This window comes from Drosophila kikkawai, chromosome 2L, assembly GCF_030179895.1.
Source record: "Drosophila kikkawai strain 14028-0561.14 chromosome 2L, DkikHiC1v2, whole genome shotgun sequence".
NCBI lineage: Eukaryota > Metazoa > Arthropoda > Insecta > Diptera > Drosophilidae > Drosophila > Drosophila kikkawai.
Genome location: NC_091728.1, coordinates 8105309 through 8242786, shown reverse-complemented (window position 1 = coordinate 8242786; position 137478 = coordinate 8105309). Strand labels below are relative to the sequence as shown.

General features: G+C 40.4%; 18 protein-coding genes and 3 long non-coding RNA genes across 44 annotated transcripts; 8 read left to right on the top strand and 13 right to left on the bottom strand.

The window, feature by feature from the left end:
* The first annotated feature begins 12359 nt into the window (after nt 1-12359).
* LOC138929674 (uncharacterized) lies at nt 12360-13953 on the top strand. The gene is made up of 3 exons (XR_011445909.1): nt 12360-12389; nt 12463-13340; nt 13570-13953. It is a non-coding gene; the product is annotated as an uncharacterized lncRNA (long non-coding RNA).
* Nucleotides 13954-26104: 12151 nt separating this feature from the next.
* On the top strand, nt 26105-62375 carry LOC108076197 (serine-rich adhesin for platelets). 11 transcript variants are annotated; one of them, XR_011445549.1, is made up of 13 exons: nt 26111-26463; nt 44246-44650; nt 51694-52218; nt 53878-54230; nt 54310-55633; nt 55748-56057; nt 56118-56273; nt 56640-57344; nt 57508-58172; nt 58234-58879; nt 59158-59224; nt 59841-59912; nt 61684-61791. XR_011445549.1 is itself a non-coding variant. In XM_070288217.1 (12 exons), the coding sequence occupies exons 2-12, from the start codon at nt 44402-44404 to the stop codon at nt 61862-61864; spliced, it is 5397 nt and encodes a 1798-aa protein (XP_070144318.1). In that variant the 5' UTR covers nt 26111-26463; nt 44246-44401; the 3' UTR covers nt 61865-62375. The 11 variants fall into 11 exon arrangements, 9 of the variants coding, with proteins under 9 accessions (XP_017024431.1, XP_070144318.1, XP_070144322.1 ...); XR_011445550.1 differs by lacking the exon at nt 56640-57344; XM_070288217.1 differs by lacking the exon at nt 59158-59224 and having other exon boundaries at nt 59841-60123; nt 61684-62375.
* Nucleotides 61228-62369, bottom strand: LOC138929115 (uncharacterized). The gene is made up of 2 exons (XR_011445551.1): nt 61964-62369; nt 61228-61906 (listed from the first exon to the last, which is right to left on the bottom strand). It is a non-coding gene; the product is annotated as an uncharacterized lncRNA (long non-coding RNA).
* Nucleotides 62376-62986: 611 nt separating the features above from the next.
* Nucleotides 62987-66101, top strand: Tsp29Fa (Tetraspanin 29Fa). 3 transcript variants are annotated; one of them, XM_017168419.3, is made up of 4 exons: nt 62987-63111; nt 64449-64539; nt 65068-65670; nt 65805-66101. In XM_017168419.3, the coding sequence occupies exons 2-4, from the start codon at nt 64471-64473 to the stop codon at nt 65877-65879; spliced, it is 747 nt and encodes a 248-aa protein (XP_017023908.1). In that variant the 5' UTR covers nt 62987-63111; nt 64449-64470; the 3' UTR covers nt 65880-66101. The 3 variants fall into 3 exon arrangements, with proteins under 3 accessions (XP_017023908.1, XP_017023916.1, XP_070139336.1); XM_017168427.3 differs by lacking the exon at nt 62987-63111 and adding an exon at nt 64276-64378; XM_070283235.1 differs by lacking the exon at nt 62987-63111 and having other exon boundaries at nt 64316-64539.
* A 2701-nt stretch (nt 66102-68802) lies between these two features.
* Nucleotides 68803-71513, top strand: Tsp29Fb (Tetraspanin 29Fb). Its single transcript, XM_017169132.3, has 5 exons — nt 68803-68898; nt 69022-69131; nt 70387-70575; nt 70648-70818; nt 70878-71513. Exons 2-5 carry the CDS (start codon nt 69051-69053, stop codon nt 71367-71369), a joined length of 933 nt encoding a protein of 310 aa, XP_017024621.1. The 5' UTR covers nt 68803-68898; nt 69022-69050; the 3' UTR covers nt 71370-71513.
* On the bottom strand, nt 71416-73487 carry Argl (Argininosuccinate lyase). Its single transcript, XM_017169120.2, has 3 exons — nt 72579-73487; nt 71844-72244; nt 71416-71776 (listed from the first exon to the last, which is right to left on the bottom strand). Exons 1-3 carry the CDS (start codon nt 73321-73323, stop codon nt 71495-71497), a joined length of 1428 nt encoding a protein of 475 aa, XP_017024609.1. The 5' UTR covers nt 73324-73487; the 3' UTR covers nt 71416-71494.
* Nucleotides 73488-73789: 302 nt separating this feature from the next.
* LOC108076260 (dTTP/UTP pyrophosphatase) lies at nt 73790-75017 on the bottom strand. Its single transcript, XM_017169012.2, has 4 exons — nt 74858-75017; nt 74544-74788; nt 74328-74474; nt 73790-74271 (listed from the first exon to the last, which is right to left on the bottom strand). The coding sequence occupies exons 1-4, from the start codon at nt 74945-74947 to the stop codon at nt 74124-74126; spliced, it is 630 nt and encodes a 209-aa protein (XP_017024501.1). The 5' UTR covers nt 74948-75017; the 3' UTR covers nt 73790-74123.
* A 125-nt stretch (nt 75018-75142) lies between these two features.
* LOC108076243 (uncharacterized) lies at nt 75143-82599 on the top strand. The gene is made up of 5 exons (XM_017168994.3): nt 75143-75329; nt 77118-77278; nt 77736-78399; nt 81321-81614; nt 81673-82599. The coding sequence occupies exons 3-5, from the start codon at nt 77767-77769 to the stop codon at nt 81970-81972; spliced, it is 1227 nt and encodes a 408-aa protein (XP_017024483.1). The 5' UTR covers nt 75143-75329; nt 77118-77278; nt 77736-77766; the 3' UTR covers nt 81973-82599.
* On the bottom strand, nt 78059-78840 carry LOC138928781 (uncharacterized). The gene is made up of 2 exons (XR_011445136.1): nt 78448-78840; nt 78059-78393 (listed from the first exon to the last, which is right to left on the bottom strand). It is a non-coding gene; the product is annotated as an uncharacterized lncRNA (long non-coding RNA).
* A 23-nt stretch (nt 82600-82622) lies between the features above and the next one.
* Nucleotides 82623-87818, bottom strand: DIP-iota (Dpr-interacting protein iota). Its single transcript, XM_017168282.3, has 6 exons — nt 87538-87818; nt 83666-83909; nt 83240-83598; nt 82901-83182; nt 82772-82843; nt 82623-82714 (listed from the first exon to the last, which is right to left on the bottom strand). The coding sequence occupies exons 1-6, from the start codon at nt 87620-87622 to the stop codon at nt 82623-82625; spliced, it is 1134 nt and encodes a 377-aa protein (XP_017023771.1). The 5' UTR covers nt 87623-87818.
* A 1375-nt stretch (nt 87819-89193) lies between these two features.
* Nucleotides 89194-91239, top strand: LOC108076383 (prolyl 4-hydroxylase subunit alpha-1). Its single transcript, XM_017169210.3, has 8 exons — nt 89194-89409; nt 89469-89623; nt 89746-89899; nt 89964-90160; nt 90217-90737; nt 90803-90847; nt 90914-91079; nt 91142-91239. The coding sequence occupies exons 1-8, from the start codon at nt 89201-89203 to the stop codon at nt 91198-91200; spliced, it is 1506 nt and encodes a 501-aa protein (XP_017024699.1). The 5' UTR covers nt 89194-89200; the 3' UTR covers nt 91201-91239.
* Nucleotides 91240-91444: 205 nt separating this feature from the next.
* Oatp26F (Organic anion transporting polypeptide 26F) lies at nt 91445-100019 on the bottom strand. The gene is made up of 7 exons (XM_017169196.3): nt 99703-100019; nt 95058-95377; nt 94838-95006; nt 93697-93799; nt 91953-92879; nt 91703-91891; nt 91445-91625 (listed from the first exon to the last, which is right to left on the bottom strand). The coding sequence occupies exons 1-7, from the start codon at nt 99953-99955 to the stop codon at nt 91502-91504; spliced, it is 2085 nt and encodes a 694-aa protein (XP_017024685.1). The 5' UTR covers nt 99956-100019; the 3' UTR covers nt 91445-91501.
* Nucleotides 100020-100796: 777 nt separating this feature from the next.
* On the bottom strand, nt 100797-117717 carry LOC108075966 (pneumococcal serine-rich repeat protein). Of its 8 annotated transcripts, none has more exons than XM_070283392.1 (8): nt 117588-117717; nt 114794-115686; nt 109066-109265; nt 108682-109000; nt 107655-108560; nt 106224-107596; nt 105540-105596; nt 100797-105137 (listed from the first exon to the last, which is right to left on the bottom strand). In XM_070283392.1, the coding sequence occupies exons 2-8, from the start codon at nt 115416-115418 to the stop codon at nt 103080-103082; spliced, it is 5538 nt and encodes a 1845-aa protein (XP_070139493.1). In that variant the 5' UTR covers nt 115419-115686; nt 117588-117717; the 3' UTR covers nt 100797-103079. The 8 variants fall into 8 exon arrangements, with proteins under 8 accessions (XP_070139493.1, XP_070139495.1, XP_070139494.1 ...); XM_070283394.1 differs by lacking the exon at nt 117588-117717 and adding an exon at nt 116828-117058 and having other exon boundaries at nt 107655-108548; XM_070283393.1 differs by lacking the exon at nt 117588-117717 and adding an exon at nt 116820-117057.
* A 153-nt stretch (nt 117718-117870) lies between these two features.
* LOC108076015 (probable pseudouridine-5'-phosphatase) lies at nt 117871-119265 on the bottom strand. Of its 4 annotated transcripts, none has more exons than XM_017168676.2 (4): nt 119166-119265; nt 118897-118991; nt 118612-118830; nt 117871-118407 (listed from the first exon to the last, which is right to left on the bottom strand). In XM_017168676.2, the coding sequence occupies exons 2-4, from the start codon at nt 118955-118957 to the stop codon at nt 117995-117997; spliced, it is 693 nt and encodes a 230-aa protein (XP_017024165.1). In that variant the 5' UTR covers nt 118958-118991; nt 119166-119265; the 3' UTR covers nt 117871-117994. The 4 variants fall into 4 exon arrangements, with proteins under 4 accessions (XP_017024165.1, XP_017024174.1, XP_017024179.1 ...); XM_017168685.3 differs by having other exon boundaries at nt 118897-119011; nt 119166-119234; XM_017168690.3 differs by having other exon boundaries at nt 119139-119185.
* Nucleotides 119266-119500: 235 nt separating this feature from the next.
* Nucleotides 119501-121179, bottom strand: LOC108076306 (probable pseudouridine-5'-phosphatase). 2 transcript variants are annotated; one of them, XM_017169089.3, is made up of 4 exons: nt 121045-121179; nt 120708-120837; nt 120428-120646; nt 119501-120047 (listed from the first exon to the last, which is right to left on the bottom strand). In XM_017169089.3, the coding sequence occupies exons 2-4, from the start codon at nt 120769-120771 to the stop codon at nt 119635-119637; spliced, it is 696 nt and encodes a 231-aa protein (XP_017024578.1). In that variant the 5' UTR covers nt 120772-120837; nt 121045-121179; the 3' UTR covers nt 119501-119634. The 2 variants fall into 2 exon arrangements, with proteins under 2 accessions (XP_017024578.1, XP_017024569.1); XM_017169080.3 differs by lacking the exon at nt 120428-120646 and adding an exon at nt 120171-120389.
* A 525-nt stretch (nt 121180-121704) lies between these two features.
* RpL27A (ribosomal protein L27A) lies at nt 121705-122932 on the bottom strand. The gene is made up of 4 exons (XM_017169109.3): nt 122824-122932; nt 122243-122560; nt 121889-122023; nt 121705-121795 (listed from the first exon to the last, which is right to left on the bottom strand). The coding sequence occupies exons 1-3, from the start codon at nt 122824-122826 to the stop codon at nt 121895-121897; spliced, it is 450 nt and encodes a 149-aa protein (XP_017024598.1). The 5' UTR covers nt 122827-122932; the 3' UTR covers nt 121705-121795; nt 121889-121894.
* A 1206-nt stretch (nt 122933-124138) lies between these two features.
* mRpL27 (mitochondrial ribosomal protein L27) lies at nt 124139-124799 on the bottom strand. The gene is made up of 3 exons (XM_017168366.3): nt 124644-124799; nt 124427-124590; nt 124139-124363 (listed from the first exon to the last, which is right to left on the bottom strand). Exons 1-3 carry the CDS (start codon nt 124705-124707, stop codon nt 124160-124162), a joined length of 432 nt encoding a protein of 143 aa, XP_017023855.1. The 5' UTR covers nt 124708-124799; the 3' UTR covers nt 124139-124159.
* A 50-nt stretch (nt 124800-124849) lies between these two features.
* crok (crooked) lies at nt 124850-126323 on the top strand. The gene is made up of 2 exons (XM_017168354.3): nt 124850-125006; nt 125082-126323. Exons 1-2 carry the CDS (start codon nt 124946-124948, stop codon nt 125474-125476), a joined length of 456 nt encoding a protein of 151 aa, XP_017023843.1. The 5' UTR covers nt 124850-124945; the 3' UTR covers nt 125477-126323.
* A 77-nt stretch (nt 126324-126400) lies between these two features.
* LOC108075740 (neprilysin-2-like) lies at nt 126401-128410 on the bottom strand. The gene has a single exon (XM_017168294.1). It carries the CDS (start codon nt 128408-128410, stop codon nt 126401-126403), a length of 2010 nt encoding a protein of 669 aa, XP_017023783.1.
* A 1181-nt stretch (nt 128411-129591) lies between these two features.
* Nucleotides 129592-132041, bottom strand: atilla. The gene is made up of 3 exons (XM_017168454.3): nt 131881-132041; nt 131001-131171; nt 129592-129913 (listed from the first exon to the last, which is right to left on the bottom strand). Exons 1-3 carry the CDS (start codon nt 131933-131935, stop codon nt 129708-129710), a joined length of 432 nt encoding a protein of 143 aa, XP_017023943.1. The 5' UTR covers nt 131936-132041; the 3' UTR covers nt 129592-129707.
* Nucleotides 132042-136340: 4299 nt separating this feature from the next.
* On the top strand, nt 136341-136595 carry LOC108075748 (uncharacterized). The gene has a single exon (XM_017168306.1). It carries the CDS (start codon nt 136341-136343, stop codon nt 136593-136595), a length of 255 nt encoding a protein of 84 aa, XP_017023795.1.
* The last annotated feature ends 883 nt before the right edge of the window (nt 136596-137478 follow it).

Genomic DNA, 137478 nt, shown 5'->3' with positions numbered 1-137478 from the left:
ATTCCATTGGCAATAATAATCATGTAACGCGACCTCAGACTCCGCAGATTTTCCCGGGGTGCTAAGCGGATGCGGCAGTTGAGGCAGAGTGCGAATTGCCGCCAAACTGCTTATAAGGCTATTATATCTATTGGGCCTAAGCCCCGATGAAAGAGCCCCCATCTCGAACCCCTTTCTCTTAGGCAGATCATAGCAAGAAAGGACAAATCCCCGCTACTCGCTTTTGATGCATCAGCAACTGCTGAGCTGCTGCAACGCCTGCAACTCGCATCCCAATTGTATCTGGAGAGCGTCTTTGTATCCTGGATCCTGGATGTCTTTCCCAGCGGACATGTGCGGATTTATTTCGTTGCCTTTACTTTCGCGCAATGAATGCGCGGCTTATTCGATTATTGTATGGAAAAGTCCGCTTTCGTTTCCTTTTCAACGACGATGATTGAACGCGAGTTATCTTTCATGACTTAGGCGTTGTCTCATCCAATCTCTGTCTCAATCCCAATACCAATCCCAATCGAATGGCACAAAAGGAGGTCACACACAGGGACTCGCTGCGGCTTATCCTCCCCCTCGACGGATGTGTGAAGATAATTGTCAAGGTTCACGGCTGCTCGACTCGCTGATGACTAAACCTTTTCATCACATTTTCCATTTCACATTTCATATTGCTTTTTTTAATTAAACCATTTTTTGAGGCTTCCCTCTCGAGGGGCTTGCGCTTATAGAAGCCATATGACCTAACCTCGGGCATAGAAAATTATAGATACAGTTAAAAGGAGCAGGGACAGGGACAGGGTCAGGACAGTTGAGGTAATTTCAAGCAGGCTTTAGGGTTCAAGTTCAACTTGGAATCTAAAGCGGTGTTTTTTATTTGGAGTTGCCAAATTTTACTATGAAAAAACCTCAAAAAACTCTTGCCACAAACTGTGTCAATATTATTTAAGCTGATTGTTTTTATTTGAGAAAAGTCAATACAGCAATGTCTTTGCTTACTCTAATAAATACTTTTAAAGTGACAAGAGAAAGCGAATTTTTTAAACAAGCTTGTGCCCTAAAATAGTAACACCTTCAATGCAGCTTTAAAATAAATAAATAAATAGGTAAATATAATATTTTAAAGTATAAATTAATTTATATTTATATGGGAAAGGCACTTAACATTAGCGAAGCTAAATAATAATATTTTAATACATTTATTTAACTTAATAAAACTACAAAGAAAATTGTGTCTAAAACCAGTAAAATATTATACCTTACAAAAAAAAAAAAAAATTTATATCCGTTACATCTTATTTCATATATATATTTTTTTAAGACAAACGAAAAGTATCCCAAAAATCTCACACTTTTAAAATAAATACACCTGTGTTTTGGCAAAATATCCTTGCAGTTCCGGTCTGCATATTCTTACTTACGCTTTTTCCTGTTTCCAACAAAAATGGCGGACAAACGAACAAAATGGCGCCGGCGACCGCCATCGGTGCGCTGACCCCGGGCTTTATGGACTTTTGTTTATGTGTGTGTGTGTACTAATTTTTTTGTGCCCTGGTCAAACAATATTTTGAGCGTTAAAACCGACAAGCAAATAAACAAAGTCACTGGCAGGCAGAAGTAGGAGTCCCCGGCAGAAACAACAAATGTGTGTTGTAATAAATTATGTTTGCTCAAAATTTATGCCCACATCTATACGCATGTGTGTGTGTGTGTGCTTGTGTGTTTTTGTGCATATATGCGTGTGTACTATGGTCCAATATTAATGCCTCCATAATTAATGAGCGTCCGCTGCGGCCTCGTGCGCAAAATGCATACATATGCCAAAGCCACTCACACCCATCCAAACTCCACGTGCATGTGCCAGAAACCGTGTCTGTGTGTCTGCGCGAGTGTGTTTGTATTTGTTTATGCATTTTGTGGCTGACAGCATCTGTCATTTGCCATTGGGGCGACGTGTTCGGGCCTGGCAATGTCAACCGGCCCGGCGGTTTAAACCAATATCAATCCCCGCCAGTTGCCAACGCATCCCAGCTCGTCCCTTCGCTGGCCTTCCCCTTCGTTTCCTCGGGATTCAGTCCTGCAATGTCTGTGAGTAATTGCGGAAAGCCAATGGAAATAAATGCTGATTTCCAGATATAAAGCCACACCAAAAATGCATTGAAAAGTATTATGAAATAATTCTATAAAAGCATTGCAATTATTTAAGAATTTTACCTGACACATTTAATCGATGAATAACCTTGGCTGGCTTTGGCTCTGGCGCCTTATTAGTTTTCCATTTATTAAGTAGTCAGGAAGAGATTCCTTAACATTGAGTATATTTCTATATTTAAGTTAAATTTTTGCCTCTCGAAAATCGAAATTACAATGCAGCTGCGAAACAAACGAAACGATAATAAAGAAATTCCACCACGGCTTTTGTCGTAAATGAAAATTTTCGCACAGAGCCCAGTAGAAATTTCCCACACCAGGTGGGTCCCAGGATTCCAGGACACACACAGCACGATCGCTGCGGACTCCACCGCCCTGCGGGGTATGCAATTTCTAGCGAAAATCCCAGCCGAGGGATCGTAAAATCTTTCACACCTCCAGCGCGGCTGGGAGTCCAAGGACCAAGGACCGAGGCGACAAAAGTCGACTGATTAATCGGAATATATCGATCAGGCCCGAGGCGATGCAGCAGACAGCCTGGCGTTAATGTTTCGCTGCCTGCCCACCGTACGGTCCTCGGGATTCCTGCTGCTTCTGCTTCGAAGTCCTGCACCTGTGCGCGTCCTGTGACGTTTCAGGTGTGCACATTAGTCACAGACACAAACACAGAATTTCACAGAGCGAGAGAGCCGGGTGGGAAGGAGGCAAAAGATAAAGCCAGCCAAGGACAACGATGAGGACGAGGAACGAGGACGAAAACGAGGACGAGGACATTAACGAGCCAGGCAGTTAGTTGCCTTCGCCATCGATGATACAGCACTTTGCATGGTAATTTCAGGGGGGAATTCTTTTCGGGTCCCCCGGTTCCGGAGCTCCTCCTCCTCCCATGTATCCCTGTGCATATGACAAATGCTTTTCAATGCCACGAAATTTTCACAGTCATGGTCATTTAAAGCGGTTCCCTTCATAATGCATCCGCGGTGCCCTGACGACGACGACGACGATTTATGCCAAATCATTTGGCCAAAATAAATTAAATATGATTTTGGTTTGTCAGCCGGACGAAAGCTGATTTATGGGGCCATCAAATTGGTCAGGACGGGCAGCAGCAGCAGCCACTCCCACATGTTGCTTAAATATATAGCAAGTTATGTTATTGATTTGTTATTTGAATCAAATTATATAGGTAAGCGTATGTAATTATTTTCTTAATTATTTATAAATTCATTACAAACATGTTTAGAAAATGTAGCTTCTCAAATTACTACACAACTGAATCTTTGTTAAAGAATTTAAATACTATTGTCATAATAAAAGCTCCATAAAAATCATAAGGAGCTGTCCAATTAGCTAATACTTTTATTTATTTAATACTTTGCTTTCATTAATATTTTTTTAAAACAAAGCCACACTCCTTAAATATTGATAAATTAATATTAAAATTCAATTACAATACCTGACTACACTTCATTAAGAAGATATTTAAAAATATATACAAAAGTGAGCTTAACAGCCATGAACAATAAAGAATAAAGTGTGTTAGTGGCTTGTGAGGGAGTATATAGAATTTACGATCAATTTTTAATATATTTTATGTGAATTTTTAATATGTCGCCAGCGCCGAGAGCCTCACACTACCGAATTAGGATTATGTCGCCATTTGTCGGCTACGCTCGTTCATTTATGTACATTATTAATATTTCAATATTGCCCGTCGAGTGGGGACTGCCTTAATTTAATATTTATTTATATATGGTGCTTCACAACTGTATAATAAGCAACGCACATTAACTAATTAATATTAAAACAAGCCACAGCATTTCTAAATACAGAGACGAGCTAAAAAAAATATATATAAATATTCAAATAACAACAACAGTTCATAAAGATTCAATAAACCCTCGGACTTTCGAGGGAACCAACTCAATTCCATCCTGTTTCACTGCCCCCCAGTTGAGTCCGGTTTTAGTTCTGGGTCTCCAACTCCCAACTCGTTATCGGAGAGCGTCGTCTTCTGGCCTTTGACTTTTTTCTTTTTTTTTTTTTGGTTTCTTCTTGGATGAAGATTTTTGTCGGTGTCTGCGGCGCGTTGACTAATTTTCATAAAATAACAATCGATTTTGGAGACCGAAGAAAAAGGTGTGAAGTATTAATAAGATGTCAACGACAAAATGTTAATTTCGTAAGTAAGTCGAATTTGGTTTCTTCTTATTTAAGTTCGACGCAGGTTGTTTTGTCTTGTTTTGGTTTTTTTGGAGCTCTCTGCGCCCGACCATTGTTTTTATGCAGAAGCCATCATAATTTAGGTTTAAGTGACCCTTTTGAGTGTATGCATAATTAAATATAGATTACATTAGAAGAGCAAAAAGATTTTAGAATGAATGAAATGGTCAAGGAAAATATTTGTATCATAAAAGATTTACAAATATCTTGAGCTTTCAACGAAGATCTTTTCAAGAAGATTTTAAAATAATAATTATTAATCATTCTTAGGTTATACTTCAGATTTCCAATAACTTATTTCCAGTTATTTATATTTCTCATTAGTGGCTGTTCCGTTTACAGTTTTCATTCGATATCACATTACAAATGGATCGCCCAGACGTTTCAATTCCTCATAACTACAACCTCGGAAATTTACATAACTCCCTGTTTTCTCGGTCCTGCCGTGAAATATCATTCGCCTGAGTTATTTCGGTGTTCTGTCGAACACACCGAGTAACCGCATTTCTCATTTGACTTTGGAGTTTTGGTCTTTGGTTTTTGGTTTCTCGTTTTCCTCTTGCCTTACCCTTCTGGACCATCATCAAGCCTTAACTTGCACTCGATGTCTCACCTTTCGAATGATTTATTAAAGTGTCATTAGGGCACGAATGTTCGAAAAATGAAACGAAACCGAGCCGCAGCACCAAAGCCGACCTGACTATTGAGTAGCTGCCGAAGTGGTTTTGGGCTCGGATGTTTGAGGTCTGGAGAGCGGTAATGAAGTTGCCCAGAGTCCCCATCTCCAGCTCCACAACTCCATCACCGACGGGGCCTCATCATCGATCGTGTAATGGCTGCGTTAAGTAGTTGATGTCTGAGGTGGTGGTTGCCTCTTGTAAATTTAAATGAAGCCCGATCTCAATCACACTCTCGCTCCATCACCGTTAGCCGGGATGCCCGCAATGCTGATGGTATGATCTCTTGCCTTTGACCCATCGTTGTGGTCTGACAGCCCCATTGATTTATTTCCCGCCCATAAACCCTCGACTATCTCATCTTGGCGTCGAGGCGAGAAAATTAAGTTGTTTTCGGCCATCAGATGATCGCGGCTTTTTGTGGCCCAGAGTGCCGGCCGGATCTGATAATGTCGATAAGAGCGACCATAAAAGTTATATACGAGGACCGCACTTGACCTAACAGATCAGCTGTCAGCGATTTATCAGATGCATACATTATCAGGTGCATGACACACAAAGGAATTGGCTGATAGAAAGATTATGTGGCATACTAGGTTTTTTAGATATATAAACTTTTCAAGCCAAGGAATAATTTTCACTAAAATTAAATAAATAAATTTCACATAAGTACCAGAAATTGCTAATAAAACTTTGATCATTTTTATATTTAAAATTACTTAAGCTTTTAAAGCTTATTAGCTTACTTTAAGGTTACTTTCTTACCTCATAAAACCTGCCAAAATCGAACTCGTTTTGGCCATACCACCCTTGACCAAGACCCATTTTGGCTACTTCCGATTTTGGCTATATATCGATCGATGGTTGGAACACCTGCGCATGTCACGTAGCACTCCTCCTCCTCGTCTACTCTATGGCTACCTTAAAACAGCCACAAACAAAAAATGATAACCGTTCACGCCGCATAAATTGACGGCGATTGTGCCGGCCGGGGACCCAATCAAATATTCAAATTCGTATACGCTTTTTTCTGTACGGGGCTCCGGTTCCTCCTCCGGCGTTCATAACTTCATCTCTGAAATGAATCGATGAAATATGTACCACAACGAAGCGGTGCTAAGCGATCGAAGATCGCCGATCGGCGACAGTTAGTGGCTGTCCCCACCGCCCATATATTTGCTGGCCAACTTGTTACTGTCAAAATAAGCGCGGAGCTGGGAGGAGCTGGGGGTCAGGGATGGGAAATGGGATCGCTATGGGCCGTCTAATGCCCCATAAATAAGTGCCTGGCAGGGGAGTCGCTCATCGAAAGTGTAGCGCACAAAAACAAATGCCTCCGGACAATGGATATGCACAGGGGAGAAGTCCAGGGCCGAGAGTCCCATACCTCATATCGGGTACACTTGAAAAAATGTATAGGGTATTTGTTAGTAAATAATCTATGTACTGTAGGTTGCACTATGGCAATAAGTAGTTTACATAGATCAAGGGGAACTGTCTGAAATAATATGAGCAATATATAAAAATGTATCAAATATCGGAAAATATCGATTTTAACGATAAATACATATATTGCAATGTTAAAATATCGCAGCAATTGATATTTTGATATTTTATGTCAGTGAACAATTGTTTCACTTCTTAGCAAAGTTTTGTTCTAGTTAAATACCTTACTATTTTAATTTTTTAGAAATGTATCTCTATCTTTATTAATCTTCAAAATTCAAAGAATATTTCCTAGAATATCCCTAAGAATTTTTCTCTGTGCACCTAGCTAAAAAACCCCAAAACTAACCCCGACCGCGGGGTGCCCTACGAGAGGGAAACCCATTGTCACTCACTGGTTCGGATCGACTCGGCTTGGGGCAGGGAACATTGGAGCAGAAGTGCCATCGTGATAACTTCATAACTTAACGCATTTGAATAATTTGGTATGCGCATTTCAATATTTTGTTGTCGCAGTGGAAATGGAACCGAGATCTTGGGGTGAGGTAGCCCCCGAGGTTTATGCGGTCAGTCGGGAAATATTGACAGCGACAAATGATAATGGATGGATATGCATTCTGATTTTTGTCTCCATTTTTCCACCTCTTAAAATTAAGGGTCTCTCCAACCAGCAGGCTAGAATGGAATGTTGTTTATTCGAATTAGTTTTAAAACAAATTATTGGTCCAGTCTCCCAGCTGTATTGATTTTTTATATATTTTTTACCCAGTCCCCAGCTTGGCACGTTTATTGAACAAATTGAGTTTTAATTTGTGCCGTTTTTTTCAGCAAAACGTGTGCTTTTGTCCAAGATTAGTTGTAAAACCAAACAGCGACAACAACAAATGAGCGAACATTAATTACAAACGGCCAACAACAATAAAAATCGTAATTGTCAACCGAAAACAAAAAAAGCAATATATATTCACATAATGAAAAGTAATAATTTTGTTATTATGATTCCGGCTAAAACAAAAAACTGTAACGGTTTATGAACCTCACATCGATAAACATAAATCACACAAAAATGTGTATAAATTTCTGAAATTGCTAAAATTAATAATTTACGCCTAAGAATGAGCCACAATTAACAAGCGTAGGGGAAGCCATGCATGAATTAATAACAACAAAAAACAATACACAGTTAACAAAAATATAAAACGAACAAAAAACATGCTTGACAAATTAGCAACATTAAGAAAAATGTTTAAATGCTTTCAGCATTTAACGAAATATTTAACAGGGACTTAAGTAAACAAATTATTAGTTTTAGGCACCGTTTTAAATTGCCTCGAGTGACACCTTTTTTGTGGTGCTTAGTTTTAGTCTTATCCACCGAGCTAATCTCCAGCAATTTGTCAAAGACCAGCAGACAACCAATTTTGACTGGTAGCGCTTTAAATTTAGGCAAACAGTTAGCTAGTATTGAATGCCTGACAAATTCCATGAACTTTTTGTGAGAAATATTTAAATAAATTATTAATTAAGTTGAAAAGATCAAATAACTTCTATAATTTTAAGGGGACTTTTCGTAACCCCTACGCTCCCCCAAAAATACCTTAAATATTACAATCTTCTGATCGCATTCATTAAATGTTAATTTCCAAATTTTCATTTAATTATATATTGTAGTTAGCATGGGAGAACGCCTGGCTCGGGCCAGCAAAGCCAACAGTCGGCCAAGTCAGAGCCGCCATTAACACAAATGACTCTGCAAAATGGCGGCCGTATTAGGCAAGAAGCCCAGTCCCAGTCCCAGTTCCAGTCCCAGTCTCAGTCTCAGTCTCAGACCGAGTCCAAGTCGAAGCCAAAGTCGGTGGGTCTAACCCAACCAGCAACCAGCGGCCCAGTCTGGTTTGACAAGCGCATGTTGATTGGGGCAGCGAGATTGGCAAACTACGACCGGGTTGCCACGTTACCACGAGCCGCTGATGATGACGCTTGGCGATGATGGCGATGATTATGTACGAGGGCACGATGATGGGGGGCGCAGTTGCCGCCGCCGCTGACAGTGATGACTGTCAAGAGCAATTAAAGTCAAACTCAAGTCCGGCAACTTAGATTTTTCACCGCCGCAACAGCAATAGCAACAGCAAACGCAAACGCAGCTGCGCATGGTCAGTGGACCATCCATCCATCCATCTAGCCGTATCCATCCATAGGCTAGCCCCGGACGTGAGCTGTCGTCCAGTCGAATGCAACAGGGTTACACTGAGAGTAAAAATTGAGAGTAGTTAATGAAGACATATTTGCAAAATTTATTTTTTTTTATTATCATATATTTTATTTATTATCAACCAAAGAATTTTGGATTTTCAATTCATTTAAATAAGTTTTATTATTATTATTATTTATAATTATATCCAGTTAAAATATTTACAGTAGAAATGATAAACTATGAATGATCCTATAAAAATTGTATTAATTAGTTATGTTTCATTGATTTTAAGTATATATTAATATATATTTTTGTTCCATGTGCAGGGAATAGCAATAGCATCGGCAGCCGCAGATCCAAAACCTACAATTAACAATGGCAACAGAAAACAGCTACAGCCGCAGCAGCTACAGCAGCCTAAACTTAATTTCTTGAGTTTTTCCACTTGAAAAACTATGTAATTTAGTACTTGAACAAGAAGCAGAAAGAGCCACAAGACGATGTGTTAAAGGAGGGCGGCGGCGGAGGTGGAAAAAGTTAAACACAAGTTGAAAGAAAAAAAAGGTAACTGGAGGAGTGCGTCATCGTCGTCATCATCGGGATCACCGTCATCATCATGGTCGTCGTCGGCTTGGACAACTCAATCAGCGTATAAATTTCTGCGTCTGCATTTTGTGTGTGACATGAAGTGTGCCCAATAATGAGCAATTAACGCCTTACTGCCCACTTTTTTCATCATCATCAGCTGCTGCTGCTGCTGCTGCTGCCTCTGCATGGCTCTTTGATTGCCAAACGGTAGTTTTTTTTTTTTTTCTGTCTCACCTTTGAATATTCCGCAGAGTCCATAGCCAAATGAATTGATGTCTGGAATCTCTAGCCCCTTACCGCTCCAACTCTCGAGCACTCGGCGCAGTCGCGGCGGGTAGAAAGCAATTTTGTAGCGCCTTTTATCTGGCACCGCCAAGTCTTCAACACCTCTCGGCTCGAGTGCTCCGAGTGCGCGAAGAAAACACGAAGGGAAAGACAACAAACCGAAAAAAAAAATAACTTAAAACTCGTTGTAATAAGAAGTTGGTTAAAAACAGTAATAATAATAAAGAAAATCACCAAATCATCATCAACATCATCATCAGCAGCAGCAGCCGCAGCATCGGCATCCACGATCGTCGGCATCAAACGATGAATCGATTTACACATCGTTGTCGGTTTTTTCTTATTTTTTTTTTTTTCTTGGTTGTGGATGCTGCACTGACAACTGAGTGGGTGAGAGGGGATCAACGGGAGCGAGGGTGGTTACTTAAGTTCAAGTCCTGCAGGATATTATTCAGAAAAGTACATTTCCTAATTCAGTATCCAAATATTAAACTGCTTTTTAAGTTTACCAAAAAAGAACTTTTGAAATCAAGAAATTCTTTACAATAAATATTATTACTTTTTTTCAGTATTACCAATATGAAGATATAACTTGCTAAACAAATTCTTCCGAAGGGGATAATATTTTAATATTTAAGAATAACCCCAAAAATAAATAACTAGAAACTAACAAAAAACCAGTTTGTTGCCTAAGTTATTCGTTTTCCCCTATTTTCCCCCCCCCATTTTAGGAGCTACCCCAAACTCCTCCGACACTTGATTTGTTGGGGGAGTTAAGAAGCCGACTGGAATACTCGACGAGTAGCCAGGTGAGATGTAATTAATGCTGAACAACTTCATCTTGATGAGCTGTTAATTAAAGTCGTCCGTTGCTCAGTGCTTTGGCCAAAACTGAACAACTCTAAGCCGCTTAGGGCGAACACAGCGGCGTGACTGTGAATTTGGCAAATAAAAAGTGCTGGAAATTGGAAACGCCGCAGAATTTGTCATTGTTTGCCCAGCGTAAAGCTTGGCGGAGTATGGAGAAAGTAAGTCAAAGTCATTGGTGTGTTCTGGCCCGATCACTAATTGGCCGCCGACATCTTTTTCGGAGGCCACTTGTGGCCATTGTTCGACCGGAGGCCACCGGGCCACCGGCTTAGCAACGCTCCAGTGACACAGATATTAGCGTGATTGGCACGAAATTCGCTCTGGAATCGGTTCCAACCAAAAAAAAAAAACCAAGTCTCAAGTCGGGCCCCGGAGAAAATCACAAGGCATCTGGTGGCCCAGAAAACCGCAAGGCAGAACGCACAACATACAGTGGCACTATGACACTGTGGCATGTGGTAATTGCAACTATATCTAAGCCTTTAAATCACATTTCCCCCAGACTGCAGCCGGTGTCGATCCTGTGATCCAACTCGGCCAACAAGTGCTGCCCTCCAGCTGCTGTTGTTTTGCAGACCGCAAATTATGAACAAATGAATTGGCCAACAGAAAAAGTGGCTAAAATCGTTACAAAAGCAAAGCGCAAAAAGGGTTTTTGCGGTTCCTGTTGGGACCATCAGACCCCTGAAATAATATATATAATAAATATAGAAATGCCAGACAGACCGCAAAGGCTAACAGATTGCAAACTGGGGGCCAAAGTCGGCATAAATCCTAGGATCGCATTATGCCATATGTGAGTGGGTGAAGAGTTTAGAGAGAAAAGCCACAAAAGCAGGGAAAATTAATCAATTTGAAGTTGTGTTAGCCTGGATAAGTTTTAAAACTTGACAGAATATTTGCTTATCGAAGTTAATTATTACTAAAAATATCAAGAACTAAATAAACTTTCATTTATTGTATATTCTAATATTTACCAATAAAAATTCATACCATTTTGCAGCTGTTGTGCCTCACAAAATCATTAACATACAAGTATTTTGCAGGTCATGTTTTATTTACATTCAATAATCTGTAACACATTTACTAAATATTTTAGGTAATGTGGAATTTTCATTGTTTTCACCGCACAATCGGCGCTTTTTCCCGCCAACCATATATTTTAAATATTCACAGCTCATTCTTAATGAAGTGACAACAACCATAACTAAGTGGGCGTTGAAGATTTTTATTTGATTTTATTGTTTCTGACGAACGTGCCAAAAGCCAACAGTTAATCTGGGGCCGCACAAATTCCTCCCCCTGGCCGTGGCAAATTAAATCAAATGAAAAGTCAAACCCATAAACACATGCTTCCCCCCAGAACGCCCGATTCCACCCTCGGTAAAGTGGGAAGTGCGAGGGTTGCTAAACGCCAGCCGGGCCAGAAACAATTGCGATACATTTTAGCTAAATTTATGCACCCCTTTTCCACCTTGCTCCGGCTTGCACTTGTCATTTTTTACGGCCCATCGACACGACAGAGGGGTTCCAAGTGGTAAAAAGAAATAAGCAGGAACCCATCCGAATCGAAGCTAAGCTCTCGTCGGTAATTTGAGCGGCTCAACCGACTGCTGATATTCCCAGGCTAATGCCACTAAATGACCTCAAAGCCGCTCATCGATACATCACTTGATTTTAGTGTCAGATTCAATTTGGAAGGATTCCCTTTTTTTAGCCAGGAAAGTCCTAGGATTCTAATACGAACAGTTGTGAGTTGAGCCAAAGGGATTTTGCGGGGATTTATAGGAAATATTTATGATGCTTAGGCTATGATATAGTAGATATATACCTTTTTCTAGATTTCTTAATAATTACCTAAAAAAAAAATCAAAAAAGAAGGAATTAGGAGCCAACAAGAAACCAAATAATTGAGACATTTAGATTAATGTCTAAATTACAAAGCCTACATTTCATATAAGGTAAAATTTCTCAAAAAAAAAAAAACCAAGAGGTAACAAACCAAAATCGAAATTTTCTTCACCTTTTCCACAGTTCCATAGTTTTCTTTTTCGGGATGTTGTGGGCGCAAAGTGCAAAGGAAAAAGAAAGAAAATGCTGATAAATGAGCCGGGTAAATGTGGAAATAATGACTCCCAGAGAGCCGCGATTTTAGTTTGAGGCCGAGATATATATGGCAGCGGAAAAGATAGTTCTACGCAGCCGCCAATCTGATTGATGAACGGACATTAGGCCAGTAGGAAAGTGTTAAAAAATTGTGAGTGATGATGCGCTCTAATTGCACGCATAATCAACTGTCGGTGCAGCGAGATGCAATCACCCAAAGTGCTCCGTACCGTACCGGTACCGCAATTAAATGGAGTCTTCACGACGCTCCATCGCGTGTTTGGGAATCTACAGCATCCAGCATCCAGTAGATAAATGCCGGAGATAAGTCCGCCTAGACGTCGGAATGTCTGCCGCAGATGGAGTAGAGAGAATCGGGTTTCTTGAGATTCAGATCCGAGATCCATCACCTATATATATGCGCCGCTAATTTCGGTTTTTATTAAACGGCCTGCGCTGCGCCTGTACATATGAAAATCGGTATTCCTACTCATCTTTCTCACTCATTCCATTTTTGAATATCATCCTAAATAATTAAACATGCCGGGCACGTCGTTATGAGCTGCGCCATAGAAAGAAATAACACACATATATGTCTGTAAATATATATATTTATAGGAGGAGTACTCGCATTTAATTTCAATTTCATGTCACAGACTTCTGGAACTCGGCACTCTGATGCTGCAGATAATTGTTATGCCGACTGCATTAGAGCCAAAGTTCTTGGATGTGGCCCGGTTCGAGCTCCTCGACCATTGCCAATTGCAATTAAGTCAAGTGACGGGCAAAATGTCTGCCTAGAAAAGGTAGGTAATCAAAAAATCCTTCACGGTTTTGGGGGGAAGCACAGAAATTAGTAGAAATGAGGAACTTGATTTTGAGATGTCTTGGTATTTTTAAGAGGACTTGTTTAATTATTAAATTAAAAGAAGTTTAGCTCTTTTGTAAAGCCAAAACAAATCTTCACAAAATGTACAAGTTCTTAGTATTATCTAATTTTTCAATACCCAAACCAGCATATTATTTTAATTAAAGCCCAGTTAATATTCTACATTTTAAAATTAATTTAAAAGCAACAAGTGATTCGCTCTGCGGAAAGCAAAAGTCTTTGAATTAAGTGGATTCGCTGCCAAATGTGCAACAAAGTCAAGGAAAAAGCACAGCAGCCCGGCTGCCGGAAAACCTCCGTCTCGGAAAAAATAAAAACTGTTCAAATGCAGGCGGGAAAAACAAAATTGACAACACGCCGCAAAATTCAATTACGTATTCATGTATGCAGAATAAGGAAGCGCCGCGCCAAATACGCAGGCAGAAAATAGCAACAACGATGACAGGAACAACACCAAGTGGTGGCACGCCCCCACCCAGACCCCAGCCCACGCCCATTGCCAACCCACTCTTAGCCACCATTTGGGCGGACTTGGAATAGGAAACAGTGGAACAGACTCTGTGTACTAAGAAGAAAATGGTGAAAATTAAGGATATGTTTTGTAACTCTTAGAAAAAATCTATCATATAATCACATTGGATTTTATATTTATTAAAAGTCGGTGAAAAAGTATTGTAGAAAATGTAATACTCTTTGTGCTTTTGTGCTTTTATAACCCCATAGAAAAAGAACCTTAAGATTCGTCCCACCGTACCGGGCAAGGCTTCTCCCTTCGTAACGCCCATTCTTGGCACTAGACGACTTTTGATTGTTTGCTGAAGCTCCCAGCTCTGAGTGTATATGTATATATGCTTATGGGCATGACCGTGTGCGACTGTCATTTATGCAAAATAGCTGACATGCCAAGGAAGCTGCTCGACCCGAGCAGGCCCCCAAGCTTATCTCGGCTGGCTTATTGATAAAGACAGCGGAAGAGGGCTTAGACAGCCGACGGAAGAGCCAGCCGGCAAGCAACCGCAAAATCCTCAAGCCACAACTCACAACAAAATAATAAGAAATGTCAGGGGAAAAACGAAAGTCTTCTTCAAACATTTCTATTAGATATTGCCGCCGAGGCGGGAATAGATCCGATCTGTGGAGGAGTTTGCGCGTGTTTATGTATCAATCAGAGGCGCGGATCCATTTGCATGATGAGGCACAAAAGCAAGTAGCTGGAAATGGATCTGGCATCGAGATGGACAGCCAGAGATGCACTGACTCAGCTCCAGTTCTCTCTCTATATATCTTTCTCTTTCGGCGATCATGAGAAAGACGAGATTAGCGCAACGAATTATGAAATTGAAATTACTCCAAAAAGTGTTTGCCGATCGATACGAACGATCCGAACGATCCCAAGAGTCAGCATATTTTTCCACAAATCCCACCGCGTCATCGTGGATCAAATGCGTTTTGCCGCCGCCTGATAGCTGGAGTAAATATATCTCTCAGCTCCATCATGCCCCATGCTCTCCAGCTGATGCCCCTCGAGATGCGCTAATCTCGGTCCCCTCTCCAATCCACATTGGGCAAATCTAATTAATCACCATTCACTGCCTTAAAAAAAAATAAAGAAAAACAGTGTCAAATAGTTCGGGGGTCGCTTTTATGTACTGCCACCGATTGAAATGGAAATCGGTACTCGAACCTCGCCCTGTCCGTGATTGTGTCAATGTCCAGCCACGGTGACACCTTTCCATGTCCCCAGCCTCAGCAGATCGACTGCAATCGATCATTGCCTGCCTGGCCTCCACTGATACCGATAGGCAGCTACCTATAACCAGGTGTCATTGTGGCCCCCGTCTCTGATTAGCCGCCGCATTGCTCCGGCATTCCACGGTTGACATTTGCCCGCGATTGTCAGCCAATTAAACGCTTACCAAATATTGATTGTGATTGTGATGCTGGGACCGAGCGATATACGCGGAGATGGAGATCGGGCCAAATCAGCTCAGGGGCTGGAAGCAGTTGTTTACGCTTTGAAAATACACTGCGCTATAAAATATTATAATTAATATTAAGGCTTAAATGAGAGCTCAAGTCAAGAAAGTAGTGAAATCCTTTCTGTTCCCTACATTTCAACAAAAAATGCCTGATTAACAAAAATGGCTGCTTTAATTATTAAAGTCTCGATTAAATTTAAATATTTAAATTATGAGAAAAGTGGTTAAACTTATTTTCCATTGGAAGTGTCTGGATCGAGTCGTCTATTGATGCGGCTTTGCAATATATATCTAATTTTTTCAATTTTTATGGCATACTTTTGGGATTGCTTTTATTTGATTTGATATTTAAAAGCAATCTTAATTCCTTACTCTATGTTTAATTTAAATATAAAAAGTACACTTTAGAAAAACCATTTAATATAAAAAAACACCATTAAATATATTAATATTCCATTCAAAGTTCGAAATGATTTCGATGGCACCTTTCCTTGACCATTTTGGTTGGCGTCACCTGTCCGACGCACGTTCGAAGCTGTCGCTGGTGCGTTAAAAATGATTAATTAAGGCATTTGAAAATCATTTGTCATTCTTAATTTATTAATTAATTAGAATTGCCCAACACGTACATTGACACCTGAGGCTCTGAGGCGGGGGCGACCGATTGTTTAATGTGTTAATGTGTGTGTGTTTCCGATGAGAAACCGGTCCAAGGCAGACCTAAGCGGCACATGGCTTTTTATTAAAAATAAAGCAGAATATGCAGCAGATAGATGCATTAAGCCAAAAAGAATATATAACAATATATTTTTTAAGAGTTTATGGAATATTCTAAAACAACAAAGAAATTTTAGGGTTTTAATTGTTGTTATTACTGTCCTCTCGTCTTCGCTCTTGTTCTGTACTTTACATTTTATTTATATTTTTACTAACATTTTTCTTTTAAATTTTAATGTTTATTTTTTAATTTATTTTTTAAATGGCGCATGTAAAATACATTGTATTATACACACTGCTTTAAGTAAAATTAAATATGTTTGCACTGCTTTGTGGGAAGTTTATATATGCTTCAAAGACACGACCCTGGGTGGGGAGACTAGCTGGCTTATCCAAGTTTTGAACACATCGTTCAGTGCTGGGCAAAAAAATAGGTAAGAAAATATTTATTATTTTTATAATCTTCCATGAAAAGTGCTAAACTCGTTTCTTTTAAATTGAAACAATTCTGTGTGAAGTAAAAAAATATACTAAAAGTTTTATTAAAAACTTTCATCTTCAGCATATGAAAATACTTATTTAAAATGTATTTTAGAAAGCATACGAATTTTCTCCAAATATTTTGTTCAAATAAACTTTTTATTTTATGTTTATGCGTAAAGTTAGGAAATCAATCAATGAATCTATTTAAAATATTTTGATAAAAACTAAATACAATAAAAGCATGTGAACTTTTTTAAGTTTTAAGTTAGTTTATCTTAATCTAAAATTTAAAATAATATTTAAAGTAAATTATTAATCATTGATGCCTTAAATATTTTGCATCCCTTTTCCGTAAATCTTGACTTACCCGTTTATTCGATTAGCTTTACAGCTCTCCCAATAAGTGCTAATACTTTAGATGAACAAAATTAAATCATAATCGCATATTCATCATGCGCAGTCACAGAGAGCGGTTTCATTGTAAAATGCTTTGATTCGCTTCGATTTACGATCTTAACACACAATGGATCGATGATAGCCATAAGGAAGTGGCCGCCGTCGGGACTGTCAGCTGCTGGTTGCTGCTACTCCTCCCCCCCTTGATAGTGTTCATTTGCATTGTTTTTGTGGCTAAATAAGTGATAAACGTGACCGCCCATGTTCGAGTGTTTGCGTTCAAGTGTCAAGTTGAAGGCCCTTTATCATCATCATCAACATCAGTGCGTATACGTAATGCTCACTCTTTCTCTCCTCCCATCAAATCTTTCCCCGTCTCTCGTTCTTGTTTCCGCATTTCCTGGCTTCACCACATTATTGAGACATTAACGATGGGTATTCCGTGTCTTGGCTTAGCTTGCACAGCATGTACACCACCGACTATTATTACTTAATAATATTTCTTTGAGCAATTCAAATGTTTACGACTCTGCGAGTTGATTCAATCGTCTTAAAGAACTGTCAAATCATTCAAATAAATGGCGCCCCAACATCCCCGACCCGCTAGAGCCACCAAATAATTTTTTATAGTGTCGTGAGGCACTAGGATAAAAAAATGCAAATATAAACAATTGGTAAAGATCAATAAATATTTTATTTTCCACCTTAATGAAAATGGTGAATAGAATATGGAATAGGCAGCGAATTCCAGAAATTTATTTATTACAGTTTTAAAATGATAATTAAATTTAATAATGGTGCAATGTGCTTTTAAAATTTATTAACAAATATACGTTTAAGGAATAGGATTTTCTCATTCGAATAAATTATGATATATGGTCTTACCTAAAAAACCCTGCTTTTTTCTTAGTATTTACTGTCCTAATATATTTCTCAAATAAAAAGTTTCATTTAAAATTAATTTAAATACTCTTATTCCTTGGTTTATATTATTTTATTTAATTTTTATTATTTTTAATCAGATGTTTTTTGATTTGTGGCAACTTGAATATTGTCTGATTTTCTGTTGTCTCCCAAAATTGGTAAAAGCAAGATAATTGGCCATTAGGCAATCGAACAGGAAATTTGACAAATAGATGAAAATAAATTAGAATTTGGCCAAAATGTTTGATTCTTTCGAAGCAGTTGGCAACAGAAATCGATACAATAATGGAAGAAAATATATGGTTTATGGAAGAAATAATATTAAAAACTAGAGCTTAGATCAAAAAGGAACTATTGAGAAAATAAAACCGGAAAATTTATATCTAAAAATTACAAACCTAAAAATATATATATTTCTTTTATAGAAAATATTTAAAAGAAAAATAACTTAATAATTTCCTCACTGCATATAATCTCACGTCGATCATTGTAAGTTGTCAGGGCTTTGTCGGTTGTAGGCGGCGGTGTTAAATGTAAATTCTTGTGCCAACTTTCTCCCAAATGAAACACAAAGCGGATCATTAAGCCAAAGAGAGACATGTCTCCAATGCATCCATACATCGCGGGCATGGCAGCTGCAGCAGTCAATCTGGGGCCGCTGGGGCGTATGATTGATGTGATGATGACACCGCCAAAGCCGCCACCACCACTGCCAAGTCGATGCTTTGCTTTGCTGCAGACAAAAGGCGAAACCGTTACGATCGAGTCACTAATGGCAATCAATCATCGCCGGCTGCCAGCCAGCCATATATCGGATATCGATAACGATTTTGCGTCAGCTATCCGTAACGCGTTGGCAGACGAATCGGTGCCAAGACAAGCTATAAAATTGTGATCTTTATGGGTACTTTGCAGCACAAGCCGAGCATTTCCCCCGAGCTTGTATTTTAATTTTAAAAACTGCTGTGTTCCCCCGCTTTTTAGGGCACCTGCTTTGAAGTTAACACCATTTTGGATCAGAGTTTAATTTGCCGAAATCCCGGGGATTTTTATAAGACCACTTTCAGAGAGCGTCATAAAGTTGTGGATTATGTTGTTAAGGCAGTTAATTGATTTATTGCAAGGCCATATATTCACTGGAATTCTAAGAAATAAATTAAAAGCTTAGGCAGAATATTCGTATGGTTGTGGTATACATGTAAGTAGCTTCAATTGTTACATCAAGCAATTGTGTAACCTCTCCTAGGCTGGCTGCACCCAAAATTAATCAGCACAACCATTGAAATAAAAAAAAGCAATTATAGGGAAAACCTCACGCAATGCAGTTTGACATTTCAGCCGAATATCTTTGAGAGATCCACTGATGCAAGGCGCAATCAATCATAAGCATCTTTTCAGAAATTAATTCTCCGAGTTTTTTTATAATTTTTTTTTGTGCCGCCCACGCGACTTCGTGTATTGAATGCTGCCATTATGTCTGGGACACATAGAAAATTGAATCATTGTGCAGTGTGTGGCGGCAGCGGCGGCTGTGGCACGCATACAATTAACACAATAATGAATGAATAATTAAAATGGAGAAAGACTTAAGCGAGGAACTTTATGCCAGCTTGGGATTGAGGGAGCAGCCAGGCAGTCAGTCAAATAGTCAGTCACGCAGTAAGTAAGGCATTGAGTCAGTCACTCAGTCAGTCAGTCAATCAGGCAATGAGCTTCCCACCAGCCAAAATGTTAAATTACAAAAGAGCAGCGCAGACATTGCATGTAGTTTGCAGATTTGGTGAAGCTGCTGAAATGATGCCATCAGCGCCAAAGAGCGACAAACAATAGACAGAGCAGTACAGTAGAGCCTGACCATTAAGGGAAGTTAGATTATTACAAATTAATATTGATTAATGTTATATGTAATGACCAAAAGAATATCAATTAGGTATGAAAATGGCTTGAAATATTTGTTTAATTTATTCTCCTTATTTCCTAACAATAGAATGTTAGTCTTAAATATTTTTTCAACTAAAAATTCTTTATAAATTGTAATACATTTCTTTAAGACCATCTCTTCCTTAGTTCACTGTCTCCATTCCGGGTGTGGGCTGCTCGAGCGAGCACTGAAGATGCCCCGATACACACTCACTCCAGAGGCCCAGAGACAATTGTCTGCGAGAGTATTTCCCAACACCTGACCCCACCCCATTTGCCCACCTTTCTGGCCCAAAAAGGCTGCCTGCCTCTCTTCTTTTACGTTTTTTTTTTTTTTGGCTGCTTTGGTATTCATTGGGCTTAATGGGCCGCATAATTAACTAATGTAGGTGAAACAGCCTCCAAGACCCGTGGCACAAATGAAGTGCGCAATTGTAACACCCGTCATTGGGCAACACGAAAATCGAGCCAAAGAGGTGTTCACTGTACCCTTAAGGGGGCAGGTACGCCCACTTTGGCGCCCGGAGGCTCTCTACTCAAAACTCTCTGCAATTAACAGTGCTTAATTATCTACAATGCCGTTCGGTGGGTTACATTTAATAATGCCTTAAAACTGACTATTTCCACATCTTAATTGGATTGTGTAATCGAACCGAAACAAGGCTAACAAAAAATATATATTTGTATTTAATTAGGAGAAGAGGAAGTGCTAAGGTTTAGGGATATTTTGATATCATAGATATATCTATGGGGAAAACCTCCTCCTGGCCATATCCCCATCACTGATCCATTTCAGCATGTACTTTATCGTTTTTTGATTAGATCATGACACAATAAAGCGCACCTCACCCTTCTTTGTTGGTTCGTTTGGAAAAACAAGAAATTCGCATTTAACCATTTAACAACTGAAGTATTTTTCGCTGACCATTTACGGCGACCTAATGAATAACCGACTTGCTGACTGGAAAACTGACTGGAACAGACTTTATGGCATGCAGCAGTCTCACTAAAGATGAAGAAACATTGCGAAAGGCTCGTGGTCCACAAAGGAAAACGAGTGAGACAATTACGAGGGAATCAAGAAAGAAATGAAACTAAAGCTAAAAATTGTTTTATATTTTATTGATTTGAATTTTATATAAATCCCCAAATGCTTATTCAAACCGAAAACTCTACAGCCAACCCTCTTGTAACTGGCATAAAATTATAAAATTCCATTGATTAATTGCTGACATGATAAATACGTTGCGTCTAAATGTGACACAAGTTGCGCGCCTCAAACTATGGAGAGGAATAAAATTACAAAAAATTAAAAATACAAAGTATACTACAAAATAATGCCCACAAAGGTAAGAACCACAACGACTGCTCAGCGACAGGCACAGCAAACAATTTGTAATTAACACGCGTGGGTCTCTGTCAGTCTCAGTCTCAGTCTCAGTCTCTCAGACTGAGACGATACAGAAAATACTTGAACAATTTGAGATTCGAATTGATATTCAGTTTTGCCACATGGTCCAGTTGCCATATAAGGCAGATCGATCCGCTGGCAGCCTAAACCGAATATACAGTTCCCAACAAAACCATAAGACTCTCTTAGAAAACAAGGCTTAAATGAGAATTAATTCCTTGGAAGACTCTGCCTATGACTCGCACTGTAGTTGCTTATATATTTGCGCTTCTCTGTTTAAACAAAAAACTTGAACTTGTCCAAAATCATTTGACTGAATGATTTATATGAATTTTATTTATAGACTTTGGCCAGAATAGAACAGAACAAAAACATTTACATTCGATGTAAATTGGCTGTTCGTGTCGAGGCATTTATTTAATTATTTATTTATAATTAAATTGTTTATTTAGCCGCAGATGTGGTCTTCGCCATTTCAGTTGGCCAGGAAGCCAATTAGTTTAGCTCTATATGGCCTAAACTATTTGACGTTTCTTGCTTGCTTGTTGGTAGCATCTCTAAGCCATTTTCCATATGGCTTGGAGATCTTTATCGCATCACCTTTGACTTGGTCTAAGGCCCGTAGGAAATATCAAATATCAGCCAAGTCAGTTAATTAAGCGATCACTGAAAAATGTTAAATCCACTGAAGATACATCTGATCTTGAGGCGCAGGAAGGAAGCACTCGGAACCACTTTCAATTCTGCATAGTTTGTAGATTTTTGGCATTTATTCCTATAAAGGTAAGGGGATTATGAACTTGTTCATTTGGGAAATATAAATATCTCCTGGCCTCATTGAATTGGTATGGTATTAGGGCCTTTAAAATACCATAATTAATTTAGCCTTACCTTTTCCAGGCCCCCCTTTAAATTTATATAATCTCCATGCTGCGCTCTTTTCAATCTGCAAAGAGTCGCCTTCTGTCTTGTCAGTCAGCCAGAGACAACGCAATATTTTTAAGCCAAGCTCGGATTGTGGCATTTGCTGTTGTTGGGGCTCCGTTTAATCTTTTTGGCTGCAACATGTAATAGCTCTTTAAAAGGTTCAGAGCCCAGGCGCACTCTCGCCTCGCAACTCTTGAATTGGGTCAGCAAAGTGTTATGTGTGCAACTAAGTATTTACTTATAGAGCATGTGAGCATGGAACATGGAGCCGGAGTCTGGAGCCGAGCTGCTTGCCAGCTAGCTGGTGGGGCATGCCACACACTTCAGGTACGGGAGATGAACACTGATTGGACGGGGTCAGAGTTTACGGGGGCTAATCGTGAGCCAAGCCAAGTACCAACCAGGCCAAATTTTTGTTTTTTTTTTGGCAAATAGTTTTTGGCAGAAACATAGTACAATTTATGACTCAATTTGTGGAACAACGTTAAAGGCTTTGAGTATTTATTTATATTTAATTTCTTTATATTATTAAAAATATGTATTTAATATTTTTTTTAATAAGTTAATACCTGAATTTATTTATAATTTCAAGGCTTCCTATGTGCCATAATTTGATGTCATCATTGTTTTTAACACCCCTGCTGAAACAATGATCCTGCTTTGTGACCAAAAGTCATAATACCTGAGGTTATGCCATCAGCCCACACTCCCAATATCGGCCAAATCGGCCAAATCTAGCGCGTGGCCAAAGAGCCAATCTCTAATTAAATATTCAAAACATATTCCCACCATAAATGTCTCATAAATACACGATTTTTACTCCTTTTTTATGTTTTTATTTATTTGACAAAAAGGGCACGTACATAACTTTGGCAAATGCAAATTGAGGCGTAAATCAAACATAAAATCGCACTCGAAACACTTGTTGGACATCGGTATGCCAACATAATCTCTTGTTAGATAGTGTGTCGGGGCAGTGTTCTATATAGTTTGTGAACTATTTTATAAATACAAGATTTTTAAAGACAAAATGAAAGGAATGTTTCTCTGGTAAATATATTTGTCCAACAATAATTTTACATATAATTTCAGCCCTTTTGGCTAATGGAAAAGTGAGGAAAATTATGCAATTAATGTATTGTCAGGCACTTCCCGGAGTTTAAAAACAGCTGTCTCACCTGACTAAGTGGCGGCGCCGGAAGCCACAGGCAAACGTCAACAGTTGAACCTTTGCCTATTACCAGGGCGTGTCTCTACAACCCAAAATACATAAATATAAATACGAATCTCAACAAAATCCTCTTCTTCATGCTTTTCGGCTAATTAAACATTTTCTGTGTCTTATACTCTTTTAAAAGGTATATAAAATAACTTAGCTGAGCATTCAGAAATAAAAGTAACTTTAAGAAATACATATATTTTAAGATGAAAATATACTGATTGCTCAGAATAAATTGTGAAATAATAAAAATAAGTTAGTACAAGCTTAGTAAAAATAATAATTGGTGATTTAAAAAAAATGGTTGAAGAGTTTTACCTAAGAACTATAAGATATTTTAATTAAATATTTAACATAATCAGATTCCAAGAAAAATCTAAAGATCTAAACACTTTAAATTACTCCAAAGTGTATTTAAATATTTAATTCCTCAAAATTTTCCCCTCTTGTTGTATTTTTTTCTTCTGTTTTTTGTTTGGTAATTAGTCAAGCATGCATCGTCTAGTCAAATTCAGGAAGATTGTCAAAACACGTACCACAATTTGTTTGAGGAAGCACCCAGGTGAACACACAAAAATACTTGCTTACCTTTTTTTTTTTTTGGGTTATTTTTTTCGATTTTATTATCTGTATATTTTTAATTTTTATTTATATTTATATTATATCTGCTTGTGGCACGTGGTGAACCCAATGATAGACTGATAGATACGGTCACGCCCATTTTAGTTCCCATTAGTTGATGAATTAATGTGTGAAGTCCCCATATGCCAAGTCGTTGGCCTTTGAACTTGTCTTTAAGCCACTTCATTAACGATTATTTTGGAGTTTAAAAATAAATATAAATAATTACAAGATATAGTTTTTCGAGGTCTTTATTATTTGATATATAAAAAATGTCCAGTTAAAAGGAATATTTTATTTTTTACACACACATCTACACCCTAATTGGATTTTCATAATAAAACTCAGGATAAATCACTGAAAAAAAGCCCCAAAAATATATGGAAAAATAACACTTCAAAGTCCAATTTGTTAGCCCGTCGACGACAGCCCACAACTCGTGCCATAACTTTCAAATGCGATTTGTCCAAAAATTTGTTAGCTCCAAAAAAAAAAGGCCTCTGGAGATAGAGAGCACTGAGAACGGCGTGACAACAGTTGGCCATGCTTCCTACCAACCGAGAGTGCAACTAATTCGCGAACCGAATCCCCACTCCAGATCCAGGTCCAACTCCCAGCTCCCAACTCCAGCTTCAAATCCAAATCCAATTTCAATTGCATTGCGAATGCGGCAGCCAGAGCCACGTTTTTGAACTGCCCGACCCCGAGAGGGTCAAGTGGCGCGTGTAGCGAAAGCCATGGCTAAGATCGCTGCCAGCAGTAGCCTCTCGGGCACACAGAAATAAAAAGGTAACTAAATAAATTGTTTAAATTATGCTGAAATGATTTTTTAAGAAAATAAAAATGTATAATTTAGGCTCCTTTAGGACATATTAATTGCAAAGATTAATGGATACTTCTGCTGATTATTTCTTTCCGTGCAGCTTGAGCCACCCACCGAAGGGCTTCCACCGAGTTCGTTCTCCAGACTCTCATGACCAGATCTTGCCGCTGTTCGCATTCGATCTTCATGCCCGAGTGCGTGGCGAGACCTTACGAGAGCGTCTGAACTTGACATGCATATCATCTGGGGGTAGGCCCCCTCCATACGATCCGATCCCCAGCCCAGTCCCAAACCCAAACCCCATATGCACTGGTCCAACTGGTATGTGCGTGCTGTAGGTAGGGTAGTAATCGGTCTAGACTGCATTGGGCCCGTCCCACGTTCCACCGTACAGCATTGAGGCATCGAAAGTGTGTGCTGTTCTAATTAATGGCTTCATTAGCTCACCGAGAGAGCATCAATGACACCTTTTTTGCCGCCTTGCCTTGCCCGAGGCTAGAAGGTAATAAATGCCTCATATAGACACCTGTAAAAAAAATTAATGCCGATTTTAATAAGCGCCAACTTCAGTGCAAGATCCATAAAGTTTGGTTCAATGGCACACTCATTACGTTATAGCGTTACGTTCTCGTAGAAAAAAGCCGGTTGAAGAGCGAACCTCTGGCACGTAAACAAAGCCGGTTTCCAAGAGCGCTTTTTGGTAAGAGAGCACAGAGCAGAGTTGTCGAGGTTTGAACAGTGATACCTACAATAAAATTACAATAAAATATAATATAATATTTCCCTTATCTTAATGTTAAATTTTAACAAAGTAACCCTCAGTTTCAAAGTCTTTACAAGGCCTTGGAAAGGGGTGCAGTGCAGGATACGCAATGACTTCATTTGACAGCATTTAATTGTTATTAACATTTATAATTTGCAGCTCCTTTTTGAGAGAGTGCCACCATAAATCAATATTTATTACAATGACTTAAACATCGAGTGTGTAGGTATGGTCATTGTAATCCATAATAAATCCATTTATTAAACTTTTTAGCCCGAAGAGCGGCTCTGGTTAGTTTCTCTTTTGGCCAAGACTGAGTATCGTCGAGTATCTTGTATCTCTAAGTTTTCTTACGAGTATCTCGCAGCCTCTCCGCAGCGCGCTGACATCATCCAAAGGCCCAGAGAGACTCCAACCGGAGGGAACTAGAGCCAGGTGTCGTAGCCAGGTATTTAATGGACGCGCGAGCGCCAAACTCTTTTAGTACAGCGTTGGCGTGCGAGACAGACGGTTCGGTTTCTGGTCGCGAGTTCGAAAACGAGTTGCAAACGAATAGCAATCCACCGCGAGTAGACACTACCTACCTTTCGGTGCTTAAACAAAAAATAGCAAATAAAAATACAAGTATTTAAACCCAGCTGGAACAAAAAACAAGAGTAAACAGCAAACATTTCAGAGGGACTGCCGAGTGCGCGCGGCCAAGCGTTGAGTGCGAAGTGCAAGACGAGCGAGTTCAAAACCACTGAGCTCGTTCCGACAAACAATTGCAAAGAAAGTGAAAGATCTGAGAGACAAAAGGAAAAGTCCGGAAAAAGGGAAAACCTTTTCGGGCAGCCCCCCTTCAACCGCTCCGTCAGGTGCCTGTTCCCCTCCGCCTGCTTTCCACCTGCCTAGAGCTGCTCCAACAGCTGTTACACTCGGACAATCGCCCACTGGTCGCCAGGAGATCACAAAAAAAGATCATTGAAATTTGTATTAAAACATTTTCAATTATTTTTTTCTCTCCAATGCCTGGCTGACTACGCGTTTCTTTGTATTTATTGAGCAAAAAAATATTAAAACTTAAAGCAAAAATTGCCGTATACCACGCGTTTTTTGTGGAATTGCCATTGATTCATTGAGCCCCTTGTCCGTGTGCTTCTCTCTGTGTGTGTAAGTGTGTGCGAGTGTGCGTACGTGTGCTGCTTGGGGGAAAAAAAAAGCGGCCAAGCGACATTGATGCCAATCGCCAGTGCATATTTGTTGCTACAGCCGCCGCTGCCGGACCAGAATATAATGAAAATAAAGTCAAATAAAATATAAGCTAAAACGCCTTCAGTGGGCAAAATAAAAAGAGATATCAATGCTCTCCGCCTAGCCGCCGACAGGTACGTGCAATTCGTCTGTTTTTGATTTATCTCCACTGAACTTTTGGTCGCTCCGAGCCATAAATTGTCGTATGTATATAGTTTTTGCATCGATCGAGACTCGCCAAATAGCCGAAAAAAAAATTAGGTGAGAGGAGCCAAGCCGCCAGACAAATTGTAGCTGAAAACCAACAAAATACTAATGAATGTCTAGATAAAGTCGATGATGCAATAAATTGGTCAGGAAATGTGTGTATTCTGAAAAATGACTGATTAAGTAGATGACTGAACAGAAATTTGAGAATAAACAAGTAAGCCCCTGTTAAAAAAGGTGCCTTGCATTTATTGGTTATATATTTTTATAATTAATTAATGAGAAAACTAATAAATAAATAATTTCTTAAAATATGTATACTTACAAAGAAACTTGTAAATATTTGTTTGATTTTCTTAGAATTATTGTGCTTAACAATATTAGTATTTTCCGTTGAGGTCATTGCCATATTTTTTACCTTTTCTTGACTTTTTCTTAATTTATTTCCTTATTCACAACTAACAAACAATTCAGCATAAAGAGAAAAACAGATATACATTCTCTTTTATACCTAGAAACCATTCTCATAATTATAATTACAATTTTCGAAACCATTTCTCCATGCTCCATTTTGAGGCACCCTAACAATAGAAGAGAATATTCGTTATGCTTTTCCTTTGTCCAATGTAAAATGTTATTTTTCTCAGCTAATTATTTGGTCTGCAAATTATCTGATATGAAATTTAGAATACAATAAACCCAACCCAAAAACCATAACCCTAAACATATAAATGATTCACAATTAATATATTTTTTTAACAACTAAAGTTCAATGATTCTAGTGCTGAGCATGAGTTCACTTATTGCCGCATTAGTCATCAGAATGTCCAGGCTCGATCTCAGTTCCATATTCCATCCACATGCCTTGGATTTGGATTTTGATTTTACGTATTTGCTGTGGTCAACAATTCCAGCATTCGAAATCTTTTCAAGTTAACCGACTTATGGTTATATTTATGTCTATATCGTATGATTTTTGCGGACGACAAATGTCGCATTAGAGCTTGTGGCATGCATTAGTGCAAATTACCATTTGGGGGCTCAAAAGGTGTTGGCCCCAATTGTCACCTCCGGAGAGATATTGAAACGGAAAACTGGGTGCGGAACTCAGAGCTTATGGCATATTGCATTACCTCGTCAAAAAACGCCACGATAATACTTGATTTCTTTACCTATACATTATTTTTTTCGTGGGCACGCGCCTTTATCGGTCGAGCTGAATGTCAGAGTTAGAACTTGAGTTGCTTGTGGCAGCTCGTGGAGGTTGACATTAAGACCATTTCAACACCACAGCGAGATACTTTTTGATTAGGCTGAAGTTATACCAATGTGTCAACAAAAGGATACAAATATCATAAATAATCTGCACACAAGGCAATCACCAAAAAAACCCTGAATACGCCGAGATATTTCGCAAAAATCTTCCGAAATCCATAATGAAAAGAATTCAAATTAGTCGGGCCTTTCACATTCGGTTCATTTTGTATGCCGCAATCGTTGCTGACACTTTATTTTGCACACCCTTTTTGCCCAGAAAAGGTTTAATGCAGCAGCAGCCGAAAAAATGTATTTTTTTTGTTGTATTTTTGATAAATTTTAATTAGATTTTTGACACCGAAATGTGTTTCTATTGTTGTGTCAAATTATTATTGTTGAAATGGCAGAAAATCAAGCGAAATGACAAACCAAACAAAACGAAAACAGAAACGTTTCAAAGTCATAATTGTTAGCTTTGCCTTTTATGGCCGAGGCAGATATAAAATTCTTTATAAATCATTTTCTAGCTAATGTTTCCAATGAACTTTGCCAGGTCGTTTGCAATTCGTTTGCATATATATATTTATCTTTTGGCATTATTTTTTCATACAGGATGCCGCCATGCTGTGATTCATAGAAAAGTTGGATATTTAAAGCCTGGCACAAGGTCTGCTTCTGGCAACGATGAGCTCAGCCCGCTTAATGTTATGTTCAAAATGTTCTCCGGCTGTCCTTTCATTTTTCATCATAGGCAGCCTTAATTAAACCATAAACACCTCAAAACATGCTACCATATTTAACACACAACAGAACCCCACACGCGGTCTCTTGCTGGAGTGGTGGTGGTGGTGGTGGTGACCCACCCATCACAATTGGCAAACGGGCAACCCACACGACACTATTTTTTCTCGATTCATTTTTTATTTTTTCCAAGACAATGCCAAATCATTGAGCAGCCAAAAACTGCAGCAAACAAACACCTCCGCAAGACAGACAGCCAGCCGCAGCCACGACGATCCATTGAAGTGGAGTGGTGTGGAGCGTAGGGGCCCAACCTAGAGACATGTTTAATCAATTTAAATTACCTTCAATTAGGCTCTTTGTTCGCGGTCTCTTGGACATGGCGAAAAGTCTTCGAAGAGTCGGCATCTGCATAAGCAGAAATGCAAATGAGGAAAATGCCACCAATTTGTTTAGATTCCCCGAGTCCAAGTCCGAAATGGATGCATGCCTATCCAACTTCAAAGTTAGGCAATGCTGGCAATTAAACATTTAATAGCTTCATTCGATATGCATAATGGACAGCGTATCGTGGACGGGGAGGGGAACTGTAGTGGGTGTCGGCATAGCTCTTTTTGTGTTCATAAAAAATGCTAATTTTCCATTGAGTCATAAAATAATTTGTTGAGGAGTGCGGACAGATTGGGGAGGGTCTGAGGAAATTGTGATTAGAATTTATTGGGGTATCGGTTGAGTATCGAAATGGGTTTTTAAGCTGAACATAAACCGAGACAAAGTGATAAATAGTTGTCTTTCGATTTGTGGCCAATAAAAAAATGTTATAAATTGTATTTATTTCTTGTATCTCGATTGTATCTCATTAATTAAATCAAATTAAAATTAAGTTATACAATTCTTTCACTTTCTGCAAGTATTAAATTACACTTTCTAGTATTAATTATAATAGCTAGACTTATGATTATTAAAAATTTATAAAAACTACATACTTAATTCAGCTTTTTGGATTTTCAAGATGTCAATAACCCTGTAAAAGTAAATCGCATTAAAATGCCAAAAGTCTTAACAGAGACATCAACAAATTGTTTTCCCAGCCAGTAGAAACGAAAGACTTAGGACACAAACTTGGACAAGATTGCATTGCCATTGAATGCATATATAATTAATCTCTTTATCCAAATGCTGCAAATGCCACCACTCTCCTCTCAGTGAAAGTTGCTTCAGGTAAATCGTCTAAAATATCCAAATGTCTTCGCTCGTCACCTGTCACCCCATTCACCCTCCTCCCGAGCGGTACCATTTAAATGAGCTATCAAATCGGCACCCCACCAGCGCAGTGAGTGTGTGTGTCATTGAACCAAACAAATCAAAGCCGCTTACCAACAGTCACACAAAAACTCTTAGTTTACAGTCGCCTGAAAGCGATCAACGCTCAGGATTGATGACAAGCGGCAGCCAGCAGCAGGCAATGCCACATGACAATTATCAACGCGGCGGCACATAGTGTCATAAACCAGAGGAGGCAGCAAAAAAAATGTATATAAAACTTCAACTAAAACCAGAAACCAGAGCCAAATGACAGCGAACAAAAAGCCAAAATGTGTTTATTGACGTCATTCCGCGGAATCAACAGACCGACAGACAGGCAAAAAAAAACACACTTTTAATGTGGAGAAAATCCAGGCACTCCGTCCGGGTTTTCGCGGGAGGATCTGGGGGAGCGGACAAGCCGGCTGGCTGGCTGCTGGCCAACCACCGCCACCCGCTGGGCCGTAACCAAAGCCAAAGGCAAAGCCAACGCCAAAAGCTGCTTGCGAATTGTAATAATTGCAAACAATTACTGCGGCTCTAAAGTGAGGTGGAACAAAATGAGAGCCAAAGTCTATCAAAGACTAGGCGATACCCTTGAAAAGGCCAGCAGAGAAGCGTGGTGTAAGACATATCAATTACCTGAAGGAGAAGAGAAAACAAGACTATTAAATATTTGAACTTGAACTTTTATGACTTGACTACTTTTAATCATTAAATATCGAATTTAAATGATTAAAAATAAATAATATCCTGAAATTTTTTTAAAATAAAATCAATACTGGAACTCTAGGATATGTAAATGATAAGCTCAAAGCTTAAATTACAACCAAATCTATTGAAATTTATCATAGAAATTCTAATAAATTCGAATTCTAATATTCTACAAACTTTAAAAGTTAAAGATATTCCCAAGACACCCCACAGCGACTCTAGTAATGATGATCATTCAACTACAAAGGCCTAACGATACCTAATACCTCTTGCTAAAAAATCACTCATTGGATACCATTTGGCGGACATCAAACTCGGGCCCATTGTCTTGTCTTCAATTTTTCCGCAGCTCGTGGAGCATATTTGCTCCGATCTGGGGGTTAACTTCTTGTGGCTATCGTATGGGTGCAGGGAGGCCATATTAAATCCCATTAGTTGAGAGAGGGTTCAGTTCGGTTCAGTCCTGACTTGGCTCCTGTCGCTTGCTTAGCTTTTTGTTTATTTTTTTTGCTTGGCTTGCATAAATTATGTTCACGATATTCTGTTGTTCAAGAGGGACGTCACCTTTTGGCTCTCTTTTCTTTAGCTGTTTTTGCTTTTTTGGGGGATTTTCGGACCTGACTTTAAGTGTGGTGCTGCCAATTACGAGCATGAAGGTCTTTGACTGCGCAATCTCAGCGGCCAGAAAATTTGTAACATTTTTTTCTTTTTATTGTTGCTGTCTTAGTTTTAAGTTGATGTTATTTCACTTTGGTTTCACTATTTCGTTTATGACTTGTTTTTCATGGTTTTAATTTGTTCGTCGTTGCTTATCCCATGGAGTAAAGCAATTATTTTATTTATTATTTCTTGCCCGTTCCTCTGAAGCGATTTTTTCCCCAATATCTGTGAATGTTTTTCACGCTCTTGAACTGATTGGCTTGCAAAATGTTCAAGATATGGCAATGAAAACGGTTTTACAATGCGTAACAGATAAACGAGATTGTACTTGTGGTGATCTAATGTAAATGTTGTTCGGTTAACATTATTTTTATTACTTTTCCCCCAGTGCATTTCACACTTGCACTTTCTGTCAGAGATGCAGGAAAACTGACGGCCGACAGAAACAATTTTTTTCAATTAACTCTGATAGCCAATCGCAATTAACTTTTACACGATTTCTAAATGGGAAACTCTGACGCTTTATATCGGAGTTTTTTTCTGCCTGCTAACCCACATTTATAGTAGCAGTAGCTCGACTCCACAATTGTTTGTTCAATTTAATTTGCTTTGCTGTTGATCACTTAATGTTTTAATTAGCCATAAGCACTAGCAGTTAATCAGCCAGAATATGTTTATAAATTTATAGTTAGATGGAAGACTATGCTAGTTAGTAATGGCAAAAGCTTGGCTTTAATTGCTTAAAATACAATTAAACAAAATCTAACAAATTGATTGCTGCACGAGTACAAAAGAATAAAAGCTTATTTTTTAAGAAAACAATAATTCAAATAAGCAGTCTGTATTATCTTGACCTTAAGATAAAAGATAATTTTTTTAAAGAAAACATGTTGTAACCAACAGGAAAACCCCTCAAAAAAAACCTAACCGCTTTTATTTCATTTTCATAGCGACATTTTGAGCGTTTTTTGATAGCTCAATTTCCGTTGGCGCCGGCCACCGAGTTGTTTACATTTTGGTCTTTGGAAAAGTTCAAGTTGAAACTTAATAATGCGGGCTAATTGGGTGGAATTATATTATATAACAGTGCTTATATATGGTGCGATATGCAAATTTGTGTCGGCGCACACGTGAAGGTCGCCGCTGACCTAGAATTAAAGACAGAAATGGCTTTTGTGCGATAACTGGGTGAGGAGGAAATAAGCAATTTCTGTTTATCTATTTTCGGGTTGACCCTGAAAATTAATTGACTTTGTACAGCGGGGGTAAAATACCCAATAGCTCTCTCTGTCTATACATTATTTATGGCTTGTTTGGTCAGCTTTTTTAATGAGTTCAAACGGCAAACAACAGCAGGTTGGGTTATCATTCAGGGTGGCAACGGGGGGGATTGGCTGACACACTCATAAGGCTGCACTGGCACTGGCTGCAGTGTTTTCGGTTACTCAATACCAAATGCGGAACCGCGATATAATTTTCATATATCTTGCGGTTGTGCCAGACACTACAAACCGCGCCGCGCCGCGTCGAGTTGAACATAATTTCCTTAAACTCTTTCAACTTCATTCTGTGCTTTGGTCGCTTTCACTTTTCCGTCTCGCTGCTCACTTTTCCCCAACAACTTACTTTTGTATCGATTATTGATTATTGCTCTCATTTTTGTCCATATTTGTGTTTTTCTATTTGCGGCTCTGTTGAAATGAAAAGTTTTCGTTTTGCCATTTGTCATAATTAATTTTTGCGCTTTATGATTTAATTGTTAAGAGAAATGGCAAGAAAAAAAATACAAGCTGCACAAAGTGAACATTTTGAAAGTCATTAGGTCTCCGTACGGATTGAATCTTTTATGCCAAGCGCTCTACTTTTGGGACCAGACGTGATGCGGTGTGATTGAGTGTTGTCTAAGGTGATAAATCGACCAAAGCGAAAGCTTCAATCAAGGAAGATGTGTATGGGAAAGGTCCCACGATCTAAGCTTGGAGTGTTCAGATTCCGGCAGAAGATTTCCTAGAAGAATGGTTAAAGTTTTCGTCGCCTAACAAGATTCCTATCAGGCTGAATCTCAGCAGGTTACTCACCTGTGGCATTTATTTAATTGTATAATTATAACAAAAAATTCTTTTATTAAGAAAAAAATAAAGGAGAATAGAATAGATGCTTTAAAATAATATTTACGAGGTAAAAATTCATCAGAAATTTGTTCTTTGCTGCTTGTTTTGATAATTTATAATGTTTTAGTTATAGTTAAGCTTAAAATTTGTTATTATTATAATTATAATTTACATTTATTATTATCTACATTTTTAATTCAAACTTCTACATTTTCCATAAAAAAATACAACTATATAATAATTCGCTTTTATATTTTCTTCGAAATACTTGACCAAAGGAAATCTTAAGGAAAACCCCAAAGTCATCGTCTTACCAGTTTTGCAAGCTGGCTTCGACCATTGCACAAACCATCTCATTACTATGTTCAAAAGTCCGAAAGTAATATTTCGCACTCGATGACTATTGTAAGCCGCCGTCGTGTTAATCAGCAATTTAGAATATTTTTCCGCTCGCAGTTTTTCCCTTGTTTTGTTGTTAAAAAGCGCGATTGAAGGAGGAGGGCCCCCGGTTTTCATTTCCTGTTTCTTGGACACTTCGACTGTTGGCACAGCTGTTGCCTGTTGCCTGTCGGTTGAATGTTGTATTGTTGCATTTATCATGTAGCTCACACACAGGGCCCTTAGAGCCCGGCCAAACAAGCTGCTGCTGTTGCTGCCGCTGCATTGATTTCCTTTTTGCTATCTTGACAGCATTAACTTTGGCATCTGCAGGGGGCCTCGAGGGAGCGAGAAGGAGGGAGCTCTGGGTTAGGGCAACACTTCGACAGAGACAAACGAAATAAATGCGCGATCGGGCGATAAACTATTTTTAAAGACAACCACAAAAGGAACCAAGCAACGCAGCAACAGCAGCAGCTCAAGAAGGCAAAGGCAACAGGAAAGAAATAGGCTTTGAAGCGATTCCGTTGAGGGTTTGGTTAACTTGATGCCCTGGAATCGGTCCAGTGAGGGGTATATAGAGTTTGAGGATATAGGTAACTTAATTTTGGGTAGAAAAAACTTTATCAATTAAATAATATAGATGTTAACTATACGCTTAGATGTTCTTATAATTTTAAAATACCTTCCCAGCGAATATACCCCTCCAGCAACTGAGCAAGCTGGTCATTCCAAAGACACCTTGAAATGATTTCTCACACAGCGAGACAGAGAGGGCTAGATGGTTGGAAGAGGCGGAGAGTTTTTGGCCCTAACAAGCTGCAGCACTTAGGAGGACTCAGGCAAGGTAGCCTTACTTCCATCTCCTCCTCCTCTGGTTCTGTTCTGGGCAAGTTTGAGTCCAAGTCCGAGTCCGAATCCCAATGGCTGTTTGTTTAAGGCCTTGGTTAGCTTTAAAAGGAGCTGCAGCCCATTTCCTGCTAGTGGCTGGCGATGATTCTAAGCAGCAGCAGCAGCTGAGTTTCCGCGCAGAAAAAAGGTGGGGAGGCATCCTTTTGTCTTCTGGCCAGAAAGGCTAAGAAGCTTGGGAGCTTGTTAGTTGGCCTGTTGTGCTGGCTGCTGTCTGTTTTCTGCCATTTCAAGTTTGTCGTAGCTAGCAGTATTGACCATTTTTAGCCTTTTAAGTACACTTTGGTCATTGTTAAGTACTTTTGCGTGTCAGGGGCGCATTGGACTCCTCCGACTCGGAGTCCTGGTCCTATGCTGCTGCTATGCCTTTGGGGGCACATGTTTTACCTGGTTATTTATGGGCAAAGTGTCAGCGCTAATCAAATGGCTGAATCACAATCTATTTGGTATGTGTACTGCATTGTTTTTGTCCGAAGAACTGGAATTACTATAAAAGAGAATTCAGCTCTAAACGATTCTATGCACTTTTTGGGTCCATCATTCCGAGGCGATTGGAATCTTCAGAGCACGTTTGGAGTCGGTATAATTTCAGCTCTAGTTCCTTGATATGGCTTTCCATATTCCAACTATATATTGCTGCTGTTGGGGTCCAGTCACACAGACCCATAAACTGCAGTTTTATGGCCAGCGTGTGGCGACCCATGCGGAATGATCCGAATGACGCAATTTGGCGACATACTCGCACTCAAAATGTATTTTTTCGTTTGATCTCTTGAGTGGCTTGGGACACACGTGTGTGCCCCGAAAAAGTTTGTCAACGCCCACGCAACGGGATTATGATAGAACTCTTGGAAATCCGATCTTAAGCCCTCGTTCATTGACTGACATCCATCAGAAACCCATTTGAGTTCAAGTCGCCGTTCAACCTAACCTTACTCAATCGGAGATCGGAGCCCACTGATGGCGCTATGCTCTGGCCTAGGCAAACAAGTTCTACGGGTCAACGTTTCATTACTTAACGGGGAATTTGCAAAAAGAAAAAAGTATACGAAAAAGTCAACAAGAGTGATGAACAATCGATATGGAAATTAGCCAAAAAAGAAAAAGAGAAAGAGGGGAATCGGAGCTGGGTATTAAGCGGTTTTAATGATCTAATAAGATCAGTGATTCCTATAAAAAAGATTATAAATTAAAGTCCTAAGGAAACTTGTCTGAAAGTTACTTAAAATATACTTTGTTAAGTTATTTATTCTCATTTACTCACCTTTATTCAAGCAACGTAAAAATGAAGCTGTCTGTCATCGATTATCTGAATTATTTCCGCATGCAACTGTGAAACAACAAAGTCCAAGAGCTAAATAAATAAATAATGAAAATTGAAATTATTTTGTTTTTTTTTTTACGTTTCGGCCAAGACAAAGAATGAACAAAGAGCGAAGCGAAATTCCCTCAAAAGCATTTCAGCTGTCAAAAGCCTGTCAGACTGACGAATTGCTCGACCGTTTTGTCTTTTATTTGGCTCCGTCGGCTTTTCTGTGTGTTTCTGTTACTGTTTTTTACTCTGTCTTTCATTAAAAGTGCAACCAAACTGGCCAAAAGAGTTGCCCTTTTTGACCAGATAAAACAAAAAACACAAATTACGCAAAGTCAAAAAATAAAGACTATACGAAATTAACCGTTAAGTTGTGTAATTTCACCCAAAATGCTAACGGCAAATCATAATATTTTCTTATTTTTTGTTGTTTTTTAACAAGTCATTCCGTTTTATTAAGAGCTTGGAGGATTTTTCATCCAGTTCTCTGTTATGAGTAAGTAAAAAAACAAAAGACTCAGGCACCGAACTTGTTAAAATGGGCCCATGAAAGTTGTAAAACCAAAAATAAAGAACCAAATCACTGTGACTCAATAGGGGGGGCACCCTCAACTGGGTCGACGGGGAAATTTCATGACAAGACGCAAAAAAATATCACATTTTATTTGTCTCTGTCGCTGGATGATTTCCAGTTTCCAGCTTTAATTAGCATATTGATGCGAGCCGGGGCAAACTTTTTGCCCCCAGTTCTGTCTGACGCCCCCACGCCGATGAGCTGCTTTTCGCTGCTGCCGATCAGCCGAGTATAAAGCTAAAAAAAAAAAATTAACTTTAATTTTTAACCTGGGTGTCTGTGAGTCTGTCTGTGAGTGACCATCAGTTGGACTCTTTGGGAAACTGGTTTCCACCAACCAGCCAGATGTGATTCCAGCGACTCCGGATGACGTTCGGTGCCAGAAGGCACACACAGCACACATCGCGCAGGCGGGGATGCAGCTAAAAGCCGAAGATCTAAAGCTAAACATGGTATTATAAAGTGGAACGCCTTCAAAGTCAAGTTCAATGACGTACTCATCGTGGCATCAAGTACTGAAAATATCAGAAAATATCAGAAAAGGTTCGAGCGATAAGATAAGTTGTTGTACAAGCGGCCCAACCATTCACATATATGGCAATGACAGAGCAAACAAAACACACCGAAGCCAAGCCAAGTTAGGCATCAAGAGGAACAGCAACAACAACAACAGCAAATAGCGACTTGTTAAATAATTTATGTGATAAGGCTGATTGCGAATCGTGTTCAATTTGCATATCTAATAGGCCATAAACTGCTTCTGTTACATGAAATTAGTCAAACAAAAAGAAGCCAGAATTCCAGTGGGGCTCTACACTTTCCTTTCTCATTGTGTGCCGAGTACTTGTTGTTTCCCAAAAGAACCCTCTGGTTAGCTTTTCTCATATTATTGCTGTCACGCCTGACAAATCTTTCTTCTTTTTGTTTTTTGTGACTTTCTTCCGGCAGCCTCAAAATAAGTACTTTATATTACTCTTCACCCTGCATATAATTACGGTCACAAGAGCAATGCCATTCTACTGCCAAAGTACTGTTCGCTTTTGCTTTCTACGGCACCCATTGTGAGTGTATTGACAGCTGAGAAAAGTGGCCCCGAGGAATGTGTCATAAAGTGGTGCAAAATAAAGTGAATTGAAATCGAGAGAAATGTCAGAGATTTCTCACAGCAGTAGCAACAAATTGTATCTGTATCTGGTAACAGCTGCTGCCAGCTGTTTGTGGGTGAAAGTTGTCTTGTCTTTGCGGTATTTCGTGGGTGCTTTAGATATACATATATACTGGGACATATAATTTTCAGTAATGACATTGAAAAGGCGCAATTAAGGAATGAAAGTTCTGTTAACTTTTTATTCGGGCAAAAGCATAGCATGTAGTTTTAGTTTTAAAAGATTTTAGATTATTGACAAAGGTGTTTTACTGTATTTCATGTAAAGAAGTTCAAGTTCTTATAAAAGTACCCACTAAGCAATCCTAAATTTGATTTCCCATTCTTAGATAAACCCTCTAACTATATAAATCGCAATCTGATTATTCCTTCATTAATTCTAATATCCGTGGGTGTTCCGCCAGCGGGAGTCTTTCACCTTGTTCAATGCCATTTATGTAAATGAAAGCTCCATCCATCTTAATCGGCAAACAAAATTCGCACACCACCCATGTCAATTTATCGCGGCATCGCCAACTTCACATGCAAATTTTCAACTCTTTCATTGTTTCCTCTTTCTTTCGGCATCTATGGCAACAGTTTGCATGTTTTTCTTTACCTTCTCTTGCCAAAAAATCGAAGCCAATTAATGCCGCACACAAAAGACGACGACGATGAAGGCGACAAATGTGCGCGTTCAGAGCTTGTTCGAGGTGTTCAAGGCTAGAGATTAGCCAGCGACAAGCAGCACAAATCAATCAGCAAATAGCGCCAAATTATTATGTAAATCATAATTTCTTATTGCCGCAAAAAAAACAAAAAGTAAAAGTGTTGAACAATGTTGAAATTATGCCTTAGCGCAAAGCCATGAAAAATTCCGCAAAAAAGAAAAAAACAAAGTTAACAGCTCGTATTTCACTTAAGCATAAAAAATATATATATATACAATAAAGTGAGCCGCAGGCCGTGAGGCCACACAGACGTTACCCTTGTAGGCGTCGCTTGTAATTAACTTTAAGCCCTTCAGCGACTCCCTTTCCCCGAAATATAATAACCCATTCCCTGGTCTCCTGTGCGGTAACCTCTTTCCTGTCGTCGTTTTTCTTTCGTTACGCTTCATTTAATATGCAGTTCCTGATTTTGTTTCGCTTTTTCTCTCTTTTCGGTTTGTTTGGCTCATTTATTTTGTCACATTGGAGCTGGCAATGCACGTGGGAGTGAGAAAAAGAAGGGCGGTCCAGGGGACCTTATGCATATACGAATTGCGGTTTGATTTTTCAAGTCTGATAAACCTTGGATGTTGGCTTTATTTATTGGCTTGTTTCACTTTCGGGCCGAACCGCCGCTGTGACGCTGTGAGGGCGGCTAGTTGCAAATGTGGACTGACAATTGCAGGCGCCGCCACATGCAACTCAATTTATTTGGTTTCGAGGAACAGAGTTTATGCGAGGAACTCAAGTCTAGGGAGTTGTATAGCAGTGAGTCATGTTTCTGGCATGGTATACTCCATCTAAAATTTCGCCAAGAAAGGTAATAGCATTTCATACAAAGCGAACAATGCTTCTGTGCTAAGCTTGCTAATTAATAAGATAAATATTGTTTTCTTTGGCAAATCAAATGCCAGTGCAAGTGTTAAAACTAACGGCATAAATCAACAAACAAAAATCAGACAAGTCTCGCTGAAAACTTTCCCAAAATTAGCTGGGGGGGAAGAGATGGTTACACAAGATGGCGATAAAATGGCACATTACGCATACGCAGCGTATGCATATTACGCATACGCACTGCCAGAGTGCAGGTAGCGGAAAATTGATACCATGGCAACATCTGCTTGTGGGCGCGTCAGCAGGAAATCATAAAATTACAATTTTCATTGGACGGAACAAGTATATCTATCATTATGCCTAGATAACTATACTTTGTACAACAACAATTACCTGTTCCGTGGGCAGAGTGTGAATGGCTTAGAGGTTGGAACCTGTCTCTCTCTCTCTCTCGGGGTATAGCAATTATGTAATTTTGCAAACAGAGAGAAAGATCAAAACTATAAATTACAAATCATATTTTTCTATATCTTTCTATATTTCACAAATGTCAACGCTATTACCGTCAATTGGCTCATTTGCCTAATTAAGTGGCAGTGTGTTTGCCTTCTTTGGCAAAAGCAAGTGCGGGTGCTGCTGATTAGTCCTGACTCGTTACAATATTCCCCCGACTATATAATTAACCGATTTGCGCATTTGTCTCTCACACGGAAGTCAAACAAAGAAACCAAGATTACTCTTTCTTGCGTGTGTGACTAATAACGGCTGCTAAACGGCAGCCAAGATCAGCATCGAATTAACAAATCTAAAAAATATATGTATATTAAAAATGAATTATTTTCCAAGCCGCATTCAATCATAAAGAACGAGAACTTAAGTACCAAAACCCGGCCCAAGTATAAAATGACGGAAGCCAGCCCCGATTGTGGTTTCTTTCATATGTAGATAGATATATTTATGGTTAAATATATCAATAGACACATAGAGGCGTTGCTGCTCAATTGTTGTGGTAATCAACATTTTTTTCATGTGCCCATAATTGAATTGTAGCAACGCAAAAAAGAATATGATTGTTTCTGTTGAAAAGCTAAGCCAAACATCAAAACCAGATTGAGAAACACACACACAAGTCATGAGGTTAAAGATTAATGTTGAAAGGAAAAGGTAGATAAAAAGTCATAATCAAAGAAAATAATATATGGCAAAATAAGAAGGGAGGAAATATCTAATTGAAAAAAGTCTGAAAGGTAACCAAAAAAGATTTAATATCACAGACAGTTCAATGAATTGTGGACAAGATATTTAAGTAAATATTTAAAAACTCTTTAAAAACGCTGCTCATTGCAATTCCTCACTCTTTACCTCTCTTTAATATTTTGTAAGGCCGAGTTCACATAAAAATAAAACTCACAATTTATCGTTGTGCCAACTTTTCTGTTCACACTTGCTGTCCAAGCCCATGTCTTGTGTGTATCGTGGAGCGTGCTGCTTCTGTTTTGGTGTCGCACAAATCAAATTCAAATTAGAACACACGAAAACACGCGAATTCGAGCCAATTATGCAAATTTCTTAACTGTCTGTCAGTCTGTCCCATGGTCTGTCTCTGAAATAACAAGAACGATTTGCATATCGGTCAATTGTTGCACGATTTTCGTGGTCTGCGCACGCGTTGCAATTTCACAAAATGTTCGCACTTCTGATCAACGTATATACCTGAAATATTTCCAATGAAATAAACCATACATTTTGGGTATATAAATAGTCAACTGTATGTGTTTTCCCCAGGCCCACGCATTTGTGTACTATTTTTAAACAAATGGCAAGCTGTGGGGGTTGAAAAAAATGTAACATAAAACCAAGATGAGGGATTAACCTACATCCCAACACACTCGAAATGCTTCAAAAATAAACAAGCTCACATTTGATGGCGAATTACGCATCGATGGGATATGTAAATAACTGGAATTGAACCGCAAAAACCTCCTCAGAAAAAATGACTTTCGTTTTGGACAATTATTGTTACAGAAATAACCGTTGTAGGTATTTCCTTACTGCGGTTGGGTGACAGCCAAACAGTACAAAAAAAAAATATAATAATAATTGCACTGACCTTCATCGTCGCCTGACTGTTGTTATGGTGAATAAGGTCCGCTTTAAAGCCACCAAGTAGACTTGAACGACTCAAGTTGAAAATTGTGTTTTTGTGGTTAGTTTTCCGAGGGGCCGTAGCTGTGAAAAAATCTGGAAAAAGTAGTTTTAGGTTTAGGTTTTAGGTGATAATTATATTATTATAGAAATTAAATTAAAATTAAATTTAAAATATATTTTACAAACGCCAAAACAAAAGACTTAGGCAACGAACTTTTTGAATATTTTTATAAGCTGACTATAACTGGTCATTAGCTCATAGAATGCCTTAAAATACAGGATATTGAAAAAATAAGAATCTGAAATTACAACTAAATTGAGCAATAAAAGCTTTCAAAATTACTCAACAAAATTTATACTTCAACTTCCCCCACATAAGCAATCAGAAGACTTAAGCAACAAGCTTTGTCGCCTCATTATTTAAATTCCCTCCCCCAGGCTATAATGCATTCAATTTGTTTTTTATTTTTTTTTTTTTTCGAAATCAGCATAACCTTTTGGCCACAATCACTGAAAAAGTATAAATCAAGCGATAGGTTGGCATAAATAAATTGGCAATGCTCACCCTCCACTGCCTGCGCAGTGCCCTCTACCATGTCATTAAATTTATACCATCGCTTAATTACACTAAATTACGGCTAATTAATTCTTAATTAACGCAATCAACTAGCGCACACACTGTGATGTGTAAAAGAAAAATAAAAAAAAACAAAGTCACAGGCACAGACAAAACCGGCAAAACGTGTCCAAAATACAAATCCAATTTGTGAATGTGGAGTAAGTCTGCGTGCCGAGGAAATAAAGAGTGCACCAACAAATCTCGAGCCACTTTTATTTCTAGCCAAAGTGCTAAAATACTCAGCCAAAGCCAAAGCCAAAACCGAAACTAAAAACCAAAAACCAAAAACTGGTGCAAGTTCAACGGGGAAAACGGGTTTCCACTGGCTGCTGCTCTCCTCGCATATGAGGAAGTTAATGCCTGAGCAGCTCGGCCAACCAAAGCCAACCGAAGCTGTGGAAAACTTAGTAACAGTTACTATTTAGCGGTCGGCCGCAGCCGCATAAAATATTCAGCAAAATTGCTTTTCTCCGCGTCTCCTAGCTCCGTGGGCGTCGATCAGGGGGGTGTGTATTGCATCCGCTGGTCTGCTTTCGACTTGGGTCTCTTCGGGTCTCCCGGTTTGTGCTAAATTCATTTTTTTTAGTGCTGTCTTTTTCCGTTTTATTTTTCCCGAGCCGCAAGACACGGGCATTTCAGTGTTAATGTCGACCGGCACTTATTTGGACAGCTATAATGGGTGCAACAGTGGGTCGAAAGGCATTCTTTTGTTTTAAAGCAGAGCTTGAGGCCTAGTTGGTCACAAATTTTACCAATAAACTAATTAAGCTTTTAAATACTTTAGTTTTTAAATAGATTTCGTAATACAGACACAACCATTGCCTCATCAAAGATCAATATAGTTTTGTAAAATTCATAAATCTTTTACTGACTTTGTTCCAATCATTAATTTGGACTAATAACTCTTCGAGATTTTAACCTCTAAACCAAAGACCAACCACTGTGCCCCGAAATAAATGAAGTGCTTGCATAACTCTGACAATTACAAATGATGTTTCTTACATATGACGACAAGAGCCAAAAAATAAACACGCATTGAAGAAGCAAAGTTTCGGACGACTACCTGAAATAATAGCGAAACAGCAGATTAAATTAAATTAAACTAAAAAGAAATAAGATAAACAAGTGGACACAGCACATGTGTCGGGGTTCTGAGGCGGAAATAGACTGTGACATCCGCTGACAATCAAAGAATCCGAGACTCTGGTCCCCAGTCTCCCAGTCATCGTCTCATATCCGCTGGACGTTGGCCGCAAATTTAATTAGAAATCCGCACGTTGGCTTCGGAGCGACTTCAAAGCCAGTTCAAAGCACTTTTGCTTCCGCCACGCATCAGCAAAAATATACCAGGCCTAGGCAAACATATATATACTATATACTTTTTTCACACTTTGCAACATAATTAACTAACGAAATTTCTTTCAACTCTGCTCTTGTCATTCCAGGCCAGCTCAGCTCAGCACACAGAAAAGCATACGGGGAAGTCGTCTCAAATTAGACCGTGAAAGCCACGGGGCAAATAACCAGCAAAGCGTAGAGGGGATAGGAAAAGCCGAGGAAATTATACATACTAGGTGGTGTGGTGTCCGAGGAGGCGCACACAGTAGCGGGCTCTAGAATAGCTAGAAAATTATTATTATGATAATAAATTAAAGTTGCCATTAATTTAGCCAAAACGAAACGCGAACGAAGGCGAAGGCGAACGGAGCGAAGCGGAGCGGGGCCTGGGAAGGCAGCACCCGTAGACGGTAGCATAATAACAATAAATAATAATTTGAAATAGGCGAGCAGCCGGCAGCTGAAGAAGTGCAGCCTCCCGATCTTGAGAGGGAGACAGTCGAGAGGCGGAGAAAACGAAGCGAAGCAGCTCGAGTGCATCGAGCGTGCAAATTAAAAGCGCACACCAGTAGCTCCAGCAGCTGCAGCTCCCCAGCCCAACATGGAAGTGGCCACAACAAACAATCACAGTCAGAGCCATCACCATCATCATCATCATCATCTGCAGGCGGCAAACAGAGGAGGAGGAGGAGGAGGAGGAGGCGGAGGCACCACTGGAAGTGGCTCCAGATCCCCCTTTCAGCGCGAGGTGCGTGAATGGCAACGCATCGATCCCAATACCGGAGCCCTCTTCAGCGGACGCCTCGAGGCAGACCGCTGGGTAAATGGACCGCTGAACAGCTACGGCAAGGTGAGTTGTGTTCTCCCCTGAAGATGGTAGCGTGAGGAATATAGAAGATACATTCCCTGGCTTTAAACAAATTCTATAAATTATCTTCCATTTACTATGCTTAAATTGGAACAGGAACATAAGTAATATTTTTACATTTTATACATTTCTCTTATCTGAGAAACAGTAGTCATTCGTGAACTCACGACACCCGCACACACATCCCTAAGATACCGAGCCCCAAACCACAAAGCGATTACTTTTGGCTCTGATTGATGGAAGCTGTGGCTCCATCCATTGCTCAGCCCGGGTCTAGACCTAATTGCTGGGCTCTGTGTTTGTCCATCGTATTTTAAATGAAATTGAAAGGTCCGCCGGAGAAGTCTGGACTCTCTAAATGGGAAGGCGTTCACTATTTTAGTGGAGGCTGCGGCAAATTGTGCCTTGATTACTAGTTTCGGTTTCCTTGCTCTCTGATTTTAATCAGTTAATAGTTTATTTAGTTGAATAGCCAGGATTAGCTCTATGAGTTGGCACAAAAAAAATAAACAGAAGTTGGGCGATTAACCTGAAAGAAATCTAAAAATAATCTAGAAATAACTTGTTCACTTAGCTGAACAGTTAAATGAAATTAAAAACAACTCTTTGGCACTTGAATAAGGCTTTTAAATAGTTGAACTGCTATTAAATCCAACATAAATTCTTAAGATGAAACGCCAAAGTCGTGGCTTGTAATAATTTGGCCAGAACGGAACGCCAACTACGCATTGCCAACTTAATGGCTTGAGAACTCGGCTTGCTGGTTACCGAATGCCAGTTGAGATGGTTTTGTGTGTCAGCCAAGCAGCTTCTCTCACGGACACGGAACGAGATATGTGTTTTGACCGCTTTTACTCAACCATAATTAACAGGTCACACGCACACACTCTCGGGGAGCCAGTGATTGTGATAAGTTGCTGCTTGGCCACAAATTAAAGGAGGCAAAAATAAAAACAAACAATATAAAAAGAAATGAGAAAAGTTTCAACGCAGTTGCACACGCTGTGCCACTTACCAATCGATTTCCTAGCGGAGAGATTTCGGTTATAGCCGAACGATTCGTTTCCATTGTGATATATCACTTCTCGCGCTTTAGGCGCTTCGGGGCTTGCCTTTAATTAATTCGAGCTCTTCCCCAGATTTCACTTGTCTTTGAGCCATGGATTGCTCTAGAATTTGTCGGTTAATTATAACTGCTTTCGGCGAGATGGTAAAATCAGCACTCCAGGGCCCGTCGTTAATTTTATGCTTGTTCATCCACCGGCTGGCAGCCGTCATCATCAGCATCTGCCCCAACACGAGTGTGTGGTCAAGTCGCGAGTTCGCGCCTCAAGTGCCACGGCCCAGAACCAAAAACCAAATAGAATCTCGATCTTGGCTTAGTTCGTGGCCAACTGAAATAGCACCACATACTTGGCCAGATCTGGACTACGAGATACTCTAGCTACTCGGAGCCATACTCACCCGGAACGTCCATCAAATGCAATGACATCATTGCCTTGGTATTGGCGGCACTCGAACTGAAGAGATTGATCCAAATAATTAAGTGATTTTTTATTTCGCTGAACGCTGATCGGCTTATGAAACAATAGAATATCCTATTGCCCGATTTCGATGATATCATGTGATGAAATATTTGTAGAGTATTGACCTTAGGAATGTTTATTTGATATACTTAAGGGTGCTGTACAAGGAATATTTAAAAGCAGAATTGTTTTTTAGATTAAAACTATGCGTTTGTCAGGATATTACTGATTACAAACAATTTTTTGACTTGAATTTCTTTAAAAAATACCAACTTTAATGACCATCTTGGGTTCAGCTGAAAGTTAACATTTGAAATGCATTCCTTCCTGGAGCTAAATTCGAAATCATTTAATGACCGCACTCAATTGGCGGCTGTTACATTCACCCGATCAGTATGGATATGCCCTTTTTCAGTCATACTTTTATGGCTGCAGGGTATTCAGCGGAGAAACCTGTGAAAAAAATACCACCGAAAGTTGTTTCATTCCGCTGACTTTGTATCTTATCGCGATTGAACTCTGTTGCCACCGCAGCTGACGATGCCGAGAGACCCGAGAGCCTGGCCAAAAGATGAAAGCGTCGTGGCAGGGTCGGGGTGCACTAGGCAAGCCATCGATACCATCGATGGGCAATGATCAGTCGAAAGAATACACCAGGTCCTAGTCAGTGATGGGAAAAATGTAAGAGCTGTGATAGTCTGCTATGAAAATATTTTCTTAATTTATTTTAAATGTTTAATACCTATAAAAAGGCATCAAGAAAATATATTCCGACTAATTTAAAAGTGTTTAAATTTAATTAGAAAACTCAGACTGCAATTAATTATGTAATGTATACTCTGACAGCTATGGCATTCTCTTTATAGAATTTTTTAATAATAAACAAACATCCCGATGTGAGTATCTAGTACAGAGGCCATCACTGTTCCCTGGTCCGCATCAGTTTCAGTTTAAAACGTTCAACTCGACTCGATTTGATGGCCAAGTCCGGGATTTATATCACCGATGTCCCGCTGTTTGTCCGAAGCTCGATTTTTGCCGACAAAGACAAAGTCAAAGGCAGCGACTGCCGCCACAAATCGCAGGGAAATCAATTTGGCAATAACCAATCGGTCGGGAACAGCAAAGAGTAGAGCAGAGCAGAGCAGAGGATCGCATAGCAGATCGTAGACGCACCCAGGCAGCCAGACACAGGCACCGTTAGGCAAACCGACGGATAGATCCCTGACAACTTCTTCATTAGCATTATGGATGGCGGCTGGGGCATCAGCGAAGAAACGCAAAACAGAAATTTACATTTTGCAAGATTTTTTGTTTGTTGTTTTTTGCTTGCAGCATGCAAGCGCAGTTGCAGTCGCGGCTTTTGAATTATTTCCAACACCGAAAGAAAATCATATGATCTAGATATTTGCTGGTGACATTGATTTGGATACCGTTGTAGTTCTTCGTGCAGCCTTCGGGGACCCTGTAAAGGCAGCCCTACTTTTAAACCAACCTTATATAGTTAAAATATACCCATGTTTTTACTGGTAATACTTAACATAACATCAAGTTTTTTTTCCACGTGCAATAGTTGCATCGCAGTTGGGGTCTCTGGCCATGTTGCCACAATGTTTCCACGGCTAACGGTACCAGGCCGCTGGCGATGCCGCTGCCTTTGTGGGTCACTGGGTTGCCACAAGTCTAACCAGAAAGAAGATAGAGGAGTTTGCTGCCCGCAGAGAGGATGCATCAGCCACTCGGGAGATTTACCTGTGGTCAAAACTTTTATTATTATTTTTTTTTTTTACTCTTACCTGTAGTGCTCGTCAAGTCAAGCTTGGCCGCCAAACGTAAATTACTTGCAACTAATTGAGGATGTCAACTGACGTGTCTTGCCTCAATTAAGTGTTTCCTCTCGGCCGCTAATGAACTCCACACTAGGCCCCAACGACTTGGGGCATCAACTCTCCGGTCCACACACATGATTTACTCGTACCACTTTTCCTGCAGTCGGGTCGGGCCTATAGAGATATAAAGCCAACGAGATCGTGACAGAAATAATGCATATAAAAATGTATATTATTATAGTTTAAGAAGCACAGATCGCAGAGAGGCAGAAAGGTCCAAACAAAATGGCCCAGGCCACAACGATTTAAAAATCAGCCAGGAGTACAATTTAAGAGGCACTGTGGTGTGGGAGTAGAAGTGATTTTCTAGTTTCATTTTGGAAATAAATAAAGCTTTTAAAACTTCACTGAGGTTGAAACAACCTGAATTTCTAAGCATAATTTTTAGATTTTTTTTGTTAATATTATAAATATTTTTCTTGGTTCCAAACCAATGTGCTTGGGGGTACCAAAGTCAGTGCCAGCTAAAAATAAAAAGAGTCAACGCTTTGGCATGTCTAGGCAACCGATCTCCGCGAGCTGCCAGCCAGCCAGCAAAGGCGACATGCATGCCACGAACTGAGGGACGGATGGACTGAGGGTCGGACTGGCTGGCAGGCAGGCAGGCGGATAGACACCAACATGGGGCATTTGGCGAAGTCACACACAGTGCGGCAAAGACTCGGAGAGGTTGTAGGGAGATAGACAGTCAATCTTATGGCCACAGACAGACAGCCACGACCAGGCGGCAGATGACTACGACTGCGATGGTGCAGCATCATTAAATTTGTTTCATGCGCGGCCTGAGCCCAGGCTACAAAATATTTTGGCATATTCGTAAACCGGAAAAAAAGGTATAAACTGTTTGAAGATATTTTCTTTAAAATAAACTAAGGATTCTAATATGAAAAGGAAAGTATACATGCTCTTAAACATTCGCTGTTCCAATGCTTTAAAACTTTGTCAATTAAATTCTAGTTTATTTTCTGTTAGAATTTTTTAAATTTTTGTTTGGTTTTTCTGAGTGTAGCAAGCCGAAAGCAAAGTCTTCCTTAACATCATCACGACTTTGGCTGGCTTATAATATATGCGAGTGAGCTGGGCTCTGTGGAAGTCGTGGCAAGTCTCTGCATTTCATTGAACCTTCAACTTGACTTTGGTTCGTTTTCGGTTTCGTACTCAGCATTTTCAATTTGGTAGTTTCCTTTTTTCTTTCTCCCTCTCTCGGCCTCTTGCCCGGGTGTATGTTTTGCCGGCAAGATCATGATACTGATCGCTGGCTGATTTCGGCCGAGCCAAATAATTCATTTACAGTTGGCTTTCTTTCGCCAGCTGTTTTGTTGCCTTGATTGGGACTCCCCCTCGGGCCATGCAGATTTTGGCCACAGCTTAATTAGGCCCGAACAGACAACGAGACTCCCCGACCAAGATCAAGACCAGCGGCCTACACATGCTAACCCGAACCAGCGCCAAAATAAGAGAGTGAAAAACGAACAGCGTTTGGTGTTTGGTGCTGGGGAAAAAGAGGTCATCGATAGACAGGCACACATTGCGGAAAAGTGGAAAAGCGGTCGGTCTCCCCAGCGATCCCCGAAAGCCTCCTGAGCCTGATTCGGACCCTGATCGTGAGAAACTCCGGCAGAACGTGCATGGCCCGCGGCATCGAAGCCCGGCTTATAATTTATGGCTGGCCCGCAATTCTGCACTCTTTCTTAGTCACAGTCCCAGGTCTGAACTCTCAAGGATGAGTGTTACTTTAGGGAGCCGCTGAAATTATTATGCATTGTCCGTTTGCCCCCCGGGGGTCAAAATGGGAAGCTCGTGGAGACGGACGTTGGACGAATGGAAATCAGAAATCGACTCGGACAGGCTCCCCGCCCCCAAGCCAGAAGTGAAGTCGATAAATGAAGCAGTCTGATTGAGAACTTTGGAAGGGATAACCCTGAACTGAAATACAGTGCACCACAGGAATGTAAGACAATAAGGAACCTTGAAAATATAAGTAAATAAAAAGTTTTCAGATCAATAAATGATGAGTTTCTAGAGTTGCTACAACCTATACCCCTAGAGTGACTTTTTCTCTAGATATAATCTTTATATTTCTAAGCCAAATGCAACTGTCTCGCATAGTTATTTGGGTCTCCCTTTGCTATGAAATTGTCTTTGTCTTAAAACCCCAAAACATTCCCATCTAATGAAGCTAATTACAGAGTTATAGCCAGAGTTATAAGCATTCAAAGTGCCAGTCGCCGCGTTATGAGTGGTAGACCACAGGTGAGAACCCAGAACCAAGAACCGAAAACCCTGAAATGACTCAACCCGCAACTTGCATACAATGTGAATTTTCCTTTTGTTTTTTTGCCATTCAAATTTTCCATACTCTGTATAAACAATGCTGCACTTTGACTCATAGTCAAATAAGTGCGGCTACGGCAATCGCTGCATTTTGGTCATTGACACGAATATGCCTCGAACTGGACACCGGGCAGGGGTTAAAGTTTTCATTTTGGAGGATATTATGCATTTTTAGCACTATAAATCATCAATGCAATCGATTGCCGCAATCGATCTCTGTGGCCAGTTCGAGTGTGTTTTGTATTATTATTTTTGCTTTTTATTTTTTGTTATTCTTTTCTTCAATGGTGTGTCATGGCACGATCCAATGAACGGATCTGCTAATTGTTCAGGTAAATACAGAGGAAAAAATGGTCTTTAATATAGAAAATAAATGTTAGAAATGGTAAATAAATATAACAAAAATTTTATTCGTATTTTAATGGCTTTTAGTCGAAGGTATTGCTAAGATCAGAAAAAAAGAAATTAAATACAAAAAATTTAAAGAAAATTTTATACAGACAACCCATTAATCCTTTAAGTTTTTTAAGTTATGTAATTTATATAATATTTCTTCAAGTGCATAGCCGCAAAAGGGTGCAGTTTTGCAGTTGCAGTTGCTCTCTTAAGTCTTTTGATTTGTGGCTGGCGTTTGGTCACGTGTGCCGAGCGAGCCAGCGAGCTGGAGAGCAAAGTAAGCGAGCAAGCACGCCCAGTTGTCGAGATAAGAGGCATCTAACAATTTTTGAAGCAGATCCGGGGGGAGGGAGGGAGGCTTGACGGTCAAGTGTTTTGTCTGGCAACTTTCATACGCCCCGTTGCCAACGGCCGAATGCCGTTTTGCGACAAAGCTATATTGCGCTCCACATTGAACACACCCACGTACACACACTTACTGAATTTTAGACAATCACATTGCGATTTCTTGTTTAAGGCATTATTTATCTTATTTTGATTTGAATGTGGCCATAGGCAGGCAATCGATAAAACAGCAGTTATCGGTGTTTATGGGATGTATTAATTAGATCGGAGGGAACTGGGAGCAAATTACTACTTTAAAATATATTTAATTTAATTTAGTTTATTATAGCGACATATAGAACACCTTAAACCGCCATCAGTCTTACTAAAACACTAAGTTACCCTCTTATTAAACCCATTCCGCATATCATTCCTTTCAAAGCAGCCGTGCTCACAAAGTGTCCACGATTACCCTCTGTATGCACCGCAGCTTTGAATTATCCACTCATAATCCTGCCACCACTGAATCCCACTCTCTCTCCGCTCTCTCCTCCAGATATCCGACTCCCAAAACATCTCACAGCCGAACGGCACACAGCACACACAGCGCAAACAGTTGGAGGTGCTGAAGGCTCGCACCGCCAACGGCGCCATGCAGGTGATCCGCACCCAGACAGTGCAAAAGAGCTCGTCCTCCTGGTCCTCCTCCACCTCCACCACCACCACATCCACCACCCACCGCACAGGCAATGGCAACAATGTCCTCCACGATCCGCCATCCAGGCCCAGTCCCCTTCCCCAGATCGCCCAGGGTGTTGACATTTGCGAGCTGAGCGACGATTGCAGTCTCAGTGGCAGCGATGCCGGCATCGTACGTACAGCCTCCGCATCTGCATCTGCATCGGCAGCCACATCCGCATCCGCAGTGAGCCAGGAGCTCATCGACGATCATGTTGATTTTGTGGTGATTAATGGCGAGGCGAGCGATCAAGACGACGACGCGGTCGACGAGCATTTGCACAAAGTCGGCCACAATTTGTTACTCGATACGGCTCCGAGTCTGAAATTGAGCAATCTAATGGTAAGTCAGGGTTTTCTCGGTTTTTCACCCACCTCTGCGGCTTTTTGCTACACAGGAAAAATGCGATCAAAGATCAGGTTTAAGGTTTTTCATGTTAATACTAGGTTTCCTATTTAAATAATATGAATTATTTTAATTTTTATAAATTTATTGGGATTTGGTTAGCTAAAAATGAATTCTAAATAAATTTTATCAAGTTTATAACATTTTTCCCTGTGTGCTTTGCTTAGTTACCTCATTAGCATGCGCCCATGACTGCTTTTTCCAACTCGTTTTTTATTGGGTTTTCTTTCGAGGAGTAATCTCCTGACCGTGGCCATGGCAATGACCGAAAATGGTCAGTTGTTAACGGTCGCCAATTGTTTTGGTGGGGAAAATGGTAAAGCTCTGGGAAAATCTGAAAACGTGTAATAACCAAGGGTCGTAGAGACAAACCTAAAACAGCGTTTACCTTAAGCAAGTTTGCAAAAGATGAGCTTCAAAGTTTATAGTTATCTTAAACATAAATCTATTCATATATTATTTTTTAATATTTCACTCACAACTTTTTTCATTAAGACCTCAAAATATTCAACGACACAGACATTGAATTTATGCCCTCATCAGCTGTAATAATTGCAGGTGATTTTTCTAGACATCCCCATAAAAGTCGGCCATAGATTAATGGCCCGTGTCATTAGAGAACATCAGCTAGCTACCAAAAATAAATATATTTGCTAATTTTCTACAATTGGCCAAGAGTCATAGATCAAAACTTAAGCCCGTCTAGACTATCCAGAGACGACACCGTGTGTCTGGATGTCTTTGAGTCACCTCTCCGGTTCAATCGAAATCGAATGGAAATCGTTAATAATAGGCTCGCTCGATAAGGTGGTGCTTAGCACTTCAGCCGGACATCTGGGTCATGACCACAAAGGAAATTTCGTTGGCAACTCTCTCGAAACGAGACTCGCTCATTAGGGAGGCCTGGCAGTAAAAAGTCTCTAATTATTGGGCTGGCCAAAAAGTGTCTTGAGACGAGATCAACGCCCACACTCATCGTCTGACAGTTCTGGCCATCAATCTTGACACTAACATTTCTTTTTGGGGAATTTCACTAGCTGAAAGTTGACAGAAATGTTTAGACATTGTAATTTGTTCGTTGCCAAGTGCTTTTATTTCATAATTTTCTAGTTCTTAGAAATAATTTGTTGATATATATTTGTTGAATTAATTTCTAAAATTTGAAAATATATATTTCATTACGATAATGAATTGATAGTCAAAATAAGCTCCTTGGGGGTCACTTTATATCTGACTTAGTTATTAATTTATTCTAGATTTTATTTCTATATTAATATCCCCACGGCGCCAATGCGGAAATCCATTTATTAATTGTTGATCACGGCTCACTTTGTACTAAAGCTCATGTGTGTCCGTCTGTCTTTAATGGGGGGCTTAAGTACTTAGCTTCCTTAAGCAGTTCCTGTCAAACAATGCACCCACTCCGATTCCTGGCTGGAATATATATATATATATATTATGCCATGGAGTATAACAATTACCGGGTGACATCAATAACGATAACCGAAACGAGCGACACCCGCACTCGAGAGCGCTTCTTTGTGCGCTGGATTTGAGTCGATTTTAATTTTGTTTTCAATCTTGCGCCTTTTACAGAAAAGCAGCTCGAGCATTTCCAGCCAGAGCAGCAACAATTCAAACTTAACAACTGCAGCAGCGCAGGCGAGCGGCAACACCCACAGAAGTGCGGGTAAAATAAGCCTACATGCAATTGTCGGGCCAGAATCATCGCCGCCATCATCATCATCATCATCATTATTTCCATCATCATCATCCGCCTGGGCCAACAAGCAGGCCGACTTATATGGCCAACTCCCAGGTCGCGTGGGCGGATCTGGTACTGGTGGTGCTGACGTAGCTGCGACCACGCCAACGCAGCGTCGTGATTTGGAAAGTTTCCGGCATTATAACGATGACGACGGCAACGGCGACGACGACGACGAGCTGCGGTAAGTCACAAAAATTTCATGCCATTACCCGATCGACCCTGATACCAGCCACATCTGCTCCTCCTCAACTCCTTTCCAGACTCACCGCCCGTCATCAGCGTCGCCAGCAGGTGTCCCAGTCTGTGTACGCTCCGCCCCTGTCCGCACTTGGTCTCGGATCCACGCTGCTCCAGCGCTCTCGCTCCATTTCCACGGATGATCTCAGCAACGACTGGGAGCGCGAGGAGCCCGGCGAGCAGCCAGTGGGCGAGTGGCGGCGTGTCAGCAAGTTGCGCCGCTCCTTTCAGTCCCAAGATCACTACAAGAGTCCGGGATCTCGACCTCGACCTCTAGATCTGCCTGGCAGCTCAGTGAGCGTGGCCCGTCTTCGAGCGGAATTGGAGAATGGTCGTCGCCTTAACACGGCCATGCGGAATAACCACGTGGACCTGGCCGCTTTGGACAATATCCTGAACACACCCAAGCCGACGGTGGCCAAGAGGAACACCTTCCTCACCGCCGAGTCCCTGCAGGAGATCCGCGGGAAACTGAAGAAGCTCTCCGACGAGAGTCTCTACAAGGAGGACTTCCTGGCATATCACCAGAAAAAGCCGCTCGTGCGGGAGGTGTCCGTGGAGAAGGCAACTCCCCTGCCGCCGGCACCCTCAGCCTTCCGGGCTGTGCACAATACCCACAGCTTGGAGTCCCGTCAGCGGCAGAAGGACACCAGCTCCAGTGAGTGGCATCTGCGTCGCAAGTCCTACGGTTTCGAGAAGATGTCGCCGCCTGAGGACAAGAGCATCTTCCGGGTGGACGCCTCCACGGATAGCGGATTGGGTCGATCCGGCGAGCAGCTGGGCAACTGGTCGCCTACAGAACGGAATGCTGCCCAGCAGCAAAATGGTGGAACTGTCATCCACTTTGGCCGAACTGCAAAGCCCATCCAGGCACCTAGCTCTCCGGATTCCCTTTCCGGCGAACTAAGCAAGCGCCATTCGATAGCCGTGGAGGAGACCTGGCGTGATGTCCGCAAAACCTCGCAGGTTCAAGTGAATGGTAACACCACCACCACCACAACCACGACGAACACTAGTAGTCATCTTCAGAGGGGCAACGCCCAGAAGCGTGTAGAATTTTGCAAGACAGAGGTCCATTTTGCCGCCGAATCCGGTCGTGTCAATATCGTGGAGACCGATGGAAAGCCGCCGCCCACGCAAAACTTTCGACGACGACGCCGCACAGCCAGCGGTCCACTACAGAGTCTGGTCAAGTCGGCCAGTGCCGGGAGCAGCACAAGCTCCTCAACCCCGAGCCATGACGTGACCCATTTTGGTGATGATTCGCAACGCCGCAAGACGATAGCCACCAGCACGGTGGCCTACCGCGCCACTCTAATGGATCCGCCCGAGGTGGTTAGTCAGCCGGTGAGTAATACAAAAAAAAATTACAACAAATTAAAGCTCATTATATAAATTATATAATAAAATTCAATATTTAAATTATTTAAATTTAATAAGCTCAATAATCTTCCTTTGCAGATATCCACCAATGGTATTGGCCCTAGCAGCGCCACCCAGGTGACAGTAACCACTGTGCCCAAGCCAGTGCATGAGCCACGCTATACCCTAATGGAGTCCACGTCCCGGAACAGCTATACCTCCACCAGTGGAGTGGACACCACGGACAATGAGACGGATGAGCTGTCCAATATCCGTGGAATTCTAAAGAATAAGCCTGTGAAGCCGAAACCTTATCATCTGGGCGAGAATATCGAGAGCGCCGATGTCCTATGGAGTGTGCCGGCCATGAAAGCAGATAGGGAAAGTCCCTCCTCGGCAAGGGAGAGTGGTAGGTCCTTGAAATAAGCTAATTAACTATATAATAATATTTATTATTTTATATCCCCAGGAACCACCAGTGATTCCCCCATTTCCAGTAAATCGGTTGCCGAGCGCATTCGCATTGTGGAGCAGCGACAGCAGCAGCAACAGATTTCGCCCGCTGGCAATGGATACTCGACCAAGATCAACGTGAGCCTGGGCTCCGAGGAGTGGCCAGAATCAGGTGGGTGCTCTCCTGCTAGATCAGTCTTAAAATTAAATTAGTTGTTATCATTTATTAGTTAGTGGGAATGCCTGTAGTTCGTAGTATGTATACTGAAATCGTTGTATGATCTAGTCTATCTCTGGGCTTAGCCAAGGACTCCTCTACTTGACTCGAACCCTCTGTACTCTGTACTCTGTACTTTGAATACTGAATACTCCTAATGCATGTTGTGAACTCTGACTGCCGCTTCTCTAAACCACATCTAATGCTACATCTAACACACCACCACTCGCTAAGCTCAACTCGATAACCCCACGCTCTAAAACCGAAAAGAAAGAAAGAACCAAACCCACCAAACGACACTTTCCGCACATTTCCCAATAGATCACCCCCATCGACATCCCGCGACACATCACATCCAGCGTCGTCCCAGTGCACAGGATCTGCTGTTGGAGGATCTGCGCCAGCACCAGCGCATCCTGGACGAGGGCCTGAAGTCCACGTCGCTGATTATGAGGACCATGCGTTCGGCCAGCGAGTTCGATGAGGCCATGCGTCGCCTGAGCATAGCCTCGATTGAGTCCGTCCTGGCCCAGCCCACGATTGTGGTGCCCACGCCTATGCTGCGATCTCACAGTTACCAGGAGGAAGGATCCTACTCTACGTCGCGACGACCCTCTACCATGTCCACCGTGTCCACCACTTCCATAACGAGCAGCGATCTCTTTGGCAGCGCTCTGTACGATTCCCTGCCTCGAAATCCGGTGGCTCCGCCGCGCCTGAAGCTTCTGGGAAACACACAGATCCCAGTGAGCCAGCAGCTTACCCAACTGAGGAGACTATACGATGCTGCCGAGCAGGACCAAGATCAAGATTTGGAGCAGGAGGACAGTGCGGATGAGGAGGTGAAGCGGTATTTCCGGGACAACAATAGCGACAGTGGCGGAGGCACTCAGGCCAGCTCCTCGCCAGAACCGCCACCAGTGGAACTTTTCCGGGGCAGCGAATACTCGAGCAGTTGGAGTCGGTTAAAGGCCAAGCGCACAATCTGGAAGATCGAGGCGCAGGATCAGATGCTGCAGCGAGCAGGTAACGCTGGCATTTCTATACAGGGGTTTGAGTTAGAGGAGTTCATGTAAGGCATCAGGATGCATTTATTTCGATAGATTTATAGGGATTTTCAATTAATTACTCAGCCAGTTCAACTTCCTGGACATAAAATTAATTTCTTTATGTCATTGTTCCTTTTCAGATCTTCCCAAATCTAATGTGATGAACATAGCTCTCCATGCTCCCCGCATGGAAAAACCCAAGCCCACGCCTCCAACCCTGCGTATAGGCCAGCTCATACCCGTGGCCAAGCCAAGGACCTTATTTATCCAACCGCAAATACAACAGCCAGCAAGCCAACCAGTGGAAACTCCCGATGAATCCGCCAGCGAGTCCTTGAAGATTGTCAAGGAAGCACGCGGAGCTCGCAAGCTACGTGAGCACGAACTCTCCTATTTTGGAGTACAGCAACAAAAGCAGCAGCAACAGCAGCAAACGAAACTCTCGACGATCTCCTCGAATCCCAGGAGAACACTGCCCAGCAGAAGCAAGGCAAACCACAACGAAGAGACCAAGGGTACAACCACTAAGACCACCACCAGGTGGCAGCTGCTCAGCGATCGACCCGACCTGCTGCGACACAGCAGTCCCCAGCAGAACGGACACGACGAGGACATGGAGGAGGACGAAGAGCACTGCTATGAGAACATCGCCAACATCGATATGACCCCCACCTTCCGGGTAAAGTCGCCAGCACATTCGCCGGAGCGTTCCCGATCCCCCCACAGCTACGAGCGCAAGAGCGACCTGCAAAGGGATGCCCAGATCCTGAGCGAAATGACCCGTAACGCTGATCAGACTTTGAAGGTAAGCTATGATGCATAGCATCAAGTACCTTAAACTTTTATACAATCTTTACCTTTCTTAGGCTCTCTCCGAAGAAGCGGCCATCAAGGATCAGCGGCGTCGATCATGCTCTCTGCAGCGCCGAAGTGCCAAGCCACTGGAAACCATCGACGAGAAGGTAAAGGTCTATCCGCCTCAAACGTTGGGCGTGGCTCGTGCCACCTTTGCCTCGGAGGCACGTCGCAACTCCAGGCAATCCACGCCGTCGCCAACGCGGGCCCGCAGCTCCTCGGTATCCTCCGTTGAGTGCTGTCCGCGAGACCGTTCCCGTTCCAGTTCGCGGGAATCTATGACCCACGGTGGCGGCTCCTCTGATGACCAGGTGGCCACAAAGCATCGAGTTGAGCGTCTACGCTTGCGCACACCCAAGCGAGAGAAGTCTCGCCATGAGCCGCTCGAACTGCGCTCCAAGCCGAGATCAAGTATCACTCAGGCATCCTCCTCCCTGGAGTCGAAACGGAGTTCCCATAGTCACAGTCGCCATGGTCATAGCCGGGATGTGGAACACTCCGGCGAGAGCAAAGCCTCTTCTGGTAGTCGCTTGATTAGATCTTCCCGGACGGCCGACGAGAGTCGCTCGCGGCAGAGCGGCCAGCGAGAGCGTGAGAAGGAACGAGAGCGTTCCCGAGGCAGTGAGAAGCACCGAGAGGAGCTCTCGCGTTCCAGGGGTAAGTTCTTAGGCCGCGCGCACACTACGAGCTGAAAGCAGAGCTGAGATAAGCGAGCTGATAATTTCAGTGCAAATTTCTAAGCTCAGCTCCGCTCTCGGTGTGCGCGCTCTCATACAAGTAGTGTGTTTGTTTCAGAGAGCTGATAAGCCGTCAGCCGTCAGCTCCGCTTTCAGCTCGTAGTGTGCGCGCGGCCTTAAAGTTCCTATTTAAATTTAAATTATATAAAATACATATCGAATGGATAATCCGGCTCAACCCGGCCGTGTCTCTTGCAGAACTTCTAGTTTTGGGCTTGCTCATTATGGGTGCCACACAGCCACAAAGGCTGAACAAACGTTTTAGGTTCGCTAGATGAGTTTCAGTTCAGATCAGATAACAAAATCAGTTAATAACTAAACTAAACACTTACAAAAAACACAATTAAAAGTTGTAGAGAGCAAATATATTTTTAAATTGATTACTTGAAAGGACTGACACACACTGTTTTGTTTGAAACACACCACAGATACTGAAATTAATTAATTTTAATTTGTCCCTTGATCACTTGCTCAAAATAGTTTAAAATATAAAACCCTTTAAAATTATTATTTCAACTTACTTTTATAATTATCCAAGAAACCAACTACCAAATTGTATAGTATAATTTATCTTGAACCACTTCCTCTAATTCCTATACCAATAACCTTGTAATAGTAAGATGCGTAACGACAACTCATTTGCCTATTCAAACAAATTGTCTGCTAACAAATCGCTCTCATTGGTTTTAAGTTTAATATTAAGAGATCATAGAAAGTGGAAAAAATTTAAGCGTCATGACGTTACGCATCTTAATTTTTTACCTGTGGAAATATATGAGAATGCTGAGCACCTAAAAAAAATTATTTCCCCCGAACACCATTAGCAAAATACCCCTCTAAGATCAAAATAATATATTTATTTTCTACCATCTCCACTACAGGTCACTCCAGTCGCTCTAGGCACAGTGAGCACTCGTCGGCAGGGACACGGGAGAGCGGCAGCAGTCGACCAAGTAAGACGAGATCGAGTCGCACGAGTAGCCACGACAAGAAGTCCAGCACAACGACAACAATGACAGGCACGACAGCCACATCGAAATCATTGAAATCATCATCGAAAAGCACAGCGCATAAATCATCATCCTCCTCAGCAGCAGCAGTAGCAGTAGCAGCAAGCACAACAGCCACTGGCACAGCACCAAGCACACAGCACAACGAACTGACGTACGTATACGTAACGAATACGAATTTAGACAATAAACAAGACAGTGAGGTGGCACCCCCCGAAAGCGAATCCCCTAAAGAAGCAGATTATGCCAGCATTGATGAGACGGTAACCATGGAGACGGAGATCCCTCCGGGCATCATTCCACAGCCACCGCCGCGTAGCAAACGCAAGCGATCCCTGATACCCGTGCCCGTGGCAACCACACCGAGCTACGAATATCGCACAAAGCTGGAAATGATTCCGCCCAGCTACTCCAACCAGTCCACGCTTCGATGCCGCAGCAACCGCCGGAAGCCCTCCCTGAAGGCCACCCAGTCGACCAGCTCCAGCTTTGCCTTTCTGCCCTACCTGCCGGCCAAGCGGAACTCGAGCGTGAGCCATGTGTACGACAATTACCTGCTGTATGCCACCAGCGAGGAGGCCAAGAAGCTGCGTCCATATCAGAACAATCTTAGCAATGAGCATGCCCAGCTCTTTGGCGGAGGAGGAGCTGGAGCGAGGGCGTGGACTGGGACCAGGGAACGGGCGGAACGGGGACGGTTGGGAGGCTGGCCGAAGCGTCTGAGGATGCGGCAAGTGCGCAGCAGCGTGTCCACGCACCAGCCCTTCGGCATCTGCACATGTTCATAGTCAGCGCTGGACAGAGAGCCCAGAAACACACACAAAAAACAGAGTACCTGTCCGCGGGCTGCCCCAGCACCAAGCACCCAAAAAATAAAAATAATCCCAAGAGCACGAAATCGTTTGAATGCGAAACCGAACATTATTATCCTAACCAAAATCCACACCCAATCACTGTGTTCCCTACTAATACTAGACCTTATATATTATTTATTTCGGAGAGCGCACACAAACCAAAAAAAAATACTCGGCCAAGTTACACTCGCACAAAAAAAAAAAAGAAAAAAGGGGCCCGTCTGGTTCTGTTTTTACTTTTCACAGCGTAAGCGTTTTTCCAAATTTTTAATTTCCTTCTAACAAAAGCAGTACTGCATGTTTGGACATTAAAGGGCAGGCCAGAATAACTATTTTATTGTATTTTCCCCAAATAGCACTAAAATATTTGATTTTTAAAACCAAAGTAGTATAAATTACTTAAATAAAAGTTAACAAATTTTATTTTCTATTGAATATTAACCATTGTCTGACCTGATTGCATGTTTGCCAATAATTAACCCAACTTATTCCGTCTAAACTCTAAATCTAATGTCATGCACACCGCACTCTATCTGTAGAATCAACTCTAAAAACTGACTATGAACATGTTGCTGGAAACCAGAAAAAAAATATATAAATATAAAACAACAACTGAAGCAATACATGAAATTGGTATTAAAACAAAAAAGAAAAGAAAATCCAAATCCAAACGACAACATCAACATCAAGCCTCGCTCTATTCTATTTTTTCCTTAGCAACTGAAACTGCGTAGTAGTGGAGTAGCATTGTTTGGAAACATATACTATCCTAAGAACAGTAGAAAAACTATTAAACTATATTAAACTTATCAGTATCGAGAGTAAGTCCGCACTAATAAGCATTTTCTCTGTCTCTTCAGACACGGTAAAATCACTTTGAAAGAACATCATGCCCATCGCCAGCAAAACGGTAGCAAACATCATGGGTCTGGACATGACTATCGGGAGCAGCAGCCACATCACGTTCACAGTCTGACCACCACCACAATTGCGGCCCGAACCAGGCACCAGCGAGATCGCCACGGCAAGGATAGGAAATAGTGGCGGGGACCCCCTTCCCTCTCTTGGCGAGGCAGCGAACTACTAAAATAATAAACATTTTAATTTAAACGATATATGCAATATATATATTTGTAATACCTACTAACAACCGAGCGAGCGATCGATGAGACTTTTGTTGGTAATTTTTGAGATTTTCTGGAATTGTAAAAAAAAATTTCAAACAAATTACACCCGATTTTGACGAAGCCCACTAACACATTGACAACTAATATTTGATTTGATTGAAAGAAAACGAAAATGTGACTATGAAAATGTTCCAGTTCCCAGTTCCTGTTCGCATTTCCACACATTTTTACCCCATACACACACACTCGCTTTGGCATTGCACTCGAAATTCAAGTATTAAAATTATGCCAGCAATTCCCCCAAATTTAAACTAAACACTAAACTTATAAAATAACAAATGATACTCATATATATTCTTCGATAGCATTTAGTATACGACAAGAGAAAGTAAATGAAAATAAATTTAATACATTTTTCAATGATATATTTTAATGTGTTTTTCTTTTACAAGTAAGATTGCTCAACAACTTTCTTAATTAAGTTTATTTTTATTTATACTAATAATCTTAAACTTAAATATTTTCTAAATAAATAAAAGGAGATGTTACTCATACGCCCCGTATAACAGTCATAGATTTAATTCGGTTTCAAGACGCAAAAACACAGGAATACCTAAAACGTAACATTAATAAATATAATTTTCTTTTAAAATAAAACGGGTTATTATTATTATTAATTATAATTTTAACGCAACTAAGCTTTAAAAAGTAGCATCATAGATGAAGAAGTTATTCATACGACCCGTATAACAACTACTACCCTACGTAAATTAAAATTTATTTTTTACATTTAAATTTTTTACATTTAATAAATTTTTAAAATCAAAACCAAAACTCTTGGAAAACAAATCCCTGAATATTAAGTACTAGATAAAAAATGAAAAGCGTCGCTCATTCGAGCAGTAAAACAATTGTCAGTTCTCTTTTTTGCAGAATAGTGCTAACTGAGGGAAAAGCTTTTTCGCAGCTTTTCAGTCAAGTATTTCTTCATTAACTTAACTTTTTTTATCACTAAACTCACGCAGACACACGCGATTACAGGTAGTGACTGCTCGTATTTATAATCCTCGGCGAGCATGCCGGCGAACGTTAATGGAAGCGACTCTCAGTTGTTGTCCAACCGCCGTCACGTCAAACTAAAAATTGTCCACTTGCTGTGCCGTGAGTAGAAAGAAGAAAAAACTGATAAAAAATATTTCAAAAAAAAAAATAAAGGCCAACTCAAGTGGCACTGCATTAATTTCTCATGGCCTCGATCGATAAGGAAATCGTTCATAAATTCAGCAAATTTGTTAAAAACTCGAAAAATAAGAAGAGAATTTCTTAAGAAATTTCACATAATTATGTAGTCGCTAGATTCGATTACAAGCGTGAAGTGATAGGAGACCGACCACCTGGTCTACCAATAGCACCTGTTATGACACATGGATGAGTCACACCGATCTGATAAGAAGAGGAACCCTTAGCATTTGGCTTTCCTATCAATGCAATGAATTATAATCGGGTATAACGACAAAGCAAAAAATGTTTATGCGTCTTCTATCAATTTTTAATTTGATAACACCTTGAAGTCTAGTTAGATTTGTTCTTTTTCACCACAAGCTCTATATGAATAATATTGTTTAGTACAAAGTTCAAGACTGCAATATTTTATGAGGGTAAATCATGCAAATGGATGTTAACAACATGAAAATTCAATTACATTTTTGGTTTAATTAAAATAGCAAGATTTCAAATTGTTATATTCTAATTGCTAGATAATAAAAAAGAAGACTAAATCTAATTTATCGCTAGAAAGTATACAATAATTTATAGGAGATATAATCCAGGTATTTTGCTCGAAACTTTCAGTTTACTTCAAATTAAAGTATTTTTATGAAAAGTTTATATTAGGTTAGCTTATCTATAATATTCTTTGGTAAGACAATATTCTAAAATTACTTGTAAATAATTTTAGAGTTTAACTCCAAGTTGTCCATCCATTATATTATTTAAGCCAAAAGGAAAAGTCGAATACTCTTTCTACTATTATTATTTTTGAATTTATTTATGTTTATTTCTAATTTTTCAAGTAAATTCAAAACTAGCGCCATAAAATAAACTGCAGAACATTTATTTATTTTATTTTTTTTTTGTCATCTTATCTAATCGGTTCCAAAATATTCGTTTATCTTGTCTGAAACGGAGGTCTCGGCAACATCAGCGCCTAACACTACCACAGGTAGTTGACCACATTTTGGCTTGAACAATAGCCGTGCGGGCCATATCATTTACTGATAACACAATATATATATATATTTTTTTTTGTTGATTAGAAATGAAAGAGTTTGGAACTTGCCTAGACTTTAGGTGGCCTGCAGTCCACTTTATTATACTTTAGACATCGATTCGGGCCGGTTGTGTTAAATTTTCTTTCCTTCCAAAAATAGTTAGTCAGCTATTCTGTTGTCTTTACAATTTGGTGGTTTTTATTAACTTAAACCACATTGATTTTACAGACCTTGAACTATAAGAGACACGATGTCGCTTCTAACTGGCAGCGCCAATGCGGTGAAATACACGCTCTTTGGATTTAATTTGATCTTTTTGGTAAGTAATTAATATAGTTTATACTCGGATGAGTCATCAATCGCCATGGTGAAAAGGTTTTCTAATGGAGCTTAGCCTTAGATTAGATAAAGCAAGCGATTTTTATTACTTTGGTCAATTGGGGGAAGTACCTAATAAATTCCGTTAATAAAAAACAAATATATAAAATAATATTCAATTTTGTTTTAATAATATTTAGTTTGCTATTAGTTCTTTTTCCAACATATATACAAACAATGAATACCTAAATATTTAGTAAATGGTAATACAAATTAAATAACAATAAACATTCCTTTAAATAAACATCATTGATTTAAATATACATAGAATTCACCGAAGCTCAAGTTCATTATCTTATCTTTTTTGCAAACAAATGTCAAAATAGAATACCAAATAAATGTACTAAGATTAATGGATCATTAACGAGGGCGATTCGTGGAAACACTAATAAACGCGATTCATCATCATCTAAAATAAATACAATTTTACTCTTAAGTATAATAATTAATAAAACAATTTCTATTCCAGATCACTGGCATAATTCTGATTGCCGTTGGAGCCGGCGTCGGAGCCGTCTATACCGGCTATGAACTCTTTCTGGCCGGAAAGTTCTTCTCAATCCCCACCTTCCTGATCGTGATCGGTGCATTTATCATCGTTATCTCGTTCTTTGGCTGCTGGGGTGCTTTGAAGGAGAACTACTGCCTGGTGCTTAGCTTCTCCATTATGCTGGCCATCATCTTTATCCTGGAGCTGGCCGCCGGTATCAGTGGCTATGTTCTTCGTAACGATGCCTCTGACCTGATCAGAAAGTCTCTGACCACTTCGATGGCAGACTACAAAAGCCTACAGCAGAATCCAACCACAACGCTCTGGGACGATGTACAGCGTGACTTCGACTGCTGCGGTGTGAGTTCCTACAAAGACTGGAGCAAAACGCTCGGCGAGACCAACCTGCCTATGTCCTGCTGCAGTATTCCGGTGGGTACGGTGGGAACCTTCAATTGCACGACCGCAGTATCCAGTGCGGACGCTCGCCACTCTAACGGCTGTCTCGATGGCTTCTCGGACTACATTGCTGCTCACGCTGTCAGCCTGGGAGCAGCGGGCGTGGTCATTGCCATCCTGCAGGTGAGTCTGACTGCTTGTTACAGCTGATTGTAGATCATATAATCAACAAAGTTTGATAATACCCTGATTTTTTCTTGAAAAAAAACATTCAAATAAAATTATAATATTCTTTTTTCTACATTTTTGTTTTTTAGTTCTTCGGCGTAATCTTTGCCTGCTTTATTGCCCGTGAGATCAAGATCCGTAATGGCATAACTGGATTTATATAAATCAAGAAGAAATTGGTTTTAAAAGTTCCAGAACGGGTGCTAGATGAGCCGAGTGTGGCTTTTTAAATTTAAGACATTGCTAAATTTGATTGATTTCGTATAGTTCTATATTGGCTTTTTCTTATGCTTATATGAATAAAAAAAAAATACATATATACTGATACATAAAAGAGTTTACTTGTGAAATTATTATAAATACATATACTGGCTTTGTTTCTTTTATTTTCTACGGCTTATCTGGCTTATTGGGTTGATATTGGTTGGAGTCTACCAATCCAATCTTATCGTTGTAGGCCATAAAATTTTAAATGCATTGCATACAGGGATTATATAGTGGCAATCCTTTGAATAATAAAAAATTGCGTTTTAAAAAATTAAATTGATAAATTAAGTAAAATTTATTACAAATGTTACAAGAAATCATAGCTTGAGCAATGTAAATAAATATTTAAAGCGGATATCGCTTTGAATACTTTCATTTAAATATAAACATTTAATTTAAATTTATTTTTAAATTTGTCTCTGTTTGCCGCATTTGTTGAAGAGACCAGCCCTATGTACATATTATTTATTGTTTTCCAGCTCAGACAGACAAAAAAGCTGGCATACTCATGGGTAGACACACCTGTGTTTACCTGTGAATAATTTAAACTATTCGGAAGTGCAGTACGATTAAAAAATCGATAAAACGAGTTGACTCAGTTAAAAATGAATTTAAATCGATAATATACTCGATTGAGGTAGGTGGCCTTGGCAGGTGAACTTGAACCTTATGAAATTACACATACACTCCGTTTCACTTGAATAGCACAAAAACATTTTCATAATTACTTGTTTATATCTAAGCAACTGCTTGATCTAATGAAATGATTGTTGGTGTTTTATTTTCGTCATATTATATACTCTATTCCAACAAAAATTGGAAGTCTGAAAATGTACCGTTCAAATGTACCGTAATTTTCTTTTCAAATTGCTTCAATAAATTGCACCTTTTTGTTTCACTTGAATAGCACATTTTAGATTACGTGTCATTTCAGCAGCCAAGGAGATTGAATCAAACACTTTTTTTGATTAATTTATGAATGTTAAACATAGTTTAATCATTTTGTGCAATTATGGATCTTGGAACGTCACTAAGTCACAAAGAACAGATCTAAATACAAAGCTATATTGATTGTGACCTTTCTGTAGCTAATATAGCGAAAAAAATTGGAAGAAGCAGAAAAATCGTATATAATTTTATAAAAAACAAACAAAACTATGGAAAAAATATGAAAGGTCGCAAAAGTTGTGTTCTTAGCGACTCAGATAAGCGTGTGATTCTGCGGGAAGCCTCAAATTCCCATGACTCTGAGAGCAAAATAAGGGAAAAGCAGGTGTTGACGCGAGCAAAACTACTGTTTGGCGAGTTATTTCGAAAGCTAAACATCTAAAACGTTTGAAACTTAAAAAAAAACCACCGCTTAACCCCAAACGAAAGGAAGCACGGTTGACCTTTTGCCGCGTCAATATGTCGTGGTGTAACGAGCGGGAGCGCGTAGTGTTTTCTGATGAAAAAAGTTCAATTTGGAGGGGCCAGATGGCTGCAATTATTATTTTCATGATCAGAGGAAAGAGGCGCATCAATTGGAGCGTTTTTATAGTCGAGTAGGCAGAGTTATGGTTTGGGGAGCCATATCTTACCATGTGACTTGTGAGCTCCAATTCTTATCCTCAAACATGAACGCAAAAGCGTATCTAAACGTCCTTGAAAAGGCTTTTCCACCATTGGAAAATTTTTTCAATAATTTGCCTTGGACATTCCAGCACGAAAATGCGCCAATACATACTGCAGGTATTGTAAAACCTTTTTTAAAAGATAAAAATGTTTTAACTCTGAACTGGCCACCATACTCGCCGGATCTGAATATAATTGAAAATGTTTGGGGATGGCTGGCCAGAAAGGTTTATGAGTCTGGCAAACAATTTTCAACAAAAGAAGAACTAATTGACGCCATTCAGAGGGCCTGGGCTACAATATCCTTAGACTACATTAAAAGTCTATATGATTCGATGCCCAACAGGATCTACGAGGTTATATTGAATAAAGGAGGCTCAACCGATTACTAAATTAACAAATATATATGTATTAATAATCACTATTGAATAAAAACACATTTCCTAATATTTAAGTTCGTTAAATATACTTTAAAACAAAAAAGTGCTATTCATGTGAAACAAAATTGTTGTGCAATTTTTTAAGTTTTTATGTTTTTTTGTTAACATTTATTAATTGTTAATTTAATTTAAGTTTTGTTACTTTTCTTATATTTAAAATTGATTACACTATAAATAGAAACCTAAACATCAGCGAGTTTTCTTTTTGGTTAAAAGATTTCAAGATTTGAAATTGCATAAAAAAGTGTGCTATTCAAGTGAAACGCAGTGTATGTATAAGTAGACGTGTTAGAAGTAAGTTGAATTAACATTATGAGAATTGCACTAAAAGTATCATCGATTCGCTCCAATACTTATTCGATTTCAGAGTTTCTGTTGCAAAATAATTCTCTAATGAAAACAATGGAATCGTTATCTTATCTGATATTTGTCTAACTGGAAGACTATGAACAATAGTTGGCTTGATAAGCGTCTCTTGATAAGCCTCCATTGGAAAGCTTTCCAGAGAGTGGAAGTCACAGATGAAAAAATTTCACAAAATATATGTATTTATTAATGATACTTTCTTTAAAATGTGTTTGAAAAATATAATAAAATGTTTCATTTTTATACAAAAAAAATGTTTTTTAACCTTTGAAGACTTATATCAAAAAATAATTTAAGTTGGTAGGGAATGTGATTGATTTTCCAAACTCTGGCCCATCCACTTTTTGCCAGTGTAGCTACGAGTGGGTGGCAAGGCCAGACGGCATTTGCCCGAGCTTAGGGAAAAGAGAGCGGCAGAGAGAGAGAATGAACCGCAGTGCTTCAATTGCGTTCACCGTTTTGCCACTCAGTTCACGTGTGACTAGCAAAAGTTAAAGTACGTTTACTGCTGTTAGCGGTCGCGACATATTCAGGCGAACGATAATACCCCATATACTATATACTCTATATTGCGGAAAGTGGCAGTTATTAACAATTTGCACCTATACTTACATTGCAGGCGACGAGCGAAAATACGAACTGCACAAAATGGCTAACCGCGACTTACAGCTCAATTCGGGCATGAAGTGCGCCAAATACATGCTCATCATTGTGAGCTTTATGTTTGCGGTGAGTTGATCCTGCTAATGATGATAATGATAATCCTGCGTGAGTCACGACTCCGCCGCCATCTTGATTCATTTTCACTCTTTTGCGCGTTCTTTTTTTATCACACGGAGCGATTTCCTTATCAGCTTTCGGCGAGTATAGGTTTTTTATATGTGAATCATATTACTGCGCCTACGTAAGTCGCTCACGGGAGTAGAGAGAGCCAATTGGAATGAAGAGAAACAGGTCAAGAACAGTATACAAATTTCCGTGTTTAGATCTGACTTTAGTTTTTATTTGAGAACAAACTAAGATGGAGAAATATAACAGTTTAATTTAATATTCTTAATAAAAGACTAATTAATAAATTGTTGATAATTTTTTTCTCTACATTTTCTTGTCACTCTCAGTGCCCTTCGTCACTACGTGGAGAGGCGTATCTTTGCAGTGATTTTAAAGTTACACTACCTTTGTGATAGATAACAAAGGGTTTTAAGTTTTAATTATATTTTTAAATATTTATCAATCAAACCAAACCTTTCTTATTACAATTAATTATAGTTTTCATTAAATTTATGAAAAATATCTATTAAATTATTTCACCAGCCTTTAGTCAGCACAGTTGCCCTCAAAGTGTATACAAGTTACTCATTTCGATAAGATAACAAGACGAAAATATATCAGAATGTGATGGAACAACTGCATACTTGCGGATGAATGTATTTTTGATACTACAATAAGAACGGTTAATATTGTAAATAGGATATTGCCTTTAAGTTACATTATTTAGATAGTAGTAGTTAGATAGTTAGTAGTAGAAGTACAGTGCATTCATACGATTTTGCAGTTCAAGCAAACAAGATAGGGAAAATGAGCAAACAAAAGGAGCAAACATTCTAAAAGTTCAGTAAATATCTGATAAATGTGACACTGATTTTAAGTTAACAATGACACAATTCTAGAAATTGATTAATTGTCAAATTGAAAGCTTAATTTTTAATAGTTGAACAATGATCATTAATGATTTGATTGATGAGTATTAATAGTTTTCAAATAGTATAAATGTAGAACCTAATTTATGTTGTTTCTGGGAAACATCAATGTATAGTATTTATCAATTTTTAAACAAAACAAAATGGCTTTTATTAGCTGTTTGAGATAATGCTAGCAGGAATACCCAGAGATACTCACATTTAAGGTACTCCAAAGTCACACTGAATATCTCACACCTGCGACATGCATTGATTAACGACCTTGTATACGTTTTCCCTCATAGCTGACTGCTATCCTGCTCATCATGGTGGGAACCACCATCCAGGCGATCTTCGGTGACTTTAGCCTTTTTATCGATGGACACTTCTCCTCGCCTCCAGCGCTTCTTATTGCCATTGGTTTCATCCTCATCGCAGTGGCCACTCTGGGAGCCTATGGAGCCGTCAAGGAGAGTGTGATGGTTATTAATCTGGTGAGTGGAATTATCTTGGCAAATTTTTGTTTTTGTCTTTACAGAATATTTATTTAATCCATAATTTTGTAGTATGGAGTTTGCCTGTTTCTGGTCTTCATCCTGGAGGTCTCCGCCGCCATTGCCGCCTTCGTGATGCAGTCGCAGGTGCGGGGCATGCTCATGCGCACAATGCACCAGGCCCTGGCCGAATACGAAAGCGATCCCTATGTGGCAGCTGGAGTAGACTTTATGCAATCTGGAGTAAGTTTCCTGGAAATAATTTAGATAAAATAAAAATGCCTAATTTCCCTTCCTGATAGCTTGAATGCTGCGGAGTCAACCAGCCCGAGGACTGGATGGACTACTATTCCCCCAATAAGAACCTAACCATTGGCTCCGACGACGTCATTGTGCCCAACTCCTGCTGTGGCAGTCTGGAAGAGGATATTACCGATAGCACCCACACCCAGGTGACCTGCCACGAGACCTTCAACTATGGTTGCTTCCGCAAGATGAACTTCATTGTGTCGCAAAGCGCCATGCTGATTGCCACTGGTGCCACCACAGTGGCCTTTGTCCAGCTCCTGGGCGTCCTCTGCGCCTTCATGCTGGCCAAGACTCTGCGCCGCAACAAGTCTATTCGCGAGGCCCGACGTTGGCAGCTGCAGCAAAGTCTTGGAGTACTTATCTCTGGCGGAAAGATGGGTCCGCCCCAGAACTCGGCGGTCACCGGCTACCAGCAGCTGGATAACGGCGAGCAAGGCATCCACGAACCCTACACCTACACGCCCCAAAGTCCCAGCGTGAACTAGGCTCCGGTGGAAGTCATATTTATACGTTTTAGAACACCCAAAGAGATCAGTTTGTAAATGTAACTTTTTAATTTGTTAATCAAAAAACCAAAAATTCAAACGAAATAAAGCGCTGCTCCTGCTAGCTAGGACTGCTTGCGCAAATCCTTGGCGAATTTCTTAAGCAGCCTTAGCTGCTCCACGATGCTGGAACTGGAGGTGCCTCCAATGGCGTTGTATTGCTGCACGTTGTTAGAGTAGTCCGCCACACTGACTATGTCGGATCCGAAGGCGGGGCAGAAGGCTTGCAGCTCGCCCAGCGGCAGGTCGGTGATATCCACACCACGCTCCTCGGCCAGGGAAACCACGCGGCCAATGACATGATGGGCTTGGCGGAAGGGAAGTCCCTTCTTCACCAAATAGTAAGCCTGGAACGCATATATATTGGCCTTTAGTATCAAAGAAAGCTAAAAGATGTGGAGTTATTCAACTCACCCAATCCGTGGCCAACATATCCGTGCTGAGGGCAGCTTCCATTGAATTCTGCTGCACCTGCATCGTCTGCAGGACACCATCGGTGACCTCTAGCACCTGGGAAAGCTTATCGAAGGACTGGAAGCAGTACTCCTTGTCAAACTGCAGGTCCTTGTTGTAGGTGGACGGTGTGCCTTTGATGGTCATCATAATGCCCGTCAGGTTCGAGGTGATCACCCCCGACATGCCACGTATAAGCTCCAAGCTGTCCGGGTTCCGTTTCTGAGGCATCAGGCTGCTGCCACTGGAGAAGCTATCTGCCAGACGAATAAAGTCAAATTCCTTGGTGCTGTAGATGATCAGGTCCTCGGCCAAACGTGACAGATGGAGACTCACCAAGGAGCAGCAGTAAATAAAGTCAACTGGAAGAAAGAGAAATTAAATGATGTTCTTGTATTTTTAAGGGGAAAGCTTTTATATAATTTAAAAAGTAAGAAAAGGTTTATTCGAAATTAGTTGCATACGTTTTTTAACATTTTTTTGGGCTTTGCTTAAGACCTACTTTTCCTTCAAACGAATATACCCCAAGACATCCGAAAGATAGGGCACCGGGCCCTTGTTATCAGACACCCCTTGAAATAATCTCCTCCAGGCTGTCGCTGATAAGAAATCAATTGTGCTAATTGCAATATCAAACGACTTTGAAATGACTTAAGAAAGCGATCTTTTGATATGACAGATCTCCCCTAGACTCACCTACGAAGTCGCGATCTCCCACTGCATGCATGCTGTTGGGTGTCACCCCCGAGAACCCCAGACGCTCGGCCAGCCACAGGCGGTCGATGCCAAGAGGATTCCCCGCCAGTGCACCGCTCCCCAGAGGCAGGACATTGGCCCGCTCCCGGAGCTCAGCCAGCCGCAGGCCATCTTCTCGCAGGGCAAAGGCATGCGATAGCAGCCAGTGGGAGAACTGGACGGTCTGGGCGCGCTGAAGGTGTGTGTATCCTGGCATCAGGACGCCCAGGTGATGCTCTGCCTGTCGGCTGGCTGTTTCTATGACACGGCTTAGGCGGCCCAGGGTTTCACGAATAGCCTTACGCAGCCACAGCTTCATATCCGTGACCACCTGGTCGTTGCGACTCCGTCCTGTGTGCAACCGCTGGCCCAGTTCACCGGTGATCTCCACCAGCAGCCGCTCGTTGACCGTGTGCACGTCCTCATCTCCTGGCCGGAACTTCACTGTGCCCTCGATCCAATCAAAGCGTAATAGCTCCAGACTCTTGACCAGCTTATCCGCCTCGGCTTCGTCCAGGTGACCAGCTCGATGAAGAGCCTCTGCATACGCCTTGCTGGCATCCAGATCATCTGCATAGAGCCGAGAGTCGTAGGGCAGACTGTTGTTCAGCGCCTCCAAAGCTTCGTGAGGCTTTTGGCTGAAGCGTCCGCCCCACATTTGGTAGCAGGTTTTAGGGAGCGTAGGTGGCTGCAGTGGCTGGGACATGATGGATCCGCTCTTCGTAACCGTTGGATGTATACTGGAATCGCTCTTCGGTAGGGCGCTGCTCACGAATACAATATTTTATTGTTTATATAATCGTGTTATCTTTGAAAATAATATGTTGCTCGGATTTTTTTACGAATTGAGAGTGATTAGGGCAAGTCAGCTGTGGGACACACAAAGCAAACAGTGGGTTTAAAACATTGACGAGAAGTTTTTAGCTGAAAAATACCCGGTTTTAAAAATAAAGTAGATATTCTTAATAAAAGTAATAAGGCATTAGGAGTACGAGTTCTTGGGGCTTAAATTAAATTAATAAAAGCTTCATTAAAACATATTAAAATCAGGTTCAAGCACTATATGCCGGGGTCCCCCCTTTAAAGCCTAGGAGCTAACATTTGTATCTAGGAATTGCCTATAAATAATAAAGGGAATATTTCATTTCCATTATAATTTCAAACAAACGTACTTTACTCTTTTAATAATAAGATGTTACAATTTTATTGTAAATTCTTTTGAAGCGTCTCAAACTTAAACAACAAATTCACAATTATTATTACTTAAAATTTAACCACTGTGCTTTGCTCTCTCTTTAGGTTTTCTTCTCGCGATTATTTGATTTTTATTTTTAATTGACTTGAGCCATAAAGAAAAAACAAACAAGTCCACGCAAAGTCGGAGAGAGATACAGCGCCGCTTATCAACCAAGATTAAAATAACCAGAGCGTGTGTAGCCTCTGACGCTTATTGCCGCAAGACTCCCAGACAGTTTGTATGTGTTGGGCGCGACGTTGACAAGCCACTTATGGGCTGAGATCCTCTAGAAACAGTTTATTCAGTTCACAGCACAGTCGATGCAGTGGCAGGCCCATCACGCAGTAAAAGTCACCATCGATACGGTGGATAAGGGCGCCACCAGGGCCCTGGACGCCATAGGCACCAGCTTTATCTCTAAATGGATACAATTTTAATTAATATTGGTGGTTAATGCGATGACTTTGCCTTACAATGGATCCCTCGAGTCCACATAGCTCTGAATTTGTTCTGGCAGCAAATGGCCAAAGTAAACGTCAGCCGTGTCAGTAAATTTACGAACACCATTGGCATGTTTTAGCACAACGCCACTAAATACACGATTTGATGTTCCAGACAAACTGAGGGATGAAAAATACAAAATTAATACAAGATTACTTCTAAATTATAAAGATATTCCTAGTATTTACTTGGTCAGCATGCGAATAGCATCAGCGGCATCCTTGGGCTTTCCATAGATCTCCTTTCCCAAAGTCACCATTGTATCCGCAGCTATGACTACAAGATTCTTATTATCCCCCGAAGAGCTCAATCTGGAGAATACTTCCTCTGCTTTGCCCAGAGCTGTGGCCTCTATGTAATCCGAGAATTCCTTGAAGTCTTCCAGATTGAGGTTCTCCTCGAAGGTCGAGGGACACAGCTCCGCGTTGAGGCCCTTAAATTACAAAATATGTATAAAATTGATATTACAATTCTTAGACATTATCTGAATTGTAGGTCTTACCAGCATTTTGACCAGTTCCTGTCTCCTTGGAGAACCGCTCGCCAAAACTATCCGGTAGTTGCCCAAAACATGCTTAATTGGCGCCAACATAATTAATTTAATTCTATTTACAACAAAATAATAAACATGTGCTGGAACGCGAAGTTAGTGTGGCTGCATTTACTGTTTATACTAAAATATACTACCTCGTGTGCAGTATTTTTGACATATTTTGTATTGGTATTTCTTTTACCAAACTGGTATTTTGGTATATATTGCTTATATCTCTGCGGTCACACTAGTTGTATCCCAAACACAAGACAATTGTGCAATTTCTTCGGAAAAACACTAAACAATTGAATAAAAGAGCGCGCAACTTTGTTGTTGTTGCGGGAGAGTGGAAGAGGGAGAGAGTTCGAGAGAGCGGATTCAAATACACATATTCAACGCCGCAGAATGCAGCTTGCCGCCGCTGTGGTGTTGCATAAATTCCGTTAGTAATTTTAACTATTTCTGCCGCCTCTATTGTTGTTGTGGCCATTGTTTAGTTGTGCGCGTGTGCAGTGTGGGTGTCTGTGTGTCTATATTAGCTTAGTGATATTTATATTCCTAATTACAAACGTTGTGTCCGACGCGAATTAAAAGTTTTAGTTTGCCATCGGCGGGCAGAGCTCTTAGTCGTCAACATTACATCAAACTAACGGTGCTTACGTGCCACACGACGCACACACACACACAACACACATAACGCCGCCTTCACCTTGAAGTGCCTGTCAAATTGTCGGAATCGCTTCCTATTTATTTGCCATTATTTCGAACGGAACTTCTTACACCGCGAGAGCGACAAAGAGTGGTGTCAAGGTAGCCGACATACAGTTACGTTCAAAATAATAGTTTGTGACCATTTCTGAGGAAAAGATCGACAGTGTAGTTGTTATATATTATGTAGTTGGATATTGGCTAAATCCAAAGGTGTTGTGATCTTTAGTTTAAATAAAAACAAAAATAAATGAATTTAAAATTAAAATGAATTAAGTTTTTAACATTTACTAATTCGTGTATGTATTATCCGAAAAATAAACAAAGACTTCCACATACTACATTATATATGTAAAGGGAAAGTACAGGAATAACAATTAAATTCCAAACTAAACCATAAAAATATTTAAATAAAACTACTTGAATATTAGTTCTTGTAAAACAATAAGTTAAATTCTAATATTATGGACCCAAATGTACGTTTATGTTTATATGGGAGTCTGGGAAAGCAGAGTGGGACAGCTGATAAGGCGACTTTATTGTTTCAGTTTCTTAATTGCACTTTGGACGACCCACAAAAATGAAAAACAAACATTTGTATTAGTATTTGTATTTCTTGTCTGTTTTTTTCGCAATAAATAAGCAATTGTTAACCGCGTGAATTCGTTTATTCTCACAAAAAACAAAAAATGTATCTCAGACATGTCTATTGCATCAGCTCTGACTTAACAGGAAACGTACCAAAAGTGTTAATGTTTTTAATTTATTTTAATAATTAAAAGTGCAATATTAATTGCTGTGAATTAACAAAGGTTCTCAAATTTTTAATGCAAATGGATGCCAAATTACATGAAAACAAAAAAAAATATTATTTTTAAGAGCGTTTGAACAACCAAATTACCTAAACCTTGTTTGATATAGTAAATTATATTTTAAAATTCGTTCAAAACTAAACTACTAATTTGCACAAATTGTTCTTTTTTCCAAGAATCTAAAACTGCAATACTACCTTTGGAAATGAATCATACTTGGGATGACTAAGACAAAGAATTAGTATTTTTAATTTAATATATTATTTATTGTATATTATTTATTTTCATCGTAGCAAACGAAAGTTCTTTCTTTTACTTCAATTAATCCATTAAGACCCAGACTATAGTAGCTCTAAAACTTTGATTACTTTGTAGTTTATGTATATGACTCCCAAACTGTAATTCTCTCACGCATTTATAAATCGCATGCGATAAAAATCAACAAACATTTTGTTGCCCTCGGCACTAAATGAAATTTTCATTTCGTAATAGGATAAACATAATTAGATAGTGTAGCTGCAAAGATACTCTTGATGTTATGTATATTTTCTACCAAAATCTATCATAATTTTAATATTAATAAATATTTATCCTTCTGTAAGGGTATAAAACTGTGGGCTTTTGAATGATATCTGACACTCTTGTTTTTTCTCAAACATTGTTCACTGCAACCAAAAGTAACTCTCCCTCTCTTTCTCTTCCACCTACAGGGCCAAGCGGACGCACACACATATCACGTGTCTGACTCTGGCCACAGTTTTGTAGCCAACGATCACGCGCGAGCCAATCTCGCTCTCTCCCAGCCACTCGCACTCGCTCTTTGTCGCTGCTGCTGCGGAGCTCTCTCCCAGTCGGACCTGGCAGATTTTAGGTACGTTTTTCCAGAAGACATTTGTACATACATGATTTTTCTGTGCCTGTTCTCTTAATTTTTCCATTAAGTGAGTTAAGGTACAGTTTACTGATGTGGGAACAGTTTTTTGTAAATTTTTGCTTTAAAACTGATTTAACTTAAATTGAAACTAATTTAATAGTAATCCAAACAATATTTCAAACAGAGCTATGTATAAAATTCCATACAAATAAATTTTTCATGGTACATTGTCTCAAGATTACTGATTGGGAACAGAAATTTAGTTAAGTTTCCATAAAATAAATAAACAAAATAAATATACAATAAATAAAATATACAATAAATAATATATAAATAAATTAACAAAAATGAAAATTTAAATAAATTGAACTTCAGGAACATTTAAACTTTCATATCATTCGTAGATTTATTTAATGGAAAAATATGTAGTAAATATGTGCTTTTTTCCGTATAGGTTTTAAAACGTCCGATTGGCCTCTCCCGCGATGTTCTCACTACAGCAATTGGTCCGAGTGGCTGCAGCGACGCCGAACGGAGGCAGTGATCTCTACAGGCTGCTTCGGCACCTGGGCAACGCGACGGCAGCAAACACGAACACAAGCACAGCGGCAGGTACAGCTAGAGCTATAGCCAAAGCAACAACACAGCTCTCTAGTCAGGCGAAGTTCGGCGACAGCGACAGTCACAATTCGCCCTCACACGCGGACGGTTATAGTCACTGCGAATCAGAGTCGGATTTGGAGTCGGCGCACCACGGCAATAATTTTCCATCAGCCCACCAATTGGCCCGAAAGCTATTGGAGCAGCGTAGCCAGGATATCCAGCGTCAGATTCATACACAATCGGCCAGCGGACAGCGAGCCAAGTCCTCCCAACAGCAGCAGCAGCAGCAAACCACCACCAAGTTTGCCATGTCATCGTTAGCGGCGGAGCCCCTGCAAGCCCACAAGGCAGACGAAATCACGGCCTCCGGGGCGGACAATGCGGTGGAGTCCCCAGGACTAGGTGCCTCCTGTCACGATGTGGCCTCAGCATCGGCCAGTGCCGGTACAAAGGCCTGCTTCAGCACTGGCCTCGGCGAGATCCTACAGTTCATGGAGCTCATTGGCAACCTGAAAGTAAGTGAAACGTAACTAGAAAAGCAGCTGCTTTTCCTTCATATTCACCCTTCTTTACTCTCAACTTGGGCGTCATATGTTTGTATTGATTTTTCCCCAAAAGGAACTTGTTTTGATTTTGATGTTTGGGTGTTTTGTCGAAGAGAATCATGAAAATTATTATATATAATTATTTAATGCGAAATAACCAGAGACTACGCACTAAAAAATTTTTCTATAATCTTTTTAACATTTAATTTTTTTATTATTAAAATAAAACGTAATTTTTAATGACCCTGAAATGCTTCCTACAGCTACTTTTTCTAAATTTTTGCTTGTATGATCAATATTTAATATGGAGACTTATTTTTCTGTTTCATTAGGTTCGACAAGTAGCCTTCAACCAAAGTATGTAGGTGTTAACACAATTAAGCAAAAAATAAGTCAACCAAAAGACCTCAAATAACGAATTTCTTCAACAACGTTTTTTGGGTATTTATGGGATTGCTTTTGCTCAAATGACTTTTTATACTATTTATATTAATTCTTATAATTCTGGTGTACATTTTCTTATTAAATTATAAAAGCTATTTAAATTGTGAGTCAGCCAATTTCATAATCCAAATTCTTATCACATCTCTGCTCGTGTTTCTAAGCCTTTTGGTAATAAAAGACTGCATAATATAAGCTTCGCTTATCAAAATATTCTTTCAAATCCCCCCCATTTGAGGTTCTGACAGAAAATCCAAGAAAATAAACAAAAAGAACGCACAGATTTGATTTATTTATTTACTTTGTGTGTGTATAATCTATTCTGCTTTACCTACACTCTGGCGTTCTTTTGTTTTGTATATTTGCAAATGTTGTATAATGCCCAGAGTCAGCGGCAGCCTCGCTCTCGAACGAATTTGTATAGTCGGTTGCCAAAAAATATTCTTATTTATATACATTTCTACATTCGTATGTAGTTTTATAAGTATAATGTTTTTGGCTTGGTACAAATTGTATTTGTCATTTGCAGTCAATTTATCAGTTATGATATCGTTCAGTATAGCGTAATGTAAGCCATAAAAAGCACAAAAGTCAAGAGCTGCACACTTTCTGGAACCCATCAGCATTACGATTAGATAATTGCCGCAGCTGAAACTTTCAACCAATCAACAAAACCACAGAACACGGGACTTGATTTCTTATCTACAAAACCATTAAAAAGGGAATCGCTCTTGTAACTTGAGCAGCTTGTCTATCAGTTTAACTCATTAACAAGCTCAAAGTTTCTTTTTGCTTTTGTGTTCTCTTTGCAAATCCCATAATCTTTGCAACAAAATTGCAAATATACGCCAACCGCGAAGGCAAAGTTCTAAAAGTCTCACGTGAGCACAATGAAATGTATATTTTGTTATTTGCTTTTGTTTTGGAGCCCCACAAACCATTGACGTATGACCAACAACAGATTCAAGCGAGAACTACAACAAAAAATATCTTTTCAAATGCTATTTTCTAAAATTTCTTTATTACCCAATTATATATGTGTGTGTATCTGAACGGTTGTATATAGAGCGTGCAAAAGCAAAAATGAAAAGGAAAAGCGACGCGTGACTTTGATCTTGGCCTTCAAAATATAGACGCTATCTAGGTACACCTCAAGGGGTAAGATTTCTATAGAATGTTTTTGTTAGCGTTCTAGAAGTTTTTTTTTTAAGGCACACAGAAATAAGAGACAAATAAATACAAATTCATATAATCCCTTATAAAACCCATGAGCGCATTGCTTACTGCGCCTCAATAGCAACTCTTGTTGTCATTTATCAGTTCATAGCTAAAGTCAATATTAATATTTATATGCCATATGGAATCAGCAAGGCGATTAATAAACCAAACTCAATAATGTACTTGTTTGATTCCCCGCAAATCCATATTATTAATATGAGATATGGCATTTATCTGCTGTGTGCATCATTATGCATGTTGTACCCAACTCAGTGGAATCTTTGTCCCTACTGATAAGGTATCCAATTCCATTACGTGACCCTAACCAATCAGTCATTGCCTTTGATAAGTCACGGACTGTTTGCTATATGATTAAAGTTAGAGAGCTGCAGGCCTTCTTGTCGTTTAATTAAACCATAATATTATATAGTATGTATATGGAATCGGCGGAACTTAATTTACGAATGACAAGGAAAAGCAAATGGCTTGCAACGTCTTTTGGACCTTGTGCATATACTCACCGTTGGGTTGCTATAAATAAAACGTTTATTGATCAAATAGCAACAGTCTAGAACGGGTCTTGCTGGCAGGTTTGGGTGAAAAGGTCTGGGGCAGGCGCCACCAACCTTGATGTGTTGTGCAGCAAGCGAAACCGGCAACGATGTCACCAGAGTCGCGTCGTTGTCAATGTTTTTAATTAGCCAAAGTGGCAGGTGGGCTATAGGTGCCTCTATGTACATGCAATATCTATAAAATATGCGAGCTTTAAATGTCATCTTTTGTTTTAAATATCAAGCTTTTTTAGCAACTTTTCATTCCTTCGTTTAAAAGAAAATCAAGATTTTATAGTTATTGATTGCCTATGCGAGCTTTAAATGTCATCTTTTGTTTTAAATATCAAGCTTTTTTAGCAACTTTTCATTCCTTCGTTTAAAAGAAAATCAAGATTTTATAGTTATTGATTGCCTATCGATATTTTAAGGCTAGACTTCAATATATGTGCGATAAATCGATAATAAATATAAAATACCAAATTTGCCTTCTATCAAGAGGTTATCTAAAATGGAATTTAAAGATGATTTAACAATAATATTAATAAATTTATATTTTAATTTTTTTTTTCGATAATATCGATATCTTAACGCTAAATTCTATATATTTCGATATATTAAACCATTAATATTTCACTCTTTATTAATATCCCATATTATTTTTCATCCTCTTCCATACAGCACACCAAACGCACTGGCTGGGTGCTACGTGATGTCAACGATTGCGAATCGATTTCGGGACACATGTACCGGATGAGCATGTTAACCTTCTTGTTGGACGGCAGCGAGGGACTAAATCAAATCCGCTGCATGGAGCTAGCACTAGTCCATGATTTGGCGGAGAGTTTAGTGGGTGACATAACGCCCTTCTGTGGCGTGTCCAAGGATGAGAAGCGTGCCATGGAGTTTAAGGCCATGGAGGATATATGCAAGCTGATTGAGCCGCGTGGCAAGCGCATTATGGAACTGTTTGAGGTGAGCAACAACATAATCCTCATTTAATATAACAATTAATAGCTTTATGTATTTCCAGGAATACGAGCATGGCCAGAGTGCCGAGAGCAAGTTTGTCAAGGATCTGGATCGCCTGGATATGGTTATGCAGGCGTTTGAATACGAGAAGCGTGACAATTGCCTTCTGAAGCACCAGGAGTTCTTCGACTCCACCGAGGGCAAGTTTAATCATCCGTTCGTGAAGAAGCTGGTCAACGAGATCTACGAACAGCGTGATGTCCTGGCCAAGGCCAAGGGCGCTACTCCGCCGCCAGCCATTGAGATTCCCAGCATGGAGAAGCCTTCGAAACTGGCCAACGGTCATGACAGCTCGAGTTGAGCGTTATTCTAGGAACCACCTCTTAGGCTATAGCACATGAACACACACACCCACATCCTTCTCACTACGCTCTTAATTTGTAAGCCAACAACAAATCCAACTAACAAACTGTTACGCCTACCTCGACACGCTCATAGTTAGACTTAACTTTTAACACACTAATTTATTGCGAAAGAAATGTTGAAGACTACGTGATGTCTCCTTAGTTCAATTTCCTCTATGTTAAGCGTAAAGTTGCGGATCGAGTTTTAGCTAAATATTCGATTGATCCTGACTAAGAAACAACAAACACTCAATTGTAAATAGCTAAAATGAATTGTAGTTAATTTTAAAAGATGAACAGAAGAACCGTGCGCGAGATTCATTATTATTGTAAATGTTGTCCTAGAGCAATTTTATTCAAACCGACAAACTAATGAGTAAATCAAAATTATTCTCCAGCAACTAAAATAATCAAAATTACTTGATTTTATCTAATAATTTGTACACCCCTTGAACGAATCGAACAATTGTTATAACAAAAACTATAATTACCAAACAAAATTGTGAATTAGGCAGTATATATACATATATATATATATATATAAAGATGCAGTCACGCCTCAGAGTGGCTAAAAAGACAAAGCACCAATTGTTTTAACTGCGCTGGCTCACAAGCTGGCAATTTTATTGAGGAAATACAGAAATGGAAGCCAAAGAGTTCGGAATATACAGTTCATAACAGCCGCATTCGCTATGTATTCTGAAAAAAATAACAGTGTATAATTTAAGTAAGTATTTGAGCTTTTGAGAAACAAACCTTCTATGACAATGAACTGACTCTCGAGGGAGGAGGTCTGATGCGAGTGCTGACCATGCTTCTTGGCTTTATCTGAAGAGGAATTTAGGATAAAAACTATAATCAAAATGGGTTTAGGAATCAACTTACGATGCACTGTGATAATCCGATCTGTCTGGCCCATTGCATTCTTGGCCCTGCATTTGTACTCTCCAAAATCCCGCTTCGTTATGGGACGCAGGGTGATCCGCATTACAATGCGATGGACATGATCCACTGTAACGGATTCATAGCTACCTCCTGGCAGCAGTTCAGAGTCCTTTAGCCAGAAGTTTACAGATGCCGGCTGGGATTCGGTGATGCATTCCAGCGTTAGCTTCTGGCCCAGGCCCACGTAGATGGTATCATAACGAGTCCAGATGGTGGGAGCAACTTCAAACACAACACATTTAGCTACTTTTAGGAGTACTTTTTAGTTTTTCAACTTACAGTTCACCACCAGCATTACGCGCTTGCTGACTGTGGGAGGCACTCCATTGGAGGCAATGCAAAGATAGGCCCCCATATGAGACCTCTGCACCTGCCACAAGCTGAGATTCTGCCCCTCCACGCTGTACACTTCCTGTTGGGCGGAGTCCTCGGAAAGTAGGAGCGGTGTGGACTCCTCGCGACGCCAGGTAATTGTGGGCAGGGGAACCCCCGTTGCACTGCAGGTGAGCGTCACATTCTGACCCGTGGCACGAACCACATCCTGACTAGTCTGGTAATCAACAATATCCGGTGGCACCACAACGTCTAGATAACCCATCTGACTCTTCATGGGATCGGTGTTGATTTGGCACATGTACCTGGTGAGATACAGAAGAGTAAAGGAAATTGTTAGATGCTAAAAAGTAGCCTCCTATCAATCCTCACCATCCACGATCTGACTCCTGGACATCGCGTATCCTTAGCTGCCAGATGCGATGCTCCGTGTGCGAGATGGCAATGCGATGGTTCTTGGTGATGACATGGTTCTGGATGCTCAGAATGGTCTGTGTATCTACGCGCAACCAGGCCACCTTGAAGCTAACCAGGTCGTGCACGATACACGTGAGCAGGGCATCGCGTCCCACGGGAACTGTTGAGTTGTTGATGGGACCGCTGAACTTGGGATCCGCTGGAAGGGAAGATTGCACCAATTGGTTGACATTTATGACTCTCATCATTACGGGAATAAATGGGGCAGACGGAACCCGGAATGGGCCTGCCTGTGGTGTGGGTTGCTTTATGAGGCTTGCAAATGTTAGAGACTGGCATTTGGTCCTCGGTTCACTCATTTCAGGGAACTCAGGCGCAAAAATTTAATTCAATTAAAAAGTAACCACTTTTCTTTTCCATTTCTAAACCACAATTTTAGGGATAATTATTTCATTTCTTTTCGACACACAAATTCTGCGTGTGTCTGCAAAATGTCAACAGCCTAGGCAGACAATTTTTAACGTTTTCCAGATGCCCCGCCAAGAGTGGTCAAGGATATTTAAAATTGTACAACGCTCATAAATTCGTTGAGGTTAACATTAAGCCGAGACAGCAGCAAATAATCCCAACAATTAGTGAAATTAAAAGTCTATACTGGAAGGCGGTGGCAATGGAGATGTCAAAAGTAATGTTCTTGAGATGAAACAGATTTGAAATTTAATTTTATATGTTTAAAGTTAATTATGTTATATTTATTGACTAACCCAAAGTCTAATTCCCAGTGTAAAAATAATAATTATATAGAGTTTCTCTCTAAACCTTTCCTTCATTATTTCCTTTCTCATTTTATCCTTCATTGCCTTAATTTAAAAAACTCCCACCCATCTTGTCCCTCTCCACCCCAAGTTCAATCACTTTTCAACTCAAATAGTTAATTTCTGGTACACTTTCTGGTCGGTGGTCGATTTTATTCAACTCGGGTCCCATTGCCATCAACTCCAGTCAAGTCAACCGCAAGACTTCGACATTTTGCCATCAGCCGCCTTAACCACCAGCACCAGAGTAGCAACCGCACACACCTCTATCACACACACACACACAATGCATAAAAAAAATAGAAATCACATCACATCAAATTGCCTAGCAAGTAGCTGGAACGAACACCTCAACCTCAACCGCACACAGCAAATACGTAAATTACAATTATGAGCAAATAATAACCCGAAAAAATGCAAAAATCTAGTGCCGGTACCTGGAAAATTGTAAAAAGCTGGCTGGCTGGCACACACCTTTTGGCGCTCACCCCAACCCAGGTGGGGGCGTGTTCCCACCAAACTAGCATCAAATTGAGGGGATGGAAGCCTACCGCGTCGCGCCATATAGCCTATAATTTGCGATTATGTTTTGGGTCCCGTGCAAAGTAGGGTGTCTTGGGTCCGGTCCGAGTTGGGGTCGCTCGCCGCCCTTTTTTTTTCGTTCGTTTTTGTGTAAATGTAACAGACGCCATTGTTTGACGACTGCCTTCAGTTGATATGGTTTTGTTTCCGCCTCTGGTTGTTGTTCCTGTTGCTGCCAGCCGTTTGTTGTTATTGCAATTTGGCTATTGCATGTTTGCATATTGAAAATATTCCAAAGAAAGGAACGAACGAGACGGTTTTTGAGCATAAAACACATCATATATAGTATACACTGAGCCAAAAAAAAAGTCAAACTAATTTTAATAAAATATTATTAGTCAGGGTTTCAAACATAAAGAATTGCTGCCTAAATAGCTTCTTTAGTAAAAGGAATAAAATATAAAAAAGAGAGTTTTGCTGATCTCTTAATGACCTCTTTTTAATAGCATTAATAAAAAATACTTGAAAAACGAAATATATTCAATTATAAGTTTAATAAGTTTAAAGCCTTCTCTTTTCTATATATTTAAAAATAAATAGCAATAACAAGAAAAGCTTTGGGTACATTTCCTTGATAAGTAAGAACATTTAAAGTAAATTTTTTTGCAAGGAGTATACCTAAAATTCTCAAGTACGAATTCAGCTACACATTGAACACATTGCCCAATCGTCAAGAAAACTAAGAATTGGATAGAAGCTGAAGTTATTCCATTTAGTTTGGAAAAATATATTTTTCTGGAGAAAATCGTCAAAATCTTTAGAAAAAAAAATCGTAAATTTATTGAGATCCCCAAGATCTTTTATTTTAAATAACAATATCTTCAAAATATTTCATTTTGTCTAGTGCACAACTATTTTTTGGTTCATTTATGTCTGGCGGCAGGTAATTTACGTTCATGTTTAACTTTTTAGTTGCGTAATTCCTATGTAGTTTCCACTTCTTTTTTTTCTAAAAGGAAATCAAGCTACAAGCTGCTAAAAGGACTTCCAATTCCTTTGCCTTCACCCATAGAGATTCGATCTAAAGAGACTTAGGCCATAATTTCCCCTAGAAGTCAGTTTTGCAATCGCAATCGCGGCCGAGTCCTTTTCCCGCGCACCGTTGAACTTGAAACGGAAAGTGAATGTCCTGTCTCCTGTTAGACACTCCAACTGTCTGCCGGCGGAGTGCTGGCTGGCTGCCTGGCGAAACGAAGTACAATCAGCACGCAATGTCTGCCGAAAAAAAATGGAAGAAATGGAAAATAACCCACTGCAGTGCCCAGAACCCAACACTTTGGTGGCAGCAGCAGCAGCAGAAAAAGGCAAAATTGCGCAGAGTGCAATAGGAAGTGGAAAAACGTCGCCTTTCCGCGACTGTCTGTCTCCTCGCGCCCCCGCTGTGAAAGGGGCCTGGTGGTTGGTGGCCAGTGGCTGGTGGTTGGTTAGGTGGCTTTCCAGTGGGTGCCCTGCGGTTGAGTTGTGGAAAAACTGACTCTTCTTTGAGCTCACTCACTCTTCTCACATTCTTATCGCACGCTGCTCTCTGCGGCTAGCCTGCCAATATTTATGTTTATATTGCATTTGGCACATTGATTTAAATAACGAATTTGAATTTTTCCCGTTTTGATATATTTATCGCATTTGTTGTGCTGGCTCCGGCCAAAGTCAAGGAAAATTTGTTTTGTTTTTACTCCTTGGAGCCCGAGACCAGTTTTCCTGGCGGAAGTTACCCCTCGTTACTCTTCCCGGTTGCACCCGCGCATCCCCCGTCCCGTCTGGGGGGATGTATGTTGGCCACAGTTTATTCACTTATGGACTCGTTGGACTTCCGATTACTGGCCGGCTGTTCGACGCTGTTTCTGCTGCTGCTGCTGATGGTATTTATCATCGTTTTTTTAGTCAGCTTTTTTGTTTTACATAGTTTGCACGTTAAATGTAGTCAATTAGCCAAAAATCTGGCAGGTTTTGCAATGTTTTTGGTTGTTAAAGGTTGAAAAGTAATTGTTTTTCGGTTGAAAGGAGCTTGTATTTTTTTTAGGAATTTTAAAATAAAAATTTGCTGAAATATTTAAGGAGTAAAATTAGGCAACTATGAAATAAAATCAAATAAATTGCAGATGTCAAATTGTCTTTCGTAGAATCATAGCTTTCAAGTAAAATTTCTTACCAAAATCAATGCTTTCTTAAAATATGAATATATATTATTGTGGTTTTATAATTTTTTATATTTATTATTTATAAATATACTGAATTTTACTTCACAAAATATATGTATTATTTAAATTGGAATTCATATTACAATAATATTTTTCATTAAAAGGTACTTGGAAAAAAGGTACACTATATTTTCCTCCTTAAACATTTTATTTAATAATTTTAGATAGATTTAAATCGATTTCAAACCCCCAAGTCATTTCTGTGTCTTTCCTGATTATCCATAAAACTTACAATTGTTTAGCTCCGAAAAGCTGGCCCAGCTCAAGCCTGCAAATTGCAGCAGCAGCCAGATATCAGCCAAGCTCCTCCTTTTCATCTTCTCCAAATTGAGCCGCCAAATTGGGAAACTTTTAAAATATTGTATTCCGTTTCTATTTTTTCTATATTTTTTTTCTGTTTTCCACTTTCACTGGCCAAATAGCCCAAGTTGAACTTCCGCTACGTTAGCGCGAATTTATTTTTTCCGGCTTTTGAGTATAAAGTTTTTCTTTTAGCCGGACAGACGTCCACACACTCTTGCAACTGGCCGCGAACTGCGAGCAGCGCTGATAATCAAGTGTCAAAATTCATATTCAAAATTCAAATGCTGCCTGGCGTTGCGCATGTGTCCTGCGGCGGGTCCTGGTCCTTGTGGGTGGGATGTATGGTTGGCTGGGTGGGAAAAGATGGATGGGTGGCTGCTTGGCTGGTTGACTGGTTGGCCAGTAGTCAAGGTGCCCCGGAGGTGAAACGGCAGAGGTATGCAATAGTAAATGTTTCATTCATAAAGCGCCCGGCGTAACAGTTTCATATGCACGTGACGACGCCACCCAGTATAGTTTTGTGTGACATTTGTGCCACGGGAAAGGGGGGGACAGGCATTTCATTGCTATTTTTTGGAGCCATATGCCGTCTCCCTGCCAACATACAACTCTCCCTTTTCCCAATACCATTCTAATTAACCCCGAAATTCCGCACATTTATCTGCCTCTTCATCTTCCGCTCCAACTTTCACCTGTCTTCGCATCCTTTGGATTCTGGATTTTCTGCCGCGCTTGCACTTTTCGCACTGTGCTGTTTGGTGTTTGGTTTGCATGTGTGAGCTTTATAATAAGTTGGCAATAAGTTTGCCCCGCCACCGAGTATTTGCGCACAATTAGCGCTTTTCAATAGCGATAACAATAATGATAACAAGCAAGTGAAATTGGCCAGGTTGTTGTTTTTCCCGTGAGGGAAAATCTTTTGCTAACACATGCAAGTTTCCTTTGCAGCATCTATAAATGGGAGGTTTGGAGGGTTAAGTGTGTTTGGTGTTTGTTTTTAGGGAATAATCTTAGTTATTATAGCTTTTCTTTAAAAATAATAATATTTTCTTATAGATAAACACTATTTAATTATCACTAAATTAATATTAAAAATAAATATTATTTGTTTAGTCTTCTACAGTTTTTGGCCAATTCAAATTGGTCGAAAGCCTTTAAATAATACCTTACAATTTTATATTTTATCTAATAAATAATTTAATTGCAAATAACAAAATTAAATCTTTTAAAATCCTTTCTACACCACCACCTTGCCGCCACCTAGTTACTTAAATTCAGAACTACATGTAAAATATAGTTAGTACTTTCGTTCAATTCCAAAAGATGGCGTATGTTTCACCCAAATATTGACAGTAGGGCAACGCCAGATAACTGAAAATATATATTTAAAAAAGGATCAATTTAATTCCAGTTTATTAAACATTTTTATTCCAATAAATCCATTATCAGTTTCTTCAAAACCAAGGTATTAACTTATTTATTTGTTGTTAACTTTCTCATACGTTACTAATGACAAATTAACCGTGAAAATACATTTAAAAGCTTAACATTTTGGATTTTGTAAACCCATTCTTACCTTATTCGTCTAAAGCATGCTGCTGCGTAAACTAGTTTCTGTTGTTATAAACTTAATTCTAATTTTTAAAACAAGTTTTGCTAAGGAAAGTGACGAGGATGATAGTAAAGTCTACTCGGGTTCTATTCTGGCCTTAGGGGAGCTCAGAGAATTCGAGAACTCCTATATGGATCAACTCAATAACTATATTAAATCTCTGCAAAGGAAAGTGGAAACACTGAGAATGTATGATAGACAAAAAGTAAAATTAAATACAAAGTTAATTAACATAATTTACTTATCAGATTTACTGACTCGGTGAAACATAAAATTCTGGAAAGTGAAGCGAGTCGTTTCGAATATGTGTCAAATCCCCTTAATGCCTTTGAACTGATGAGACGAGCTCATGAAGATTGGCCCAAGTGGATGACTTACCTCAGGGCTCAGGAAAAGGATCAAGGTATGAGATAAAATTACAAACTTTGGCTTCCCTTTCCTGTTTTTCGTTTCTAAAAAAAGAAATAATAATCTATCATATTTATAATAAACTGTTACCTAACCAAAATTATTCTTCTATTTTAGATAATCAACTTTCAGAAATTCATAAACTTTTAAAGCGTACACCAACTGCCGAGGACTTACAGGAGGCTTCATTGGGAATGTATCGCATTGAACATTTCTATAACCTAAGCTCTACGGACATGTCAAAGGGTCTACTGGCTGGTCAGCAACTAGAGTAAGAGCCTTTATTTTACTTTACTTTTTAAGGAAGTATCCTTTAAATGTACCTTTCCCCTCAGAACCCAAATGTGCGCTTCCGAGTGTCTAGCCCTAGCTGAGTATATGTTCAATAAGTCAGAGTATAGACGAGCAGCTCAATGGTACCGACTGGCCTTACATAATATTAAGGAGCCAACGAATAAGATTGCGCTTCAAATTTACAAACCACATCGAGAGGAACTTCGCAAAATGTTTGTAATAAGTCGACTTCATGAAGGTGATCATAGCATAGGCTTAAATGTCCTTTAGTAATTTTATCTCAATTTACACCAGGTGCCCTCGACAACATAAGTGATTACTTAGAGGAGGTTAACCAGGACCCAGAGATACCCCTCCTCCACTTAAAGCCCATTCCGCCAGCCACTGCCATTGAACGACGATGTCGAGGAGAGTTTCCACCACGTCCGCAACTCGTGTGTCGCTACAATTTTACCACCACACCATTTATGCGTATAGCACCCCTCAAGGAGGAGGAGATCAGCAAGGATCCACTCATGTGGCTATATCACGATGTACTCTATGACAGCGAGATTGCACATTTCATAAATCTGACCAGCGAAGACTTGTCCCAAGGCTATGCCGATAATTACACAGCTCCCAAAAACCCAGATCGCGTCTTCCAGGTTAAAATTACCGATGACGATGGTGGTAAAATGGACAAGGCTTTGGTGAATCGCATGACGGATATATCGGGTCTGGCAATGGGCAATGTTAGCTCTCTGGCCAGAGCAAACTACGGTCTGGGTGGGTATTTTCAGGAGCACAGCGACTACAAAGATCCCAGAATTTATCCGGTAAGTAAGAAAATAATATAAATTATAAGATTTATCATACTTTTTGTTGATATTTCATTAATTAGGAACGAATCAGTGAGGGCGATAGTTTAATTACATTTTTGTTTTATGTAAGTAATTGTTTTAAATTAAACTGCTAAGAATGTAAAAATCTTGTTTATTAAAATTTAACATAGGCCACCGATGTCCCTTTGGGTGGTGCCACCATTTTTCCTGCAGCAAATCTTACCATTCAGCCCAAGAAGGGCTCGGCACTTTTCTGGTACAATCTTCACAATAATTGGGAACCAAATCCTTTGACCAGACACGCTGTGTGTCCCATGATTCAAGGAAACCGATGGAGTGAGTAAATGAAACCCGTAGAAAGGTTTACCTAGACCCTTTTCATAATTTTCCTTTTTTAGTTTTTACCAAAAGCATGTTGAACTATCAGCAGATGTTTACCAAGCCTTGCTACAAATAAAGGCGTTCCGATTTTAGGGATTGAACCATAAATTTAAAAGTTCTACACACACATATTTTTTATGATTGCTTAAAATGTTAAATGATACTTTGAGTTGTTCTTTTACTATATAAAATGGCGCAATTACTGGGAGATGAATCTCTTAGAGGAGTGTATAAAATAGTTCTTATTTCTACTACATAGCTAAACGACTAAAAATGCTTTCCAGTTAATGATGAGCCACAATATGAGCCACAAGCTGTTGTCTGGATTTATATTTTACAGTACATATTTATGTATATCCCATTAAGATTCAGTTCGATTAATTATCCTCTGTCTTTTCATTAGCATTCGATGGCTTAGGGGGTGGCACATAGAACCACCAAGCGGCCAGGAAGAACACCACGGATCCTAGTTTGCAGATCAAGGCCAAAAGCCACATATATCTGAAGAGTTAAATATTATTATAATTAAAAGAATTAATTTATAAGAGAATTAACTTATATTAAAGAGCTCAACTCACCGACTAATATAAAAGTTATCGTAAACAAGACAGGCTCCACCTGCCTCCTTGTCGCAGGACTCATGCCACAAAATGCAAGACTCATCAATCAGGGCGCCAAAAATAAGAGGAGCCGGTATGGTGCCCAGGAGGCGCACTTTTATCCACTGCAGACCCAGGGCAAAGGATCGCTGCTCGTCCTGAACGCATCTGATAATAAAAAATACAATTTTTTAATTAATCATACATTTTAGAAATAAAATCAGCTTACCTCAAGGTGGCCGACAAAGCGGGCATGGTGGCCAGAAAAGTGAATATCATCAGGACGAAACAGAGTCCCACGAACAGCGGCAGGCTCTGGCATGTGGAATCGCACTTAAGATTGGTGGCTTCCGGCCGCGGAAAGCCATCGTCTACGTCCATATCCACCCAGCCAACGCTTCCGATGCAGCTGCAATTGTGGTAACGCTTCAGGCTGTCCACATGCTCCTCCTGGCTACATCCCGCATAGCAGGGACTGTAGTACATCACACCATTAACTCCACAGATGGGATCGTAGTTGGAGCGGCTGCATTCGCAGTTGGCATTACAGGGCGCCTCCAAGGCAATTGGTCCGCTTCTGGACTCCAAATTGTAGCCCGTGGTGACGCCAGCAAACTGAGGATTCGGACAGGAGACCAGGAAACAGAAGGTGAAAAGTGCCGCCACTGTGGTGGCCATCAGGCACATCTTGATGATGCCACTGCAGGTCAGGTTCCACTTTTTCACCAAGTAGCCACCGAGAAAGGTGCCGCCACCGCCTGCTGGAACCGTGATCAGGCCCATGACCAAAGCGGAGAGCATGGGCGAGATGCTAAATTGGTTCTCGATTTGTTTGGGCAGAAAGGCAGCGAATCCAGCTATGATCAGTCCCTCAGTGGCTCCGGCCAGGTTCAGGAAAAAGAAGGTAGGATTACCAAGCAGGCTGAGCACAGCCCGAGGAAGTTTTCCCAAGCCCTTGCTCGACACTTCTTCCTCGGACTCCGTTTTGGTGGCATGTGCCTCTGAAACCCTTTCTAGCTGAAGCTTTTCTGCCCCAGGCAGGGATTTCGGATATCCCAGAATGGGCAGGGCCACTAGGAGACACATGGCAGCGGCGAAAATAAAACCAAGCCACCAGGCACCAATCCACACCTTGCTGTCACTCGTCAGGCTGAGTCTGAAATAGTTTATTAATTACAAAACAATATTATTAACTTATTTACTTGTATATTTTGTAGCCAGACATCCTGAAGAAATAAGTACATAATTAAGTTCAAAAATCAAAAAAAGCCAGCAAATAACAATAATCATATTCTACTGTATTTTTCCCCACTTTTCCGGCTTTTGTAAATTAACTGAAATGGGAATTTATATTTTCCACAAAATTTATCTGCTCAACGGAGGAGGCAACAAAAGGTCGCCAAAAAATATTTGTTTAGCCCTCTAACCACTCGTAAACATGTAAAAAATCATAAACAAAATGTTCATGTTCTCGGCATAATTCATGGAGAAGGTGAAAAGGCCAACGTTGGGGATTGGGGAACTTGGAGTTGGAGTGTACAGGCATTATGACTTATGGCATCACCGTGACAATAAGGCATGCCATACGCTGGTGGTATCCATGAGGACTGGGATGCAGATGGCTTGTTGCTCTGGAATCTGGCAGTCCTTGCGGTTCTCCCAGAGAGTTCCCTCCTCCCCTCTCCCCCACCCGAGAATGTGAATCAAACAAATGCTCATTCTCATTCGCACCTTATTTCCTCGTTGTCAGCACGAAATGTTGTTTTATTACTCTCTAGAGATATTTACCCCGGCGAGGTGCTTTTGTGGCATTTGCCGTTGCCGTGTTACAAATAAGCTCAGCTCGGTGGCAAGTAACCCCCAATATTAAAGTCACCTGTTCGGTGTGTCCCCCCCCCGCCATCATCAGCCACTCACTCATTCATTCACGGCACTAAGTCGTGCGATTAATAACAATCATGGATGGCACTTACTGCACAGGATCCACGGTCATCCAGTCCGTGTAGATAAGCAGCAACTGTCCGCCAAAGACGTAGCCAATCGCGGGTCCAACGGTGGCCATGGTGTAGTAAATGCCTGGAAAAACAAAACAGTAATCCAGAACTCATCTCAATTAAAGGAGAAATATCCCCCGATACTGCCATCGGTTCAAATTTGTCACAGGGTTTTGCCAAATGTGGTTATCAGTCAACTGCATCTTAATTTGCATGACAAAAGTCTTCAACGAAGACCCTTCTTTACTTGGATGGAGTACAGTGCGTTATAGAAATGTATGTCCTTAGAAAAATAGAAAATTTCTATAAAATAAGACTATAGAAGATACTTGAAGATACTAAGGTTTAAAAATAAATCAAATATGAGAGCAAAACTTATGAAAACCAATTCAATGAAGTTCAAAACTTTAACAATTATATTTTCTAATGGTGCTCAAAATTTTATAAAAATCTATAACAAATCCTACTTCACTGAAACGCAGTGTTCAATCACTGCCTAGGGTTACCACCCACCCGGCACACACTCATCGGGGAAATCCCCATGTGAAGTAAAATCCATGTGGCAGGAGCGAGAATTTCAATTGTCTCAATGCCAGACAGCGGATTCCAAAGGAGGCAACGAGCCGACACTGGACGGGTTTGATAACTTCACTCTCGTCCTCGGATGCCACGATAAACTTAACTAAGAGGCAATAAATTTGCGCTGCCGTTGGCGCTTCTCCTCCTAAGACCTAATACCGACCCGCTGACTCTCGGCTGACTCAGCAGCGACAATCTTCTGGCTCTTTAAAATTGGGTCAACAGAGGGGAAGAAGGAAGCTGGATGACACGGGACACGGACCCATCCACCCCGCAGGATTCGGTTCGAAGGCTGGGGGAGGGGGGGCTTGGTAAATACTATTTTACTTCGCTTTGGCAATATGGCGAATAAAAATAAATATGCATTGTGTGAGAGCAACTAGCAGATACTAGATACTTTGATATCTGGAGCGTATAGCATGGAGTGTGGAATGGGTATTTGTGCATACTTCATTTGTTGTGCGACTGCGACTCCGGCTGCGGCAGACAAAAGTTTCTGCGCCTTATCAATGGTTCAATCGGGGAGTCGTTTGCAACTTACCCAAGTAAACAGACGACATCTTCTTTGAGACATTCTCATCGATATATGTGACGCCCAGCGTGAAGAGGGGTGAGGCACCGGCTCCGTGGAGCAGTTGAGCGCCCAGAAACAGCCATACAGTCCAGGTTAGACTCTCGCTCTCGTTCCCCGTCTCCGTCTCGCAGGATCCCTGAAATTTGAAATTAGCCGGGGGACACGGAGGCACAACCTTTAGTATTACCATTGTCGTCTGGCTGGAGTTAAGCTGCAGTCCGGCCGTCTCACAAACATTTGCCTCATCAATGCTGGCCCTGTAGTTGCCCACCAGGAAGTGAGGCAGCAGAAAAACCAACGATCCCATGCCCATCACGATCAGACCGATGGCAATGAATCGCGGCTTGGAGGCACCACGTCTTCCTCCATAATATGTGACCGGCACCAGGCAGGCAAAGGAGGCCACATCGTAGCCGCTGGCCACCAGGCCTGTCTGACGGGAGCGTAGGCCAAAGCGCCGTTCGATTGTGGAGATGGACACATTGATCAAACCGTTGACAATTAGACCTGGAAAATGAAGAAATGTTACATTTACTTCAACTTTTAATCTTATTTTTAGTGTTTAGTTTAATATTTAAATCAAAATGTAATAAACTATTAAAAGATCTGTAACAAATCAGTTTAATATAAAGCTTTCTAAGGTATTCCAATCAAAACCTTAGTTTATCTTAAACGTTTTCTGCAACCCTCTTCCTCCCAGGATCATCCCTCAAGTGTCATAATATGGACGTAAGGACAGACTAGCGACAGATTGTCATAGAATACAAGAGGACACGGAAAGGAAACTGGATTCCTGGCAACGATGGAGGGGGTGGAATATAGAGCGGGGCGGGTCATAAATTAAATATCTGTACGACAAATTGATTTTGAGAGCTTAGGCGAATTTTCTATAGTAAATAAATATGTGTTAGTTCGGGGAACGCCCTCTCCCCCTTCTTCGAAACCATTGTTGCTTACAATTTTACTTTTTTTTTGCCAGCAACAAATTCAATTTATTTTTCAATAATCGCCCCAAAGAAGAGGTCTGGTCATCTTTGGAAATAAAGGTGATGGCAATAAGGAAAGAGAGTAGGAAGCCGGGAAACAGTTTTTTTTTTATGGCTAAGGACACTTACAAGTCATTTACCCCACCAAGTGCAATAATTTAATATCTACCAATAGAAACCTTGAGACTGGGAGGAGATGGAGTGAGACTCCAGTGAGAGTGTGTGACCTTTGGCTTTTAAGTGTGGAGTGAAGTGCCGACGGCAGCGGTGGATACGTGACAATCTCCTGTTTTGCATGTGCATCGATAATTGCCAATACTCCTGGTAGGGATATCATCAAATGGGGAAAATCAATGTGCACTGTTTGCCTAATTATAATTAGCAATTTGGAAGCTATATACACGAAGGTACCCTACTTTTTACTAAAGTTAATTTACTTATATAACTTGCAGTAAACTATGGCCATAAATATTCCAAAAACTTCCTACTTAAAGGATCATCTCCGGTATAAAGTCCTGCACATGTCCCTAAGCCTCTAAACATCACTCCCTTTTTCAAAAGTCCAGAAACACAAAATGAATTGCTTGGCTAAATTACTCATTTCCATAGAAAGAAGCTGCAATTGAATGCCATAAACAACAACAATAAACCATTTGAACGGAACGCGGCAATCCAAAATTGTAGCGGATGATTTATGTTAATGCCGTGTCAACTGATTAATATTTTCGGTCACGTGCCGACATCACCCCCATCCGCTTCTGGAAAGCCATGCACATGGATGAGGAGAACCGGGAGCAATCCAGTGGCAAACGGTCGAGCCGGAAGCGTTCTCACGTCGTGGGTCAATCGTGGGTGCAACGTGCAACAGATGCCGGCAGGCCAGCCATGCTGCAGTGTCCTGGCAAAAATCGGTTTGTTTACAGCACACGACCAAGGCATAAACATGGTAGAGGCATTCAACTGGAGATGCTCCAAGGATTTGACTTTGTTTCTATATACATTTTTTAGATCAACTATATTTTAAAGAGTTTTAAAAGTTCATATATTCTGAGTTTTTAATAATTCAAAAGTTTGTTGCCAGATTTCTTTCTTAAAAATTTAAATCATAAATATGTATAATAAATTTATAAACTCCTGTATGGGATCAACCTAAACCCAACTTGATTTCATTAAAATTAGAGTAGCAATTGAATTTCCCCTCTTCTGGCATCTCAGCCTCCCTGGCAGGCTTCCAAAAATGCTAAATCTGGCCTCCATCCAGCGAGTGCATTTTCGAGAATTTCTGCCGATCCCTCGGAACTCAGCCTAATCCCTCGGAACAGACATAAACGTGTCGTCAGCTTTCGCGAGATTGGCGAATTTTAATTAACCGCTTGAACCCATTAGAAAATGAACCGTAGCCATGGGCAACACCAGTTTAGCCCAGACTCAGGTACAGACGGGTATCTGGAGTTGGGTAAACAGCGATTAACATTGTTTTGATTTATGTCACCGTTATGACAACGTGTGAAGTTACACACAGAAAATATTACTAATACAAGGATGAAATCTCAAAAACAGAGGTAACATTTATATAGTATATTATAGAGTTTTAATGAGGGAAATTTATATTTTTATTTATTCTGATATTTATATTTTTTGAATAATACATCTATTATATTTTTTGTATGTTGCTATTTTTTCCTCTGTACAAGCACACTTCTCCAACCCCTTTTGGAAAACTCCCGGCTAAACTGAAGAGCCATTTACACTTCAACGGGGCCTTTCAAACTATTCAAAGTGCGGCGTATTTTTGAGGTTAATGCATCCTGGGGCTAGGGCGTCAGCAGATCCCTTGGACTGCTCGGGGCAGATATTAATTTTTAATTCGCTTCCATTCACAGGAGTGCCAGTGTCCAGGCGCTGCCTCAACTCCCGAAACCTTATCTGTTGCACACAGACCTCGAGGCCGAGGCTGTGTCCCGGCCAGGATGCTAATGGGGCGAGATGCGGATGTTCTCTCACCGTCTTTGCCCAATGCATTGTCTTAGCCGAGACTTCTCGGACTCGGCCGGGGCGAAAAGTTGGATTAAGAAAAAGTTTGGCTTGTAATCAAGACAAAACAAGAAAGAAAGCTAACTTCGGCACGCCGAAGTTTGTATACCCTTGCAGATTGGTTTTCATATTTATGTCATAAATTATAATGCCGAAAACAGACACTAAACTGAGTTACATACCATTTTACCTATACTTATTATGTTTGCAGTTTGACAGTTACAGTTATACATTCCCAGCTTTACATTTTCTCTACATCTGATCGCTTCTATGGCTGCTATATGATATAGTTGTCCGACTTTCATAAAATGTATACCAAAATTCTATAATAATAAGTAAAGCTCATATCTCAGAGTAGATGAAAATACATTGAAAAACAACGAAGTTATAATTTTTTCTATTACTTTCCCTATCGTTCCTATGGCAGCTATAAGATATAGTCGTCCGATTGTCATAAAATTTTTACCAAAATTTTGAAATAATACCAGAAGCTCATGTGTCAAAGTAGATTAAAATACGTTGAAAAACAACGAAGTTATAATTTTTTTGATTAATTTCCCGATCGTTCCTATGGCAGCTATAAGATATAGTGGTCCGATTTTCATAAAATTTTTACCAAAATTCTGGAATAATATAAAAAGGCTATATCTCAAAAATGATGGAATAATATTGAAAAACAGCCAAGTTAAAATTATTTTTCTAAAAATTTATTGAACATTTGTATGGCAGCTATATGATATAGTCGTCCGATCCGGCCCGTTCCGACATATATAGCAGTGAGAGTATATAGAAGACTATATGAAAAGTTTCATTCAGATAGCTTTAAAACTGAGGGACTAGTTTGCGTAGAAACGGACAGACGGACGGACAGACGGACAGACGGACAGACGGACGGACAGACGGACAGACGGACATGGCTAGATCGACTCGGCTGTTGATGCTGATCAAGAATATATATACTTTATAGGGTCGGAAACGTCTCCTTCACTGCGTTGCAAACTTCTGACTGAAATTATAATACCCTGCAAGGGTATAAAAATATGGCTACAAAAATATGGTTACAATATTATCAAGAAGGAAATGGTTAATTCAGGCTTTTAGGCTTTGCATTCACATTATATCCTTATGTGGTTTTAAAAATTATTTCATTTTTCGATTGGAAAATCTTGGATTTTATTTAACGAACATCTTAATATAATGTTAATTAAACACTGAAACTGTTCATTAATAAATATTATACTTTATAACATCGGAAAGAATAATTTTGTAAAATTAATAATATGAAAATAAAACAAAAAATGAAATACAATTACCCCCCTGAGGCCTTTTATATAAAAAAGAATTTATTTAACCATTTTTAATCAATATTTTTTATAAGCACACATTCTTTTATGTTATTTTAGGTTTTAATATTTTGTATTTAATATACTATACTTTTCACACATAACAAAACTATAAACTGTTAGCAAAATTTAAATATTAGTTGAATAATTTGTTTTTAACCCTTTTTGGAAGACTTCGAGAGATTTTTATGGTAAAACAATTCCTCTTTTAAGTATTATATTTATATTATATATTGATCAAGAAATACAATAAAATTAACCTCTTTAAAATAGTATTTTTAGTTGCAGTTCTCAAAGTAAGAGTGGATGCAATCAACATCTCGAATGCCTTAAATTTCACACTCCACCGAAAAACGTTCTAAATTAATGAAAACCAAAAAAAAACCCCGAGTGTGGGCGAAAAATTCCCGAGACGAACCATTTAACCGAATTAAGAAGTCAAAATTCCCGCTTCCCCGGCAGAGCTCACCTTGGAGAGCACCGCCCCAGCACAGCCAGAAGAGTGCCCACTTGGCGGTGCAGAAGCGCTGGAGCCACTGTGGATTCCAGCCGCACCATCCAAATCTCTGGCTGTCCACATCCTGGTCCGTTTCGGTGGAGACGGCACTTCCCGTCCTGCTGGAACGGGCACTATTGTTATTGTTCACATTGGCGCACTTGGCTGCACCGGTGGCTGCTGCTCCTGCTTCAGTTCCTATATGGTTTGGGTTCACCTCCGACATGGTTTCACTTTTTTAATTCACACACCGTTTATTCCCGCAACAAATGCGACTGCGATCCGCACCAAACGACGAGCGGCCACTGACTGAGCTCAGATATTCACAGACGGCAAGCAAGCTGAAGCTCGGCCTGAGTCCCTGACTGTTAAGGATGCGGAGTTAACAGCGCTCTGTGACAGGAAGCAAGGCAGCAACCCCTGTTAATGGGCAAGCAAAAACTCCTACGCAAGCAGCCATGGTTTTATGAATGAAATACGCACTTTCAGGGACTTCCCACACACGTTTTCATCCGCACATATCAACAGTTGTCATGACACTGCTCTTCTTCCTGTGTAAAATGTTCGAAGAGGTAGGCAGTGGCCTCTTAATAAGGGAAATGGGAGTTTTTATTATTATATTATTTGATCAACACTTAACTGATATTGGGGTTTATGTTTTGCTAGCGAAACAAGAATCTTAATTAGCAAAGACAGCCGTACCTGTTGTTATCTGTTTACCGAATGTAATCCAATGTAGACTTTCTTAACAAACATAGAATAGATTTCCATATAATATTTGAGTTCTCAATTCAGGTTATAATTTGTAATATTTGTTGACGCACTTTGAAAAACTTCTTATTTTAAACGAAATAAATTTTTACAGCTGAAATAAATATTACTACTATAATACAAAAGTTAATCCAATATAGGCAAAGATTCCAGAACCTAATTTTTGGTTGGAACAGGCTACAAAAGATTCTAAAACCATTACAAAATCCTAAAAACCTTTACTTACATCCTTCGCATATACCAGGTTAAGTAAGATTGTTCCCAGAATCCACAGAAATTTTGCAAATACAAGTCGGTTAATGATTTCATTACAACTTTCATGTTTATTCATTAAATTTTTCAGTTTAGTAGGTTTGTTTGTTTTTTTTTTTTTCTATTTTATAAACTTAATGTATAAAAAAAAAGTTATCAATTCGCCAATGTTTAAGAAAGAGATGGATCGAATTTAGCATCAGAGGTTTGTTTCTTTGTTAACCAATATCCATTCAATGTGGTAAAGTTTCTATTGCCGAAAATAGAAATCTAGCTATAAGGCAAACATCTAGGGATTTGATGATGAGCACCAGGAAATCTCTTCTCCGTTTTTGTAAATTAAGTACAAAGTAAGTTTGAATTGAATAATTCTTCCTTATCATCAACTCGAGAAGATGTTACATTTTTTTGGAAAGACAAAAAAAAATTGAAAACTTGCCTTTGACTACTTAAATACGTATTTAATATTTATGTCTATATAGTTACAGTTATAGTTTAAAACAATAAAGTTGTAAACAAAAACAAAGATTAACAAAAAGCTAAAAAAAAAAATAAAATAATAATAAAACTCAGTGTTTGGGGTTAAGCTACATCGAGAGACTCAGCCCCTGTTTTTAAGAGAGTACACACGCGCGGTATTTACAGTATCTTTCGTGAATAAAGTATGTTTACATGATATTTTTTGTTTCATATATCTATATATATACGTGTTTTGTTTGTTTTAACATTTTTTTTTTCATCTATATTTGTGTCGGCCCATTGGAAGCTGGTGTTTTGAAAGGTTCCATAGCTCAGATCTCTCCCCGAACTAAAGCCTTTTTGGCGAGGATCTGTCGCAGATGGATTATGGTGGATTAACTTAGATGGATAGGCGGTGTTCTCGCATGGTTTTTCGGCTATAGATACACGTACAGTGAACGCTTGCCTTTGGGCACTACGACAAATATCACATAATGAGATCAATTGGATTTATTTTGGGTACTTTTTTGTTTGCGCATCATTTCCGTTTGTTTGTTGTTGTTTAGCTTTTTGGGTTTTGTTGTGAATGTTAAACTTAAAACTGTCTACGTGGGTGGCTTGAGGGCTGAGTGTTGGAATTAATTATATTTAAAAAGGCTGATTAAGTACGTAATATAACAATTGTTTTTTGTTTACACTTTCCAATTCATAATAATACTTTGGTGGAACTAATTCAGTTCCAGCCTATCAAGTTTCTTTTTTTGTTTTTAGACAAAATTAAAAGTGGATAAAGAGAACGAATAATAAAAGGCTTTGCACAAAGTTGGTCCGATGATATCATATCGAAGGTATTGTAACTATAACATATCGAATATAATCGAAATTTATGATATTGAAAATAGACAGAAATTTTCAAAAATGTACATATCGAATTTATTGAAAAAAATACCAAACAAATTATTTTCGATTATATCGATTTTTCGATTATAATGCTTCGATATATCAACCAAAATACAACGTTAAAATAACATGATATATATCGAACTTCGTGGCCTTGATAAATTATCGTTATATAGATATTTTCTGCCATTCCTACGCGAAGGGAGGGGTTGTGGTGTGTTGAAGTAATCCTATGGCGGGAAGATTTTCCTATTTAAGTTACATTCAAGCTCCTTTCTATTTAGTTAAAAATAACTTAAGTATGTAGCGTTTGCGTTTCAGTTTTCATTTCTTTGTTGGATCGGTAAGTACTAATTTTGCGAATCAACTTCCATACGCCACCTTCTCTCTAAGAGCTTAAACGGGACCTTTCGAAAACACCACCAGCCTTCAATGGGCAACAACACTAAGCCAAATAGTGTTTACAATGGGGTTTATATATGTGTTTTTCATGGTTTAATATTTTACACTCATAGAAGTTAATTTATCTATAGTTTCAGGTTCAGTATTCACTTCAAGCAAAGTGCTGGCCAAAATAGGAGAGATCTCAACTCTAAGGTGGCCACTAATCATTCTTAATGAAGTGAATATTGAGCACGTAATTCGTCTGCGTTTTTGCATCCTTATGCCACATTTGTATATTTAAAATATATTTATATTTTTTCCTTTTTTTTTTGTTATATAAAACTTAAAATGAATTTAACCAAAAAATAAAACAAAGTTAGTATAATAACTTGTGTACTTTATCAATTTTGTTTGGGTTCCCAAACTTCCTTCCATTTTCTCTCATCCTTGACTTTGTATTTTCAAGGTCGGCTGGTGGTGGTGGGATAACAGTACAAAGAAGCGCCATGGGAATGCTGGGTGGGAGGTGTTCTTCTCGGTTGAGTTCTCTGTATTTTTTTCATTCGATCTCTATTGTTTTCTGTTTAAACGAGACTCGGCGCTGTCTCCTCATGGTCCTGTGATTTCTCCTCTGTCAGCGGACAGTCGACCACTTCGCTGTGCATCACAATTTCTATGTCGCCCAGTTCCGAAGCTGCCTCCGCTTTGAGCGTCATATCCTCAGCCCTGGACAGCTTCTGCAGGCTGTGCAGCGTCTCCTCATTAATTGTGTGCTCCGGCGATATGTTCTCCTTCAGCTGACGCTTCAAACTGGGCAGCATGTGGGCCGCATTGCACTCGGGTGACGATGCCGACTCTGTGCTGCTCGACGAGGACGTTGCCGTTGTTGTGGTACCCTCGAGCTGGGCAGCCGAAGAGCCGCCGCCGGAGACACTGGCATCACCGCCGCCGCCGCTGCTGTTGTTGAAGGATATGTTCTGGCGAAAGACTTGCTTGCTGAAATCCCTCAACTGCCTTGAGGCTGTGTCCAGGAAGGATGAGCTGCCAGAGTCAACATTTTGGCTGGAGTTTGATATATTGCTGCCGGTCAGAGATGTCCAAGAGGCGGGTGAATTTTTTCGTGCCACCGATAGAATGGGATTTGGTGTTGCATTGGTAAAACTGCAGTCGCCGCCTCCTACTGTTCCTCCTCCTCCTCCTCCTCCTAATCCTCCTACCCCGCCACCGACGCTTGTTGCTGTTGTGGTTGCTGTGGTGATGGCGGTGACTTGACTGACCTTCGATTCCGGCGAGGAGCTGCGTTGGAAAATGGTGCCTGTTTGGAAAATCGTTAAAAGCTTATCCACCGCCGAGGGATTGGCTATCCACGAAGTCTTTCGCGCCCGCGTCTGTGGGGGATTGTTGCTGACGGGCTCGGCAGGTGGCATGGCTTCTGTTTCCGATTCCAAAACTGGATTCATGGCAGCAGCAGCAGCAGCGGAGAGAGCAACCACACCAGCCGATTCCTTGGTCAACGTGATGTCATTATCGCCAAACACGGCCAGGGGACAGGTCCTGGGTGGTGGAGCTGCTTCTGCACTTGAATCTACAGAGTCTGTTGCATCGTTCGTGGTGCTACTACTGCATCCGCTTCCGCTTCCGCTGCTGTTGCTACTGCTGCTGTTACTCCCGGGCGAAGAATTGCTTACGGTGGGTGAATTGGTCTCGTGCGGCGAAAGCTTCTGTCGGTCATCGTCGTTTGTACTATCATTTCCCTCAGCGCTTGTATTATCGCTTGGCTCTATAATCATAACACTGCTTACCGCAGAGGCTGCCGCTGCTGCTGCCGCCTCCGCTGCCTCCGATAGCTGCACAGCCTTCCTTGCCGACTTGAGCATCGGCGTTGGCGGCAGATCAATGGGTGGCGTGTGCGGCGTGATTGGCGGCAGCTGGCGATTGGCCAGCGGCACCTGGGGATCCTCGTAGATTCGCGACACATGGAAACGCGATCTGGGCGACACCGACAGCCGCTTCACGGTCTGGGTCGAGCAGGTGACAGAAGCCATCGCTGGCAGCGAGCTGGAGGTGGGCAGGGCTCCAAGTGTATTGAGACTGCTCTGACTGCCTCCCGGCGAACTGATGGTGGGTATGGACATGCAGCTGCTGGCCGAGCGCGGTGTATGCTGCGGCGGATGCTGGGCCAGCGGTGAGATCAATGGACTGCTGGCCACCTCCGTAACACGCGACACGTGGAAGCGGCTACTGCGATTGGGCGAGGAGGACGGCGATATTGTGGGCGGACTGGGGCCGGGCGAGCGAAGGCGAGAGCCGCCCTTACGCTTCACCTCCAGCAGGGCGGCCGGTGTGGGCAGGGCGGTTGCTGCAACGGTCGCAGTTGCGTTTGCCGTGACAGTGCCAGTGACGGCGTCCACAAAGGGACGACTGTGGCAGGTTAGCGAGATCTTCCGCGAGCCCAAGTAGTAACCGCCGCGACACCGGGAGCCGCCTGGGAAGCTACCGCCACCACTTGTATTGCTGCCGCTGCCGCCCGCATTCACCGTCCTCTCCGCTAGCTCTTGCGCCTGCCGCTTCTCGTTTCGCGAGCACAGGGAACGCACGGTGCCCAGCACCCTTGTGTAGTCTAAGTGAGCATCGCTGCCGATCTGAAACAATAGGCAAACAAATATATATAACTTGATTAGTATCGGCTAATGGCAGGCAGTGTTGGGTGATTCACCTGACCTTCGGCCAGAGCCCAGTTGCTCACTTAGTCTGCAGGGTGAACAACTGGTCCCTGTCCAGGCAGGTGAGCCAACCCAACTACGCTTGGTTCTTGTTCCCAAGTCAGAGAAGCGCATCTAGAGAGTGTGGCAAAGTTAGCAAATCCGCGAAAAAGGACGAAAACCAGGCGGGCGTAGTGCTGTTGCGTTGTTATTAGCGGTTTTGTTTAGTTTTTTTTTTATTTGTGTTACAATCGGTTGTTCGCAAGCCAAAAAGCGCTGATTTTGCACAGAGATGGTTACAGAGGAGGAAGTGGATCATATTGAGTGGCAGGTTTTACTTACGCTCTCCTGGGGCAATGGCGATGGCGGTATTACATTTACTATCGGCACTATGGGCAACTTTAACGGAGATGAGAGAGAGAGGCAACAACGACAGTGACACCACAAATGAAAACGATTCAATTAAAACAAATTCAAAATCAAACTGTCAACGTCCAACACACACACGCTCTTATCCAGCCATCCAAAAACCAAGCTCGATTGGTATCAAGGTGTAACTTTTAAGCTTCGGCAAGCCGCAGCTTCTAATGCCCTTGGTAAGGGTTTTTCAAATTTTCTGAGATCCGATTTAAGTTCAGCGCATCAAAATCTATCGGAAAAATGCATTCCGGTTCTTGGTTTTGCAATTTTTTCAGTTAAAAAGTAAGCAGACAAAACTCTATAAATTTCAACTTCAACTTAAAACATTTACCAAGGGTATACTATAGTATATATATTAGGGCTCTAGTCCAACTCTAAGCAAAGCAAATCAAATACTCTTATATTTATTAAAATGTACCAATATATCAATTTCTTAAAAAACTTCAATTCAATTTGCTTTACTCAAAATCGACCCAAAAGGAAATTGCATTCCAAAAACTCAACATCTACTGTGGGCTCGAAATGTCTTTCAGATGAACTTTTGATGGGCAAAACGGGGCAATAACTTAAAGTGACTCCTAAGTTCTAAGGTTACAGATAGCTTACCGTGAGACGCTTGGGCTCGTCATTGATATCGATCTGGGTGAGCGTGTTGTTGGACTTGAGCACCTCGGCGATTATGTTCAGACTTTCCACTTCCAGCTTATTGTCACGGATATCGATGCGCTGCAGCTTGCTGTTGCCGCCAAAGGTTAGGATTGTGGCCAGCGTCTCGACGCCCCTGGCACTCAGATGTGCGCTCTGCAGCCCCAGCGTTGTCAGCGTGGTGTTTTTCGTGAGGCTCTCCTTGATTGTGGCCACAAACTCATTGGACAAACAGTTCTTTCCAATGTTGAGCAGTTCCAGGGAAATGGTCTTCTGCAGCAGCTCGGCTACGGCAGTGGCGCAATCCTTGGTCAGATTATTGTTCCACAAGGTGAGGGCCTTCAGGCCGCTGGGCGAACGATTGGCGGCCTCCAAAGTGGCCTCGGCCAGCTGGCGGCGCGAGAGAGTATCGTTTTTGGTCAGCTTTTCGGCGAACTTCGGATCGTTAGAGGTGTTGGATGTGTTGGAGCTGATGCTGTTGTTACTGTTACTACCGTCCAGCGAGGTCTCGCTACACAGGCTATCGGAGCTCTGGGATCGGTTGCGCGAGGACTGGTTGAGGTAGGCGCAACTGGACTCTGTTCGCCTTAGTCCAATGCTCGCTCCACCCGGCGATGTGGAGGGCGGTGGCGGCGTTGGCACTGGACTGGGACACGGGTAGGAACTGGGGCTCAGTTCTCTGGTTGCCTGCAGGCACTCCTCGGCAATGGTTACCTTCGGCGGTAGGAATGCATCGTCTTGGGATTTTGCCAGCACCGGAGCGGCCGGCGTGGGCATGGTTGCCTCCTGGGCGACAAACAGACACTCGGTGGACTCTGTGGCTATGGTAGCCGTCTCAATGCCACCCATTTCCTTTGCCATATCATCTAGCCGCGTGCTCTCAAGCGATACCGATAGCCTGCTGAATTCGTCGGGCAAATGGCGACTTATATCGCCTTCGGAGGCACTCTCAAAGGCCGAGTCTGTGCTGTGCGTATCCTCGAAGTCGTCACCCGGCGTCCTGGCATTCTGGTTCACGTCTAGGGGTCGCGAACCGCCAGCCCCACACGCTACGCTGCCATTGATGCAGTCGCTCTCTTCGGCGGTCACCTCAAATATGGCTGCTGGCGAGGAACTATTGGGACTGACAACGACTTCAGTGGGTTGTGTTAACGCAACAGCAACAGTGGCTGTTGCTCCTGCTCCCGCTGCGGATGGCTGCGATTGGATTATGTTATTGTTGTAGGTATTGTGGGCATTGTTAGCTTGATTATTATTATTGTTGTTGATGATGTTGTTCTGTACACAGGATTCATTGGGTTTAACGGTTTTAGCCTCTGTTGAGGGAGTAATATCTGCAAGAGATTGATAGGGTTAAAGGGTATATCATAAGGGCATCATAGCCTTTCTTACCACATATGTTGCGTTCGTTTTGGGAACTTTGCTGTTGCTGTTGTTGTTGTTGATGTTGATGTTGATGTTGATGCGTCGGAGACAGCGGCTCCTCCTCGGGCACAGCTACAGGTTGTTGTGCCTCTGCAGCACTTGGCGCTGGTTGTGACTCAGCCGGGCCAGAGTTTGAGCTCTCCTGGCCCTCTGGTCCTGCTTCTGCCACTGCTTGTTTCGGGCTGGTGACTTCATAGATTTCATTGCTTATCTCACTGATATCTTCGGAACAGCAAGCGGCCAGCGTGTCGGTGGAAATGTTTGAAGGCGCCTCCTCACTGCTGCTGTCGCTGTTCATTGACAGCAGCTTGTCCAGCATGGACTGGCCGCAGTTCTTCACTGTGCGAACAGTGTCCTCGGTATTGTCGTCGTCGTTGTCATTCTCCACATCAATTAGGACACCCACGGCGGGTTGATCTAAATTTGTGACTACTGCCTCCTCCGCCGGAGCCTCTGGAATTGAGGCTACCGAGGATGATGAAGATGATGACTCACTATCAACGACATCATTCGTCGCTTGACTGCCGGCAGAGCTGACGGACTGTGGCCCTGCAGCTACTGCTGCTGCTGCTGCTGCTGTTGGTGGCTCCAAATCCACAGGCGACGAGCATTCATCCACCTCAATGGCACGTGTTCGCTTGAGGGCACCCATACGTCGCTCCAGCTCGGTGGACTGCAGAATGAGGGCTTGCACTAGGTACATGACGCCTTCGTTCCTAATGTTGTTGTTGCTAATGTCGATGAGCTCCAAGCTATGGTTGTAGCGCAGCATGTCCGCTATGTGCTGGGCATCCACACAGTCCAGATCATTATAGCCCACCCACAGCTCCTTGAGCATTTTGTTTTGGTATAGACCTCGACCTGCGAAGGATACTGGAATAAATTAAACATGAAAACCAAATTAAATAAATAAAAATTGTAAAAATTAATTAAATAAAGAAAAAAACAAAAGTGAAAAACAGTTCAAATGAATTTCCATGGTAGATAGACTTACACAGATGGACAAGCGGCTGACCCCTTAGGCCGCAGTGCTCCAGCTTCAGGGTATGCAAATTGGAGGAGCCCAAAGCCCGGCCAAGACTGTCGGCACCCAACTTGGTAATCTGATTGCTCTCGGCGTTGAGCAGCTGCAGCTCTTGGCTGCGCTCCACCATGTAGGCGCACAGCTCCCAGCATCGCTTCGTCATCTGCTCCTTGTTGTAGGATATATCCAGCTCGTTAGCCGCTTCGTAGTATTCAATCATCTGAAACAGGGCCATTAGGCAGCTTTCATCCAGTGAGCAGTCGGACAGGTCGATGCATTTGTATTGTATCTAAATAATAGGTGGAATATACTAATAAAGATGACATGAAGCAATAACCAAGACTGGCTGCTTACCCTTTTGAAAATCTCCTCCAGAGCTTCGCAGTCGTTGGCCGCCAGTTGATTTGCTTTAAGTGGGAGCAGGGGCTGCCGCACCTGGTTGAGATCCAGGTTCTTTAGGTGATCCATTACACTCTTTAGGGGCTCCGTTTTATGCTTTCTACACGAGTCCACATACTGATCGACAATTTCAGCAATGCTCTGGACGAGACAAACTGAAAGAGGAGAGTGGAGGCTTCATGAGAAACTAAACATAGCAATTGAGAAATATATTTAATTTTTATTTAAAAAGCTGAATAACTAAAACCCTAAGACTCTTCTGTAATTATATCTGTATCGATCTGAATTCAACAATTTATGGAATTGCTGTCGTGTCAATAAACTTTTGACGATTCTTCCGTTCCGCCCAATCAAGTGTCGCCGTTTCAAAGGCAAACAAAAAGTGTGTCTGCCAAACTACATACATACATACATATATATTCTATATGGTCAAATATGACAAATAACCATAACTTATGGCGCGTGCGAGAGTGTCTCTCGTCCATATCCAGTGGCCGACGGACTATATCGTCATCGACATCATCATTATCATCATCTACAATTGCCGCCGCCGTTGTCGTCGGCATCAAAAGTCATGGAGATACAGACATAAACAAATTGTCCATTGAAAAAAAAAAAAAGTAAATGAAATTGCGGCGGCAATTTCCAAACGATTTGCTTTTATTCCCCACACAGAGGCTCTCGAATGACATGAAATCGTGAACCTGTAATTTACAACTCATTTGGACGCATCTTGTGGAGTCGTCTATCATGGCGAAAAGTAACTTAGAGCCCAGTATATATTATACCTAATTTTTGAATGAGTAATAACAGGAACTTGAAGTAAGATCTTACGAGGGGACAGGAAATTGACTGATATACAGCCTAAGAATAAATTATTAAAACTATAGTGAATCTCTTTTTCACAGGAATTGTATACTAAAAGCCCACGAAACGATACAAAATTGTGCCAAATGCCAAGTGTACCTTTCTTTTTTTATAAATAGTTTAAACAGACACAAGCTCAAAACACTCACCTCCACCCAGACAATGAAACGATCTTATGAAAAACGTAAACAAATTAATCTATCATTGCATTATCTAGTCACATCGGTGTTAGAGGCAATTAAACGATTCGATTTAGATCCGACACTAAGTTTGATGCCAAGAGAGAAAAACACACACAAATTTTTGTTAAGAAATCTTCGCTTGGTTTTTTGGCAAGCACTCAAAAGTGCTTCAGTTCTATTTCATCTATATAATAGAGATCCCCGATTCCGTCCTTCCCCCGCCAACTGACGCTGCCTTGAGACTCAACATCTGTTAAGTGATTCATTAGCGTTGACTAGAATAATTCAAAAACTGAATTATTATGAATTTTCCCACAGAATCAGGCAGACAATGTGACGACCAGTTTGGACGTTTCTCTTTGAAATATTTTCGCGTATTTTTCTTTTGCTATAAATATAATGATTTGAACTAATCAAATTAGTATTTGACATCTAAGTAGGAGGAAGATAATGAATTATGGTTAGTGTATAAATGAGAGGCACTTTTTAGTATTTTACTGTTTAATTTCTAAATTATTCCTCCATTTCCATACATCGATTTCTTCCTTTTCGGTAATTTCTTTAATGACTTTAATATTATATTATATTATGCAAACATTTATTTTCAATAATTGCTAGCAATCTATTTTTAATCGGTTCGTTGGGCAACAAGAATAATATAAACAGAAACAAGAAAATTTCACCTGGGAGACTAAATTTATTTGTCACCCTCAGCCATTTTTGCCTGCTTTGTCTTGGGCTTAAAAATGACTGATTGACAGAGATAGTGATAAATAAAAGTAAATAGCTTTTATCAGCTATATTTTTAGAAGCAAAACCTGTAGTGATCGATATTCAAAAATGGGTAAACGCGAATACTATGGGATTAGCACAAAAAAAACAAAAAAGTTTGCCAACTTGAGGCCATCGATCGAGTAGATAAATGACCAAGTTCACAGAAACGTTATAGAATCGCGTGCCGTCTGCGTCGTCTACCAAGTCTATTAAATGCCTTTTCAATTTTTTATTATTTTATTGATTTTTGCACCTTTGTTGGTTTTGTTGTTGTGACTGCCGCTGACGTCGTCGATTCTCTAAAAGTCTAAGCAAAAGTCAAATGTACAATCAGGGGGGAAAAATAAAAGTAAGCGAATAGCACTCAGAGGAGAATCAAAAAAAATTATTCCATTAAATTGCTGTTAATTTAGTGCTAAGCATTTACAATGTCGGAAACTTGTTCTCGTCGCATTTGCCATTAATTTTATGATTCCATTTCGGTTCATTTCGAACTGGCAACACATAATATCAATACGCTTAAAAAACACTAGTTTACAAAGAAAAGGAAGAGCAAGTAAGTTTTGCAATTGAAATTGAGTTGATTAATCAATATAATTAATTATATTTATAAAAGCTTTTTTTATACAAATCAAAAGATTAACAAAACAGACCATTATGGTCGCTAATTAATACTTTTTCCATCTGTAAAACAATAAATTTCTTTGATAAGAAAAGAAAAAATAAAACTTTTCTTTAAAATACTTTCCAGATTTGTCTAGTAAAAGATGTTTATTCAAACATTTGCTAACCACACAGAAAATATTATTTCCAAAACATTTAAGCGGTTTTTCTTATTTTTTATTTAGTTAGAGTGTTTGATTAGCTTGATAATTAAGCTAATGTTTGTTGTTTCAACCTCTTTCCGAAACTGTCTGTGACTCTTATCTATTTATTGATATCAACCTGGTGCCGTTGACTTGAATTGACAAATTGACTGTCATGACCGTTCCTCGTTTGTCATTATCGAAGCTCAAGTTCATAGCCAAAAAAAAGGGGGAATAGGGTCTTTTTTGGCGAAGATAAAAGTCTCAAATGCCCCAGAAAGATAAATAATTAAAGGAATAAACAAAAACCAGTCTCAGCCGCACCCTTTCCGATCAAAATCAGCCCTAGACACGCAAAATAACTGTAAATACACACTGTTTGATGAGATTGTTTTCACAAAAATGCAAACATTTGCTGTATTTACTTAAGTGCTTACTACTATTTACTCGTCTTCGTGAATTCTGGCTGCCCGCCTGCGGTAGCAATTCTCTTCCAACACCTTTAAAGCTTTGCTTTGTTTTCGGATCGCATAAATTAATTACATCGCCAATGAACACTAAACGAGCTCGTGACATTTTTACAACAATTTACTCTAAATACAATTTGTATACCCCGTACTGGTGAATCGCCAAGGGTATGTTATATTTATGTGTATGAAGGCTTTCCTTTATCGTCAAAGACCTTTGTTAAATATTTTTACTATTGAATATAAAAGATGTTTGAAACAACTGCCCAATAGGATTTTTCTTTTGTTAACAGTTCTTGCTCTCAGTGTAGATACTGAAATAAGTGTGACAAAACAGCTCTGTTTGAGGCGGAGACTTAAAAAAAAAACTTAGTGTGTGTATGTGAAAACACTTTAAGGGCCACTGAGTGCTCAACATGGGGAGCTCTGATTAGAAATAAATTCTTGACTGTATTTGCAAAAGGGCTCTTTGATCTTAATTTAAAAACTCCATGACCTTGGTCCTACAATGAGCAGCTTTTAGAATTAAACTCTTGTAGTTTCAGATTGGAATCTGGGTTATTTAGTAAGTAGTTCACGGACTGGGGAAATGCTTCTATATACTCATATGGCTGTGTGTGTGTACCTATTTGTTTTGTTCCCCAGACTGCTGCTGTCATAATGTCTTCTCCCGAGGCTTTTGTGCTTTTGTTTAAGTGACAACGATGACATCACATAGTTCCACCTACACCGAAGCACAGCAAAGCCAAGCAAAGGCAAAAAAAAGAAAAAGAAAAAACAGCAACCAATACGAGGGCAAAGACAAAGAGATAAACAAAGGCGAGGAAGGAATCGAAGTAAACAAACAAATATACAAGCTAAATAAAAATATATAATTTACATATCAGCAGGCTTGTTATGTCTGGGTGTCCCGTTCACTTATGTAAATAATAATGGAGACAAAAGCAATAGTATTAGCAACAAACACAGCGACGGCACAAGCGATTAAACAAATTCTCAGGCACTCCGACAAAACGAATGAGAAGCACAAAGCGGATCCCTCGATTGGCGTCCAAGGCAAAGTTAAAGCGGAGCAGAAAAGAAAAGAGCACGAAAAGCAGTGCCGGCTAAAAGAAGCAAATAAAGCAAATAATAAAATAATAATAAAACATGTGAAGAGCATGTGAAGAGGGCGAAGGAACCAAAGCAAACTGGTAAAGACAAAAGCAATAAAAACAACGAAAAACGAACCGAACCGTATCTTATCAGCAATTTTCGTTATCGCTGACGTGAAAATAACAAATAACAAAATCAAAGGGAACTAAAAAAAACACTCGTAATAATTTCGGTATAGCAGGCTATAACCAGGTATTGATGAACCAAATGAAAAGCTTCAAAACAAAGTCATTTGCGATTGATCATTTCGGATAAGAAAACTCAACGGTTAAGGATTCTTTCTATGGATGTAAAAGATCGATTAATGTCGATATTACATCGAAAATATAAAAAGTTTTCAGTAAACTAATTGCGTTTCTTAATTTAAATATATATAAAAAAATATTGACATAAATTCCAAAAATATTTAATAGTCAAAGGTAACATTTAATAGAGCTAAAATCTAATAGAAAGGCCTTCCCTGATAAAAAAAATCAATTTTAGGACAATTTAAATGAATTGTAGAATTGAAACAACGGTTATCACTAAAGAAATAATAACTAGATATAAAACATCTGCTATTGAATCCTAAATATCCTACATGAATACCTTAAACAGGTCATATAATCGTAAAATAAATTAAAATTAATGCAGTGAAAATGAGATACGAATCGGTGTCAATTGAGAAATTTCTGAATTGAACATTCTTTTATGTAGTTCTCTTCCTGAATCGGCCCCCGGCCGGTATTCTCTTTGAGCTTAGCAACAGCAAAGAATTTCTTGTTGTTCAAATAACTGCAAGTAGTACGCATTTATCGGCTGCACCTCGCCTTCTTAAAGTAAATAAATATTTTGCGCATTTCGCCGACTTGGCATGGGCAACACAAAAGTCTCATTCTTCGTTATTTCCTTCTGACCAGCAGCTCTCGAAACACTTTCCGACATGTAAGCAATGGGATTGGCAATATAGCAATTTTCCTGCTGCTTTTGATTGTATCTTCTCTCAATTAACTGTCACAGACCTCTCAGATCCTTTTCGCACCCGCATTACACTTGCGTCTACGAACAATTAACAATTAATTAGATAATTGAATTAATTCGCAGGAAGTGCAGTAAATGAGAACTTGCTTTTGCCTTCCGCGTTCGTTTGACTTTTATCGGAACCGATAAGATCCAAAGCACGGATACATAGAGAGATCGTAGAATGCCAAGTAGCCTACGATCTATGTAGCCGACTCTAGGAACGAGAATGAAATTAAAAAGCCTATAATTATTCTTCAACTAGACAGAAGAATACCCATTATTGATTTTTCATAGGTATTTAAGTTGTAACCTAACCATCCAACCTATTTGTTAGTGGAAAATGTCGTCATTTCCTCTAGAGTCTAGACAAACTATCAAACTAAGTAACATGAAATGGCCTAATTATGCTTGCCGTTGCCAGCGTACTCACCTTGCTTCCATGGATCGGCCGGCTCCAGATAACCGGTGACCAGCTGGTTCTCCGGAAATGAGACGCGACGAGGTATGCTCGAGGTCAGTGAGGTGTCCGAGGCTTTGCGCTGCAGCAAGCTTGGTGCCGTCGACAGGATGATGCTCCGTACGCCTAGGCCTCCTGTTCCTGTTCCTCCTCCAGCAACTGATCCTCCGGAACTGCCAAAATCCGGGCACATGGTCGAGTTGGGATTGGAGGCCAACGAATCGGTGCGCCATACAGCCGTCTGTCGCGCATCGTGGTATATCTTAATCTTCTGACGTTGCTGCGTTCGCATCTGAGAATCGAATGCGGGCGATTCTGAAGCAGCAGCAGCAGCAACGGCGGCGACGACGACATCAGCTGTTTCTGTTTGCTCGCCAACAGCTGACAAAGATGCTGTTGTTCCTGCTGCTGCTGTCAGCGACTGACCCTCGTCTACTATTGGCGGCGATGTTGCCTCTATTTCCTTTGGTGACGCTGCTGCTGCTGCAGCTGATGATTTTGCTGCAAGGTGCGTTTCAATTGTTGGCTCCGTTCCATGGCCATCTGTTGTTGTTGCTGCTGCTGCTGGTGTTGTTGTTGGCTGATTATTGTGCAACATTGTTGCTTTGCGTTTTTTGTTGCCGCTGTCGTTTCAAGTTTGTTCCTCTTTAAGTTTGCTGGCTGTCTCGCACTTATTCTTATTTGACGGTTTACATTTAAATCACTTAATATATTGTTATTTATATACAGCACACGTTTTTTTTCGTTTGTTTTATTATTATAATTTTTTTCTTATTTGTTGCTTGTTGTTTTGTGCTTTGCTCGCGCGCTTCCAGTTTACATTTTCGTGTATTATGTATTTTTCAACTTTGTGTGGGTTATTTCAACTGTTAAAATTTTGTTAAAAAATTGATTAAGTTGCACGAAAAGGTATGGTAGAGGATCTTTATTCAAATGTGATTAAAAAACTGAGTGCTCGAATTTGTCAAACGCAGCAAATAAATACAAAAAAATTTTCCGCTCGAAAATTTCCACCGCCATGAACGACAGTGGGATTAGAACAGTGAAAAATATGCCATTTATGTTTAACAAAGTTTTCCTAATCCAAATAGGGCATGGAAAAATTTAGACTTAAGAGGATTTGGATACATATTTAATCCTTTTTTATATGCTTTGAAAAAAAGGGACTTTAACTCAATTTTTCATACTTTTTAATTGATTTTACTTTTAAACCCACTGTACTATGTAATTCTTCAAAACAAAAGGAAAAAATATAAAGAGAGGAGGCTCTCACGCACACACACACACACACACACGAAAGCAAAACAACTCTCTGAGCGAAGTGAGCTGGCAAAAGAGAATGGCGTAAAAAACATTACCTAATTGTTATTGTTTTTGTTTGCGTTTGCACTGCCAGCGAGAAGCGAGAGAAGCAAAGAAGAGAAGAAGAAAAGCGAATTGTTTGCTATTGCTGTTTGTTATCTATAATTTTTCCCCTGCACTTTTTCGCATTTTTGTTTACCTCACCAGGTTGCCTTTCTCTCACGCGCCTCTGTCCGTGTGTGCGACAGGGATGCGAGTGTGTGCGAGAGCACTGAGTGTGTGTGTGTGTGTGGGAATAACACGCGCCCTGTTGCATGCAAAACTCAAATTAAAAGGCAAATTGCAATTGGTAATTACAGAAGCAGTCAAAAGGGACAAACAATTGCATGCTCTGGCTGCCGTTTTTTGTTGCTGCTGCTCTGCTCACTTTTCCTCGAATTTTGTTTTAGAATAAATACACAAATTACGTCACGCATGTCGGTGTGTGTTTAGGAGGACTGCGAGTTGTTATTGTTGTATCTGCTGCTGCTTTTCCTGCGTTCGATAAGGAAAAACTCCTTTGCTTTGATTTTCGGTACTCGGTTCCTTTAATGTGGGTTAAATGGACACGGGCAGAGCACGAATTTATTTTCACTAATGTTGTTTCCGTTAATTTTTCCCCAATTTGGCTTTGGCGCATTTTTATGCACCTACATACATACATACATCATATGTACATCGCTCTTTGTTATACAACTCGCGGGGCAAAGGATTTAGTGGGGCAATTCAGCGGTGGCGGCGGGGCTTTATCGAACATTTGACCGAATCGAGCTCCATTCAGCTATCAACTACAGAACCGAAGCGATTTAGGCATCCGCGACCCAACAACAACAACCGATCACAAAGACGTTGAAAATGCAAAAGATAGAAACAGAGTTGCGCATTTTCATGCTGGCCTGCTGGCGGCGGCGTTGCCAGACTGCTGCGGCGCGAATTGGTGATAACGAATACTGGGTAGAATAACAGTACTTATTGGAATCACTTAAATATGTGACATGACTTTGCACTCACTGACAATAACATAAAAGTCAATCTAAAGTTTGGATTTTCAAGGCGTTTCAAAAAGTTTGTAGTTTTGGTTAACGAAATATTATGTTATACATTTGTGGATGGTTAACAATTTTTATTGGCTTTTTCTTCGACAACATTTTCTTTTTAACAATGAACTCGGTGTAGTTTTTTTTGTGTTTAAAAAAGAACGCTTTAATTCCAATTCGTGAATTACTCAGCGGTACCGTGTAAACCACTCTTAACCCCCTCAGCAGTCTGGCAGCCCCATTTTATGCGCTCTTTTCACGCACTCTCTCTCTCTCTCCCTTAAATCGCATGAAACATACAACATCAAAACAATAAATGTATGTACATATACAAAGTTGTATATTTTTTGTAATACACTTGGTATCTGAAGCTCACTAAATTTGCTTACTTTAATTGCACATTTTGGTATCCCTTATATAGCAAAGCACACAGTAATTCAATTCTCTTAATGGCGTTCTCTCAGCAGGAGCGGGAATTTTGTGAGAAATGTAAATGTCAATACATCGATTACAACTTGTATACAAATAACAAATATTTCTACCGATTGAATATCGATATTATTTGAAACTTTCATATAAGATAATTTGATGATACGGATCAAGAATATATATCTATTCTTCGGTTCGATATCTAGTATAAAAGTATAATGATACTAAACAAATTAAATAAAATATTTTTACTAATACGGGTGTGTATTTAGGTACATGTTGAATGACAGATTAAAATCCATCGCTGGAAAGATGCACAACTTTCCATTATTAGCATAGCCCGACTACAAAAAGGACAACGACCAACTTATTCCTTGAAAGGAGGCAGTCCGAATTGCTCCGGCTTGAAGTCTTCGAGGGTGCTCAACACCTGTGTGGCGTGGGAACACTTTTCTTGAGGCATCCGTGGATCGGGAACCATGACCACCTGCATGCCCGCACTAATGCCAGCGGTTACACCGTTGGGCGAGTCCTCAAAAACCAGACAGTCTGCGGCAGCAGGAGGCACTTTAAACCTGGCAGCAGCCACCAGAAAGATATCAGGGGCAGGCTTGCCATTGGCTACCTCCTTATCGCTGGAGCCGCACACCTTATGATTAAATAGACCGAACAGCTCCCGGTGATCGGTGGTCTTCAGTTCCATCATGTGGAGGCCGGAGCTGGTGGCCAAAGCAAATGGCGTTTTGGTGGCATGGAGGTGACGGAGTAGGCGCTCAGCACCTGAAATAGGTTTAAGAAAACAAAGATTTAACTAAGTTTTGTTAAGAAAAAAAAAAAATGACAGGATGGGATTCTACATCACAGCAGGTATTTAAAAGGGGAAAAGCGTCCTGGGCGTTGTGCTAACCTTCCAGCAGCGGAATGTAGTTGATGGTGTGATCCTTGCCCAAAGGAGGCATCTTAGTGGCTAGAGGAAGGTAGTACCTGGCATCAATTGGGAGTGCAGCATAAGTTTTTCGGTATTAGCCTGCTGCTGCTTGGCCCACTCCTCCCAGGGAATGGGCAGGTCATAGTGCTGGACCATAAACTCAGCCGCTGCTTTGGTCTGCAGGCCCATGATCTGTTCCTTGACTTCAAACGTGAATGTTTTGCCATACTTATCAAGGATCATTTGCATGGCCTCCGAGTAGAGGCGCTCCGTGTCTGTTTGGATTAAAATAAACATAAAAGTAGTTACTTTGTTAGCATTTAAAACAGAAACTCACTCACCAAGAAGCAGGCCATCCATGTCAAAGATGCAGTGCGTCACTTTTTTCAGTTGATTGTCCATCACGCTGTTCTCCAGACTCACGTCAATTAGTTATCTAATAGTTGAGATAGGAGACTATTTTTATTTCATCATTTGCTGGACAATCCACGTCTTTCTTCCACCAGAGAATATTGACATAATATGCCTTATTTAAGGGTGTACTTGATTCAAGGATCATCCAAAGTCAGTTCCATGATCAAACCTTTTTGTGAAAGTGACCTTGACCTACTTGTAATTGCCTTCCGTGTCTGCTTCGAATCGTGCAAAATGTGTGTTTACTAAATACAGCTGATAAGGCTCCAACAGAAACTAGAGGTGGTAACACCTCGATAGGTTCTTAAATTTTATGGAAAAATCGATTTTTATGTCCGACAATCTATCGTTTTTAAAATAATAAAAAATTATGAAAATTAACCATATATATGTATAGGTTTTATAGTTAATTTAACTTAAGTTATTTTCTATTTTATTTAATTTTATTAATGCAATTCTATCAGTTTGATGTTTATACTTTTTTAAAAAATAGTAAACCCCATTTTCATACAAAATTAAACACAGTTTCCGTAAATATTTGCACAGTTTACGTGTATATTAAGTAACATTTAGGCTTAAAACCCATCTCAGGTTAGAAGGTACACAAATTTCCAGTATCAGCCTCGCCTGGCTACAAAAAGAGAGTACATCAAATAAGCTCATATTCAATCCGTGAACGGCGGCAGTCCGTACTGCTCCGGCTTGAAGTCGGCGAGAGAGCGCAACACCTGCGTGGCGTGGGAACAACGCTCCTCGGACAGTCGCGGATCCGGAACCATGACCACCTGCATGCCGGCGCTATTGGCCGCTGTCACCCCATTGGGCGAATCCTCAAACACCAGGCAATCGCCGGCAGCGGCTGGCTTTGAAAATCTACTGGCGGCCACCAGAAAAATGTCCGGAGCCGGCTTGCCGTTTGCCACCTCCTTGTCGGTGGACCCGCACACCTTGTGACTGAAGAGAGCAAATAGTTCCTTGTGATACGTGGACTTCAGCTCGACCATGTCTGCTCCAGAGCTGGTGGCCAAAGCGAAGGGCACTTTGTTGGCGTGCAGATGACGCAAAAGGCGCTCAGCACCTGAAATATAAACAAAATAGTATTAGGAAGTCGTTTCAGGAAGAGGTTTCTGTTCAGCAGGTGCTATTTATAGGGATAAAGAAGCGTCGTGGCGTAGTGGTCGTGGTCGTAGTTGGTGCTAACCTTCCAGCAGGGGAACATTGCCGAGCCGCTCGTGACACATCTCGGAGTATCTTTTCAGGAAATCGGACGTTGTGATGGGCAGCTTGCACTCGGTAATGGCTATCTCCGCCGACCGCTGCTCCGTGGTTCCCATGACCCGAAATCGTGTGGCCTCCGGATACGGTCGGCCGAAGGAGGCGGCTATTTGCCTTGTGACCTCCTCGTATATTCTTTCTGTGTCTGAAACGTGACAGCAAAGGGGACACGGGCATTAGTACCTGGCATCAACTGGGCATCCCGCATCAGTTTTTCGGCATTTGTGCGCTGCAGTCGAGCGTACTCCTCGCAGGTCATAGGCAGGTCGTACTGTTTGACCATAAACGCAGACAATGGGCCCGTCTGTAGGCCCATGAGCTGCTCCTTGACGTCGAACGTAAACGTCTTGCCATACGGATCGAGTATCATTTGCATGGCCTCCGAGTAGAGACGTTCCGTGTCTGTTCAGCATGTGGTTAGAAAAGACAGCGTTTAAAGCATCCAAAAGGGACACCAACTCACCGAGCAACAGGCCATCCATGTCGAAGATGCAGTGCGTCACATTTCTCAGTACTTTGTTGGCCATTTCGCGCTATCCTAATCCCTCAGAGTCGGCAGTAAGTTATGTAATCGTCGGTCGTAAGGTCGTTGGCTGTAACACAGAGGCTCTAATTAATTTCATCACTTCCTGGACATCCCTCGTAATTTCGCATCCCCCTTGAAGATGTTTTATTTGATGCGTTTCCTTGATAAATTGACGCTTGTTTGGTGGTGTCCTTGACCCAAGGACATCTCATTAAAGAAACGAAAATAGGGTCAAAGATAAGGGGTTGTCTCCAACTGGGTGACCTTGACCTACACGTAATCTACGCTTCCTGGTTCTGTTAGTAACTTTTCCGTTGTATTTTTCCGCTTCTGACACTGCGCGAGCTTTTCATATGGCGAGTATGACCATCACCGGACTTGCAAAAACATGTCGTAGTGATAGGAATGTTCTAAAAATTGCTAAAGTTGAACCATATCTGGTCCCACACTACCGTTAAAACGGTCTTTTAATTTTACATTATAAGCTTAACAAATTTTTGTGGGAAATAACAGGCAAAAGAAAAAAGTTCATGAACAGAAATTTAAATATAACCTTGTATTATTTCCAGTCTTTGAGTAATATAAAAGCCGTTTTAATTTAGATATTTTTGTAAAATAAAGCCACAACGTTGCAGTTTTTATAAAGATGAATTTCTTTTGTTTGCAAAAATAAACAATTTTCTTTGTTCTTGTTTGTATAAATAATATAAGAATAATCTCAACAAACCAATTGCAATCTGAAATAAAAAATGTTAATCATAATATAAAAACAAAACGCAGACAAGTCTGTATTTAAATTCTTTGCCCAATTTTAAGTTTCCTAAGATAACCAAATCACATCTACTCAAGAAAATACAGGCTCCACATTCCAATTAAACATTTAAAACTCTTTTGATAAACTTCAAGAAACCAACAAATTTATAGGAATAGCAAATCTTGTTTTTCTTTTAAATTTATTAAAAAACAAATACATTTTTGATGGTCGAATGTAATCCATTTGCTTGTTATTTGTGTTGAAGTGGAATCTGCAAAGGAAAACAATTGGCAATCAGGACTGGGTTTTGGGAAAAGCAAGCTTGCGCTTCGAATAGCTCCTATATTCCCCGACAGAAACTCACCTTAACTTAGGCGCTCAGCAAGCACACACCGCCAGCCTTCTTGATCTTGTCCTCGGCCTTCTTCGAGAAGTATTTGGCCTTGACGATGACGGGGCGGGCGGGCAAGTGACCACGGCCCAGCAGCTTGTAGTAGCCCTACAAAGAAAACAATAATAGTTAAACAGGATCTAAAAAGGAGTATGAGTACATCTGCAAGTGAATATAGCTGCTGGCTTTGATCTGAAAGGCTGTTCTCTACACGGGGAGAGCAATTGTACGGTCGCATTCTGTCCGCCCATCGCCTTGGGAGTCTCTTCATATTAAAAGCAGCAGCAGAATCACATAGCAGGATCCAAATAGCGAGTAGAAACTTACGAATTTCACCAAGTCGATGACGGGAGCCTTGGTGCTCTTCTCCTTCTCCAGCTCGGCGAACTTCTCGGCTCCAACCAGAGACCAGAGCTTGTCCAGATTGATCTCGGGGCGGAACTTGTGCTGGCGGCGCAAGTGGAAGTTCCTCATACCAACCTTGCCAAAGTAACCGGGATGGTATTTGTCGAAGTTGATGCGGTGGTGGTGCATGCCACCAGCGTTACCGCGACCTCCGGGATGCTTGCGGTGCTTGCCGATACGGCCGTGACCGTGGCTCACGTGACCGCGCAGCTTTCTGGTCTTCTTCCGCTTGATATTCGACTGAAAAGAGCACAAGGAAAACGTGTTAAAAATACAATTTTCCAGCACACGTGCGACAGCTGAGCACGACGGCAGCGGCCGCGTGTGGAGGTTATGTTTACGTTGCCGCTGTCGCTTATGCTGTCCCTTTGCTCACATTTACATCGTGCCCGTTGCGCAGCAAGCTGCGGCACAGTTAGCTGACTTTAGTTTTCATGTGGGGGCGCTTGCTGGACCCTTAAAGAACATTTTAACTGCACCACAACACACCGACGTCCACTCACCATCTTAGAAATTCCGGAAAAGAAAGAAGTGAGCGAAGTTGGCTGCGCTCGAACAGCTAAATAATCGATGGTCCAATCGATACTATCGATGGAGCGGCTTTTCCGACTATCACGATACTATCGAAACAAATTATTTATTTGTTATTTTGTTTTATATTCCTATTTCTACCTTGTCATTAAATAAAAATAAAATTTAGTTTAAAAAACAAAATTACATAAATATACCATACATATATTTTCAGTTTTCATTATTGAGCGACCCAGAGCTTGCTAAAAATATCGACTGAATGGCTGATAGCCAGTGTGGCAAATAGTTTGTATAAATTAAAAGTCCATTCGTTTAATAGGGTCTTCCCACACACCGTCAAAGCGCATCTGGCATCCGTTGAACAAACGGTCCATAAGGTTTTGCCGTTCCGAATTTTCTCAATTGGCCCTGCATCAAAGCGCATCTAAATGTAACGACCGTTTGTTTGGCGATAGTTAGGCGATAGTTTTTCGGTGCAACTCTGAAAATTTGACCAACACTACGAAAGTGTATACACACTTGGCGAGAAACAAATGAGATTTGGAATTTAAAATGTGGCGCCAAAGCTACAAGCATGCCCAAAATAGTTGTTGGCGTTTTTTCTGTATATTCTTGCCCCAATATGTCCCCAATTGTTACTATTTAATATAAACCGCCTGCCTCTACCTTATTTTGAAGATTTTGGATGCCTATACCACCTATAGACACTCTTCGGGGAATTTGCTCTTTGTTAGAGAAAAATCATTAGAAAAACTGAAATTCCTTGTCATTTAATTCATTTAAATTTAGTGCGGATAAATTCTGACGCAATCTGTGTCTTTTCCTGTTGTACAACAGCCAAAATAGTTGGTAAATGCTCCATTTCAAATTTGCAACTGCCAATTCGACAGTCTTTGTTTACATTTTCATGAGCCACAGCTGATCGATCAGCTGTTCGGATGCAGATGCACTTTGATGCAGCTCTGTGGGAACACGAGTTTCGCATCTGCGAAAAATCCCAAACGTTCCTCACAGATGCGCTGTGTGGGAAGACAGTATAAAATAGGGTAAAATTATTTAGAAATAGAAAAAAATATATAAAATATCGAAAACATCGATGTCGCCTCTATTAATGTTTACAGCTCTGATCCTAGTGTTGTAAAGCGCACGGTCTGTGCTGTTAGGCTGACAATCTGTTCTGTTAAGGGAAAATTGTGCTGTTGGGCGAAAACTTCGCTGTTGGTTCTGTTAAGCGCAACACACCTGTTATTCCAATTAAAATGTTTACTTTTAAATTGTATTTGTTTTGTATTAATAATATTTAACAAATTAGATTTCCTCTACGAGACGGAAGCGCTGATGCTGCTTCTCGGGCACAACATTAAAAAACTTTTTGTAGATGGTCTGATCCTGGCGCCCGGCATAGTTTCTCTGAATCCAGGTGTGATCCCAATTGGGATCAATCGGCTCGCAGGTCACATACACCTTGCCATGCTCCATGGCAAACAGGGTTCCATTCCGGCCAAAACCCACCTTTTGGACAAATAAAAATATAAAACCATGAAGATATTGAAATCTAGAGTAGGGACTACTCACATTCAGACCCGGATGAAAGCGGGTGGTGAGCTGTGTGGCCAGGATGGTGCCCTCGGAAACATGGTGTCCGTCCTGGACACGCCATCCTCGATGTTTTGGCCTAGCATGTCCCTTCTTGTTTCGCGTACTTCCGCCGGTTTTCTTGCTGGCATTTCGGATGGTGGCTGCAAGTTGAAATTATCAGGTAAATTTCCTCTTTGGTGAATCAAAGACATACTTATCAGTGGCTGGTCCACCTTGAGGCACTGCATCGTCAGCTTTTGCATTATATTGAACGACATTTTTGTGTTTTTAATACAAAATAACGAGGTTTATTTTGTTTATGCAATTTCCGAAGCCTAATGTTACCAGAGGGAAAAACTGGTAATAATCCTAACAAAATTCTAATTTAACATACTGTTAACTATATGTTAAAAGTTTGGTGGGATATTTAAAAGTTTCCGCCACGGTCACACTGCTATTTACACGCCCAAAAATTTAATAAATTTATAACGCTCTTTGAAAATTCCATAATAAACGATGAAGAATCTTGAGAAATGTGCACTGGCTGTGGTCCTGCTCTGCTGTCTGCTGCAAGTGGGTGAGTTTTTTCCCGGAAAATGGTCACTGCGCCGGCGCAACCCGCATAAAACAAACATTGTGTGTTTTTCCACAGGCCAAGCCATCAAATGCTGGGATTGCCGCAGCGACAACGATCCAAAATGCGGAGATCCCTTCGACAATAGCACACTGGCGATAACGGACTGCCAGCAGGCGCCGGAACTGGAGCATCTGCCGGGCGTGCGCCCGACCATGTGTCGCAAAATTCGACAGAAGGTCCATGGGGAGTGGCGCTACTTCAGGAGCTGTGCGTACATGGGCGAGCCCGGAATCGAGGGCGACGAGCGTTTCTGTCTTATGCGCACCGGCAGCTACAACATATTCATGGAGTACTGTACGTGCAACAGCAAGGATGGCTGCAATTCGGCAGGAATCCATCGCCTGGGCTGGGTAGGAGCTCTGTGTGGCACTTTGGTGTCCGTCTTTGTGGCGCACCTTCTGCGGCAATAATTGGAACGGGATCTACTAACTCCTGTAGCCAATCCCATGCCTGATTTCCACAAGACTGTTTTGGCTCGAAAAAGGATATATTAAGTTATTGCAGCAGAAATTCTGATATTCCCGCTCTTTCAGCGACAAAGATATTGGAATATTCCACAAATCGTGTTTCAAATGAAGCTAGAAACCATTTCTTACAAGAAAACCATACAAAATTGCCGCAAAATCCTGTTTTTTTGAGCCAATACAGTCGCCTTTTTGCAATTCAAGTGCCTTTTCTGTAAACTACTCGACTTTTTGTAACTTAAACCAAGGAAAACTATTTCCGTCCAGATGAATCTTACGCACATGACATTAGACATATACGCCGCCGCGCCACGCCGCCGCCGCCGCCGATTTTTGCCTTATTTGACGCGCCGCCGCCAAATTATGAAAATAACGGCGCGCCGCGGAGCGCCGCTGGTGCGGCAGCGGCGCAGCTTCAGCGCGGCCTTCAGTGTCATTGTTCTTTATAAAACTTAAAAAAAAAAAAATAACTCATTAAAATGGCCTTTTTGCCTTATTTGACGCGCCGCCGCCGCCGGTTCTTTCTGACTACTACGCCGCCGCCGCCGAGTCATTTTGACCTCTACGCCGCCGCCGATGCCTTTAACCATCGGCGTAAACCTCTACATGACATTCCCCATATCTCTTAAGCTTCAACTTATAATCTCCACCACTTTGTGTCTTATATATATTTTGTAATGTGTGTTTATACAAAGAAATGCCTAGTTTTTTATGTCGCTTACAAGTTTTTATTGTAACGCCAAGGACAAGTAGAAACATTTGTAATTGAAATAAACGATTTATACACAAAGTAGTAATCTCCATATGGGTTTAAGGGAAACTCGAGGCAAGGAAGCAGATACTTCCAATAGGAAAAGGATTAGATTCTTCTCACCAGACCTGGCACTTGTCTGTTGGATTCAGGACCGCAGATGTTGGACAGTTGAAAATCTCAGCAAAGTAAGGAAGATTTCTTATTGCCTGGTTGAGACGCACATCATCCTGGTCTGCTACTCCGTAATCCAGATACTTGGCATCACCCAAAAACCACTGGGCCACGCTGAGCAGGAATAGCTGCTTCAACGGCACCTCAGTAAAGTCCGGCTGCTTCTGGTCAAACTGGGAGTTCTCTCCAAAGTAAGCATCGTAGGCGATTCCAAGGCTCACCACATCTATCACCCGCTTGGCTAGGTTCTTAGTTTGAGTGGCATTCAAGCAGGCGAGGGCATCCACATAGCTTGGGTAGTTCTCGAAGGAACGCAACACTTCTCCATAGTTTCCTTTGCCGTCAAAGGGCAAAAAGTACGGTGTGAAGTTCTCCATCAGTTTGCGGGCCAACAGGTAACCCAGCAGGCTCACCTTGAAGACATCATGTTGCCCTTTAGTAGCCAGGACCGGCTCCCGCAGCATTTCAATGGCCAGGATGATGGTGTTTCCGCTTACTTCGAACCAGGGCACGGGATTGTTGTTGGAGATTTCATCGTAGAGCTGGAAGAAGCCTTCGTCCTTGGAATAGGCGCCATTCAGTTGGTCCAGCACTCGTCGTGTTCGTAGCTTTAAGACCTCAAGCTGAGCTTTGGCAAAGTCCGGCTTCGAGTCAAGCTCCAGACCCTGATAGAAATCGGTGACAAAGCGGCGATGATTGGCTTTGCTGGGTAGTATGCCAACGGTTACTGTCATGGCCAGCAGTTTCTCCTTGAGAGCAGCGACTTCCGCCGGGCTCAAGTGCAGGTGATTCTTTTCCAATTTGTCTTTGAAACTCTGCTTAATGGCCTCAAAGATCCTCTGGACTTCCGCCGTGTACTTTTGCAGCTTTTCAGGTTTCAGGTAATGGTCTTCGTACAGGAGATCGCCGGCTTGTTCCATATGAAAACGCACAGCATCAAGACACCTTCCGGGATCACCATCTGGCTCACTGCCATCCAGAGCCATTAGAAAGTGAACAAACTTCACCATAAGGTAGCTGGCCACCACATCGCTGTCGTACTTCTGCAGAATCTCCTCCAGACCCTCCAGATATTTAGTCCCCAACACCTCGACCTCAAAGCTCCCATTGATGGGGCGGCCAAAGACTATCTCGAGATATTTCTCAAGATGCAGTCCCGTCCGGTTTTGCAGCTCGTCCAGGGTGTACACTGCATTGGTGAAGTCATCCTCGTCTAACCTCGCTTCTTCCTTGTTCTCTGCGGTGAAATTATAGAGTTCCGTGTCCAGTTGAACTAGTTTGCTGGCCAAAGGCTGAGCCTGGCTCCTGTCCACTCCGATAGTGATCAGCAGGTCAGAGATGATGTCAACATTCAGGAACTTTTCAACTTCGGGAGTAATTACAGTCACCAGAAACTTGGTGCTGTCCTTGGCGTCCGGCACTACGTTCATCCTGATTATGGAATTCTCCATACCGTAGCGACGGAGCTGGGCCAGGGTTTGCAGCCAATTGAACTCCTCCTGGGGCCACTTACTCCTCCGATGAGCGAACTGCGGCCATGTAAGATTCTCATCTGAGGAGACCAGCTCCAGGTAGTGCCTTGGTGAGCGGGTAGACTCGGGTGCCGTCAGACAGGTGTTGTAGTAGCGCCAAACCTTCTCCTCTACTGAGTTTGCCTCGGTGAAAGCTTGATCTTTCAGCTGATCAAGGACGGACTGCAATCTTTCGTTGAAATGTAGTATCATAGTATCGGGAATGGAATAGATATCGTCCTGTTCGTCCTCTCCTTTAAACTTGCCAGTGGCGTAACGATGAAACTCCTCACAGGGACTGGCGCTTTTGTCCATGTGTCGTTCTACGTAGTCCAGGATCCAGTCATTGGCAGTGGTGTCATTGGGAGCTCTAGGTATCCGAGATCCTGCAGCAAGGCCAAGTAGCAGCAGCAGCTGGCAACAAATCTGTACAATTCTCTTCATCTTTGGCGGCAAACTGATGTGTTCCGGATCCGAAACAGATATTTATATAGCCACCGAGATAACGCCGGTGTCAAACGTCGAACAAAAACAAAAACTACTCATAGCTCGGCGATTAAAAATAACAGGTCTAATTAAAATATAATGTGTGTATGCAAGTAGGAGGGATAGCTGGAGAACTAAGCATTGTCGGTTAATACAAGTAAATTCGCATGAAAGATAATTCTGAATCGACAGTTGCGACTAATTAAAGTAGGAATATTCAATCTGTAAAATGTGCACTTGTATACTAACACTAAATAAATATAAACACTAAAATTTCTAGAAAATTTAGCAATGTGTTGTATTTTATGAAAATTTTATGACTGGAACTGAAAAATAATTTAATCGATTTACCACAAAATTAGCATGAAAACTAATTGCTGTGGAAATATTTAATCTGTAACGTTTTCAATTGTATACTAGCACAACCTGGCGATATATTAATTATAATTTTAATTTAATTTAATTTTAATTTAATTTGTGTTGTTTTTTAATTGTTCTGACGTTTTAACAGTCCCAAGTATAAAATAAAAATAAAATGACCAATAAAATATTAATAATTAAACTGAAAATAAAACCAAATCTCGTGACATTATCACATTTCCGTTCACATAACCTCATTCACGTCAATATCGTGATTTTTATCGGCGGTCTGGTCACTCTGTTATCTAGTTGCATCCTTCTTTGGCTCGTGCTTTTTCTTCATTCTTCCTTTCCTCTTCTTTCTTCTTCTTGTGTTGTGTGCGCGTCGCTCGGATATTTTATTAAATGTGTTTTTGTGCGTTTTAAAACTTGTGCTAAACTATTAAAAAGTGTGTAAAGGCCATCATTTGCTAACCCAGTGTTTGCTTATTGAGATTCGTTTTAAAACGTTGTGTTTCGAGCGTTAACTTGTGTGTTCTCATTTTTTTTTTTTTTTGTGCCGATTGTAACCCCTTGTGGACATCTTTTAGCCAGCTTTCTTTCGGTGTTGTTGTTTTCTCTCTGTTCGTGGTCTTTTTGTTTAATACACTCCAACTATGAATTCGAATATAAAGTTCGACTTTAATTATTATTTAAAGAAAGCGCAAGATGCTTTGGAAGATCATGTCATACAAAACTTTAATCGGATGGGACTACAAATGAGGGAGAATTACAGGTGATTATTATTTAGTTAACTTTATTCAATGATTTGAATTAACAAATTTACATTTCTTTTTTGTACAGGTATGTGTTATTGACATTTATCATATAAGAATCATGGATAGCGGATTCCGCCTCACAAGGACATCTGCAGGGCAAAGATGGCCAACAATGCCGTCGCACTCAAAGCGACAAAGCGTCCCGAACCTGAAGCATTGCACAAATCACCTTTGCAGGTGAAACAGCTCTCCACCTGGCGGCTGTGTGTCACCGTGCACTCGTTGTCCTTCTGGCCAATAGACTCGAAGTGGCAATCCCTAGAAACAATGGTTCCAGCACGGTCTGGGTGTAGAAGGGAAGGTAAACAAAGGTGACCATTAGAGATGGGTAAATTATCGTTATACTTAAATTTATGGAAAGTAAATCAATAAGTTAAAGACATTAATTTATTAAAAAATGTTCATAAAGTCTGTCAAAAGCTTAAAGTACATATATGCGACAATAATAATGATTAAGTTATTAATTAATTAAAGTTTATAGGTAAGTATCCCCAAAAAGCTTTAAACTAATTGTGAATATAATTTACAAACATTTAAAAAGGCAATACTACTTATGTGTGTTTGTACAGACCTAAATTTATAATGAATTTCTTATTTTAAGGCCCTTTTCTTCAAGCATTAATGAACTCACTTGAACATATGTATGTACTTTTTTAAACTTAGCTTTAACATAACACCTTTTTGTTAAACCAATTACTTTTCACTGAAAAAGCCGCAAGGGCAACAGAAAATGCAGTTGAACAAATATCTTAGATAAAAATATATCATTTTTCATAGAGCTACTAGCCGTTTGAAGTCATAACTTACAGGGCCCTTAAAAATGTCTCTAATAATACAGACTTGAAGTATTAAAATGTCATGTATAATATATATATACTTTACCTATAATTAGTCATAAGTTATACAGAAATATTTCTTTGCAAGCTATAAATAACTTGTAAGTAAGTTATATCCGTGAAATTCTTTAGACATTTTCGCTGTTAAATGTTTAAACCAACTTCATTTTGTATTCTAAAATTATAATTTTAATATTTTAATATCTGTAATATGCATAGTTGTAATATTTGTTAAAAATGCATACCCGTTATCATACGAAACTCTTATTAAGTCCTACCCTAACTTTTTCAAACACTCTATCGCCTTACCGCTAAGTTACGCACTGTATTCGCTTTGCATACGATGTCTCAGTTTTGGTTTTGTTTGCCATATGTTAATTGGAATTCGGAACCCTACCTCCACCCCGATCTCGTCTAGTTTTGTCCGGTGACATCACGTCTCATTTAAGTATTTATTGCGTTCAAGGTGCGTGTTTGTGTTTCTTTAAATCGAATCAATATGCACGATGGAATCGCTGAAGATTTTTCACTCACCACTGGTGACCACCTTATTGCACCTGGTCACTGGCTGCAGTTGCTCCATCGTATTCGGCCTGGGCACGCTATCGCAATCCACCGAGCGGACATTGGAGGAGGCATCGATCTTATCCTTGGCGCAGTTGGGATCCGTCAGGGACTTGCACTGATAGCACTTGATGGCCGAGGCTAAAGGGGTAGAAAAAAAAGTTAATTTTTGTATTAATTAATATTCATTGAGGCAAAGCAAAGGCTTTTGCCAAGGTCGCCGATTTGATTTTGTTGAGAGCTTGTAACCAGTTTAAGATCTCCATCTTTTCTCACTCACTCGGTTGCTCTGCCTTATGTAACGCCCTCCGTCAAATAAAAAATAAACAAACTCTATATGCACGTAAACTTCTCCCGACACCCCTGTAATTCATCGGCTATGAAGTCATTCCTATAAATTTGAATTTGCAAACGTATGGAAAAATACGTGAATATTTCGCCTTTGTTTTTTAGATTGTTTTTTTTGTATGTGATTTTTATTGGAATTGTTGGAGGCGTTCGTTTTTTGAAATATTTTGTTGTTTGCTTGATGATTTAATCCTCAGGGGGACTGAAGAACTCTAATTCCCTTGAGGATTAAATCAATTGAACAAAGAATTGTTTGTATAATCTTGTATTTCTTAAAAATCATAAAAATATTCTTAGTTAAACTTTAATAAACATTTAATTGAAATTATTTCACTTTATTCTATAATAAACAAACTTTGAAACAGTACATTACAATTTTTAAAACATTTTTTATATTTTTTTTAAAGTTACATGAAGTTTTCACTCAAAACTGGTTTTGCTTTGACACACTTAATTTTCTATTTCATTTCCCGCCTTAAATTTCCTCGCAAAAATCACTTACCCGTGTGCATCAGACACAAGGCAATGAAAAGAACAGCAATCACTTGTTTCAGCATATTTTCAATTTTTCTTTTTTATATATTTTGGAAATATTTAAATTGCTCAAAAAACGCAGTAAACTTTCGGTTTGAACCGTTTGGCAGACGTTGAACTACTGAAATTTGCGTTAGATTTTTGTATTCGGTCCGACTCTTCCCAGTCTTCCGACTTGTTTGGGATCGGCAAGAAAAGCTTTGCTAATTCACTCAAAGCCCCGCATTAGTTGTTGAGTGAAACTCGGAACGGGTTCTCATCGGTTTATTATTATTATTATGTCAGTCGAGCGAGCGGACCACGCATAAAAAACTATTTTGTTTTGATCGCCGGCTTCGTAGGCGGTGGAATTTGTCTCAATACTCTGCCGTTGTTGTTTTTGCTCCCATTGATTGTTCGTTATTTTTATTTTTCCGTGAATTGGCTGCGGTCGTACTATGGGATTGTAGCTGTAATTGAATTTAGTTGGCGGAATGATAATGGAATTTAATTGCAAAGTGACACAGTTTTTGTGATTTGGGTTGTTGAACTATTATTTATGAAGAGGTGAAAGAAAATATCTGTCAAGATGTGAGATGAAATGTGAATTTGAATGGGGGGATTTTGACCAACAATGTTGCATTTTAGTCTATAATTTTTTTCTTATGTAAAATCAATATAAACGTCGACCTACAAAATACTATTAGGACAGTTAACAAGGCTTGAAGTATTTTTTATAAATTATGTGTACTATAAATGTAATTTTTAATAATTTATTTGCCCTCGTTCCTTAAATTAAATATTCTATTTTAATTGTAAAAATCATAAAAGGGGAAACAAATTATAATTTGACTTTTTTTAAATTTTTAATTTAAAAAGAAGATGTCACTTTTCCCACTCCAAAATTCTCTGCCTTTTTCAGCATCTTTTCCATTAACTTGTTGATTATTTTCATGCAAGTTCAATGTCCTCGAGCAGCTATTATAATCCTTTTCCCTATTGTTGTCTCGTCTGCTGCAGCTTAATTTTTTTCTAGCTGTTTATCGTTCCTTCTTTTGTTGTTTTTTGTTAGCATAGATTGCTTATTTTGTTGTTGAGAAATCGACTCATGGAAATCTCTACCTTCTGTCTGTTGTCATGACAAAACTGGTCTACGGTCCTGAGGAAAATTCTGTGATAACTGCAGCAGACAAAAGAGCAATAAATCCTTTTTATATGTGCAAGTAGATTGAATATCAATAATTTAATTTCTGAGCACAAAACTCTAACTTTTCTCAGTTAACTTGTTACATTTAAGCAGCTTCTTCATGCTAAATTAACCTCTCTCAAAAGTTGTAGAGCTTTTTGAGCGAATTTTTTGTTGAACTTAAGATACAAAAAAAACTCGTTTCAATTGCGCAGCAAAAACAATAATTTTAGCTCGCTTGGTTTGCTGTTCATAACGAAAAAAAAAAAATATATATATATATATATAAATTTTCAAAAATAAAAGCTCGACTGTAGAAATTTCAATTTCCAAATCACTAACAATACTGAAATTTTCCTGATATTTTCCGAATCACTTTGATTGCTTATTAATCAGGAAATGTTGCAATTGTATAGATTTGGCAACAATGTGAGCGATACGGCAAATAATTCCATACAAAATGGAAATTTTCAATGCAAGGCGGGGTATTCCCATCTATTTTGGTAGCTTTTATTGGGGGGTGGCATAGAACATTTGCAATTTCCGGCCACGCAGCGGGTTTTTGCCGAACATTGTTCAAATATTTTGCATTCAATTGCATTGACAAAGCCGCCAATTTGCCACATAATTACAAATGCTGACACGAGGTGGGCTCCTGGGAGTGCCATGGTCCATGGCTTATATACTACCTTAAGCGGATTTTCCTTTCCTTTTTTTTGGTATTTATTATATTTTGCTTCATCTCTCTCCAACTCACTTTTCTCAGCTTTCTGTTATGGTCAGCCACAGCAGTGGCAGCAGAAAATTCTGATTGAATTTCTTTTATCATTTCTTTTTTTGTGTATAGCAAGCATAGAATTTTCTCTATTATATTTAAGATGAGGAGAAAAGAGAGGGTATGGGGAGTTGCAGTTGCATCGTTGGTCGTCTTATTTCTCTGGAGAATGTTTGCGTTGGTTTAGAATTCAATTATATATTTGGGGTGAGCGGTGAAGATAGGATATTGCTAGCCGGCTTTGTAGATACCTTGAAATGTACAGATAATTTATTTATATAACTATAATTTCTATAAGAAAATACCACAGAGGGTTGAGGTTGATCGGTTAGCTTAATTAATATGGGAGAGGAAAATCATAAGTTCACTTTGAAAATACTTTTAAAGTTGGCTTATAGAAGAATATTTCTCCAAAATGTTTATTTTTAAAGCAGAATGTAAAGAAATATTTATTTAAAATGATCTTACATTTCTTTAAATTATTCGTATAATATATACATATATTTTTTTGTAGAGTACATTTCCAGTTTCCTATGTTTGTTCAGATGTTTTTTCGTATTTCTCTGCTCTTATATATTGGTTGTTATCAACATTATCATCCTGGTGTGGTTGATGCGTCTCAGTCCTTCGCTCTCATTTTGCTTATATTTTTATCCTGACCAGCTCCTGTTCCAGGTTGTAGTAGTCTGTGCCCAATGTCCTATTTGCCTGTTGCTGACCATTTTTCGCAATATGATATTTATAGTTATTTCATACTTATTATATTCCATCTGCTTTTGGTTGCAGTCGTTGGAAAAAATATATTGTAGGAAATCCCTTCAACGAAATTTGACTTGGTCTGCACAATTTTAATAAGCTCAGGGAAAGGGATCCATCTCATCTTCCGTTTCTGGTTAGATTGGTCTGCTCTGGTTTGGTCTGGCCAATTGTCATCTCATTCGGAAAACTTGTTCCACCAGAAACGAGCAGAAAATTTTCAATTTCGTCTCAGGATTTGGCTGCATTTAATGGCGGGTAAAGAGGAGAGAGGAAGCAAAGTCCATTACCAAAAAACATAAACAAATTGTTTGGCACTTTGCTGCTCCATCGATCCTTCGTCCTGTGTACGGCTGGGAAACTAAAACACGCCCATCTAATCTGTTCAATAACTTGGAAAATCATTGCCAATAAATCAAAATGACTTTGCAGGATGTGTGTAGTATCCGAGAGCTCCAAGGCGGCAGGCGACCGATAAGAAATCAATGTCTGGCCATTGTTGGCTGAAATTGAAGGCCTTTCCAGTTCTAGGGAAATTTAAAATTCAACACTTTGTTCAGGGGCGGTGCCGGGGCATAAATTGAACGAACATTTTATTTTACGCAACATCAGCACAATGTCCGGAGTACTAAAGAAAGCGAAGCGAAAGAATGAAATCCATACTAAATCGTTCCTTGGGGCTGTTTAAGGTTAACGTTCGTTCGCCCCTCCGCTTATATATATATATTTTTTCTCTGGCTTGGATTTTTTAACGCTGCAGTTAACACATCATTTTTCGGGGCATTGTTTCGGTCGCCTTCCATTATCTTTCACTTGCGATCTAATGAAGTGTGCAAAGTGTTGTTGTCTGTCCTGACCCCTGACTACCCCGTACTATCCGATACCTCCACCTCTTTGTGTCTATTTGTATGCATTGCGAGGGAGTCGCCATTAGCAGATGCGTAGGCTTGAGAATTATATACTTAAAAAGGGGTAAAATCACAAAATATTGTTAAAAATATCATATTTTTCTTATTATTTGCAGGATATATAATATTCATAAAGAATTATTCATTGCTTTTTAAAAACATCCCTGTGAAATTAAGTTTTTATTATTTAACTAACCCCCCTTGGGGCCTGCCTCTGTTTCAGACCAAAAAGAGCCTCTGAATAGGGCGAATTTCAGCACCCCGTTCCCAGTTCTACCCAGTCCATTCCTAAATACCCCAAAAATTTGGAGCTGCTGAACTGCCGGTGCTGCTGTCCACGTTTAATGTCACTGGCAAAGTCGCAAATTGCTGTGCATGAGCTTTTTATGTTCATGCAAATGTCACCAACTGCACCACTTTCTGATGGAGCTTCGCAAGTGCTATTGCCACCGCCTCCCCATTTATCCCAGCCCCTTATGGGATAGCTGCTCAGCTATGAAAACTCAAACTTTAGAAAGCACTGAGAAAAAGTAACTATAACTTAAGGGTTTCTCCCTTGAAAGATATATATTTTCCCAAATATTCTCCTGAAATATTTGTCACTCTTTCCTGATCACTTTTATCTGCCGAACGCGGCCTTTAAATTATAATTATCAAACAAATCCAGTTATTTGGTTTTTATATACCGTATATATACACGTTACTTAGCTTTCGATTGAAGTTTAATCAAGATCAATAACCTTTGATCATCAGATTTCCTGGTTTACCTCCGTAAGAATATATATAAAGTGAAAAGTCGCAGCTACATTATCATCAGTTTGACAATGAGGCTGCATTTGTTATTATTAGTGGTGCTGCTGATATCAGTTCTCGTTCGATGTCAAGTCCTTGTTCCAGGACTTCGAACTCGTCAGGTTCCTGTGCTTGAAAATGGACAAATTCGACCTGTTTCTTATCTGGAAATGGCCTCAACGGTGACACCAGAGTCTTTGAAGAATCAGTTTAGTATGCGATTCATGACGCTGGCCAAACCCTTGGTTAGTGGTACTCCGCCACAGGCTAATCTACCGGGACTTTAAAGCTTATTTTTTAATATTTTGTAATTTGTAGAATTTATTTTATATTTATAAAAAAAAGATTTACAAACCAAGACAATAAATAAACAAGTTATATCTAAATATCTTTTTGATTAGATATATCTATGTCGCTTATATTTTTTTTTGAAGTCATTTGCATTATTACCATTACAACTATGATTTTCTTCCAGTGCATCCGGACTAACGTCCCATAATGTGCCCGTTTGCCGGGACTTTCCCAGTCTAGCGCTGCTCGCCGGGTCTTTTGTTTGGAGTGCAACGAAAAATGCACTCAAAAGTTTACACAGAAAGGCCATAAGTGGCCCCCCAAAAAGTCCAGCTACAGTCCGGTCCCAGTCCGAGGCCCCACCCAGCCTTGTCCCCTTTTGGCCTCCTCGGCTGTGTGTGTTGGTCCTTTTTAGCCAGTAATTTTGCGCTTAGACCCAAAAGAGTCCGAACGGGCAAAATCTCTTGTCCTGGATCTCGCTCCTTCTCTATCTCTTGTTTTCCGCTTAAAATCAGATGTCGAAATAATTTGCAACACGTCGCTTGGCACGTGGGCATAAAAGCAGTGGCTAAAAGGAAAGGGGGTTGAGTTGGTGCTGGATTTGGCCACGCTAAAAATGGCAGAGAAGAGATGTCTCCAAAGTGGCACGTGTTTATGGACTTTCTGGGGGCCAAAATGATGGTATTTTGTGACATCAGCAGCCATTCACTTGGCCAAAAAAGGTGACAAAAAATATTTAGTTATAAAAAAAAATGAATAAAACAATAAAAATAATAAAAAGAAAATACTTTTTGCAGGCACTTCTTAATTAATTGTTTTTCCATTTTATCCTTCAATTAAAATGGCTTATTATTTCCTGATTTATTTTTTAATGAAAAG

Coding starts and splice junctions, on each gene's coding strand:
- mRpL27 (XM_017168366.3), bottom strand. CDS start 124,707: ATGTCGTTCAATATAATGCAAAAGCTGACGATGCAGTGCCTCAAGGTG. Junction 124,591..124,643: donor GGTGGACCAGCCACTGATAA/GTATGTCTTTGA, acceptor TTCAACTTGCAG/CCACCATCCGAAATGCCAGC. Junction 124,364..124,426: donor GCTTTCATCCGGGTCTGAAT/GTGAGTAGTCCC, acceptor TTTGTCCAAAAG/GTGGGTTTTGGCCGGAATGG.
- LOC108075740 (XM_017168294.1), bottom strand. CDS start 128,410: ATGAAGAGAATTGTACAGATTTGTTGCCAGCTGCTGCTGCTACTTGGC.
- DIP-iota (XM_017168282.3), bottom strand. CDS start 87,622: ATGAAAAGGAGGAGCTTGGCTGATATCTGGCTGCTGCTGCAATTTGCA. Junction 83,183..83,239: donor CGTAATGCTGGTGGTGAACT/GTAAGTTGAAAA, acceptor TTGTGTTTGAAG/TTGCTCCCACCATCTGGACT. Junction 82,715..82,771: donor TCAGTTCATTGTCATAGAAG/GTTTGTTTCTCA, acceptor TATTTTTTTCAG/AATACATAGCGAATGCGGCT.
- Tsp29Fa (XM_017168419.3), top strand. CDS start 64,471: ATGTCGCTTCTAACTGGCAGCGCCAATGCGGTGAAATACACGCTCTTT. Junction 64,540..65,067: donor GATTTAATTTGATCTTTTTG/GTAAGTAATTAA, acceptor TTTCTATTCCAG/ATCACTGGCATAATTCTGAT. Junction 65,671..65,804: donor TGGTCATTGCCATCCTGCAG/GTGAGTCTGACT, acceptor TTTGTTTTTTAG/TTCTTCGGCGTAATCTTTGC.
- crok (XM_017168354.3), top strand. CDS start 124,946: ATGAAGAATCTTGAGAAATGTGCACTGGCTGTGGTCCTGCTCTGCTGT. Junction 125,007..125,081: donor CTGCTGTCTGCTGCAAGTGG/GTGAGTTTTTTC, acceptor GTTTTTCCACAG/GCCAAGCCATCAAATGCTGG.
- LOC108076306 (XM_017169089.3), bottom strand. CDS start 120,771: ATGGCCAACAAAGTACTGAGAAATGTGACGCACTGCATCTTCGACATG. Junction 120,647..120,707: donor CATGGATGGCCTGTTGCTCG/GTGAGTTGGTGT, acceptor CATGCTGAACAG/ACACGGAACGTCTCTACTCG. Junction 120,048..120,427: donor GGATGCCCAGTTGATGCCAG/GTACTAATGCCC, acceptor TTTATATTTCAG/GTGCTGAGCGCCTTTTGCGT.
- Argl (XM_017169120.2), bottom strand. CDS start 73,323: ATGTCCCAGCCACTGCAGCCACCTACGCTCCCTAAAACCTGCTACCAA. Junction 72,245..72,578: donor GGGAGATCGCGACTTCGTAG/GTGAGTCTAGGG, acceptor TCTTTCTTCCAG/TTGACTTTATTTACTGCTGC. Junction 71,777..71,843: donor ATATGTTGGCCACGGATTGG/GTGAGTTGAATA, acceptor TATGCGTTCCAG/GCTTACTATTTGGTGAAGAA.
- atilla (XM_017168454.3), bottom strand. CDS start 131,935: ATGCTGAAACAAGTGATTGCTGTTCTTTTCATTGCCTTGTGTCTGATG. Junction 131,172..131,880: donor CTTGTGTCTGATGCACACGG/GTAAGTGATTTT, acceptor CTACCCCTTTAG/CCTCGGCCATCAAGTGCTAT. Junction 129,914..131,000: donor CAATAAGGTGGTCACCAGTG/GTGAGTGAAAAA, acceptor TTCTACACCCAG/ACCGTGCTGGAACCATTGTT.
- LOC108075748 (XM_017168306.1), top strand. CDS start 136,341: ATGAGGCTGCATTTGTTATTATTAGTGGTGCTGCTGATATCAGTTCTC.
- LOC108076197 (XM_017168942.3), top strand. CDS start 44,402: ATGGAAGTGGCCACAACAAACAATCACAGTCAGAGCCATCACCATCAT. Junction 44,651..51,693: donor CGCTGAACAGCTACGGCAAG/GTGAGTTGTGTT, acceptor TCTCTCCTCCAG/ATATCCGACTCCCAAAACAT. Junction 58,880..59,840: donor GGAGCTCTCGCGTTCCAGGG/GTAAGTTCTTAG, acceptor TCTCCACTACAG/GTCACTCCAGTCGCTCTAGG.
- LOC108076383 (XM_017169210.3), top strand. CDS start 89,201: ATGCTGCTGCGTAAACTAGTTTCTGTTGTTATAAACTTAATTCTAATT. Junction 90,161..90,216: donor AATAAGTCGACTTCATGAAG/GTGATCATAGCA, acceptor AATTTACACCAG/GTGCCCTCGACAACATAAGT. Junction 90,848..90,913: donor TAATTACATTTTTGTTTTAT/GTAAGTAATTGT, acceptor AATTTAACATAG/GCCACCGATGTCCCTTTGGG.
- LOC108076015 (XM_017168676.2), bottom strand. CDS start 118,957: ATGGACAATCAACTGAAAAAAGTGACGCACTGCATCTTTGACATGGAT. Junction 118,831..118,896: donor CATGGATGGCCTGCTTCTTG/GTGAGTGAGTTT, acceptor TAATCCAAACAG/ACACGGAGCGCCTCTACTCG. Junction 118,408..118,611: donor GCACTCCCAATTGATGCCAG/GTACTACCTTCC, acceptor AACCTATTTCAG/GTGCTGAGCGCCTACTCCGT.
- Tsp29Fb (XM_017169132.3), top strand. CDS start 69,051: ATGGCTAACCGCGACTTACAGCTCAATTCGGGCATGAAGTGCGCCAAA. Junction 70,576..70,647: donor GTGTGATGGTTATTAATCTG/GTGAGTGGAATT, acceptor ATAATTTTGTAG/TATGGAGTTTGCCTGTTTCT. Junction 70,819..70,877: donor TAGACTTTATGCAATCTGGA/GTAAGTTTCCTG, acceptor CCTTCCTGATAG/CTTGAATGCTGCGGAGTCAA.
- LOC108075966 (XM_070283392.1), bottom strand. CDS start 115,418: ATGTTGCACAATAATCAGCCAACAACAACACCAGCAGCAGCAGCAACA. Junction 109,266..114,793: donor GGCCGATCCATGGAAGCAAG/GTGAGTACGCTG, acceptor CTCCTCTTTCAG/TTTGTCTCGTCCAGAGCATT. Junction 108,561..108,681: donor TCAGCCGCTTGTCCATCTGT/GTAAGTCTATCT, acceptor AATTTATTCCAG/TATCCTTCGCAGGTCGAGGT.
- Oatp26F (XM_017169196.3), bottom strand. CDS start 99,955: ATGTCGGAGGTGAACCCAAACCATATAGGAACTGAAGCAGGAGCAGCA. Junction 95,378..99,702: donor CTGGGGCGGTGCTCTCCAAG/GTGAGCTCTGCC, acceptor TTCATTTTCCAG/GTCTAATTGTCAACGGTTTG. Junction 91,626..91,702: donor GATAACTTTTATATTAGTCG/GTGAGTTGAGCT, acceptor TTAACTCTTCAG/ATATATGTGGCTTTTGGCCT.
- RpL27A (XM_017169109.3), bottom strand. Junction 122,024..122,242: donor TCATCGACTTGGTGAAATTC/GTAAGTTTCTAC, acceptor TTTTCTTTGTAG/GGCTACTACAAGCTGCTGGG.
- LOC108076243 (XM_017168994.3), top strand. CDS start 77,767: ATGTTCTCACTACAGCAATTGGTCCGAGTGGCTGCAGCGACGCCGAAC. Junction 78,400..81,320: donor AGCTCATTGGCAACCTGAAA/GTAAGTGAAACG, acceptor TCTTCCATACAG/CACACCAAACGCACTGGCTG. Junction 81,615..81,672: donor GCATTATGGAACTGTTTGAG/GTGAGCAACAAC, acceptor ATGTATTTCCAG/GAATACGAGCATGGCCAGAG.
- LOC108076260 (XM_017169012.2), bottom strand. CDS start 74,947: ATGTTGGCGCCAATTAAGCATGTTTTGGGCAACTACCGGATAGTTTTG. Junction 74,475..74,543: donor GCTATTCGCATGCTGACCAA/GTAAATACTAGG, acceptor TTCATCCCTCAG/TTTGTCTGGAACATCAAATC. Junction 74,272..74,327: donor GTGGACTCGAGGGATCCATT/GTAAGGCAAAGT, acceptor GTATCCATTTAG/AGATAAAGCTGGTGCCTATG.